This window comes from Eurosta solidaginis, chromosome 2, assembly GCF_040869045.1.
Source record: "Eurosta solidaginis isolate ZX-2024a chromosome 2, ASM4086904v1, whole genome shotgun sequence".
Taxonomy (NCBI): Eukaryota; Metazoa; Arthropoda; class Insecta; order Diptera; family Tephritidae; genus Eurosta; species Eurosta solidaginis.
The window spans coordinates 251527528-251671706 of NC_090320.1; the positions used below are offsets into that span (position 1 = coordinate 251527528).

At 35.4% G+C, this 144179-nt stretch overlaps 2 protein-coding genes and 2 non-coding genes across 10 annotated transcripts; 3 read left to right on the plus strand and 1 right to left on the minus strand.

The window, feature by feature from the left end:
• Positions 1-25222: 25222 nt before the first annotated feature.
• Trf (TBP-related factor) lies at positions 25223-26642 on the minus strand. The gene is made up of 3 exons (XM_067769974.1): positions 26545-26642; positions 26382-26470; positions 25223-26236 (listed from the first exon to the last, which is right to left on the minus strand). Exons 1-3 carry the CDS (start codon positions 26599-26601, stop codon positions 25717-25719), a joined length of 666 nt encoding a protein of 221 aa, XP_067626075.1. The 5' UTR covers positions 26602-26642; the 3' UTR covers positions 25223-25716.
• Positions 26643-32927: 6285 nt separating this feature from the next.
• Hydr2 (abhydrolase domain-containing protein 2) lies at positions 32928-82697 on the plus strand. 7 transcript variants are annotated; one of them, XM_067767621.1, is made up of 7 exons: positions 32928-33071; positions 36515-36954; positions 71013-71182; positions 71244-71411; positions 74404-74590; positions 74710-75059; positions 79738-82697. In XM_067767621.1, the coding sequence occupies exons 2-7, from the start codon at positions 36662-36664 to the stop codon at positions 79917-79919; spliced, it is 1350 nt and encodes a 449-aa protein (XP_067623722.1). In that variant the 5' UTR covers positions 32928-33071; positions 36515-36661; the 3' UTR covers positions 79920-82697. The 7 variants fall into 7 exon arrangements, with proteins under 7 accessions (XP_067623722.1, XP_067623727.1, XP_067623728.1 ...); XM_067767626.1 differs by having other exon boundaries at positions 36737-36954; XM_067767627.1 differs by having other exon boundaries at positions 36795-36954.
• TRNAS-AGA (transfer RNA serine (anticodon AGA)) lies at positions 78021-78102 on the plus strand. Its single transcript has one exon. It is a non-coding gene; the product is annotated as a tRNA-Ser (tRNA).
• Positions 82698-87796: 5099 nt separating the features above from the next.
• TRNAS-AGA (transfer RNA serine (anticodon AGA)) lies at positions 87797-87878 on the plus strand. Its single transcript has one exon. It is a non-coding gene; the product is annotated as a tRNA-Ser (tRNA).
• The last annotated feature ends 56301 nt before the right edge of the window (positions 87879-144179 follow it).

Genomic DNA, 144179 nt, shown 5'->3' on the forward strand with positions numbered 1-144179 from the left:
TTAAAATACAACAAAAATATAAATAATAATTAATAAAATAATGTTTAGTATTGCACTTAGGTTGGTATTGATTGAGCGCGAGGCGAATATATATGTGAAAGCGATTCGGAGGCAATTAAGGGACAGTTCTAACCCTTTGGAGCTAAATGATTCACTGTAAGCTAAAAATTACTATTTTCAGCACTTTTGAATAGGGGGACTCATGTAACCGTATAAATGCCTTATAAAGTGTTTAAACGTATAAATTTATCTAGTGCGTAAACGAGCAGTCAAATTTTGTATGAAAAATCATTTACACAGTTTGTATAAATTTACGCGCACATTTCATTCTGTAAACGCGGTAAACTCAAAGGAATGCAACCTTGCAGACATTACAGCAGGCATTTTCATCAGAAATCATAGTGTACAAGTACAAGTGTGTTGACTTATCTGTCAAGCATTCTGACAGGCACTCGCTGGATTCGGAATGACAGCGAATTCAAAATGGATACCATTACCGAATGCTCCGAATGATTGAAAAATTGAAAAAGTCCATACGATTGGTAGTCAAAAATGTTGTCGTTGAGACCAAAAATGCGACTCTAGACCTGAGATTTCCATCAGGTGAGCGAGGCTGTTTGTAGTTTTGACGTTTATCGCTTAGTGAACACACTTGGTATAGGTACACTATGTCAGAAATCTCCAACATCAGCAAGTAAATGCGTTTTAGTTTTTATTTTTCACTTAATCTTGGCAATTTTTAATCTGTATAACATCAAAAAAATTTTGTTCGGCAATAATACAGCTGATAAACAATCAAGTTTATCAAGAGTATTACTAGGTGCCTTCATATAACAGCGTGTGTAAATGGATATAATTTTACACCTTATAAGTTTATATGCTTTCATGATTCCCCCTAATAACAAGTTAATTTTTTATACTCAGTTGAGCAGAGCTCACAGAGTATATTAACTTTGATTGGATAACGGTTGGTTGTACAGGTATAAAGGAATCGAGATAGATATAGACTTCCATATATCAAAATCATCAGGATCGAAAAAAAAATTTGATTGAGCCATGTCCGTCCGTCCGGCCGTCCGTTAACACGATAACTTCAGTAAATTGTGAGATATCTTGATGAAATTTGGTATGTAGCCTCCTGAGCACTCATCTCAGATCGCCATTTAAAATGAACGATATCGGACTATAACCACGCCTACTTTGTCGATATCGAAAATTTCGAAAAAGTGCGATAGTTCATTACCAAAGACGGCTAAAGCGATGAAACTTGGTAGATGAGTTGAACTTATGATGCAGAATAGAAAATTAGTAAAATTTTGGACAATGGGCGTGGCACCGCCCACTTTTAAAAGAGGGTAATTTAAAATTTTACAAGCTGTAATTTGGCAGCCGTTGAAGATATCATGATGAAATTTGGTAGGCACGTTGCTCCTATTACTATATGTGTGCTAAATAAAAATTAGCGAAATCGGATAACGACGACGCCCACTTTTAAAAAAAAATTTTTTTCAAAGTCAAATTTTAACAAAAAATTTAATATCTTTACAGTATATAAGTAAATTATGCCAACATTCAACTCCAGTAATGATATGGTGCAACAAAATATAAAAATTAAAGAACATTTTAAAATGGGCGTGGCTCCGCCCTTTTTCATTTAATTTGTCTAGGATAATTTTAATGCCATAAGTCGAACAAAAATTTACCAATCCTTGTGAAATTTGGTAGCGGCTTAGATTCTAGGACGATAACTTATTTCTGTGAAAAAGTGCGAAATCGGTTGAAGCCACGCCCAGTTTTTATACACAGTCGACCGTCTGTCCTTCCGCTCGGCCGTTAATACGATAACTTGAGCAAAAATCGATATATCTTTACTAAACTCAGCTCACGTACTTATCTGGACTCACTTTGTATTGGTATAAAAAATGGCCGAAATCCGACTATGACCACGCCCACTTTTTCGATATCGAAAATTGCGAAAAATGAAAAAATGCCATAATTCTATACCAAATACGAAAAAAGGGATGAAACATGGTAATTGGATTGGTTTATTGACGCAAAATATAACTTTAGAAAAAAACTTTTTAAAATGGGTCTGACACCTACCATATTAAGTAGAAGAAAATGAAAAAGATCTGCAGGGCGAAATAAAAAACCCTTGAAATTTTGGCAGGAATACTGTTCGTGGTATTACATATATAAATAAATTAGCGGTATCCAACAGATGATGTTGTGGGTGACCCTGGTCCACATTTTGGTCGATATCTAGAAAACGCCTTCACATATACAACTACCACCACTCCCTTTTAAAACCCTCATTAATACCTTTAATTTGATACCCATATCATACAAACACATTCTAAAGTCACCCCTGGTCCACCTTTATGGCGATATCTCGAAAAGGCGACCACCTATAGAACTAAGTTCCACTTCCTTTTAAGAAGACTCATTAACACCTTTCATTGGATATCCATATCGTACACACAAAGTCTAGAGTCACCCCTGGTCCACCTTTATGGCGATATCTTGAAAAGGCGTCCACCTATAGAACTAAGGCCCACTCCCTTTAAAAATACTCATTAACACCTTTCGTTTGATACCAATATTGTACAAACGTATTCTAGAGTCACCCCTGGTCCACCTTTATGGCGATATCTCGAATAGGCGACCACCTATACAACTACCACCACTCCCTTTTAAAACCCTCATTAATACACTTAATTTGATAACCATATCGTACAAACACATTCTAGAGTCACACGTGGTCCACCTTTATGGCGATATCTCGAAAGGGCGTCCACCTATGGAAGTAAGGGTCAGTCCCTTTTAAAATACTCATTACCACCTTTCATTTGATACCCATATCGTACAATCCAATTCTAGAGTCAAACCTGATCAACCTTTATGGCGATATCTCGAAAAGACGTCCACCTATAGAACTAAGCCCACGCCTTTTAAAATTCTCATTAACATCTTTCATTTGATACCCATATCGTACAAACAAATTCTAGAGTCAGCCCTGGTCCACCTTTATGGCGATATCTCGAAAAGGCGACCACCTATAGAACTATGGCCCACTCCCTCATAAAATACTCTTTAATACCTTTCGTTTGATACACATGTCATACAAACATATTCCAGGGTTACACTCGGTTCATTTTCCTACATGGTTATTTTCCCTTATTTTGTCACCATAGCTCTCAACTGAGTATGTAATATTCGGTTACACCCGAACTTAACCTTCCTTACTTGTTTCAATTAGCTTTCGCCAATATTACAGGCTAAACAAGCTGGCATTCTAATATTTGCTAGATATTCTTACCAGCTCCTTGCCACCATTGAAGCAAAAATTTGGAGTTCCACCAATTGTAAAGTTGAGTAAATGTCTTCGTTTTTTTCGCATAGGCAAAAAGCGTTGGACCATGAAGTGGGTCTTAGGTAATCTTGTTTCAGTGAGGTGATCAACATTTTGGAACCGTTGCTTTGTCCACAATGGATAACTTAGCCGACTGATACGTTGTGAAAAAATAGAATTTACATACTTAGCAATACAGGAATTTCACTTTTTCCACTCAGCTTCCGATTGTGCATTATTCAGTGATTTATTTCTAACAATAAAAGAGTATCAAATTTCAAAACAAAAAATTATTTAATTCTGTTTTCCTCTCGTTCGCCTGTAAAATATAAGTGAACAAATTTTGGTTTCCCCGCTGTTCATTTCGCTGGAACAAAGAGTTGCCGATAAGGTGAAATATTTTTCGAACATGAAAAGTTGTTTCGCCGCCCTCTGCGATAGGGTGAACAAAAACTGTGAATATTTTCGGGTGAAAATCAAACTCGCGATAAGGGTGATTGTAACGATTTTACTGCAATTCCCCTTATTTGCTATCTTCTGCTAACGTTCGAATCACTAAACTGTTGAATAAATAACTCCAATATTTAAAAATAAATAAATGAAAGGCGCGATAACCTCCGAAGAGATCTAAGGCCGAGCTTCTCTTCCAGTTTGCGTCGTGCTCCTCTTGATTTTCCCTACAAATTGGCCAGACGGGACCTACATGTTTTATGCCGACTCCGAACGGCATCTGCAAGGCAGATGAGTTTTCACTGAGAGCTTTTCATGGCAGAAATACACCCGGATCGATTGCCAAACACTGCCGAGGGGCGACCCCGCTTAGACAAATTTTCTTCTAATTTAAAACCTTATTTCTAAAATTTTGATGTTGCTTTGCCCGGGGTGTGAACCCAGGGCATACGGTGTGGTAGGCGGAGCACGCTACCATCACACCACGGTGGCCGCCAACTCCAATATTTAATAATGCAAAATTGCCTTTATTAAAGTACTTCACAATAACACTGATACTTCACAACCAATAGTTTGCTTAAATGAAACTGATTGTCGCGCCTCCACTGTTGCTGCCTTTCTCGCATTTTCTAGGCGCTTCCATTTCCAGAATCTACTAGTTGGCCATCAGCTATAAAATTACTACGTTTTTAGCTTCTCATGTGCGCGTGTATGTGTGAACACAATTATAATTGCATACTTTTGGTAGCATCTCAGATAAGATATCTGCATGTGTTTGTATGTGTGAGCGACACTTGTACAACCATTGCATACTTTCGGGAGTATCTTAGATTTATGCATGTGGTTGTGCGTTGCTTCTCCGCTGCGTGTATGTACATATGTGTAGACATAATGATTGAATTATTGATGCGCATGCAAGTCACTGCTTAGCATCGGCTTAGAGATGACAGTATCCCTTAGTGCTGCTAATATTCGTTACAATATTATCTGTGTATTAGCAGTCGACCCCTGTTCTACTCCATTTTCATATTAAAATCAGAAAGCTTTAACTTGGAATAAGAAAACTTCATTTGAAAATCAGAATAGTCAATTTAAAATAAGAAAACTTCAGTTTAAAATGAGACACTTTCATTTGAAGATAAGAATAATCACTTCAAAATAAGAATGTTTCATTTCAAAACAGCAAAACTTTATTTGAAAATAAGACAAGCAACTTGAAAACGAGAATATTTCATTTAAAAATAAGAAACTATCATTTCAAAAACAGAAATTTTTATTTGAAAACGAGAATCTACCAATTGAAATGAGAAAAAAAATATTATAACAATTTTATTATAACTAATTGCCCACAGGCATATTTTCTAAAGCTACAGCATTTGTATGGAAAGAGAATGAGTTTCGAAACGCTCGTGCACAATCACCGCCAGTTATGGTTACTTTAGCTTTGTCTACTTCTTGGCGCTTTGTCCACCAAATTTTCCAAGTACTGCAACCGTTGTTCTGCTAATTTGGGAGCGGCCTTTGGTATGACGACAAAATAAATTAAAATTCTTTTCGCCAATGAAAACTATCTGTTCATGGTTATTAGCTGTGTACAGTTTTTCTTGTGTGTAATTTACCGCCAAGGCAATTGCTAAACGTTGAACGAGCCAGGGACACGTTGGACCCAGCGCAAACTCGCGTCTGAATTGCAGTAAGAGTAATACAGTTCTGCTCTAACCACGAAATCATGACATCGACCGAGAAAGAAGTTTGGGTTGTAGCCGCCTCTTGCTTCATGTTTGGTGCGTCCAGACCGTATCCAGCCCCAAGCAGTTTTTTGCGAGACACCTAATTGTGCTACGAGAGATACCCAGTCTTCTCCACGTGCAGAAGTGATCACAACTCTGGTTCGATATTCCTTTGAGTTTTTCTTATAAACTTTTCTCGAACATTCTTCGGTATCTGGAAAATTATATGTATATTAAGGCGGGTCGATTTAAAAATCGCTCATTGCTCTGTGAAAATCATATTCTAGGGATCAAAATAAGAAACTTTGCCGAAGGAACCATACCTCTAAAATGAATTCTGATGTCCTCCCCTTTGGGTCGAACTTTTGGGTAGGGGCAATTTCAATTCTACCTGCTGTGTCTTGTGGTGGCTTAAAACAAACAACACAAGCAATTTTACGATCTGCAATTGTGTCACAGTGATACCTTCATTTTTAAAACGGTTGAATAAAAAACCCACACAACTATGTTTACGACATGCAAATGCATCACAGTGATGCCTTGCTTTAAAAAGGGGGTTGCAAAAACGCAAATTTCTAATAATTTTTTTTTTAATTTCTTTTCTATTACTAAGTTAAATTCATTTTTTCATTTACATATATTCTGACTAAATAAATTTCTAAAGAGAAAAATAAACTCCAAAAAGAAAAAACATAGGCATTTTAAAGTGGGATTTTTTAAAATTTGACCCTACGACCCAAAGGGGGGGACATCAGAATTCGTTTTATAGGTATGGTTCCTTCGGCAAAGTTTCTTATTTTGATCCCTAGAAAATGATTTTCACAGAGCAATGGGCGATTTTTTTGCCTCCCCACAAATCGACCCGGCCTAATCTATATCAATATAGGTATACAAAGATTTTAGCATGTCTGCATTTGACCATATCTACTTCTTGGCGACAAACTGGGCACATTTTTCCACATTTCCCTGTTCAATAGAGAAAGGATGCAGTGTTCGTTAAATAGGTGCTTACATGGTAGAATATGCGAAATCGCTCTTCTATCAATTTTTTCAACGCAAATAGCACAATTGTCCTGGAATTGCATTATTACTGCTGCTCTGTTTTACTCGAATAATAATATAATTATTTTCGTTTCCTGTCATATTTCGCGTAGGTAACTCTGATTTTTCGTTGCCTACTTGATGTATTTTTCATTAAAGAGGTGCTGTTGTGCATAGTTGTTATACTCAGTTGAGCAGAGCTCACAGAGTATATTAACTTTGATTGGATAACGGTTGGTTGTACAGGTATAAAGGAATCGAGATAGGCTTCCATATATCAAAATCATCAGTATCGAAAAAAAAATTTGTTTGAGCCATGTCCGTCCGTCCGTCCGTCCGTCTGTCTGTTAACACGATAACTTGAGTAAATTTTGAGGTATCTTGATGGCATTTGGTATGTAGGTTCCTGGGCACTCATCTCAGATCGCTATTTAAAATGAACGAAATCGGAAAATAACCACGCCCACTTTTTCGATATCGAAAATTTCGAAAAACAGAAAAAGTGCGATAATTCATTACCAAAGACGGATAAAGCGATGAAACTTGGTAGGTGGGTTGAATTTATGACGCAGAATAGAAAATTAGTAAAATTTTGGACAATAGACGTGGCACCGCCCACTTTTAAAAGAAGGCAATTTAAAAGTTTTGCAAGCTGTAATTTGGCAGTCGTTGAAGATATCATGATGAAATTTGGCAGGAACGTTACTCCTATTACTATATGCATGCATATTAAAAATTAGCAAAATCGGAGTACGAACACGCCCACTTTTAAACAAAAATTTTTTTTTAAAGTCAAATTTTAACAAAAAATTGAATATCTTTACAGCATATAAGTAAATTATGTCAACATTCAACTCCAGTATTGATATGGTTCAACAAAATAAAAATATAAAAGAAAATTTCAAAATGGGAGTGGCTCCGCCCTTTTTCATTAGTTTGTCTAGAATACTTTTATTGCCATAAGTCGAACAAAAATTTACTAATCCTTCCGAAATTTGGTAGGAGCATAGATTCTATGACGATAACTGTTTTCTGTGAAAATGGGCGAAATCGGTTTAAGCCACGCCCAGTTTTTATACACAGTCGACCGTCTGTCCTTAGGCTCGGCCATTAACACGATAACTTGAGCAAAAATCTATATATCTTTACTAAACTTAGTTCATGTATTATCTGAGCTCGCTTTATCTTGGAATAAAAAATGGCCGAAATCCGACCATGACCACGTCCAATTTTTCGATATCAAGAATTACGAAAAATGAAAAAAATGGCATAATTCTATACCAAATATGGAAAAAGGAATGAAAAATGGTAATTGGATTGGTCTATTGACGCAAAATATAACTTTAGAAAAAACTTTGTAAAATGGATGTGCACCTACCATATTAACTCTTTCCGGCACAGTTTTTCGTTGATAATGGTAGAATCGTAAATTTCAATATAATCTTGTCTATAGGCCCAAGCTAAGCCATGGATACATTTTTTTTAAATAGATCAGCATGGGGGTGAGTTGTGTGGTGGTTAGCTAAGGTAACCACTGTGAAATAAGTACACACAATTTTGGAGTTTTTTTTTATTTATTCAAAACTAGTATTACAAATGTTCATGGTGATAATTAAAACACTCTTTTCCTTCCCGATAGCAAAGAGGTAATTGGCATAGTTTGCAGCTCCATACAGTACGCACAGGCATATTTTTCGTGCTACACACACTGCAGCGCCTTGAGGTGCCTCTTATAGGCTGATGGTTTCCCATAGCAAGCCTTATTGTTGCAGGTACTTCCGGTTTGTGCTTCTTTATAGAAGCACAGGTAGGCGAAGGCGAGTTGCTGAAAGAACGCGACATTTTTCTCTTATTACTTATATAAGCAGGTGCCAGGATATCTTGGTAAACATGTCGCCTAAAATCCTTGAGACACAACTCCTCTAATCCTGAGATAGGGTCTTTTTGTAACCCTTTATAGATTATAAAAACATTTACCACCGTGCAATTGTTAGAGTCTGCTGCTACGGTCTACGGTTACGGTCCACTTGGGAGCGTGTTCGCGCGAACACACCTAGTGATGGGGCGAAAGTTGCGATAAAAAGTATCGAAAAACAAGGAAACAGACCGGCCATCACTAGCGAAAATTGCCATGAGTTTCCGGCAAAAAGAAAAAGAGGAAAGGTCGAAAATTGCGTCAGCGAAATTTTGGCGACCCTACAATTATACAAACGGGATATATAACATCTAGGGGCATAACTTCAGCAGCAAAGGCGTCAAGTTCCGCTAATATACTGCTTTAGTAACCTTAATGCTCACTTCGCATCCCCAACGATACTCAACTATACTGCTTTGGTAACCTTATTGCTCACTGCGCATCCCAACGATACTCAACTAATCACAAAACATCCTCGCCGGCTGTGCGCGTAAGCAGGTGATCGTCCAGAAACTAGGAAAGAGTCGATAGCGCAAAGCACCGAAACCGTTCTTTCCGACAAATCTCGTTTCTACGCGTCTATTTTGGGTGGTAATAAACCTTGCACCGGTTGTGTTGCGTGGACACAAGATCCAGTTGAAGTAGGTTGGCGTTCGCAGTCACACCTAGTGAGATAAACCCCTTCCTCTACGTTTACGAAGAACCCTACCATCTGCGGAAAATCGTCCGACACCACCTCTGCCTCCAGGGCCAGCAGTACGCTGCCGCGTAATACAATCAACGTCAAAGAGCCGAGTCATCCGGCTCGTAAAGGGTAGCACGAAGCTTTATCGCCACCCGGTTCACTCGGTTACCTCGACCCAAAGCGCCAACCACCACCAACGGCGCCTACTATTATCACGGGCACCACCGACAGCAATACTAGCCGCATCCTTATCAGCTACGACTATACCGGCTATAAGAATGCTAGCGCAACCCTATCAGCTACGACCATAACGGCTACAACAATACTAGCCGCATCCTTATCAGCTACGCCTATACCGGCTATAACAATACTAGCGCAACCCTATCAGCTACGACCATAACGGCTACAACAATACTAGCCGGATCCTTATCAGCTACGACCATACCGGCTACAACAATACTAGCCGCAACCTTATCAGCTACGATTATACGGGCTACAACAACACCAGCTACAATAACAACCACAGGGCAGCGAACATCGGCCTGCGGCCATCCCAATTGCGACAACGAATATCAGCGGTAAAAGTGGTGAGTTCGTTCCAATACTGAACTAAATATACGTATTTGTAGTCTCAACCTTGTTCTTTAATTTTTTTTTGACTCTGCAACAACATATATTGTTAATATACAGACATATTCAAATTCAAGGCTATCACCCTAGTATAGAATCTTAACACGTAATACATATTGTCACGGATATTACCACCCCTAAGTTATCCCATCACTAAGGCGATGCTAAGGCCATGCCAAGCAGTATTTACGTTAATAATCAAATCAAGTATACACATATATAAGGCAGCCCAGAGAGATGTCACACACAGATGCATTTACTTATACGGCTATGTGCGCGCGAGAGACTGTTAACTACAAACATTCACATCAATAATTCAATCTTTAGGTATCTACATAAACGAATAAATAATTGCGTCTACACATATGTACGTATACGAGCAGCGGAGCGGCAATGCACAAACACATGCATATATCTTATCTCAGTGGTCACAAGAGAGGGCAATAATTTGTGCACGTAGTTGTGGCTGGCGATTTTGTAGCCGAAACAACTAGTAACTTCTGGAAATCGAAGAGCCTAGAAGTATGCAGCGTAAACTATAAAAGCAGTGCAGGCGAGTAAGAAGTAATTCAGTTTGATTTGAGTTGATCAGCAATTACGACTAAGAAGATATCTAGCGAGCAATACCAGTATTATTTTGATTAGTGGAGTTTCATTTGAGCTATCAGTTTGGTTATTAAGCTATTCGTTGCACAGTTTGAGTGTTATTGTGAAGCATTTTAATAAAGGCCATTTTTCCATTATTCAATATTGGAGTTATTTATTCAACAGTTTAGCGATACGAACCTAGCAAAAGGGGCAAATAAGAGGATTTGCAGCAAATTCGTTACAATTGGTGTCAGAAGAGGAATTGTTGAATAAATTCCGGAGGACAACAAGGACATGGCAAAGTTAAGTGAATTGAAGATCCCGCAACTGAAGAAGGAGTTGGAGAGCCGTGGATTGAATACAAGCGGCGTTAAACTCGAACTTCAGGCACGGCTACGAGAAGCAATGGAAGCAGAAGGAATTGATGTGGAAGAGCATGTCTTTCATCTTGATGGCGAGGAGACAACAAAAATTGAAGAGAAGAACGAAACACCGCAGACGGTTACCAGTACAGATTTGAACATGATTTTAGCTGCAATATCTGCTCAAACATCGACAGTGTCATCTCAACTGGCAGAACAGCAGACATATATGGAATCGCAGGAGAACCGTATAACATCCAAGATGGAAGAACAGAAGACATATATGGCATCACAACTAGAATCGCAGGAGAACCGTATAACATCCAAGATGGAAGAACAGAAGACATATATGGCATCACAACTAGAATCGCAGGAGACACTTTTAACATCCAAGATGGAAGCACAAGAGGCACGTATAACAGAAATATCATCACAAATATCCACAAATATGTCATCACAGCTGGAAGAACAAAAGACATATATGGCAACCCAACTGAAAGAACAAGAGGCACGCATAACAGTACAACTAGAAGCACAAGAGGCGCGTATATCATCAAAACTCGAAGCGCGCATGGACGAAAAAATAATGCAGTTTGAAGAAAAATTCGAGGCAGAGGTGGATGCGTTGAGAGGTCGTATACAGGAATTGCAACTTAATCGGCCGGCTGCTTCAGCGAGTAATACAAAGGTAAAAACTCCATCTTTTGACGGTTCTGTTCCTTTTCAGGTCTTTAAGCTACAGTTTGAGAAGACCGCAGCAGTGAACCAATGGAATGCTGAAGATAAAGTTGCTGCACTGTTCGTGGCATTGAAGGGGCCAGCAGCCGAAATCCTACAGACGATTCCCGAAGGAGAGCGGAACAACTATGAAGCATTGATGGCCGCTGTCGAGAGACGTTACGGAAGCGAGCATAGGAAACAGATATTCCAAATTGAGTTGCAAAACCGTCACCAAAGAGCGAATGAGACTTTGCAGGAGTTTGCCTCGGATGTTGAAAGGTTGGCTCATCTCGCAAATGCGGACGCACCCGTGGAATACACCGAGAGGGTAAAAATCCAGAGTTTTATAAATGGCATACGGGACGTGGAAACGAAGCGAGCTACATACGCAAACCCAAAGCTCACATTTGCTGAAACGGTATCACATGCATTGACTCAGGAAACTGCCTCCCTATTAAGTAAACCAGCATATAAGGCTCATCGTGTAGAAGTAGAAAGGCCAGAATGGGTAGACACAATTTTGGAAGCACTGAAGGGATCACAACAGAAAAATGCCGGAGTTATTAAGTGTTTCAAGTGCGGCAACCCAGGTCATATTGCACGACATTGCAGCACCGGTCCGAATAGCTCCAACAATGTGGGTGGCCGTAAACGCAGAGCTGAAGGAGATGAGCAAATCTCCAAGTCCACTCAATCGTTAAACTAAAGCGAGTCAGCCGCAAGGGGCGACAGCTGGCTCCCTCAATTGAATGCCCCATAATCTCTATCTCACAAATTGGAAGAAGGTCAAACAATCTTACTGTCGGAGGACATGTGGATGGAAAGGAACGTTTACTGACTGTAGATACGGGTGCATCTCATTCCATCATTCGAGCGGATTTAGTCAACAAGAAGATAACACCATTGCATGGAGCAAGATTGCGTACAGCCACTGGAGAAGACAGCACGGTTCTAGGAGAAGTATCATGTGAAGTCGCAATTGGGAACGTCACGGTAGTACACAATTTTATAGTGGCAGAGATTGTTGATGAAATCATAATTGGAGTGGACTTCTTAATCGACCAGGGCATCAAGATCGACATGCAAAGCAAGACGATGCGATATAAGAACATGGATGTACCACTTAATTTCGGCTACGAGAGAGGCTACAGCAGTAAACGAGTGCTGGTGGAAGAGAGTCAGCGAATACCACCAAAATCCGAAGCAGTCATCTGGGCAAAGGTTGATGGAGATTGTGGGACAAACAAATTGTGGGTTGTCGAAGCAGCAAACAGATCAACACTGAACATACTTGTAGGAAAAACCCTGGCTATGACAAAACAAGATGGACGTGTTCCGGTAAGAGTACTCAATGAGTTCAATTCACCACTCAAACTGACTAAAGGAGCTATTTTGGGAAAATGCCAAGAGGCTGAAGTAATTATTAACTGTGAACAGCTCCAGGAACACGTTTCAGCCAGTAATACTAATCTTTCAAATGACATCACGGCATGGACGCAGGGGCTAGAGGAAGCATATCAGAGTAAGGCAAAACAACTGCTCCTAAAGTACGCGAACATATTTGACCAGGATGGTTCTAAACCAGGCCGCACCAACGTTGTGAAACATCAAATTGACACTGGAGATGCGAGGCCGATCCGTCAAGCTCCACGTAGTGTTCCACTGGCGAAGCGGCAAGTTGTGAGTCAAATTATACAAGAAATGAGCGACAGCGGCGTCATCGAACCATCAGCTAGTCCCTGGAGCTCACCGGTAGTACTTGTAAAGAAGAAGGATGGAAAAATGAGGTTTTGCGTGGACTACCGGAAGTTGAATGACGTTACGAAAAAGGATAGCTACCCATTGCCAAGAATTGACGACACTCTGGACTCGCTCTCTGGTACGAAATGGTTTTCCACACTGGACTTGAAAAGCGGCTACTGGCAAGTGGAGGTAAAGGAAGAAGACAAAGAGAAAACAGCCTTCAGCGTCGGAGATGGTCTTTGGCAATTTACAGTAATGCCCTTTGGACTATGTAATGCACCAGCTACTTTTGAGAGACTCATGGACCAGGTACTGAAAGGACTACATTGGAAAACATGCTTGGTGTACCTGGACGACATCATCGTATTGGGCAAGAACTTTGATGAACATCTTAAGAACTTGGAGGAAGTTTTCCAGAGAATAGCTGGCGCTGGTCTGAAGTTAAGTCCCAAAAAGTGTGCGCTGTTTAAAAAGGAAGTCAATTATTTGGGTCACAAGGTAACGACAGAGGGCATCTGCACTGCGAACGAAAAAATAGAGGCTGTAAAGGATTGGCCAAGACCACAGAACCTACATGAATTGAGAAGTTTTCTTGGGCTGTGCACATATTACCGCCGATTTGTACCAAATTTTTCCAGCGTAGCCCATAGCCTCCATGAGCTTACAAGAAAAAACAAAGCTTTTGAATGGAAGAAGGAGCAAGAAGTGGCTTTCCAAACATTGAAGGAGCGTTTGTGCACTGCCCCAATGTTAGCATATCCGATTCCAGGAGCAACATTTATTCTAGATACAGATGCGAGTGGATATGCTATAGGAGGCGTTTTATCACAACTGGTCGATGGACAGGAGAAGGTAGTTGCATATTACAGCCGTTCGATTGGAAAACCAGAGAGGAACTACTGCGTTACGCGGAGAGAGCTGTTGGCATTGGTAGAGTGCGTCAAACATTTTCACAAATACCTCTACGGCCAGCGATTCCGTGTCAGGACAGATCACGCAGCGTTGAAATGGCTTCTGCAGTTCCGTAATCCGGAAGGACAATTGGCACGGTGGATCGAGCGACTACAAAGCTACGACTTTTCCATTGAGCATCGAAAAGGTAGTACCCATGGAAATGCTGATGCAATGTCACGAAGACCATGTAGTTTGGAATGCAAGCACTGTTCAAAAGCCGAGGCTAAAGAAGACATTATAGATGTCCGGCTAATGAATATAACATGTACAGATGAATGGGACAAGGAACAGCTAAGAAAGTGCCAGCTAGAAGATGCAGATCTGTCACGTGTTATGCAAGGGCTCGAACGAAATGAAAGACCAAACAGAGAAGAGATGTCAGCAGAGAGTCCCATTGCGAAGTCATATTGGGCACAGTGGAACAGTCTAGAATTGATATCCGGTTGCCTTCATCGAGTATGGGAGAGTGAGGATGGTAAATACAAGAATAAACTGATAGTTGTTCCCAGAAAGAGGATTCCTGACGTGCTCAGCGAGCTGCATAATGGTCCAAGCGGAGGTCATCTTGGAATCACGAAGACGCTCGAGAAGATTAAACAGAGATTCTATTGGGTTGGTTGCCGTCAGTCGGTCACTGAGTGGATTGCGAACTGCGAGGTTTGCAGCAGAGCTAAAGGGCCCAGAACACGAAGTCATGGCCAGATGAAGCAATATAACTCAGGTGCGCCATTTGAAAGGATCGCCATGGATGTCGCAGGTCCATTTCCTACTAGTAACCGCGGAAACAAATACGTACTGGTGGTTATGGATTATTTCAGTAAATGGCCAGAGGTATACCCAATCCCAAACCAAGAAGCAGAAACAGTAGCAGAAGTGGTTAAAAACGAATGGGTTGCAAGGTATGGTGTACCAATGGAGTTACATTCTGACCAAGGCAGGAATTTCGAATCAGCTGTGTTCCAGGAAATGTGTAAGTCATTGGGCATTCGAAAAACACGGACAACTGCATTGCATCCTCAATCCGATGGTATGGTAGAACGATTCAATAGAACATTGGAGGAGCACTTAAGGAAAGTAGTAGACAAGTACCATAAAGAATGGGATACCCGCATACCATTATTCTTGATGGCTTATCGATCAGCAGTGCATGAGACAACGGGCCAAACCCCTGCAAAAGTAATTTTTGGCAATGACCTTAGACTGCCAGCTGATTTGAAGTTTGGGATAGATGCCAATGCGGAGAGAAATGTCAGGAAATCCACTAGTGATTTGGAAGAAGAGCTAAGAGAAATACATGATCTGATAAGGCAACGAACAAAGATTATGAGTGACAAGATGAAAGCCAGATACGATAAAGCAATTAATTCCGAAGGTTTTCAGGAAGGAGATTTGGTGCTGTTATACAACCCACAACGTAAAAAAGGTTTGTCCCCGAAATTGCAGTGTAATTGGGAAGGCCCATACAAAGTTGTAAAACGGATCAACGATGTAGTGTACCGCATACAAACCATCGGTAAACCACGAACCAAAATGAAAGTGGTCCATTTAGAAAGGCTGGCAACGTTTAGATCGAGAGATTTGTCTGATCGGGACGATCAGACTTAGGTGGAGGGCAGTGTCACGGATATTACCACCCCTAAGTTATCCCATCACTAAGGCGATGCTAAGGCCATGCCAAGCAGTATTTACGTTAATAATCAAATCAAGTATACACATATATAAGGCAGCCCAGAGAGATGTCACACACAGATGCATTTACTTATACGGCTATGTGCGCGCGAGAGACTGTTAACTACAAACATTCACATCAATAATTCAATCTTTATGTATCTACATAAACGAATAAATAATTGCGTCTACACATATGTACGTATACGAGCAGCGGAGCGGCAATGCACAAACACATGCATATATCTTATCTCAGTGGTCACAAGAGAGGGCAATAATTTGTGCACGTAGTTGTGGCTGGCGATTTTGTAGCCGAAACAACTAGTAACTTCTGGAAATCGAAGAGCCTAGAAGTATGCAGCGTAAACTATAAAAGCAGTGCAGGCGAGTAAGAAGTAATTCAGTTTGATTTGAGTTGATCAGCAATTACGACTAAGAAGATATCTAGCGAGCAATACCAGTATTATTTTGATTAGTGGAGTTTCATTTGAGCTATCAGTTTGGTTATTAAGCTATTCGTTGCACAGTTTGAGTGTTATTGTGAAGCATTTTAATAAAGGCCATTTTTCCATTATTCAATATTGGAGTTATTTATTCAACAGTTTAGCGATACGAACCTAGCAAAAGGGGCAAATAAGAGGATTTGCAGCAAATTCGTTACAATATATACATGCATATACCTAAGTTAAAGAGAGCAAGCTGCATCCACTTGTAGTAAAGTTAACTTATTATACCATGCAAAAAAAGTAGACGTAACGTAAAGTTAAGTAGATAGGTTTAATTAACTTAGAAGCAAGAAAAAAAATAAATAAATAAAACAATACCAGCCCTGACTGATAAATGCAAAACAGTTTACGTTTTACCTGAACATGTAAACGATTTCGTTAATTTTTTTATGAATTTAAAGTACACGTTTTACCTGAACATGTAAAACGATTCCGTTAATTTTCCTATAAATTTAAGTTATGTTTTACTTGAATATGTGAAACAATTTCTTCGAGGAGTATGATTTACCCCAATTTTAATCTTAATTGCGTTTATAACAAATTTTCTTAGTACATATTACATATTAGTGTCATTATACTATGCGTTATACCGAATCGATATTTTGTTAAACTCAAAAATAAGTTCTACTACAACAACATATTAATTTTGTAAGGGGGTCCCAATTATAGGAATTTGTATCCAAACTGTATAGCCCTAGAATAGGTTTGTGAATGAAACGAAAACAAGCATTTAAGCAAATTTTTACTTTGTATGTAATATATCTACTATTCATAAGCATATTTATTTACAATTTTTTTTTCACACCAAGCACCTATAACCTTTGTCAAGAAAAAAGGGGGTGACATAAATATAGGTATAGCTTTAAATATTTCTTTTATAGCATACATACGTTAGAAAAAATGAAATTTGAATAAACTTGTAAATAATATGGGAATGCTGGCGTCGCCATTTATTTAGAAGGCACGTAGGGTTACCAGGTAAGGGGCCACCGAAATTTAGGTGCGTCGGTGGCCATGGTTTTTGAAGGTGGGACAAATGCACCGGGCGTCGCAACAACACCCGCGGCGCCCCTCTATATATTCGGCCCTTTTTGTTTTTCTTATTTAAATTTTCAGCGGTTTTTTTTTTTTTTGAGTTTGATTTTCAGCGTTAGTAACCGGCCGTTTCCGGTTCGGTAATTTTTTTTTTGCGGTTATTTTTTTTTTGAATGTAGATTTTGAATGTTTAACGGTCTGTCCGTGACATCCGGTTCGGCCGGATGTTGTTTTAGTTTGAATTTATAAGCGTTATGAGTCGGTCTCTGCGCTTCTGTCAGGGTTTTTGATTTTGACAGCTTTCAGTTTTGATAGGCATGATAGGAACTTTTTTCTGTTTATGGCGCAGGAACAGTAAGGTTGCCAAGGATCCGCCCCAGCCGACAATGACTAGCCACTTTGCACCACCACATCATGCCGACCGCCTTCCTTACTGCTTCCACAGTAAATGCGACACCATAACACAATCTAGAAAATAAAAGAATATTCGGTGCCACCATTTTTTTGATTTGCGGTCAATCGCATAGCTTCCCTTCAATTGATCAAATTTATCCACGAAATTCATATTTTCATTGTAGTCCTTCAAGGCTAGAGGGCATGCCACTTCAACTCTCTCTCCAGTTTTTTCTGTTCTTCTTACATGAACCAGATCTCTGGGATCATGAAAGTTACTTAAAATGAAAACGCAACGTTTATCTTTCCATTTCATAAAGGAAACCATCTGATTGTCACTGACTCTATAATCGTATTCCCCACGCTTCAATTCCTTATCGGTTTTTAAATTAGGGAGATGTTTACGAGATTTATTTACTGTCCCACATGCATAGACGTTCTTCTGACGTAAATTGACCTGCAGTTCGTAGCTATTAAAATAATTGTCAAAGTACACCTTATGGTTTTTATTTTCCAATCCCTCACAGAATTTTCTGACATTACCCCCTAAATTGGTTTCCGACTTTTCCTGAATATATCTCGAAATCTAAACAGTAGCCAGTCGAAGCGCACGTTGTCCACACCTTGTACCCCCTCTTTGTTGGTTTTTTCGGCATGTACTGCTTCAAACAGCTTCTTCCTTTAAATTTTATCATGGGTTCGTCAATAGCAATTTTTTCTGTGTGGTTGTAATTTTTCTTGTAAGATTCTCGAAGCATTTCAATGAAAGGGCGTATCTTATACAAGTTATCATAATTGGGATCGTTTCGGAAAGGCAACAAGACATTGTCATTTAGATGCAAATTTCCAAGAATCCATGAGAAGCGGCTGAGCGGCATAAAATGTGATATGTAGTTATCTCGCAAATCAGGCGATGATGACCAATAGTCTCTATAGCTTGAACTTTTTTTCACTCCCATTACTAAATTCAGAGCAATAAAAACCGATATCTCATCTGTGGTAACTGGTTTATAAGTACTTCCTTTTTGTTCCTCATATAGATTTGTGTGAAATGTTACGTGTCGCATAATCTTATCCGTCCAAAGCAAATTGAAAATTTTCAGAGGGGCCAATTGTTGGTGTTCAGCTAGACTGGTTGTTTCGTCCGGCAAATGGCTTGAAGTTGTAAAGTTTTCAGGAGCTAAAATTGTATAAGCTTTCTTCCACTTTGGAGGGCCCACACAAAGGGCTAGTAGCGGAATACCTTCTGTAGTGGGCTGATTACGTCCAAGAAGATGGGATAAGGGAGCTTCATCGTCAGAGTCAAACTCCTCATCAGATGGAAAAAACCAAGTGAAAACTGTTGCGAGTCAAGGGGGACGTCTTCAATATCAGGTTCGTCTTCATCAGATCCATCTCCACCCACACAGCTATCAGTATCTGAAGGTATATCTTCATATATCAGTAAGTTTTCAATTTCACGATCAGATAACTTCTTCTTGGTCATTTTCTCAAAAAACCCTAAATTTTTGTTCTATATTGTATTTCACTTAAATTCGCTTAAAGTTTAGCTACTTACCGAGCGGTGGCTACCTCTGCTAACCACTTTGAAAAAGTCAAATTATTGCAAACATTTTGGCAAGCTCGAGTTGGATTTTACACTTATTAGAGTATTGGAATACGTATTTTGCACAAAAATAAACAGCTAAATATAGTATTTGCTCACCATCAAAGAAAAAATATTCACAAACGCTCACGGCCTAGAAATTCGCAATTTCGATTGAAATTTCATAACTGTAAATGACCGTTGCGCTAGGAATTTTGAAATATTTGTTTGACAGATATCTCATGGCTGCCTTATAGAAGCATCACATTACTAAACGTTTCCGTAAGATAGCGCTGTTTTCAGTTACACATCAAAATTAAGGTGGTTAACTGTGGTTGCCACCATGAAGAAAAGAATTAAGTAGAAGAAAATGAAAAATTTCTGCAGGGCGAAATCAAAAGCCCTTGGAATCTTGGCAGGAATACTGTTCACTTGCAATTCGCGGGGAGACGGGAATTAGATGTGTGGGTGTGTGTGCGAAAGTATACCACTCGGCAGCAAAATGTTCCGGCTTGGATAGCTATAAAGCTACTGTAATAGGAACACATCCAATGGTGAATTTTATTTGCGAAGAGTGTATTACATACATACATAATATTGATCTGGTATTGCGAGACATGCAAGAGAGTGTTAATAGGAACAGTGGCTATTTAAAAGAATACAAAAACGAATTTGAAGAAGCTTTAAAAACCAACCAAAAAGAGATGCGGGCGTTAATGAAAACAATGGAGGAAAAATACAATGAACGTTTGGCGACCTTAAAAATGCATCAAGAAATGTATATTAAAAATGCAGCTGAAATTAAGAAAGTGCGGGAGATAGCAGAGAAAATAAAAAATCAAGCTGAAGTAGTGGGGAGGGAGAATGAGAAATTTTGTAGTGAAATAAAAACAATAGTAAAGGAGAAGAACGATGGGATACCACAACAAACATATGCAAATATTCTAAGGACGGGTGAAAATAAAAACACAGCTAGGGCCGTTCCAGAGCTTAAGAAACGGGCTCCTATTATTGTTAAACCGAAGGCAAAACAAACTAGTGAAAGAACAAGGCAAGATCTAAATAATAAAATTAACCCTAACGAGCTAAAGATAACAGACATTAAAGCGGGCCATAATGGTATTATGGTGATCGATAGTATTAATGAAGATGAAAGAAATAAGATTAAACAAATTATGGATAAAAAAATAAGTGATGAATATGAAATAAAGATACCACGTGACTATAAACCAAAATTATTTATAACAGGCATGCAGTTTGAAAAGAATAGAGATGACCTGATCGAGTGTCTAAGAAAGCAAAACAAATGCCTAGAACAGGGTGAAATAAAAATTATTAAGCAATATAATGTTAAAACTAGCAACAAAAACTATTACAACGCAATATTGGAGTGGACGAGGAAATGTTTACTAATGCTTTAAAATTGGATAAGCTCAACGTAGGATGGGAAAGGTGCAAAGTTTACGATGGCGTTGATGTGACAACGTGTTTCAAATGTAGAGGATACAATCACAAGGCGACTGAATGCAAAAACGAGGAAGTTTGTACCAAATGCTTGGGTAAGCATAAGACCATTGAATGTAATGAACAACCAGCAAACAAGTGTATAAACTGCATAAAGGCAAATGAGAAGTTAAATCTAGGACTAGATGTCAATCACTCGTGCAATAGCAGACAGTGCCCAGTCTACCTAAAGCACTTGAATGCAAAAAAACAAAGGCTAGGATACTAGCAGCGAACACCCGACGCACTGATAAGCCCGCCACAATTCAATGAGATACCGCTGAAGAAAATTCGATACAAAGAAAGACTGCAGACTAGACACAATGAACTTAAGTGCATATACTTGAATATTAACAGCATAGTATCAAACAAATGTGAACTGGAAGTGTTGGCTGAAGTACATACACCAAGTATCATATTATGTTCGGAAACGTGTACAACGAAAGATGTTGAAGACAGCGAATTAGAAATAGCATCGTATAATATGGTTAGATGCGACTCGCACAGCAGGCATACAGGAGGAGTACTAGTGTATGTTCATAGGACAGTGGAGATAAATGTAATTTATAATGCTAGTGTCAATATGAACTTATGGTGCATTATAATAAAATTGAAAAAGGTCGATAAAAAGTGGCAAATAGGGGTTCTGTATCATTCACCAAGCACAAGTGATGCAGCGTTTATCGAGTACCTAAATGAAATATTAATCGATAAATTTGAAAGAAGTAAATGTAATATACTAATCGGGGATTTTAATATAAACATGAACTACATATCAACATATAGTACAAAATTGAATGAGATATTTTCTGTGATGGGTATGACCCAAAAAGTAGAATTTAATACTCGAATTACAGATGCAAGTGCATCTAAAATTGATTTATTATATTCAAATTCAGATGAAATACAGTGCAATAATTTGCCTGCATACAAAATTTCAGATCACGAAACAATAATGTTCAATATTAAAACGTCTAAATCATACCAGATGAGAATGACCAAGAAAATCACAGCTTGGGATAAATATAATAGTGAAATCTTAATAAGCATCCTGAGATCATGTAACTTCAACATAAATGAAAACCTACTAATTGATGAGAAAGTCGAATTAGTGAACAACATAATAATGCAAGCTATGGAAAGTTTAACGTATGAAAAAGAAGTTCATATCAAGCTTATGAATAAATGGTACGACAGAGAACTGGCGCAAATGAATAAATGCAAATATAATAATTATAAGCTTGCGATACAAACAGGTGATTGGAACGAATATAAAAATATAAATCGTATCTACAAAAAGCTAGTAAAAATAAAGAAAGTTAAATATATGGAAAATAAAGTCGAAATGAATGAAAATAACGCCAGAGAAATGTGGAAACATCTTAAGCAAGCGGTTTGCTTAACGAGAGATAACGAAGGGATTAAAAAGGCGATAATAGATGGTATGATGGTAGAAAATGAAACTGAGCTGGCAAATGGTCTAAATAGGTTCTTTATAAATAGCGTAATAGAAATTAATAACATCATAGAACCTTGCCGTATAGCACTAAGTGATGTACAAGTCAATTCTAGATTAAAGTTTGCCAAAATAACAACAGATGAAGTTATTAATATTCTAAAAGAGTTCAAATATAAAATAGGCGGCAGAAAACTTATATCTGATGGAGTACTTAAAGATTGTATATCGTATACAGGATATTTCTACGCACAAATAATCAATAACAGCCTAGAAGAGGGTCTTGTACCAGAAAAGTGGAAAACGTCAACGGTGATACCAGTGGAAAAAGTTAAAAAGACAGTAAAACCTGAAGAACTTAGACCCATAAACACCCTGCCTAGTGATTGTAAAATACTTGAAGCTTATGTTAAGAACCAGTTAACGAAATACCTTGAAGATAATAATATACTAGCCCACCAGCAGTCAGGCTTTAGAAAGAAACATTCATGTGAGACAGCTCTTAATTTGGTGATACATGACTGGAAAGAAGAGTTAAATAAAAAAAAAGTGGTTGTTTCAGTCTTCCTAGACCTCAAACGAGCTTTTGAAACAGTGGATAGGGAGATCTTAATCAAAAAAATGGAACGTATTGGTATAACTGGTATAGAACTTGACTGGTTTCGCAGCTATTTGAAGCAGAGGAGACAGAAAACGGTTATAAATACCGTGATGTCTGATGAATTGGAAGTACCCATAGGGTTACCACAAGGCTCAGTTTTGGCACCGATACTGTTCTTAATTTATATTAATGATATAGTTAACGCTATTGAAGGTTGTGAAATCAAACTATTCGCTGATGATGCATTAATAATGATTAGTGAGAATAATATTAATTCTGCACTTTCTAAAATACAACATGAACTGAATAACCTGTATAAATGGTTGTGCGGAAATAGACTGAAACTTAATATAAATAAAACGAAATTTATGATAATAACAAGGAGGAACGTTAATGAGGATATAATTGGTTTAAAAATAAATGATGAAAGCATACAAAAAGTTGACAGTATAAAATATTTGGGAATTATAATTGATAACAAACTCAAGTTTGAAGAACATATAAACTACACAGTCCAGAAAGTTGCGAAAAAAATTGGGGTTATGCAGAGAACATCCAAATATATTCAAAAAAAGTACAAAATAATTATATATAAGTCCATTATAGAACCGCACTTTGTAAACTGCCCATCTATTCTATTCATTGTGTCAGACAAAGAAATAGATAAACTTCAAAAGATGCAAAACAGATGTATGAGATTTATTCTTAAAAAACCTAGAGATACTCGTACGGCTGATATGCTGAGAAGTTTGAACTGGTTAAGTGTAAAGCAAAAGATTTTTTTTCACGCTATGAAGTTTATATTTAATATTAAAAGTGAAAATGTACCTGAATATCTAAGTAAAAACGTAGTATTAGTTAAGCAAACACATAACATTAATACAAGGAATAAACACAATTTCAAACTGCCTTTATTCAGAACTGAAATAGATCAGCAAAATATTTTTTATAAAGGTCTAAAAAGTTTCAATGAACTGCCTATAGATATAAAAAGTTGCAATGAAATCGGGGCTTTTAAAGCAAAACTTTATGAATATTGTAAAACCTTAGCAATAAGATAGTAAATTGTAATATAATTTAATTTATGAATTAGGCTTTTTTGCCGTAATAAATAAATGAAATGAAATGAAATGAAATGAAATGAAATGGTATTACATATATAAACAAATTAGCGGTACCCGACAGATGATGTTCTGGGTCACCCTGGTACACATTTTGGTCGATATCTCCAAAACGCCTTCACATATAAAATTAAGGCCCATCCCTTTTAAAACCCTCATTAATACCTTTATTTGATACCCATATCGTACAAACACATTATAGAGTCACCCCTGGTCCACCTTTATGGCGATATCTCGAAAATGCGTCCACCTATATGACTAAGGCCCACTCCCTTTTAAAATACTCATTATCACCTTTCGTTTGATACCCATATTGTACAAACACATTATAGAGTCAACCCTGGTGCACCTTTAAAACGATATCTCGAAAAGGCGTCCAGCTATAGAACTAATGCCCACTCCCTTTTAAAATACTCATTATCACCTTTCGTTTGATACCCATATTGTACAAACGCATTATAGAGTCAACCCTGGTCCACCTTTATAACGATATCTCGAAAAGGCGTCCACCTATAGAACTAAGGCCCACGCCCTTTTAAAATACTCATTAACACCTTTCATTTAATACCCATATCGTACAAACAAATTCTAGAGTCACCCCTGGTCCACCTTTATGGCGATATCTCGAAAAGGCGTCCACCTATAAAACTAAGGCCCACGACCTTTTAAAATACTCATTAACACCTTTCATTTAATACCCATATCGTACAAACAAATTCTAGAGTCACCCGTGGTCCACCTTTATGGCGATATCTCGAAAAGGCGTCCACCTATAGAACAAAGGCCGCCCTTTTAAAATACTCATTAACACCTTTCATTTAATACCCATATCGTTCAAACAAATTCTAGAGTCAGTCCTGGTCCACCTTTATGGCGATATCCCTAAATGCCGTCCACCTATAGAACTATGGCCCACTCAATCTTAAAATACTATTTAATACCTTCCATTTGATACACATGTCATTCAAACACATTCCAGGGCTACCCTAGGTTCATTTTCGTACATGGTGACTTTCCCTTATTTTGTCTCCATAGCTTTCAGCTGAGTATGTAATGTTCGGTTACACCCGAACTTAGCCTTCCTTACTTGTTTTTATTCAAAACTGAAGCGCATACGATATTATATTCTCATTTTAAAACAAAACTTTATTTTTAAATTAAAGAATCTTAATTTTAAATGTTGTTTTCTCATTTTAAAATGACTATTCCAATGTTCAAATGAATATTTCCTATTTTAAAATGAAGGTTTCTTATTTTGAATTGCCTAATCTGAATTTTAAATAAGCTTTTCTTATTTTGACTCGAAATTTTCTCATTTTCAAGTGAACAATCCAATTTTAAAATGGAAAATTCTCGTTTTTAAATGAAGCTTTCTCGTTTTAAGTTGAAGTCTGATTTTGAATTGAAATTTTCCCCTTTTAAACTGAATAATCTGATTTTTAATTGAAGGTGTCTCATTTTAATCTGAAAATGGTGTAAACTTTTACCATATAAATGCTGAAAGGGTTATTAAGGGAAGCCTTTGATTGAATATTTAAGTACACACTTTAATGGTATATTAAGTTATAAAGATATATCTTCTAGAAGTATAATAAAATGACTAACAGAACTTGAAACGCTAATTGACTAAAAGTACATACATACACGCATATATAATTTTTTATATTACAAAGCCGCCTTAATTTTTCCTGAAACTTAATAGAGTGGGATAAATTTTATCCAAACAATCCATAATATCTTTACGAGCCTTAGCGCCAGTGAACACAATTTTACCATTTACAAATATTAACATCACCATACGAGGGTTCACCATACGATATATTAGGGCAGGAAACAATTCCGGTTCATATGAGCTAAACTGTCCATGCATTTGATTAAGATTCTCTAAACGAATAGGAAATCTTAAATCTACTGTTGCTACAATATTTTGTAACTTAAAATCAATAAATTTAACCGGATAACCTAACTTTTGTAGAATACGTGCAAATTTTCTTGAACCCAAATTTGCATCCGCCTCTGTACGTGCGCCTGTGCATATAATTTTGCCCGTACTAAATATTAGCGCCGTACAACGTGGTTCACGCATGCGCATAACAACACCATGGAAACGAGATGGAGTATATTCTGAGTTACGTGTTCGAAAATTTATATCTTGCAAATTCAATTCGCAAGCTACCGAGACAGTAGCCACAACGTTCCTGGGTGCATAAACAAAGTTTATATAGCATTTAAATTATTTGCCACTGGGAATATTAGTAATAGGTCCAACACATAGGCTATTTGTCGCTCCCCATGCAATTTACTATCTTATGTGTCGGGCCTATAAGATAAAAAGGTACTCACTGCAATTTGATTTCATGTTGTACTTCCTTTGGTTCACCGATTGGTGTGGCTGCCGGCTGCTGTGGTTGTAGCGAACTATGTGGATTAGGCTGTAATTCATATGGGTTTTCAATTGTAATGTTCTGTATCTGTTGTATAGACGTTTCTTATTGTTTCCACTTACTTTGTTATGAGAAGTTTGTAATAAATTCCGTAAAGATGATTCGTTCGCTGAATCCATGATATTTCAGCCGATGTAAACAAATATAAAAAGAAAGAACGAAAGAAAATGTGGAATACCAGGTGATTGACATTTTGCGCACAATGCAAGGTTGCTTTCCTGACCGGCAGTGTTGTAAACGTTAAGCCCCCATTACTAACACTTAGCATAAACTTGACTCGACTTGGCGTAAACTTGGCAACTTAACCACGATTATACTCCACTTGGCGCAAAAAATCTGGCATCATAATCAGCGTTGAAATTTATTTTTAAATAAATGTCAATTTGTATGACAAAATGTCAAAATGAAATGGAAACAAACAAATGGCATCTCAAAATGTAAACGTCACTTAGAACTTACACAGAAAATCAAAATTCAACAGACTTCTAAGTCAAGTTAAGTTTTGAGTAATCAGTAACATGCAATGTTCATTTAACAGAACTGTAAGTGACAGTTCGCAAGCCAAGTCAAGTCTATGCCAACACCCCTATTATGAATTTTCATACGATAGAAGATAAACGCTTCCTAGCGTATCGTAAAAAATCAGCTTTCATATTGCGATTTCCACACGCCCGATAGATGTACTATTGCAGAGTTTTGTTTACAAATTTTTGTGAATCTATACGAAACAGGTAGCAAAACAAAACGTAAATACTAACAATTCATTTGTCTTGTACGTAAAAGTGGCAAAAGTTTTTAAAAGCTGTTATAATAAAATGTTTTATGCAACCTCTGTTACCTTTTATATAAACTCAAATGAACAAATTGACGGAACTTGCATAGATTCCACAGAAAGAAGAAAATTGAGAGATCATTCCAATCTTCTTGAAATGAACTCTGCACTGTAAGTACTTGACATACTAAAAGTAAAAAAAGTTTAATAAACAAAATTGATGTCAGAGTATGTCTTAACAGAAATAAAAGGCAGTTTGCGCGCCCGTAAACATAGGCCATCCATCCCAAATATTTTGAAGGTTTGTGCCACTTTAAGGCTTCTTGCCCAGGGTGTTGCAACAGAGTGTTGGGAATGAGGCTGTAGTTGGATTATTTTGGATTATGTAATAATTGTATATTTACTTTTATTTAAATAGTTACCAACGTATCGTGGAAAAATTTATCAGCGATAGCTAACGTAGAAAATTGAACAGCGTATGCGATAGTTAGCGTATGGCAATACCACGATAAACGATAAACGCTAACGATCGAGTTTCACACGCTAGAATTTATTTCATAATACGGTAGAACAGATTGCAAGCGTTTATCGTGTATCGTACGAGTTCATAATAGGGGTGTAAGTATCAGTAATGGAGCCTTAACGCTTCATGTCGAATATCGATGAGTAAGTTGGCGCGATGTTAGCCGTCATCCAGCGAGTTTTAAGGTTTAGAATCACGCTCAATTCTCACGGGAATGCTCTGGATCATTGAGAGACTTGAAAAGCAGAGATCGTGATATTTTCGCACACGTGAAATGTGTTAGGCAGATGTCACTGCTGTTTTTCATTTGGTAATAGTCTATTTGAGGGGTCGACTGCTAATACGCTACCAAAAATATCGAGTGAGGTCTCAATTTATCTCTGTCCGGAGATATTTGCAGTTGAAATTGGCGATTTCCATGTGGTTGTTGTTGTGTTCGTATCCACAAAAAAAATTGTGCATCACCGTGGAGGTAGCCACGGTCATACCACACACCCGGACTTGGCATGGCACAGCCCAGGGTTATTTTTTATAAGCGCGGCCGAAGGCCGCTAACTCAGCCCAAATACTATGGACCCGACCCCCGGTTTCGGAGGTACCCGTGGGTCTTTTTTCGGTTTTTCGTTAATATCTTTTGAACGAGTTAATATTTTTATTTTCCGCCTTCGGATTATTAATACTGATGACAATACGCGTCGTTTGACACCTCTCTCGATATTTTTGGTAGCGTATTAGCAGGCGACCCCTCAACTAAACTATTACCTTTCATTTAACTCATACGCCGAAAGCCTAAGCAGCGACATCTATTTTTAAAAAAGTAGGTTTATTAAAGGCAGCGTTACCAAACTAAAGACAAGTAATTAACAAATTATCTGGCTCACAAATTGAATCAAACTTCTATCTGGATTTATCTGGCTCAAATCTTTGTTGTTGCATTTACATGCAAAATTATTTATCTGGCTCAGGATCTTTGCCACCGGATGATGGCTGTTGCAAAAGATATCATACCCGTCAAAAAACGCGAGTACTCCATAAATAATGTAAGGAATACTCCTTTGGGAGTATTGGAGTATTCCAAAACTAATCTGTATTCATACAAAAAATGTGCTCCAATTAACATTGCGATGTCCTAGGAGAGGAGTAGGTGATCCCACTCTCGCTTTGTTTGTGAGTATTCCATAGAGTACATACGTCAGAGTACTTTCCAAAGTACTTTCACTGTAGTACTCCATGGAGCACCCACAGAGGATCATATGCCAAAGTACTAAAGAGGAATTGTGTCGGAAAGAATTATCGGAGTGATTTAATTTAAAATGAAGGTAAATGAAGAGGGGAATACAACTTTTATATTTTTTACTACGAATATTCTTATGTTATTTAGCATTTGCGTGAATAAAGAAACTAATATTTCTCTATTCTATAGTATGTATACATAAAACCTGGTTCAACTATACATGGTTGGCTCATCTGTAAAGCAACAAAATATGTCTGTTCAAATTGTCAAAATCTGTGTATTGGTGTTGTTGCGAATGGTATGGAATGGAAACATAAAACTTAGCAATTTTTGTATGTGTAAGTAAAATGTTGCCAATGTGTTGGTTTCATTTTGAGTTTGCCATCTCCTTTTGACAATCCCTTCGACCATGCAATGACATAAATAAAATCAGCTGATGAGATGAGCCAACCTGTATAATTGAACCATGCATAAAGCTGGAGACATTGGTGTTTTATCGGTAACCGTATCGGCAACCTTTTAACAGCTGATTCGACCAACCTTATGAGAATCAATGCAATCGATTATTGGTGCCGCTAAGGTCGTAACCGTATCGTAGCCAACCAATTGGGTTTTGGTTTAAGCCGGAGTCATTGGTGCCGTATGTCGTATCGCTGTATCCGTATCCCTAACGTAATTAGCTGTTTATCATTACGACGGTAAACCAAAACCCAGTTGGTTGGCTACGATACGGTTACGACCTTAAGCTGGAGACATTGGGGCTTTATCGGTAACCGTATCGGTAGCCTTATAACAGCTGATTCCACCAACCTTATGAGAATCAATGCAATCGATTATTGTTGCCGCTAAGGTCGTAACCGTATCGTAGCCAACCAATTGGGGTTTGGTTTAACGTCGTAACGATAAACAGCTGATTACGTTAGGGATACGGATACAGCGATACGACATACGGCACCAATGACTCCGGCTTTAGCGGCACCAATAATCGATTGCATTGATTCTCATAAGGTTGGTCGAATCAGCTGTTAAAAGGTTACCGATACGGTTACCGATAAAGCACCAATGTCTCCAGCTTTACCGTCGTAACGATAAACAGCTGATTACGTTAGGGATACGACTACAGCGATACGACAAACGGCACCAATGACTCCAGCTTAAAACCAGTGCGCGGTTGCATTTTATCAGAGTTGCCATAGTAAAATTTTATTATCAGTTATTTGTATGCAATATTTTACTTTTGGCAACTCTGTTCGATCGTCATCGTATCGTGATCACGGTCGTTAAAAAACGAGCAATGATCGGCTGATGGTGGTCCGCAAACGAATTGCAAAGGAATATTTTTAGAGTACTCCAACATGAAGAAAATGGAACACGTAATCCAACAATTTTTGCAGGGTAGCAAAGAGGATAGATATACTAAGGCCAAAGAGGATAAATATATATATAATATCTATCCTCTTTGGTTAAACTCAGACTTTTAAAAATAAAAGTCCGGAAATAAAAGTTAAATCCGGACTTCTATCTTTTAAGGCCAAAAGAGAAGTCCCCGCCGAGTTTAACTAGTTCTATCGGACTCCAAAAATTAAAAATACATATTTCACTTTTATATGTGGACTTTTATGGAAAAAGTTCGAAAAATAAAAAGGATGCATGATTCGACATGATATTGCTATAGGGATACCTGGGAACCCAAACATTTAATTAATTATTTTTATAATACTGTAGGATCCTTGGGCTAAGTCAATTTTTCTGTTGGGAAATTCACAACAGTGTCTTATTCATGTAAAATTTTAAGAGCAATAGCGGGAAAGGCGTGGGTTCGAGCGCGGGGCTGTAATGTGTTAAAGATTATGTGTAGGTATTACAACCGTAGACTAACAGTTGCTTCTATCATTAAAAAGGGAGGACTGTAAACACATGACGGGTATTCTGACTGCACACTGCCTTCTGGCGTCACATGCCTTTAAATTAGGCTTGGTCAGTGATAGCAGTCAGATCTAGAAGCAGCAAGTGGTTTAATTCCTAAAAAGCTTCTAGTATTTTCCAAGAGGACGGACTTATTTTATAACATAGATCCTGGTTTTTGATAGGGTTTTCAGTTTGGTCGTTAAAGGATATAGTTTTGGTCTCAAAACCAGTGTTGGAGCCACCCAGGGTCCCAAGGCCGCTAATGCCGCCAATGCAGAAAGGCGTTCTGCAAAAAAATACTATGGATACCACCCCCGGTTTCGGAGGGACCAGCGGGTCATTTGTCGGTTTTTCGTTAATATCTTTTGAACGAGTCAAAATTTTCTTTTACGCCTTCGCATTATTAATTCTGATATCAAGACGGGCCGTTTGACACCTTTCGCGATATTTTTAGTAGCGTATTAGCAGGCGACCCCTCAACTAGACTGTTACCAAAACAAACTTCTGGTAACACTACGGACTCTTTCAGTCTTTGTGAGGTCCTCATGGACCGGCCAGTTCCACCTAACCTTCCAATGGCTCCCAATAAAAAATTTGATTGACCTTAGCGGCACCAATAATCGATTGCATTGATTCTCATAAGATTGGTCGAATAAGCTGTTAAAAGGTTACCGATACGGTTACCGATAAAGCACCAATGTCTCCAGCTTAAGTGTGAATTTAACTTCCTTAACTCTAACGCCGTAGTCGTAACCATACCCATATCCATAACCATCTCCAATGTGATCGATTAATGGTGCCTTAACCTAAAAGTCGTGAAAATTTCTTAAAAATGACGAAAACGCAAAAAATTAAAAGCATATTCCACAAAAAATAAGTCTCTTAGTCATAACGTATCCAAAACAATAAATAAAATCTACAAAAAGTTATTAAATTCACCAAGTCAAATATTTTTAGGTTATGGATATGGCGAGAAACCAAAAACCAATTGGTTGACTATGGTATGGTTATGGCGTTAGCGTTATACTATGTTCAAACAGAAAAACAAATTGAGGAAATTTTGATTTGAATTGAGTGCTGTTTATACAACTCGATTTAGCTTACACAATAGTAATTTGATAGCTGGTTGCCTCATCTCTACAGCAAGAACATACCTTTATTCAGACTATCAAAATGTGCGTGTTGATATTAGGCGAATGAAATGGAATGAAAACATAAAACTTTGAAATTTTTGTGTGTTGTAAGAAAATGTGTTCAATGTTTTGGTTTCATTTTGAGTTTGCCATCTTCTTTTGACAATACCTACTCCAGTGAAATGAAAGACATAAAATCAGCTGATGAGATGAGCCAACCATATAGTTCAGCCATGCGTAACTGACGTTTAAATATACTCAATAAACACACTTTACAATGTTGCATTTGCAGTTTGAAACAATTTATTACGCAATTTTTTTTAAATTGGCAATTTATTATTACAATTTATTATATGACAAATTGCGTAATAAATTGCCCAAATAGTATAAATTGCCAATTTGGTGTGTGTTTGAACCTAGTATTATGGTGTGGCACCATTAATCGATTACATTCATTTCCCTAAAGCCGGAGTCATTGGTGCCGTATGTCGTATCGCTGTATCCGTATCCCTAACGTAATCAGCTGTTTATCGTTACGACGGTAAACCAAAACCCAATTGGTTGGCTACGATACGGTTACGACCTTAGCGGCACCAATAATCGATTGCATTGATTCTCATAAGGTTGGTCGAATCAGCTGTTATAAGGTTACCGTTACGGTTACCGATAAAGCACCAATGTCTCCAGCTTAAGGTAGGTTCGATCAGCTGTTTTATCTGGTTATGGCTTTATGGTTATAAGTCATCATTAATTTGCCCTTTAAGTTTCTTTACGTCGGAGTTTTGTGAGCTATGACATACACGTTATTTTATATGTAAAAAGGCAACCCTGTTACTTAACCAAAAAATCTAATTGGATGTTTTTGCAATACAAATTTGAGAATCTTTGAGCGGAGCAGTTGTGATTTTTTCTAAGGAAAAGTATAAAGAAAACAAATAAAATTCCAAAAATACATAGATTTCGGGGTGTGAAAATTTCCCGTGAAATTAATCAAAATTTGTGAGGGCCGAAATTTTACTGTGAGTTTTTGTTTGCTTAATTAAGTTGTAATAATACCAAACATGTGAGCATTCTAGAAAAACGAAAACGGTGAAAAGCATTTAACAAAAAGCACAAAAATAGAAATTACCAAATATTACGAAACTACAATCTTTTTTTAAGTGCGTTTTTCTTTGCAAAATTTGCATGTACTAATAAAAACAGAAGAAACAAATTAAAAATCTATATGAACTACATGGCATAATAAACGCGTAATTAAATTTCGAAAGCGCACCGAATGCAACAAAATTGGGTGTTGTTGGCAAATGCAGAAAAGCATTTTTTCTGGTTTTGTTTTTTATAAAATAAATAGTGCATTCAATAAAGGAAGATAATTGCACTGAAAGTACTGTGAAGCTTAACGCATAAAAATAAAAATTACAAAACCAATAAGGTGCAGGGTCGGTGTTTGTGAAGAGCCGGGGGGATTCGATAAATTATAATTTACTACCGGCTGTTGTGTGATTTACATTGTAAAGTGACTGGTGCAATATAATTAGTACAAACATACATAACCGATATGATAGATTGATACAGGTGGTAGTCAGCCTATAGGACGGCCAAATTGAGTTGAGGGGCTTGGTGGAACGGCGCATTCCTGAGAGGCCGGCGGTAATTTGGTAATTCTAAACGATACACTTTTATGATTCGTTTTCTGATTCGTGACCCGTGGACCAAAACTCGTATTTTGACACCCCTCCCGATATTTTATGACGTGTATTAAGAGCGTCATGCTGTCGTATAGAATTACCCCGACTGTCGAAACATAAAGGATATCCGCCCCGCATAATGTCTCAATTTCTACATATCAAGATATACATATATACATACATGCTTCGTAGGCGGACCTGAAAAAATCAAAAACTAGACTAAGGGGCAGGCAATTGAAAAGTAAAGTCCTCTCTCGGCGAGCGAAAATCATACTCTACAAGTCACTTATCGTACCCGTCCTGCTATATGGGGCAGAAGAATGGACCATGACAACAGCAGATGAAGCAGCTTTGGGAGTGTTCGAGAGAAAAGTTCTTCGAAAGATTTATGGACCTCTACGCGTTGGCGATGGCGACTACCGAAGAAGATTTAATGATGAGCTGTACGAGCTATACGCAGACATCAACATAGTCCAGCGAATTAAAACGCAGCGGCTGCGCTGGCTAGGCCATGTTATGCGAATGAATGATGATGCTCCGGCCAAGAAAGTGTCTATCGGAACCCGCCTATGGAAGCAGAGGTAGAGGGCGGCCCCCACTCTGTTGGAAGGACCAGGTGGAAAACGATTTAAACTCCCTTGGTGTGACCAATTGGCGCCGGTTGGTGGAGCGAAGGAGCGCCTTGTTGGACGGCCATAACCGTTTAGACGGTTAAGCGCCAATTAAGTAAGTAAGACTAAGGGGTACTAACCCTTCTGCTTTTTAGGAAATGAAAACCGAATTCTTGGCGACAAAAGAGCAGCTTGTAAAGTGGAACCTCTCTCATTATGGTCCACCCCTATTGAAAATGCAAGTTTCCTCGGACTCCCGTTAGAGGACATTGATGACAATTTGTGATCGGTCAGACCTATTGGATGGGGCGAAACACTGCTTCAACACCAACAACAACAGTAGCTTGATCTCAAAGAGATTAACCATTTTTTCCTATCCGCAGAACTGCACTATAATCGACACTATCATGAGTCTTCCAAACTGAAGGACCCTCCTCCAGGCATGTCAGAACACTGGCGCGGAATATCTCTGTGAAAAAAAAAAAACCTGAACTTCATTTCCGTATTCAGAAGAATAGCTTAATAGCTAAATGATACTAATTGCCGTAAAATGCCGGGCCGGCTACGGGCGATCATAACCTTCAGAGAGTATCTTTCTCTCTACAAAAAAGCAAGAAGTAGTTCGGAATTCAAACGAACAAGAGCTTGATGCTGCATAGCAAATAAGGGAGGATATCAGTAAGCATTATGACGATATGGGACGGGATTATGACGATAAGCGCAATACAAAGCTTTATAGGTTTAGAGCTTCCGCAACAGCACAAAGTCGGTAAATTCCTTTTACGAGTCTCGCCCGGTCAGATTTCATTAACTAATTCTTTTAGAAGCACACTTGCTACTGAGCTAGGCATACTTTAACTAAAAATATCTTTTTAGTCCCAATGCCTTCTACAACAGTAGAGCTACATATACCATCTTGAAAAGGCCAGATTCCTTGGATTTTCGCTAGAGGGCTTCGATGACTTGTCTAGTGGTCGCTCCAATTTAGAGTTTTTGGAAGCTGTGAAAGCTAACTAACAGCAATTGGCGTACGGAGCTAAGAATACTTCCGCGGTAAGCATGTGTGTGGTAAGAAGGCCTTGGGAAGTGTTATCGATATTGGTGGTCTCCTACCGGATGCAGATCCGGTACGTTCCGGTAACAAGCACCATGAAGGTACTAGCCCGACCATCTCGGCAACGATTTAGTATGAAGACATGAAACCTTCAAGGCCACACCGCCCTCCCACCCCCTAGATACATGAGGAACTTGGGGTCGTCAGAGCCTTGGCTGTTAAAGAAACAGGAATCGTTATAGGTAGGTGAGGTTGGCAATGGGGTTGGAGAAGCTATATGCGCCCAAACAAAGAAAATTCAAATAGTTACTAAGATTTACATTAAAATATAACTCCATCTTTTAGCAAATAACAGTCATTTTCAAGAAACTACCTTAATAGCTGCCTTGAGATCTGGCAACTGCCGCCCCTAGTAGCTGGGGCCTGAACTTCGCGAGCGCAGGACACAAATACCGAACGTCGTTCCATAAGATGTTCCTACATCTACTCTTACTGACGAGGCTCAGTTATTGTGACCATCGTGAGCTTTACCTAGTCTCTCATTAGAGATATAAGCACATTTGTGAGATGCTGCTATCGATGTAGTTTTTACGGTACTCGGTATGGTAATCATTGATTATCTGCACAGCACATTAAGTTTCTTGGAAACGTGCATTTTTGTGTTGCTGTCCAGTGAACAAAAACCCCATAGTAAGTATGAGCTTGACAATCGCCGTAATTACCCAATGAGAGAGTTTGGGCGGCAGACCCAACGTGCGTCCTAGCATCCCCTTGCATGCCACGAAGACTTCCTTCGTTCGCTGTTGTCGCTCTCCCCATCTATCTAGCATAATTGCTCGATATTTTATGCTGTACTTTTTTGTAGGTTTAACCATGCCATTTTAGGCTTAGTCCAATTAGGGTCATTATATTTCTCAGTAAATAATACTAAATTGGTTTTTTGCGCTTTGACTTTCGCCCAGGCATGTGCATCCCAAAGCACCTGACCCTTCAGAGAGCTTATTGTTGGTAGACATTTGCTGCTTATAAGGATGCAACATTGGTCTAAGGCTGGCTACCGCCCATTCAAATTATTAGAAAGCGAAAAAATATAACAATATTCTTCACAGGCTAATTTCGTATAACAATCTGCAAGACTTGACAACAATTATCTGTATTATAATAATATTTATGTATACTTACAATTTGTTTCTTACATATAATTAAAATTAACTCACGAAATTTTCGTACCTACGACATCCACCTCCCATTCGTGCATGCCTCCAAAATTATTGCTACGTTTACAACTATTTCTTGATGATCTCGTAAAATCGAAAAACGAACTTATACAGATACTCACCGATTTTACACTCTTCTCCTTCGATCATCTACATCTGATCAAACTTATAGCTAAAATGTCTACAGCATTCCTAACCGCTATTGCGGTCATCATGTGCATCCTATTTCGTATATTAAACGTAAATAGTCAACCGTTGAAGCCGAGTGTTTGGTGTTGGGACCAACAATTCCTGGATTGTATTTATAAAATTGCTCCAGTACTCAGAGAACCGTAAGTAGAACATATTTTTTTATGCATACATATGTATTTATTAAAAAAGTATAGTTATTATGAAAAACAAAGGTTTTGCGTTTGAAGAATATAAGTGGCAATACTACCTACTACCTGTCACAAACCTGGACATTCCAAAAGGGTTAGGGCAATATCTCCTTAAGCACCATGTTGATAACCGCCACTTATCTACACAGCCGTTTGACCAACATAAGCATAAGGAGGGCCTAATCAACATAGTATCGGTAAGCACCTTCTGCAGAAGAAGAAAGCAGACTATGAGGGGAGACACGAGTCCTTTTGGCCCAACTTCGTTCTGGATACTGTAACAGCTTTAACTCTGACTTGTCCAGAATCAACCACGACATACGTAATGTATGCCCTACATCACACAAACCATATTTTCAATTCTTACGCCTCTAACAGCAGCATCCTTATGGGCCCACGCTTTTGAAACTGCTAGTTTCCTTGCACTTCCGTTAGAGGAATTTGTGAGTGACCGCACCTATTGAATGGGTCGATGCACTGTAAAAACAACGACAACTCTTAATTTGTTTTTTTAGGTTGAGTGATAACTTTTCTCAAAAATAGCTTGAAAAATCTTTATGATTATGATAACATTTTTCTTCGTAATTTCAAACAGGTGGAAACAGTGAATTAACTTTTAAACTTAAACAATGTTTAACTCTTTTTCCTTGATAACTCATTTTGCTATATCAAATTAAACTATCAAGTATTTATTTTATTTATTTATTTATTAGTCTACAAATTTAACAATTAATCAGACTAAATATAGTACGGATTACAGATAAGTTACAGAAGCATACAAATTGAACAAAATTATATTGTAACGAATATTAGCAGCACTAAGGGATACTATCACCTCTAAGCCGATGCTAAGCAGTGACTTGCATGCACAATAATAATTCAATCATTATGTCTACACATATGTACATACACGCAGCGGAGAAGCAACGCACAACCACATGCATAAATCTGAGATACTCCCGAAAGTATGCAATGGTTGTGCAAGTGTCGCTCACACATACAAACACATGCAGATATCTTATCTGAGATGCTCCCAAAAGTATTGTGTTCACACATACACGCGCATATAAGAAGCTAAAAACGTAGTAATTTTATAGCTGATGGCCAACTAGTAGATTCTGGAAATGGAAGCGCCTAGAAGATGCGAACGAGAAGTCACAGAGTATAAAAAGGCAGCAACAGTGGAGGCGCGACAATCAGTTTCATTTAAGCAAGCTATTGGTTGTGAAGTATCAGTGTAATTGTGAAGTTCTTTAATAAAGGCCATTTTGCATTATTAAATATTGGAGTTATTTATTCAACAGTTTAGCGATGTGAACGTTAGTAGAAGGTTGCGAATAAGAGGATTTGCAGTAAATTCGTTACAATATTATAAAATATGTATATATACTATAAAATCAGTTGTCGGGATGGACTGTGATTATGATTTCAAATAGTTGGCAACTTAAAAAAAATAGTCCCCAGTGACAGCATTTTTGTATAGCTATCATTACCAAGTTTTATTCAAAACGATGGAACCGCTTCTGAGATAGTGAGTAGAGACATATACCAGAAAACAGCTGTTTTTTTATGAATATCTCGTAAATTTCCTTTTATCTGATAATCATTTTATCATAGATCGTTTGATCTTCAAAGAATTCAAAACTGGTTGCATCCTTTTAAAGTAAAATTTTTTATCATATACTCGTATATCCATTCCGTTCCTGTCTTTTCGGCTGTGTGGACGTGAGTGTCATTCTCGGTTCAACTGCAATTTTTTCGGACTTTTTTGGTTGAGCTGAAAATTAAAAGAGGCCTAAAGATTGGCTTCTGTGCTCCATTCTGGCGTTTTTGCAGAGTTGGAAGATGCAATGCTTCCCTAACCTGGAGTTAGGGCGGTTTTTGCACACCCAACAGAAATCAGTGAGATTTGAAATCTGGCGTAGTGCCATTTAAAAACCAAACGCGTTTTATATACGTAACTTAACATAACGGGATAGTGGAAAAAACATGGCAACAAGCCACTTATCAGATTTTGAAACACATATTACTGATTTTGTGCCTGGCGTGGTCAAGCAGCTGCATTCATATGAATACAGACAAATCCACAAACAAACAAAAAAAAAAAAATATATATATATGTACTCGTATATAAGCCTAGTCCTAAACGTTTTGTAGAAACTTTTTAATTTTGATTGTAGCAAAACATCAATTTTTATACTCAGTTGAGCAGAGCTCACAGAGTATATTAAGTTTGATTGGATAACGGTTGGTTGTACATATATAAAGGAATCGAGATAGATATAGACTTCCATATATCAAAATAATCAGGATCGAAAAAAAATTTGATTGAGCCATGTCCGTCCGTCCGTCCGTCCGTCCGTCCGTCCGTTAACACGATAACTTGAGTAAATTTTGAGGTATCTTGATGAAATTTGGTATGTAGTTTCCTGAGCACTCATCTCAGATCGCTATTTAAAATGAACGATATCGGACTATAACCACGCCCACTTTTTCGATATCGAAAATTTCGAAAAACCGAAAAAGTGCGATAATTCATTACCAAAGACAGACAAAGCGACGAAACTTGGTAGATGAGTTGAATTTATGACGCAGAATAGAAAATTAGTAAAATTTTGGACAATGGGCGTGGCACCGCCCACTTTTAAAAGAAGGTAATTTAAAACTTTTGCAAGCTGTAATTGGTCATTCGTTGAAGCTATCATGATGAAATTTGGCAGGGACGTTACTCCTATTACTATATGTACGCCTAATAAAAATTAGCAAAATCGGAGAAGGACCACGCCCACTTTTAAAAAAAAAATTTTTTTAAGTAAAATTTAATAAAAAATTTAATATTTTTACAGTATATAAGTAAATTATGTCAACATTCAACTCCAGTAATGATATGGTGCAACAAAATACCAAAATAAAAGAAAATTTCAAAATGGGCGCGGCTCCGCCCTTTTTCATTTAATTTGTCTAGGATACTTTTAACGCCATAAGTCGAACAAAAATTAACCAATCCTTTTGAAATTTGGTAGGGGCATAGATTTTATGATGTTAACTGTTTTCTGTGAAAACGGGCGAAATTGGTTGATGCCACGCCCAGTTTTTATACACAGTCGTTCGCCTGTCCTTCCGCATGGCCGTTAACACGATAACTTGAGCAAAAATCGACATATCTTTAATGAACTTAGTTCACGTACTTACTTGAACTCACTTTATCTTGGTATGAAAAAAAAACGAAATCCGACAATGACCACGCCCATTTTTTCGATATCGAAAATTACGAAAAATGAAAAAAATGCCATAATTCTATACCAAATACGAAAAAAGGGATGAAACATGGTGAGGTAATTGGATTGGTTTATTGACGCGAAATATAACTTTAGAAAAAACTTTATAAAATGGTTGTGACACCTACCATATTAAGTAGAAGAAAATGAAAAAGTTCTGCAGGGCGAAATAAAAAACCCTTAAAATCTTGGCAGGTATTACATATATAAATAAATTAGCTGTATCCAACAGATGATGTTCTGGGTCACCCTGGTCCACATTTTGGTCGATATCTGGAAAACGCCTTCACACATACAACTACCACCACTCCTTTTTAAAACTCTCATTAATACCTTTAATTTGATAACCATATCGTACAAACACTTTCTAGAGTCACCCCTGGTCCACCTTTATGGCGATATCTCGAAAAGGCGTCCACCTATAGAACTAAGCCCCACGCCCTTTTAAAATACTCATTAACACCTTTCATTTGATACCCATATCGTACAAACATATTCTAAAGTCACCCCTGGTCCACCTTTATGGCGATATCTCGAAAAGGCGAACACCTATAGAACGAAGGCCCACTCCCTTTTAAAAATACTCATTAACACCTTTCATTTGATACCCATATCGTACAAACAAAGTCTAGAGTCACCCCTGGTCCGCCTTTATTGCGATACCTCGAAAAGGCGTCCACCTATAGAACTAAGGCCCCCTCCCTTTTAAAATACTCATTAACACCTTTCGTTTGATACCCATATTGCACAAACGAATTATAGAGTCACCCGTGGTCCACCTTTATGGCGGTATCTCGAAACGACGTCCACCTATGGAACTAAGGATTACTCCCTTTTAAAATACTCATTAACACCTTAGAAGCATACAAATTGAACAAAATTATATTGTAACGAATATTAGCAGCACTAAGGGATACTATCACCTCTAAGCCGATGCTAAGCAGTGACTTGCATGCACAATAATAATTCAATCATTATGTCTACACATATGTACATACACGCAGCGGAGCAGCAACGCACAACCACATGCATAAATCTGAGATACTCCCGAAAGTATGCAATGGTTGTGCAAGTGTCGCTCACACATACAAACACATGCAGATATCTTATCTGAGATGCTCCCAAAAGTATTGTGTTCACACATACACGCGCATATAAGAAGCTAAAAACGTAGTAATTTTATAGCTGATGGCCAACTAGTAGATTCTGGAAATGGAAGCGCCTAGAAGATGCGAACGAGAAGTCACAGAGTATAAAAAGGCAGCAACAGTGGAGGCGCGACAATCAGTTTCATTTAAGCAAGCTATTGGTTGTGAAGTATCAGTGTAATTGTGAAGTTCTTTAATAAAGGCCATTTTGCATTATTAAATATTGGAGTTATTTATTCAACAGTTTAGCGATGTGAACGTTAGTAGAAGGTTGCGAATAAGAGGATTTGCAGTAAATTCGTTACAATATTATAAAATATGTATATATACTATAAAATCAGTTGTCGGGATGGACTGTGATTATGATTTCAAATAGTTGGCAACTTAAAAAAAATAGTCCCCAGTGACAGCATTTTTGTATAGCTATCATTACCAAGTTTTATTCAAAACGATGGAACCGCTTCTGAGATAGTGAGTAGAGACATATACCAGAAAACAGCTGTTTTTTTATGAATATCTCGTAAATTTCCTTTTATCTGATAATCATTTTATCATAGATCGTTTGATCTTCAAAGAATTCAAAACTGGTTGCATCCTTTTAAAGTAAAATTTTTTATCATATACTCGTATATCCATTCCGTTCCTGTCTTTTCGGCTGTGTGGACGTGAGTGTCATTCTCGGTTCAACTGCAATTTTTTCGGACTTTTTTGGTTGAGCTGAAAATTAAAAGAGGCCTAAAGATTGGCTTCTGTGCTCCATTCTGGCGTTTTTGCAGAGTTGGAAGATGCAATGCTTCCCTAACCTGGAGTTAGGGCGGTTTTTGCACACCCAACAGAAATCAGTGAGATTTGAAATCTGGCGTAGTGCCATTTAAAAACCAAACGCGTTTTATATACGTAACTTAACATAACGGGATAGTGGAAAAAACATGGCAACAAGCCACTTATCAGATTTTGAAACACATATTACTGATTTTGTGCCTGGCGTGGTCAAGCAGCTGCATTCATATGAATACAGACAAATCCACAAACAAACAAACAAAAAAATATATATATATGTACTCGTATATAAGCCTAGTCCTAAACGTTTTGTAGAAACTTTTTAATTTTGATTGTAGCAAAACATCAATTTTTATACTCAGTTGAGCAGAGCTCACAGAGTATATTAAGTTTGATTGGATAACGGTTGGTTGTACATATATAAAGGAATCGAGATAGATATAGACTTCCATATATCAAAATAATCAGGATCGAAAAAAAATTTGATTGAGCCATGTCCGTCCGTCCGTCCGTCCGTTAACACGATAACTTGAGTAAATTTTGAGGTATCTTGATGAAATTTGGTATGTAGTTTCCTGAGCACTCATCTCAGATCGCTATTTAAAATGAACGATATCGGACTATAACCACGCCCACTTTTTCGATATCGAAAATTTCGAAAAACCGAAAAAGTGCGATAATTCATTACCAAAGACAGACAAAGCGACGAAACTTGGTAGATGAGTTGAATTTATGACGCAGAATAGAAAATTAGTAAAATTTTGGACAATGGGCGTGGCACCGCCCACTTTTAAAAGAAGGTAATTTAAAACTTTTGCAAGCTGTAATTGGTCATTCGTTGAAGCTATCATGATGAAATTTGGCAGGGACGTTACTCCTATTACTATATGTACGCCTAATAAAAATTAGCAAAATCGGAGAAGGACCACGCCCACTTTTAAAAAAAAAAATTTTTTTAAGTAAAATTTAATAAAAAATTTAATATTTTTACAGTATATAAGTAAATTATGTCAACATTCAACTCCAGTAATGATATGGTGCAACAAAATACCAAAATAAAAGAAAATTTCAAAATGGGCGCGGCTCCGCCCTTTTTCATTTAATTTGTCTAGGATACTTTTAACGCCATAAGTCGAACAAAAATTAACCAATCCTTTTGAAATTTGGTAGGGGCATAGATTTTATGATGTTAACTGTTTTCTGTGAAAACGGGCGAAATTGGTTGATGCCACGCCCAGTTTTTATACACAGTCGTTCGTCTGTCCTTCCGCATGGCCGTTAACACGATAACTTGAGCAAAAATCGACATATCTTTAATGAACTTAGTTCACGTACTTACTTGAACTCACTTTATCTTGGTATGAAAAAAAAACGAAATCCGACAATGACCACGCCCATTTTTTCGATATCGAAAATTACGAAAAATGAAAAAAATGCCATAATTCTATACCAAATACGAAAAAAGGGATGAAACATGGTGAGGTAATTGGATTGGTTTATTGACGCGAAATATAACTTTAGAAAAAACTTTATAAAATGGTTGTGACACCTACCATATTAAGTAGAAGAAAATGAAAAAGTTCTGCAGGGCGAAATAAAAAACCCTTAAAATCTTGGCAGGTATTACATATATAAATAAATTAGCTGTATCCAACAGATGATGTTCTGGGTCACCCTGGTCCACATTTTGGTCGATATCTGGAAAACGCCTTCACACATACAACTACCACCACTCCTTTTTAAAACTCTCATTAATACCTTTAATTTGATAACCATATCGTACAAACACTTTCTAGAGTCACCCCTGGTCCACCTTTATGGCGATATCTCGAAAAGGCGTCCACCTATAGAACTAAGCCCCACGCCCTTTTAAAATACTCATTAACACCTTTCATTTGATACCCATATCGTACAAACATATTCTAAAGTCACCCCTGGTCCACCTTTATGGCGATATCTCGAAAAGGTGAACACCTATAGAACGAAGGCCCACTCCCTTTTAAAAATACTCATTAACACCTTTCATTTGATACCCATATCGTACAAACAAAGTCTAGAGTCACCCCTGGTCCACCTTTATTGCGATACCTCGAAAAGGCGTCCACCTATAGAACTAAGGCCCCCTCCCTTTTAAAATACTCATTAACACCTTTCGTTTGATACCCATATTGCACAAACGAATTATAGAGTCACCCGTGGTCCACCTTTATGGCGGTATCTCGAAACGACGTCCACCTATGGAACTAAGGATTACTCCCTTTTAAAATACTCATTAACACCTTTCTTTTGATACCCATATTGTACAAACAAATTCTAGGGTCACCCCTGCTCCACCTTTATGGCGATATCTCGAAACGGCGTCCACCTATGGAACTAAGGATTACTCCCTTTTAAAATACTCATTAACACCTTTCTTTTAATACCCATATTGTACAAACAAATTCTAGGGTCACCCCTGGTCCACCTTTATGGCGATATCTCGAAAATGCGACTACCTATACGACAACCACCACTCCCTTTTAAAACCCTAATTAATACCTTTAATTTGATACCCATATCATACAAACACATTCTAGAGTCACCCCTGGTCCACCTTTATGGCGATATTTCGAAACGGCGTCCACCTATAGAACTAAGGCCCACTCCGTTTTAAAATACTCATTAAAACCTTTCGTTTGATGCCCATATTGTACAAACAAATTCTAGGGTCACCCCTGGTCCACCTTTATGGCGATATCTCGAAACGGCGTCCACCTATGGAACTAAGGATTACTCCCTTTTAAAATACTCATTAACACCTTTCTTTTGATACCCATATTGTGCAAACAAATTCTAGGGTCACCCCTGGTCCACCTTTATGGCGATATCTCGAAACGGCGTCCACCTATGGAACTAAGGATTACTCTCTTTTAAAATACTCATTAACACCTTTCATTTGATACCCATATCGTACAAACGCATTCTAGAGTCACCCCTGGTCCACCTTTATGGCGATATCTCGAAAAGGCGACCACCTATACAACAACCACCACTCCCTTTTAAAACCCTCATTAATACCTTTGGTTTGATACCCATATCGTACAAACACATTCTAGAGTCCCCCCTGGTCCACCTTTATGGCGATATTTCGAAACGGCGTCCACCTATAGAACTAAGGCCCACTCCCTTTTAAAATACTCATTAACACCATTCGTTTGATGCCCATATTGTACAAACAAATTCTAGGGTCACCCCTGGTCCACCTTTGTGGCGATATCTCGAAACGGCGTCCACCTATGGAACTAAGGATTACTCCCTTTTAAAATACTCATTAACACCTTTCTTTTGATATCCATATTGTACAAACAAATTCTAGGGTCACCCCTGGTCCACCTTTATGGCGATATCTCGAAACGGCGTCCACCCATGGAACTAAGGATTACTCCCTTTTAAAATACTCATTAACACATTTCATTTGATACCCATATCGTACAAACGCATTCTAGAGTCACCCCTGGTCCACCCTTATGGCGATATCTCGAAAAGGCGACCACCTATACAACTACCACCACTCCCTTTTAAAACCCTCATTAATACCTTTAATTTGATACCCATATCGTACAAACAAATTCTAGGGTCACACCTGGTCCACCTTTATGGCGATATCTCGAAACGGCTTCCACCTGTGGAACTAAGCATCACTCCCTTTTAAAATACTCATTAACACCTTTCTTTTGATACCCATATTGTACAAACAAATTCTAGGGTCACCCCTGGTCCACCTTTATGGCGATATCTCGAAACGGCGTCCACCTATGGAACTAAGGATTACTCCCTTTTAAAATACTCATTAACACCTTTCATTTGATACCCATATCGTACAAACGCATTCTAGAGTCAACCCTGATCCACCTTTGTGGCGATATCCCTAAATGGCGTCCACCTATAGAACTATGGCCCACTCCCTCTTAAAATACTCTTTAATACCTTTCATTTGATACACATGTCATACAAACACATTCCAGGGTTTCCCTCGGTTCATTTTCCTACATGGATATTTTCCCTTATGTTGTCACCATAGCTCTCAACTGAGTGTGTAATGTTCGGTTACACCCGAACTTAACCTTCCTTACTTGTTATTATTTATTGTGGCAATCAGTTATGGCTTATTTCAGACATAAATATATGTAATCATCGATTTGGTAATATTTATTACACTACACTAATACGGTTCAAACAAAATATTTCATTAGACTCTGCTTATCCACGGATATTTTTCATTATTTCTCATTTTGAGAAATTTCATACAATCAAAATCTTAAACTTAACCCGAACATAAAGGAATCGACACACTTTTTTCAAATGCTCTTTTTAGACTCCTGCTGAATATGTATAAAAATAAAGGATCCAATCGCTATATCAGTCCCTTTCCAAATCATTATCCCTAATCCTTTCCTAATCACTATCCCTATCCTTTGGCGATAAGAGGTGTGATATCTTAAGCAAAGACGTCAAAATAACAAATATACCCGATCACTTGATTTTTAAAAATACAATTTTTTCAGACAACCATCTATGCCCAATACGTAAGCTTGAGGTAAAATGTGATGTTGCTAGCTGTTAAAATGAGGCAGAAATGGGGCAGAAATGGCGAAAACCCTCTTATTGAACAATCGATTGTATGGGAGATATATGCTATAGTGGTCCGATCCGGTCGATTCCGACAAATGTCAAATCCCCCATCAAAATATGCGAGGGACTAGTTTGCGTTCAAACAAACGGACAGACGGACTCGTCCCCTGTTCATTTTGGTATACTTATTGGTGGGTCTAACGGAAACATATACATAAAAAATGATCTGGAGCCTTGAAAATGAAAAAAATCGATTTCGACCAAATTTTTTTTAAACTGTTAATGCCAACGTTTTTATCGCATAATTTTAAGTGGGATAGGAACTATGAGACAAATTCGTTTTCATCGGCAACACTTCTGCACGTTTCTGAAGAAACCCTTAAAAAAAATGGCGAAAAAAAAATTTTTTTCACCAAAACACTTGAAAAACCAAAAAATATTTTTTTTTTTTCAAAAAACTGTTATCGCCAAAGTTTTTAGCGGACAATTTTGAGTCGGACAGGGTATACATGAAAATTTTAAAATCAAATGAAAATTTTTTAAGTAGGTCATGAAAAAAAAACTTAAAAATCAAAGAAAAAAAGTCAAAAAACTCAAATTTTGCAGGCTCGAAAATTTTTTGGGTAAGCTTAGTGGAACTTTTTTTCCTGAGCCCAAAACCAATCGAAAAATCGATGGCGCGATATATGTAGGTTAATAAATCGACCCGCTTAATGTCTACGGTAGAGCTATACGCCGCCGCCGCCGCCGATTTTCGTAGTTTTTCGCACGCCGGCGCCGGTTGTCGAAAATATCGGCGCGGCGGCGCCGGCGGCGGCGGCATTCGGCGCCTCACTATGTTTTCTACTCGTTTAAGAGTTAAGGGTTATCAACGGATGCCCATCACTGCCAGTTATAAGAATCCAATTGCGAAATTTAACTCTTTCCACTCATTCAAAAGTTATTTAAAAAACAGTCGCTTTCAATGCCAGCTTAACATGGATTTTGAATCACCCAATTCACCAAGTTATTTAAACATAGCACTAAAAGAAACTTTATATAAAAAATTTAAATACTTTGCATAATTTTTTGAAAAAACTAGTAAAGAACAATGAGTTCAAATAAAATGACCCAAGTCGAACATGTTTTCAAATTGTCCTCAAGTTCTTAAAAAAACAAGTTGCCCGAAAAAGGTGGCGATTTAAAAAAAAATTCTATACGCAGATTGGATGAAAGAATAAGCGAAATCAAAATGCAAAATCTTTTAGTTGGTTCCAGGGGTTTAAATACTCCTTTGAAATCATTCTCAGTTCATACTTAAGTTGATGATATATGCACGTATTATGAGAAGGGTTTGAAAAATCACTTTATTTGCTTAACTATAAAATAGCGTCTGAAATGTTATTTTTGATTTTCACGCTTCATCATTCAACACCCAAGTCTCCCGGTTTGACATTTCCTAAATATGGCGGCCATATCCCCAAGTAGTCCCTTGGAGTGAATCATATTGATTATAGCCTATCAACCAAGCTTAAATATCACCTACACGTTTCGGCTTCTGTTACAAATGTGTATACATATTAACCAGGTGAGGCTTTGTCCTTCGCAAGAACACTGAAATTGGTGAAGCAAAAGCTTTTCCAAGACAGTCGAACAAATGACCGTGTGTGCTACTACCCTAACGTAGTGGACAGTCGAACTAGGCTGAAACTGAAGCTACGCGGTTATTTACAATGAATTCTTGTATAAAAAGGCATGAAAACATCAGTTTGGACTGAGCCTAACATTGTATGAATGTATGTACATATGTATTTATTTGAAAATTTGTTCCTAGCACAACAATTTTGACAAATTAAATTATGAAATTCGTATGTAAAACCACCCCCTGATTTCGAAAATCGAGTTAATTTTTGATTCTATGGTACCGTTTTTGAGATATTTGCAATTTACCGTTATTCGAAAAAACCAAACAGATGGCTCCCTTTAATTACGTATATCTTACGAACGGGTCAAGCAATTGCAAAAAAGTTTACAGAATCGGAAAGATAATAAAATTTGCTATAAACTCATTATACATTGTTTTTTGCTGACCCAGATAGTTTTCGAGATATTAGCTTATCATTTCAGATCTTTGTTTTTTTTATGAAAAAATATGAAAAAAATTACTTTTTGCGAGGGCAGCATTCCAAAACGACAACTTTTTATCCAGATATTTTTTCTTTACGTAAAGCTCTGTTTAATTAGAAAAAAGATAAGCTATTATCGAAGAAAATCGATGCAAAACTGCGTAAGTTATAAGCGATCAAATAAAAATACCCAGGTTGCGCAATTTCAACGTATACCTCAAAACGTATGTATGGTATAAAGAAGAGTGAAATATCTAGCTATGCTCTGTTTCTATTTAGTTAAAAGTTCAATTTATGAACGAAATTACCCATATTTTTAACTTTTTTTTTAAATTTATTTATGTTTATACTATATTCTAACAATCTTTATTTGATTTTACTATGTAGTCGAAATAATTATGTGTTCTACTTTGACGCTTATTCAGTTTCGGATCGGTTTCTCTTATGAGAAACCAGCAGTAATCACCCATCATTGCGACGTCCCAGAATCCTTGATATCGATTCTCAATTAATTTCATTTGCTGATTAAACCTTTCGCCATGTTCGTCACTTCCGTCGCCAAGATTTGCCGGAAAAAAGCTCAAATGTGAGTGCAGAAAGCGAATTTTTAAGGACATATTTACGCCTGGAAAGAAAATATTAGTTAGGTAAACAAGTTATAGAATTTTGGGAAACTAATTTTAATAAGCCTTTAAGCCATTTTCGCATAATTATTGATTAAGTCGTTCACTATCTGCTCGTAGTTAGGGCTTTTGTGTCTACTGAGAAAAGAAGCAACGAACTTTTCAAAGGTTTCCCACGCTGCTGCCTCAACTGATGAGAGTAGTCTTTTGAATTGATTATTGTTGATCAACTTTTTTATTTGTGGTCCAACAAAAATACCTTCCTTTATCTTGGCTTGAGAAATATCTGGAAAAATTGTTTTCAAATAGTCGAATGCTCCGCCTTCTTTGTCCAAAGCCTTAACAAAATTTTTAATGACACCGAGCTTGATGTGTAAGGGTGGAAGTATGATTTTCTCTTTCTTGACAAGAGGGGTGTATTTGATGTTATCCACACCAACGGTAAACTCGACTCTTTCCGGCCAATCCTTTCTGACGTAGTGGTCCTTACGAGCTCGGCTATCCCACTTGCAAAGGAAGCAGCAGTGCTTGGTGTAGCCACTTTGTAGATCGCATAGCATTGCAACGACTTTGAGATCAGAACATATTTTCCAATCATGCTCTTCATATTTGATGAATTTGAGTAGTTTTTGCATTTCCTCGTAGGTTTCCTTTGTATTTACTGCATGTACGGTCGGGATAGAAGGCTGTTTGTTACCAATATGCAATAATACAGCCTTCAAACTCAGTTTATTGCTGTCTATGAACAATCGCCAGTCTTTTGAATCATATGTTTGACCAAACTCTTTGAATAAACCAGGAATGTCGTTGCAGTAGCATATACTGTCTTTCTTGGTATAGTGTTTGGAAAATGGTTCGTGACGAGTTCTACAATATATCACCTTAACATCGGATGACACAAATTTAAATTGTTGCATACGAGAAGTGTAGATCTCGGCCTTTTCCTTGGATAGTTCCAAATCTCTTATCCAATCATTAAGTTGTGCTTGTGACAGAACGTTTCTCTCGTTTCCCATGCGAAATTCAGTACAACTTGATTCCCCGCACTCAGATATTACTGTTGACAATGGAACTGGATCCGCAACTGCCGTTGAATGTAGTACTGGTAATGTCACTGTAGATACGCTGGCATAGGTTACTCTTCTTGATCTTCCAACGCCAAATACTTTTGTTTGACAAATATAACACTCTATTGAATGGCAAGTAGGTTCTCTCCATATCATTGCTGTATCAAATTTTATTTGTTGTCCTGATTCCGACTGAATCAGTTCTACTCGACACGATGTACACAAAGTGTTTGGTGTCCATGGTTTTTCAGCATTTTTAGGCTCAATGCCAAAATACTTGGAGTATAAAGTTTTCATATGATCTGAGAACACTCATCGTCGTCTTATGATAGTATATTGGCCACACATGAAACAGAACATATCTGGATCGTTATTACACACAAATTCTCGCGTCCTTTTACTCATTTTATTTTTTTTAATAAACCACGGTTTTGAAATTTGACTTATGAACTGAACTATCTCCGGCGAGCCTTGCAGATGTTTTGAGGTTTCAAGGCGCATTAACTCATATTTATACTCGGAACAAAAATAAAATTGAAAAAATCAAATCTTACCTAGACAGAAAGGTTCCTTTTTATACGAAGCTGGGAAAAGTAAAATACTACCTGCTTTAGATGTAGGCTTTAAAAATTTTCTGTCTTATAATTTGAAAATCTACCTGCATACTTACCCATAACTGACGGAAATACATGTTTATAACTACATGCCTACAGCAAGTTTCGAATCCAACCACTCTTCCTTTCGATGCAACCACTCTACCTACTATAAAACAATTCGAGTATTAAAAGTACTATTTGATTTATTTAAAGGAAAAGTATTATCATTGTTATGGTGTTATTCGTTTATCAGGATAATATCCCATTTGCACTTTATACCTTTAATATATGTATGTATACATACATTGAAGTTGCGCAACCTGGGTATTTTTATTTGATCGCTTATAACTTACGTATTTTTGCATCGATTTTCTTCGATGATAGCTTATCTTTTTTCTAATTAAACAGAGCTTTACGTAAAGAAAAAATATCTGTATAAAAAGTTGTGGTTTTGGAATGCTGCCCTCGCAAAAAGTAATTTTTTCATATTTTTTCATAAAAAAAAAACAAAAATCTGAAATGATAAGCTAATATCTCGAAAAATATCTCGTTGAGCAAAAAATAATGTATGATGTGTTTATAGCAAATTTTATCGTCTATCCGATTCTTTAAACTTTTTTGCAATTGCTTTACCCGTTCGTGAGATATACGTAATTAAAGGGAGCCATCTTTTTGGTTTTTTCGAATAACGGTAAATTGCAAATATCTCAAAAACGGTACCATAGAATCAAAAATGAACGAAATTTTCGAAATCAGGGGTCATTTTACATACGAATTTCATAATGGCGTTTCTGGTAAAGAGAAAAAGTTGAAATTCGTGGTCCAGTGTTATTTAACAGTGCTAGTCATGAATAGCATGAACTATAAAAATTGAACATTTATAATAATAATAAATTAGATGAATCAAATTAAATTAAATATAACGGACAATAGTGAAATATTTATGTATGTAAATGTAAATCTTAAAACTAAAGAAAAGTAGTTAATAAATATTAAAAGACAGCAGTAGTGATGGTAACCTTTGGCTGGTTATAGATTGAATAGTATTTAACAAATAAAGAAAGAAGACACAGAGAAAGGAAAAGGACTTAGAAATGAACATTTTAACAACAACAATTTGAGATCCAGTTTAAGAGTCGTTAAAAATTGATGTTAGCTCTTTTCTGAAGTGCAGAGCATTACTTAAGAGTCGAAGACTTGTAGGTAGCGAGTTCCAAAGACGTATTGCAGTAACAAAGAATTGTCGCTCAGAGGTTAGCGAGCGGTATCTGATGTGCTTAAGAAGAAGCACCGATCTTGATGATTGCAGAAAAATAAGCTTACGATATAGATAGTCAGGTTCCTTCGTGTGTATCAATTTATGGAGGTAGGACAGTGTTTTGACTTTTAAAAGATTTTCGAAAGAAATGTTAAGCAACCTTTCAGCATGTTGAGATACGTGGTCAAATCTTTTCAACCCATAAACATATCTAGCAATGTTGTTGTAAGCAACATTTAGTTTGTTCTTGCACAGATAGTCACATGAGTAAATCACACAACCATGGAGTAGCGTAGGTATTAAGTACGCTTTAGCCAGAAGTAGTCTTATGTGCAAAGGCGTGAAATACTGTGTTAACCATAGTGTACTTAAAATCGGTCGACTTTCATTCTTAAATATCGTTTTGATTTAGCAAATTTTGGTCCACATTTAAAAAAAATTCATCCAGGGCCTTTAAAAATGTATTATGTAGGATTATATTATTTTCACCTTTAAGTTACGCAATGATATCCACTTGAACTTCTTATGATTTCGAGGGCGGCATCCTTGGGCGAATAGTTACTCCCTAATGTTTTAAGGTGTTTCTCTGGTAGTGCTCGGCAGCATAAATAAATAAATGTAAGGCGCGATAACCTCCGAAGAGATTTTAGGCCATTTTGCGTTGTGCTCCTTTAAATTTGTCTTACAAATTGTTTTATGCCGACTCCGAACGGCATCTGATTTGCCCGGCTCGTAAACCCACGATCTTCGGTGTGGTAGGAGGAGCACGCTCAGCAGCATAGCGGGCAAACAAAATCAATTAGAAAGTCTTCGGTGTTACACCTAGAGCTTCTAGGAAAGTGACGTCGACGAAGGTATGAGTTCGAAGTCGCAGTCCTATAACTTCTGTGCTGGCATGTGGTGTGAGGGCCAGGCGGCGGGGTAGCGACTAGTGGTGGGGAGGATTGCTACTGTTCGCACATCGGGAATTATAGCTCTTCAAACAACCAGCGTTGGTGCTAATCGTTAAAACTGTGCCACGAGAGTCATGAGTATTAAAAGACCATTAATAGCAACCGTAAGTCGCCTTTGTGCGTGACCAGCAAGGGGTCACAAATAATTTAAAGAAATCGTTTCTACATCGAGTATTAAGTGTTAGACCAGAACATCTCCTTCGGTGAAACTACGCTTTGTACGGAACATACAGACAAAAGTGTGATCATTTTAAGTACTTAAATTTTTTCGGCCTACGCAGCAGTACCAGTCCCTTAGACCAGAGTTAGGTTCGAAGCCTCCCTGGAGTAAATGAATGCAGGACAGTCTCTCCGCAAGGAGCTGAATGATCCGCGAGACTTTGAGGCAAACTCCCGGACCTTTCCGAAATGGCCAAAACGTTGATTTCCTTATACATGCAAACAAAACCTTTCCTAAATATTATTTTTTAAATAGAAAAATCAAGCTTTTTAAAGTAAAAACACCGGCGTAAGCCGTCGCGCCGCCCACACCGCCGCCGCCGGTATATAATAGTGCCTACAGCGCCGCCGCCGGTATACTTATCGGCGTAAACCTCTAGTCTACGGATAGGCTTATCCTCGAGGAGTATCCTCAGCCAGGCAGCCTTGCGTGCCTTGCAATCTTACAGAACTACTTTAGGGACATGAAACAAGCAGACTACATAGCCAAGTAGGTGCTGTAGCATTATTCTATAGTCAAGAGCGTTTATGTGTACTCACAAAGGCACATACTAGGGAAACCATAAGATACTGTGAAATAAAGCAGTTCAGACAAAACTGGATTGAATGCAGAGGCCAAATTGTTTTTACACTTATCAACGAGAGTATCAGCCAACTCCTTAATTTAAACAATGAGGACTTACGAACTCTCCCTGGGTACTATACGGGGCACTGTACGGGACACTGTAGTCTACGATTAAATCTATCCGATACACAAATCTGTCGCTATTGTGAGCTGGAGGATGGAACGCCGGTTCACATCCTATGCGAATGCATCTCTCCGGCAAGGCAGAGACTCTCCTAACTAGGTCGCGCGACTCTTTAATATCTTCGTGACTGGAAGACATATAACTAACTCTCACGCATATTTATATGGAGGTGTGTGGTTTATTTAGCAGAGGAATTATGATCTTGATTTATTGGCTATCAACTTACCGGTTTCCACTGTCAACAAGTCCTATGAAATGCGGTTGATTGATACAACTAACACAAAAAAAAAAAAAAAAAAAATAATATAAATGTAAGGCGCGATAACCTCCGAAGAGATCTAAGGCCGAGCTTCTCTTCCAATTTGCGTCCGTGCTCCTCTTGACCTACATCCGAACTACTCCGAACGGCATCTGCAGATGTGTTTTCACTGAGAGCTTTTTATGGCAGAAATACACCCGGAGCGCTTGCCAAACACTGCCGAGGGGCGACCCCGCTTAGAAAAATTTTCTTCCGGGATGTGAACCCAGGGCATACGGTGTGGTAGGCGGAGCACGCTACCATCACACCATAGGATAGGTTAGGTGGTAGCTGCCCTGATAAGGATAGCTCACTTGGACAACACGAAGGTCCGTTGTGATACCACATACACCAAAAATAACGGTGACTTAGATCTAGCTACTTAGAGAATCGTTGGGTAGCAACGATAAAGCTCCGAATGATACCGATCTCAACTTTGGATATATCCTCGGGAGATCCAAGTGAGTCGCGACCGAAGTACTTTCGCCTAGTTCTGGCAAAAGCTGGACAATCAAGCATAAAGTGATTTGGTGATTCCACATCATCATCCTCCATACAGCTGCAGCATGGTGGCCGCCGAAACACAAACAACAACTTAGTTAATAATTGTGTTTTTTCTTTTTATACTCAGCGTACTTTGCACACAGAGTATATTAACCTTGATTGGATAACGGTTGGTTGTAAAGATATAAAGGAATCGAGATAGACTTCTATATATCAAAATCATCAGTATCGAAAAAAAATTTGATTGAGCCATGTCCGTCCGTCCGTTCGCACCATAACTTGAGTAAATATTGAGATATCCACCAAATTTGGTACACGAGCTTATCTGGACCCAGAAAAGATTGTTATGGAAAATGAGCGAAATTGGATTATAACCACGCCCACTTTTTATATATATAACATTTTGGAAAGCACAAAAAACTTGATTATTTAGAAAATAATACACCTAGATAGTTGAAATTTGACATGTGGACTGATATTGAGGCTCTTGATAAAAATTAGAAAAAAAAAAATGTTCAAAATGGGCGTGCCACTTGTGATAAATTAAATTTTACAAATATTATTAATCATAAATCAAAAATCGTTAAACCTATCGTAACAAAATTCGGCAGAGAGGTTGCCTTTACTATAAGGAATGCTTTGAAGAAAAATTAACGAAATCGGTTAAGGACCACGCCCACTTTTATATAAACGATTTTTTAAAGGGTCGTGGACGAATAAAATAAGCTATATCTTTGCATAAAAGAGCTTTATATCAATGGTATTTCATTTCCCAAGTGGATTTATTACAGTAAATAGGAAAAACTTCAAATTGCAAAAAATGGGCTGGGCACCGCTCCATAACTCGAAAAAAAATTAACGGATCGTAATGAAATTGTGTACACATGTTTTCCTTATAGCATAAAATATTTCTAGTAAAAATGGACGTGATCGGTTAAAGACCACGCCCACTTTTATATAAAACAAGTTTAAAAAGGTCGAAGACTAGAATAATAAGCTATAACTTAGCAAAAAATAGTTTTATATCAATCATATTTCACTTATCCATTTTTATTGTAAGAGGAAATAGGGAGACATTTTTTTTAAATGGGCGGTGCCACGTGTTATGTAGAAAAGTAATTTATCTGAAATGAAATGTACAATTGAAGCTCACGCTGAGTATATAATGTTCAGTTACACCCGAACTTAGACACCCTTACTTGTTTTAAATAAATACAAATTATTTAAATTGACTGCATTATTTTCCGAAGCTTTGCATGTTGTACTTGTATTCATACAATCATACACCCCGTTTTGTCTGCTGCGTTTTTCATTGATTAGCGAAATTACCTGTTTTGATTTGAACGAAGCTTATTCTTTTGTTTTTGTGACGTGATTAATTCTCATTACAAAAAACAAATTGTTGATCGCATCGTTTTTTTTGCTTTTTTTTCAAAAAGGTATCGCTTCTAGTATAAAATGACATAATTTGCAATTGCCGGCAAATACTGAATAAGTATGAGCTGCTTAATAAATAGGCGGTAGGTCAACAAGTATTCATATGTTTAGATGTAATCGTGTAAATATGTATCCTGAAGTGAAACCAACTAAGTGAATTACCTTGTAACTAGTATCAATATCAAGGCAGATTTGCACACCGGTAAAATTTTGAACCTAAGCTGCAACTTTTTTTTACTTCTGTAGAGTACCCGGCAATGGTTTGCCTACTATTGAAAAGTGAACCGCGCTCCCTATCTCAATCCCTTTCTTCTACTTTATCCTTTATTTATTTCAGCTAAGTAGAGCTCACAGAGTATATTAATTTTGTTCGCATAATGGTAATCCGTAACGGCATAAACTAATCGCGATAGATATAGACGTCTATATATCAAAATGATCTAGGCGAAAAAAGAAATTCATTTAGCCATGTCCGTCCGTCCGTCCGTCCGTAAACACGATAACTTGAGTAAATTTGGAGGTATCTTAATGAAATTTGGTATATAAGTTCCTGGGCACTCATCATAGATCGCTATTTAAAATGAACGAAATCGGATTATAACTAACCACGCCCACTTTTTCGATATCGAAAATTTCGAAAATCCGAAAATGCGTGATAATTCATTACCAAAGACGGATAAAGCGATGAAACTTGGTAGATGGGTTGACCTTATGACGCAGAATAGAAAATTAGTAAAATTTTGGACAATGGGCGTGGCACCGCCCACTTTTAAAAGAAGGTAATTTAAAAGTTTTGCAAGCTGTAATTTGCCAGTCGTTGAAGACATCATGATGAAATTTGGCAGGAACGTCACTCCTATTACTATATATGTGCTAAATAAAAATTAGCAAAATCGGATGAAGAACACGACCACTTTAAAAAAAGAAATTTTTTTTAAAGTCAAATTTTAACAAAAAATTTAATATCTTTACAGTATATAAGTAAATAATGTCAACATTGAACTCCAGTAATGATATGGTGCAACAAAATACAAAAATTAAAGAAAGTTTCAAAATGAGCGTGGCTCCGCCATTTTTCATTTAATTTGGTAGGGGCATAGATTCTATGACGATAACTATTTTCTGTGAAAATCGGCGAAATCGGTTGAAGCCACGCCCAGGTTTTATACACAGTCGACCGTTTGTCCTTCCGCTCGGCCGTTAATACGATAACTTGAGCAAAAATCGATACATACTTAGTTCACGTACTTATCTGAACTTACTTTACCTTGGTATAAAAATGGCCGAAATCCGACTATGACCACGCCCACTTTTTCGATATCGAAAATTACGAAAAAAGGGATGAAACATGGTAATTGGATTGGTTTATTGTCGCAAAATATAACTTTAGAAAAAACTTTGTAAAATGGGTGTAACACCTACCATATTAAGTAGAAGAAAATGAAAAAGTTCTACAGGGCGAAATCAAAAGCCCTTGGGATCTTGGCAGGAATACTGTTCGTGGTATTACATACATAAATAAATTAGCGGTACCAGACAGATGATGTTCTGGGTCACCCTGGTCCACATTTTGGTCGATATCTTGAAACGCCTTCACATATACAACTAAGGGCCACTCCCTTTTAAAACCCTCATTAATACTTTTAATTTCATACCCATATCGTACAAACAAATTATAGAGTCACCCCTTGTACACCTTTATGGCGATATCTCGAAAAGGCGTCCACCCATAGAACTAAGGCCCACTCCCTTTTAAATAATCATTAACACCTTTCATTTGATACCCATATCGTACAAACGCATTCTAGAGTCACCCCTGGTCGACCTTAATGGCGATATCTCGAAAAGGCGTCCACCTATAGAACTAAGGCCCACTCCCTTTTAAAATACTCAACACCTTTCATTTGATACCCATATCGTACAAACAAATTCTAGAGACACCACTGGTCCACCTTTATGGCGATATCTCGAAAAGGCGTCCACCTATAGAACTAAGGTCCATTCCCTTTTAAAATGCTCATTAACACCTTTCATTTGATTCCCATATCGTACAAACACTTTCTAGAGTCAACGCTGGACCACCTTTATGGAGATATCTCGAAACGGCGTCCACCTATAGAACTAGGGATCACTCCCTTTTAAAATACTCATTACGACCTTTCATTTGATACCCATATCGAACAAACACATTCTAGAGTCACCTCTGGTCCACCTTTATTGCGATATCCCGAAATAGCGTCCACCTATAGAACTATGACCCACTCCTTTTAAAATACTCTTTAATACCTTCCATTTGATACCCTTGTCATACAAACACATTCCAGGGTTACCCTAGGTTCATTCTCCTACATAGTGATTTTCCCTTATTTTGTCTCAAAAGCTCTAAGCTGAGTATGTAATGTTCGGTTACACCCGAACTTAGCCTTCCTTACTTGTTGTTTTTTTTTTTTGTAACGTGATTCATTATCATTACAAAAAACAAATTGGTGATCGCATCGATTTTTTTTTTGCTATTTTTTTTTTCAAAATAGTATCGGTTCTAGTATAAAATTACATAATTTGCAATTGCCGGCAAATAATGAATAAATATGAGGTACTTAATAAATAGGCGGTATGTCAACAGGTATTCATATGTTTAGATGTAGTCATATAAATATGTACCCTGAAGTGAAACCAACTAAGTGAATTACCTTGTAACTAGTATCAATATCAAGGCAGATTTGCACACGTTTAAAATTTTGAGACTAGCTGCACCTTTTTTATACTTTTCTAGAGTACCCTGCAGACTTTGGTCTGTCCGAAAATTGTTTGCCTACTATTCACTGAAAGAAAAAGACTGGTAAAATCAACCGAAATACGGGTCAATTCAACCAAAATTTCTATCTGGCGACACCGCTTAGGAAAATTTTCTTCTAATTGAAAAACCTTATTTCTAAAATTTTTATGTTGCTTTGCCCGGATGTGAACCCAGGGTCTTCGGTGTGGAGGGCGGAGCACGCTACCATCACACCACGGCGGCCGCCATCTGCATACATATAGTACACAGCATACATAAGTACAAAGTAGAGAGCGCATTGAGCGTAAAATTCTCTTTGAAATTTGCTCATGTGTTGAACTGTTGATCGCTGTTGAAATGACCAGTGAGATCAGTTGGGTTAACAAAAAAATCAGTTAGATTGATTAGGAATCTGTAAATTTTACAGAATTTTCTTAAATTAAGAGCGAAAATTTCTCTTCTGTTGAAATGATTAAACTAATTTGTTCGCTTCACAAAGAACTCGGTCGAATTAACCATAATTCGATCAATTTCACCGAATCTCCGTTAAGTCAAGAACAACAGAACCGATTTGTTGATTTTACCAGCACCATTTCTTTCAGTGTTGAAAAGTGAGCCGCGCTCTCTATCTCAATCCCGTTATTCTACTTTGTCCTTTATTTTTCTTCTTATTCTTGTCCCTACCTTGGTCCATTTATCTTCCTTCGACTCCCGTACCTATTCCCACTCCAAATACCGCTCCGACTTAAACTCCCACGCCTACTTCCACTCCCATTCCCACCCATACTCCTATTAACACTACCGCTTTCTCTTCCCCACTCACTTCAATTTCCTTACATATGGCATCACCAATCAAGTATGGAATACCTACAATTTTTGAAATGGCTTTAATTTTTTATATAAGACTAACAGACCCGGCAGACGTTGCTCTGCCCTACCTTTGCTCTATCTGCATAACTTTTAATCAGTTTTTACCTCTTACTCTTCCTTCCCCCTCTCTCCCCCGTTTCCTTATTTTTTTCTTCACTCTTCCCTCTGCCTTTCTCTTTTTCTGCGTCTCTTTTCCCTCCGTCTTCTCTCTCACTTCTTTTCCGCTGCTTCTATCCATATCTCTCTATCTTCGTCTAACTCTATGTCTTTCTCGTTCCTATTTTTTCCATTTTCTCTAATTCTTATTGTTATTTTCCATCCCAGCCCCACCCCAGTTGTAGTCCCAAATTGTTCGAATATATCGGTCGCTGCTCCACTTCCCGAAAAGATACTTAACAGGACCGCTATCCTATCTTTGAAGTTGGATTAAATTGCACACGGTGCGGGAATTTGATTGAAATCGGTTAAGTAGCTTAGGAGTCCATCGCAGAGAAACAACTTCACACGAAATTTATATATATATTAAGTTATAATAGATAATTGAGACGTTCTACTGTCATACTGTAGCTTTTGTAAAGAAAAGGGGCGCCTAAATCAATTTTTGTGATCCCTGTTTTTTCTCAGTATCTTCCCCTTTCTCTTTCTATTTTTTTCTCTTCCACTCTTACTTTATTTCTCTGCCGACCTTGTTATCAGGTCTACAGGTGGGATGTGTTATCTTCATGCAAATTAAAATGCAGCCTTTGCATCTTGCGGCCGTGGTGTATGGTAGCGTGCCCCGCCTACCACACCGTATGCCCTGGGTTCACACCCGGGCAAAGCAACATCAAAATTTTAGAAATAAGGTTTTTTAATTACAAGAAAATTTTTCTAAGCGGGGTCGCCCTTCGGCATTGTTTGGCAAGCGCTCCGGGTGTATTTCTGCCATGAAAAGCTCTCAGTGAAAACACATCTGCCTTGCAGATGCCGTTCGGAGTCGGCATAAAACATGTAGGTCCCGTCCGGCCAATTTGTAGGGAAAATCAAGAGGAGCACGACGGAAATTGGAAGAGAAGCTCGGCCTTAGATCTCTTCGGAGGTTGTCGCGCCATTAAAAAATGTAAGGCCGAAGAGATTTTAGGCAGAGATTTTCTTGCAATTTTCGTCTTGCTCCTTTTAATTTTTCCTACAAATTGACGGGACCTACATGTTTAATGCCTATTTCGAATGGCATCTACAAGGTAGATGAGTTTTCACCGAGAAGCTTTGAATAGCAGAAATGCACTCGGAGTGCTTGCCAAATCACTGCCGAGGGGCGACCCCGCTTAGAGAAATTTTCTTCTAATTGAAAAACCTTATTTCTAAAATTTTGATGTTGCTTTGCCCGGGGTGTGAGCCAAGAATCTTCGGTGTGGTAGGCGGAACACGCTATCACCACACCATGGCGGCCGCACAAGGCTGGGCGTACTTCGAATTAAAATTAAGACCATCTATGATAGCCCTTTTATAGACACTTTTAAAGCCACGGTAATGTCCTATATCTGAAAAGAAATTAAATACCAAGGTACCTTTCTAACACCGATCATCTGAATGGAACATTTACCATTAGATATAACGTTGGTAATTTGCACCTCAGTATAAAAGGGTTGAACTAGGAACCGGTTCATCAACTGGTTCAAGTTTTGCCGAAGTGGCTCAAACCATTGAACAGAACTTAGACTTGCTTACTTGATATATGATATAAGGTTAACATTATACCAAAATGATATAGTATTGATATTGATATTGTAAGAAATGGGGATGGTCGTAAACCGATTGTGTTCTCTTTTGACCCTAAGAATTTTCGCATTTTTTTGTTTGCTGGCGCACGCTAATGCGTCTTATTATTTTTTCCCAAGACTGTTTTGCTCTTGCATCCTTGAAATATTTATACATATTAAGTTGTATTTCGCTATCATTTATTTAAATTGTTTTTTGGTTTGTGCTATTGCATTTAAAAAGAACATATTTTTCGTGTGATTCATACCTCTAACTATTTGGCGGCAATAAGCAATAAATGCATACCTAGTAGAATATGCTAATAAGAACGAACTTTTAAATTATCCACTTTACAGTCATAAAATACTTAGATTTTGCTTTGTTTACTGCCGTTTCTTTCCTGTTTCAATGAATTACTGTGATAATTATAACTCAGAATAAAATTTTATTAATAGGATAAAATTGAATTCCTCGGAAATTTCTTAAGTTATAAAATGGAAGAATTGTTAAAATTGTAATTGATATAATTAGTGCTATAACTCCTCCTAATTTATTAGGGATTGATCGTAAAATTGCATAAGCAAATAAAAAATATCATTCTGGTTGAATATGAATAGGAGTTATTAATGGATTTGCTGGAATAAAATTATCTGGGTCTCCTAGTAAATATGGGTGGATTAATGTTAATAATATTAATATTGAAATTATAATAATGAATCCAATAATATCTTTGTAAGAAAAATAAGGATGAAATGGAAGGTACATATTTGGTCTTTAGCAGTTTCTTTGAAATTTTTTATTTTACTTGGTTAGGTTTATTACATTTTAACAAATTTTGGAAAATTCCTGATTATTCTGCAGCTTCTGTTAACATTCGAATCTCTGAACTGTCGAATAAATAACTCAAATATTTAGTATAACAAAACGTTCTTTATTTAGATTACTTTGGGAGTAGTACTTCACAATTGTAATTATCGCGTGCTTCATTAAAGCGTCTTAAATCAAACTGACTGATTATCGTTTGCACAGCGCTGTTTTTATGCCCTCAGTTAGCCTCGTTCACCTATTTCTCCTTTGGTCTAGACTTACGAACTACATTGCTAGCGTGAACATATGCGTTTGTGCGCATTGATTTTTTCAATAAGAAGGCATTTTTCCACGTCGGCGCACAATCGAGCGGCCGTCATTTTCCCGTCGTGGCTGGTTTGTTACTGAGCTGTTTTGTGTTATATCGATCTCCTACAAGAACATAGCATCCGGAAAAGATTGTGCATATCTGTACTATTTAAATTAGCCTCCGCACAGTGGTTCTTTAAATCCCCGTCACATAAGCAGTTTTTCATATATATTCGTTTAACTCAATTTTATGCATTATGAGTAGATGTACGTATTTTTATGGAGAACGGTAGATTGAGCGACATTGGCGCCAACTGACATGAAAAAGTAGCAAACTTCCAACTTTTGTTGCAAGCAAAGCATAAGAAGAAGAATTTGACATTTACTTTGGCTAAGAGTGCTGGCACATTTTGCAAGTGAAATTATTTTTCTCACTCGTTGGTAACTATTCTAACATTTTTCGCAATTTGAAACTGCAACACAAAATATGTTAGCAAGTATTTTTGTTGTATAGGGAGAATGTTTATAACAGTGATTTGCGCAATTTTGTGTGTGAATAGGCAAGTCTGAAGTTCCTTGTAATGCAATAGCTTGTGTTGAACGCATCTATATTAAACATTTCATTGAGCCGCGGTCTTTAGTTACACACATAGTATTGTGAGTGTGCTGAATAATCCTATATTTGCACAAATATAGCACATACCTTCCCAAAATGCTCAATTAAGCACATGTTGACTTGTTCTAATTTCACAGATATTTTTTGCATTTAATTTATATAAGGATGAGACTAAACAAGCAGAACAACAAATAATTGCATTTCTGTGACATAGTCATATTCGCAAATCACTCACACTGCTATGCAAAAACCAACAAATTTTCGTAAATTAAAACAATTTATGGAGGCCATGTGTTTAGTCAGTAAATCCAACGTGATTCGATAAGGCAAAGCGACAACCCAAAAGACATTAACAATAAAAGTTAAATAAAACATAGTTTTACAAAGTCGTATGATACTATTTTTATCGCGGCTTCGTTGAAACTTGATAAAGCTTAAGTGTCAAGGTATTTTCCGTTTGACTGTCGTTATTGCTTATAAACAATTTATTTTTATACTCAGCGTGCTTTGCGCGCAGTGTATATTAACTTTGATTGGATAACGGTTGGTTGTTGAGGTATCAACATTATCAGTAGCGAAAAAAAATTTGATTGAGCCATGTCCGTCCGTCCGGAAACATTTTTAAAATGGGCGTGGCACCGCCCACTTGTGATAAAATCAATTTTACAAATATTATTAATCATAAATCAAAAAACGGCAAACCTATCGTAACAGAATTCGGCAGAGAGGTTGCCTTTATTATAAGGAATGCTTTGAAGAAAAATTAACGAAATCGGTTAAGGACCACGCCCACTTATATAAAAGAATTTTAAAAGGGTCGTGGACGAAAATAATAAGCTATATCTTAGCGAAAAAGAGCTTGGTATCAATAGAATTTTACTTTCCAAATTGAATTATAACATTAAATTGGAAAACACTAAAATTTTTGAAAATGGGTGTGGCACCGCCCCTTTTACGACTAAGCAATTTTCTATGTTTCGGGAGCCATTACTCGAAGAAAAATTAACATGTAATGAAATTGTGTACACATATTTTCCTTATAGCAGAAAATATTTCTAGTTAAAATGGGCGGGATCGGTTAAAGACCACGTCAACTTGGATATAAAACAAGTTTAAAAGGTTTAAAAGGGCCGAATACTAGAATAATAAGCTATAACTTAGCAAAAAATAGTTTTGCATCAATGATATTTCACTTCTCAAGTTTTATTGTAAGAGGAAATGTGGAGACATTTTTTTTAAACGGGGGGTGCTACGTGTTATGTAGAAAAGTAATTTATCTGAAATGAAATGTATATTTGAGGCTTACGCTGAGTATATAATGTTCGCTTACACCCGAACTTAGACACCTTTACTTGATATATATAAAATTTCGACTACTAACATTATTACTTTTGTCGCTGATATTATTTATCAATTGTGTTAAGTCCCAAAAATTTACGAATGGTTACACACGTCATGCGATGGATATGTCTTATCAAAGTACGCAAATTTAACACGTAAGGGAGTCGAAGTTCAGTTGTAACCGAACAATAAATAAATACTTAGTCACCTGCGGGAGCCAATCGTAGTTTTAGAGATATTTCTTTTACAATGTAACTGAGGTGTGGGCGTGGTTATTAACTAATTTTGCCCACATTCACCAGAAGTATAACCGTAAGGCGCCACACCCATTTTCAAAATTTTTTATATCTTCAGTTTTTGGTACACTTAACGAAAAAACTGGTAAAATCAACCAAATTACTTGTCAATTCAACCGATATTTTTGTTAATTTTTTCATCACAAATAGCTATTGAATCAACTTCGCACAAGATGTATATTCTGTATGTATTGAGCGTTTCAACAGTCAAACAAAAAAAAAAAACAGGACGCCGCAGCTCTTTTAAAAAAAATTTATTCAAAAGCTCGTTCTCTAATTGAAAAAAACGTTCATCCATATATTTTGACAATGCTTTTTTCAGGGCTTGCACCCAGGAATTTCGGTGTGGCCTAGCACGTTGCGATCAACGACGGTGGCCGCTTAGCACTTCTCTGTTAAATAACAATTATTAATGTCATCCTAAGAATACCAATTAAAACTGTTAAAATAACAGATTTCCATCAACATCGGAAAAATAATGGATGTTGATATGACAGAGATTTCTTTTGTACGATGCTCTTAGAAAAATCAGTTACCTAAAATGAGGAAAAACCTTTCCTAAAAAACATTTTTTTTTTTAATTGAGAATGTAATGAGTAGGAACTTCTTATTTGTGTATACAACTTTTCACCAATTTGAGGAAAATGTTCTTTTAATTTTTTTCCCATAAAGTATACATTTCTCTAAGAAAACCATAACCAAGAAAAAAACATCTTTGTTTTGAGAAAATTACTTGTCTAGATTAAGGGAGGCGTTTCAATGGGACAAAATCGTCCATTTTTCTTCGTTTAAAGAAATGTTTAGCAATTTTTTTAGGGTATAGTCATAAGAACAAAATAGTGAGCGCCGTGAGCGTTAGTATCTCTTTAAAATTAGATTTATAGTTGCTCACTGTTGAATTGACCAATGAAATCAGTACTATTAACAGATATAAACATTTAGATTGATTGAGAATCGGTCATTTTTACAGCATATTGTTAACTTGAGAACAAAGGTTTTTTCTATGACCAAACAAATTTATTCTCTTGACGAAAAAACTCAGTTGAATTAACCATAATGCGATCAATTTTACTGGATATCTGTTAATTCAAACCTGATATGTTGGTTTTATTAGCTTCACTTTTTTCGGTGAATAACGGAGGTAAAACAGCGTTGACATAAATTCATTCATCGCAAGGGTGTTCTTTCGTCCCTTAAGAGCCCTCTATATAAAAGTGGGCGTCCTTGTAGAAGATTTTATTTAAAATTTTCTTATTTAACAAAATCTCTTAACTCTAATTTTTTTATTACTGGAACTATTTATTTTTAAGGGCCCGATTGTAAACGATTATTTGAATAATCGACTAGAAATTTTCGAATATCTAGTAGCTGGTACTCGATTTCAACATATCTTGCAATCGACGAACTCTCTGCCGTATGCGCCGCCATATTGAACAACCTGTCAGTAAGTACTTGTATGACAGATAAGATATCAAACTTGTTTTATACATTTGAGTTCCCAGCTATCCCTATAGCAATATCATGCCGAATCATGCATCCTTTTTATTTTTCGAACTTTTTCCATAAAAGTCCACATATAAAAGTAAGATCTGTATTTTTACTTTTTGAGTTCGATTGAAACTAGTTAAACTCGGACTTAACAAAAAAATATTTAATTCGGATAAGCCGTTTCTTTGTTATCAAGTCGGACTTTTATTAAAAATTTAACTAGTTCTATCGGACTCAGGTAAACAAATCCGAAAATAATTTTTATCTTGATCAAAATATATTAAAAGTCCAAATTAATAGTTTTGCAAGGAATCATATTATAAAAGTAATAACAGTTTCCGCCCCTGAAAATAAGGATACATAAGTTGGCGTTTAATGTTTCCAAGGTTGCCTTCACGTGATTTTCCCCAATCCACCAAAGCGCCATGCATTCGTATCGATCGGTTGATTGTGTCGTACATAATTCTGATATACATTCCCCAGTTCCGGCCGAAAGCCACTTACCAGGCATAACACCGCCGTATTTTTAATCGATGGTCGTAATTTACCTGTCATCAATATAATTAAGTCGTCGTCGTATGCGATTATCCTCGTTCCCCTCGTTCCAAAGCAGTGGTCTCCCATATTGAAACTGTTGCTGTGTTGGTAAGAGTGAGGTCATGATAGTGGTAGTGCTTTAGTCGTTGATTGACGAGACACGGGGCAAGGTATACGCACGCATGTTTTTTAATATATAGTAGTCCCTTTCGTTATTACTCGGCTTGTTCAGCGACTAATAAACGAAAGAGATTAATATGTGTGAAGTGAGCGCGAATAATTATTTCACTAGCTCTGACCGCTGTTCTAAAGAATTCCAAGATTTTGTTAACTGCCGGTATCCATGGGCGAAAATAGTGGTATTCCTACATACGTACCCAGCTCGCGCCTTAAGTCACACCAAAGTCCTACAGAGAATCCCAGCAGCTATAGAGACTGGGGTATCATTTCCAGCGGATTAGGGGGCTTAGAATCACCCGAGGCAGGTATGCCTGTCGTAAGAGGCGACTAAAATACCCAACTGATTCAAGGGGTTGTGTAGCGCAACCCTTTCAGGGGATTGCCAACACAATTTATAGCTTATCCAGCCCTGTCAACCTCACCTACCCATAGCTAATCCTGTTTCTCTAGCAGCCCAGGCTATCACAAGTTCCGGAACGTACCGGTTCTATATCCGACAAAGGACCATTATCATCGATAACACTCTCCAAAACCTTCGGGGAGTGTCGTTAACGCTACAACCACAACAAGGCACCCTCTCTGTCAGGAAAGTCTGTAAAGTGTGTACCGCCGGTAGTTACTGTTGCCCCTTTTCTGCAGGTCAATAAGTCTACCCAATGTTTTCAGGAAATGAGATTAAGGCTCATAAGGCAATCCGAACACGACTTGCCTCGTCAACATGTTTTTTTCTTATAAAAACTCGATCAACGTTACGATAGCCGTATAAAATCAAGCATATTGCGTCGAGTATGAAAAGCGACTCCTTATTTATTAAATACAATGCATGCTATTATGACAAGACGTGTGCAGAGTGCCTTAGAATTGTAGCGTTCTCTCTAAGTGACAGTTTTCATGCTATGTTATGCTAAGCTAAGCCAAGTATGTATAATTTATGCTTTCATCAAACGAAGTAAAAACCAAAGGGTATGAAGGGTGATTGCTTATTCTGCCACTTAGAATCTCATTTGATCGTCTATGCAACAGTGCTCCTAGTTAATGTATACTTTTAAACTCTAAGGTCTTCAACCAACATTGAGACATTAATTATTAAATGGAAAAAATTCCAAATTCTTTCTACTCACCCCTCGGCTGGGCCCACGTTCTATTTGCTTACTGAAAATTTGAATTCTGAAACGTGTGGCGTTTCTGATTTCTTTATTTTTTTAAATACAGCAGCGAACAAAAAAATAGCAGTGGAAATTTTTATCAAATTTCAACAATATATTTATTTTTTCTTATTTTCGATATTTTAAGAAAAAACTTCTAAAAATTTCATAACTGAAACTATGCAAACTTATCGCAACAACGTTTTCCAAAAAATGCGAAAATTGCAGAAAATTTCGAACTTTTTATTTGGAAATCCTTTAATTTTTTGAATATGCAGGATTTATTCCAATCAATTTTAGTTTGACAAAGTTATAGGTCTCTCAAAATTTGCATTTATTTTTGACAATTTTTTTCCGAAGGATGTTTTAGATTTTCCTCCATACAAGGATTTTGGTCGATATTTCCAAAACGTATGTGATATGGAATTAAAACCACTTATAAACCATCTACGAAACCCTACGAAACCAGTATATTAACACAGAGTATATTAACCTTGATTGGATAACGGTTGGTTGTACAGGTATAAAGGAATCGAAATAGATATAGACTTCCATATATCAAAATCATCAGTAACGAAAAGAAATTTGATTGAGCCATGTCCGTCCGTCCGTCTGTCCGTTAACACGATAACTTGAGTAAATATTGAGATATCTTCACCACGAGCTTATCTGGGCCCAGAATAGATTGGTATTGAAAATGAGCGAAATCGGATGATAACCACGCCCACTTTCTATATATAAAACATTTTGGAAAACACAAAAAACCTGATTATTTAGTAAATAATACACCTAGAACGCTGAAATTTGACATGTGGACTGATATTGAGACTCTTGATAAAAATTTGAAAAAATTTTTTTAAATGGGCGTGGCACCGCCCACTTTTGATAAAATCAATTTTACAAATATTATTAATCATAAATCAAAAACCGTTAAACCTATCGTAACAAAATTCGGCAGAGAGCCTTTACTATAAGGAATGCTTTGAAGAAAAATTAATGAAACGCTCACTTTTATATAAAAGATTTTTAAAAGGGTTGTGGACGAATAAAATAAGCTATATCTTTGCAAAAAAGAGCTTCATAACAATGGTATTTCATTTCCCAAGTGGATTTATAACAATAAATAGGAAAATCTTTAAATTTAAAAAAATGGGCGTGGCACCGCCCCTTTTATGACTAAGCAATTTTCTATGTTTCGGGAGCCATAACTTGAAGAAAAATTAACGGATCCTAATAAAATTGGGTACACAAATTTTCCCTATAGCAAGAAATATTTCTAGAAAAAAGGGACGAGATCGGTTAAAGACCACGCCCACTTTTATATAAAATATTTTTAAAAGGGTCGTAGACGAAAATAATAAGCTATATCTTAGCGAAAAAGAGCTTGGTATCAATAGAATTTTACTTTCTGAATTGAATTATAACATGTAATTGGAAAACACTTAAATTTGAACAAAACGGTGACCCCCTTTTTTGTCTAAGAAATTTTCAATGTTTCGGGAGCCATAACTCGAAGAAAAATTTACATATCGTAACAAAATTGGGTACACATAATTTCCTTATAGCAGAAAATATTTATAGTAAAAATCGATGGGATCGGTTAAAGACCACGGCAACTTAGATATAAAACAAGTTTAAAAGGTTTAAAAGGGCTGTGTACTAGAATAATAACCTATAACTTAGCAAAAAATAGTTTTCGATCAATGATATTTCACTTCTCAAGTTTTATCGTAAGAGGAAATGGGGAGACTTTTTTTTAAACGGGCGGTGCCACGTGTTATGTAGAAAAGTAATTTATCTGAGATGAAATGTACAATTGAAGCTCACGCTGAGTATATAATGTTCGGTTACACCCTAACTTTGACACCTTTACTTGTTATATTTTACGGATGACAACATAAAACAATCTTCGGACAAAACAGAAAAAAAAAAAAACAAATCACATCGAATCAAATTTTGAGTGAATTTTACTTTGTAAGACTGCGTACTCAAAGAATTAAATATCTAATAAAAACCTCGACACTTTCTTAAATTTTTTCGAAAACGTTTTTGAGATTTTTTTGCATTGTTTCAGTTACAAACTGCATAGTTTTTTTTTATTTCTTACAATATCGAATATAAAGAAATGAAGATTTATTTGACAAAAAAAAAAAAATTGCCATTGCTATTTTTCTGTTCGCCGCTGTATATACATATAATTAAGTGCCTTTGTTTTATTAACTTAACACCTGTCAATTTACACACGTTTAATTTTTGAATTCTTCTTTGCAATTATTTTACAGTTATGTTCCCACACGTCTATGGGGCTTTAGTGGTCACGTACAAACGGTGCTGCATAGTATAGTAGGCCGTGTGAAGTGTCCTTGGCCATTGGGTGAACGGGTATATCTTTTGTTACAAGATGGCTCCACACTTACCTACGATCTCTACCAGCCTATAAACGACGTTGAAGGTAAATCAGTTTTAATAAAAAATGCTTCTATTGCTGTTTTTTTAATCAAATCACATTTTAGATGATGTCACAGTCGCCATTTGTCCAGGCATTGGCAATACATCAGAGAGTGTTTATATACGAACATTTGTACACTATTCACAAGTGCATGGCTACAGATGTGCTGTACTTAATCACATTGGTGCACTGAACAGTGTTCAAGTGACGTCAACGCGCATCTTTAGTTATGGTAAGTTTTTAATTGAAGATAGAGAAGAGATAACCCAAAATGAAATCTGCTTTACAAACTAGCTTTCAATAATAATAATGATAACTTGGCGCAATAAACCTCTGAATAGATATGTCAATGTGATTTTGGCTGTGATTTTTCAGTCACAGCGATTTTTATCCGTGGCCTTGGCTGAAGAGTGAGAAAAGGGAATTATGATCTACATTGCAGTTCACAATGCCGTGTACGAATAATTGGAATCAGAGATGTAAACGCAGCTCTTGTCACAGCACAGGAATTGGTTGCGGATATGTGATAGTCGCCGTTTACTGCGGCGTCTATTGTCATATCACAGGTTTATATTAGAGCAGTTGACGCTAGAGCTTTGGGTGTATGACTGCGGTTATTGGTATGGAAGCTATCAATACGCAAATGTCGTCATCGTCAATCAGTCACAACCGTTTCTCCAAGCTGTCGCTGCGATCTACTGTGATCTTTTAGACGCTCGAAAAAATCGCAGCTTAATAAATATTTGCAAATATTCCTGGGAGTTTAAGATCGGGGATCTCCTCCAAATTGTAGCGCACCACTTTTAATAATACCTGCCCTAAACGATAATTGCGTTGTGCGAATGAAGATCAGAATGATAAAATCTGGCAAAGGATAGAACTTTCGTGGGTTCCACCGATGTGAGCACATTTCAACATTTTGTAGAGACCCCCAATATGACAATATATGTGAAGAGTCGGCGCAAGAAGCCAGCGGCCTCTTTAAACGTCTTCTTAAACAATCGCATCTAACGCAAAAAATATTCTGTACCCATCCTGTTGAAATAGCAGATCTCGTTGATGTGGGACACTGCTACATTTTACTCTACAATACCGAGTCAATTCACGAGATTGGTGCTAGGTACGTTGACTATAGGCCTTTAGTGTCTTCGATGAAATATAGATTTATATGATTCTCCTTGGTTTGTCAGTTTCGATGAATCCCATCTGGGTGCCGCCCTCGTATGGCTTAAAATTCATGGAATGAAAATGAGTGAATAAAAACAGGCTTATCTAAATTTAATGGTCCCGGGATGTTTCATATAGTCAGTTTCAGCAAAATCAATATATTTTTTGATCGCCCATTATCCGACGCTACGGAGTCGTTCCCAACAAAGATTTAGGTTAGAAAACGATTAGAAGACAAATCGAATTTTAATGTATTTCTCTAAGGTAGAAGGTTAGAGAACGATTTGCGAAACTGTCGCAATTTATAGCATTCTCGACAAAAAGGGGACTTCGTTCTCGATATCGAGAAATGGGTTAGAATTCTAATCGAATTCTAATGAGTTTCTAATGAGAATTTTGAAGTGATGCGCAATTAAGTTCAATTATTTAAAATCAGCGAAATTTGTTTCATTATATCAAATACGTTTATTTGGTTATAATCTTATATATTAAGAGGGAACATATTTCAAAGGCTTTTTCTATTATTATAAAAAATCAAACCGTACTTAAAGATTGAGCTCAGCGTTGGTTTGAGGTACGGATGAGGAAGCGTTTTCTTCATGCCATTTAAATAGCACTTCAATAATCTGCTCGCTTTCCTTTTTTAACTTTTTTTGATTCATTTTCACTTACTTGTATTTATTATTATAAATACAAAAACTTATTTCGCAACTTGTAATATTTCCACTATTTTTATTTTGTTTATATAACACTAAGAATGAGTGATCGTGTCGTGCAAATAATCGATAACTGTGACAATAATCATAACATCGCATTTCTAGTGTTTTTTGAATCGTTTCACAGTCGAATTCTAACCTAGTTCTCTAACATAGTGTCACGGATATTAGCATCACTAAGCTATACCATCACTAAGGCGATGCTAACGCCATGCTAAACAGTATTTACGTCAATAATCAGATCATGTATACACATATATAAGGCAGCCGAGAAATGTCACACACAGATGCATTTACTTATACGCCTATGGGAGCGCGAGAGACTGTAAACTACAAACATTCACATCAATAATTCAATCATTATGTATCTACATAAACGAATAAATAATTGCGTCTACACATATGTACGTATACGAGCAGCAATGCACAAACACATGCATATATCTTATGTGGCTGGCGATTTTGTAGCCGAAACTAACTAGTAAGTTCTGGAAATCGAAGAGCCTAGAAGTATGCAGCGTAAACTATAAAAGCGGCACAAGCGAGTAAGAAGTAATTCAGTTTGATTTGAGCTGTCAAGCAGTTACGACTAAGACGATATCTAGCGAGCAATAGCAGTATTATTTTGAAAGTCAGTTTGGTTATTAAGCTATTGGTTGCACAGTTTGAGTGTTATTGTGAAGTATTTTAATAAAGGCCATTTTTCCATTATTACATATTGGAGTTATTTATTCAACAGTTTAGCGATACGAACCTAGCAAAAGGGCAAATAAGAGGAATTTGCAGCAAATTCGTTACAATAGTTTTCGATTCAAAATGCATTAGAGAACTACATTAGAATTCTAATGTAAAATTACAATATTTCTCTAACGTTAGAAACTGTGTTTGCTGGGCTAAGGCCATGATGTATCCCGATATGGTATCACATAGCAGGGAAGACGGCCTAGGCGTTACCTAGGTGTGATGGCAGAGGTAGTATCAGTATGACAGCGGTATGGTCTGTACTGACAATGGATACATTTGATGAGCTGTTACAAATTTCCAGTACCATGATGAGGTCATTATTTTGTAGGCTTCAGGACGACTTACGGAATTATATCTGACGAGCAGGAGCTAATAGAAATTTTGTTTATAAAAAAATTTGAGATCGCTATCGCTCGACTGGGCTGTTATTCCTTGACCTCACTAATTTGTTTCAGCCGAGTTTGACATGTAATATCAAAGTTTATTTGTTCAGTAAAGATATCCTCGGAAAGCGCTGTTACAGGCCTTGTCGGATCTAAATTCGAATCCTTTCGGTACCCAACAGTAATACAGTAAATACTTCTGAACTACTTCCAGGTCACACTGATGACTTTGCAGAGATGGTCAATAATTTACATAAAAAATATCCCCATAGTCGCATCGTTGCTGTTGGTTTCAGTTTAGGTGGCAACATTGTCACTAAATATATGGGCGAAAAGGCAAAATCCAAACCTCAGACAATAATCGGTGGCATATCGATATGCCAGGGCTACAACGCAGAGGAGTAAGTACAACAACTGTACAGCAACAATTTCATTTTTTCACGACATGCTGCTCTGTCTGCATTTCATCATTTTATGGAAATCGACAGTTAATAAAATTTAATTGAAATTTTTTTTGCAGGGGCACCAAATGGCTATTGAATTGGCAAAATTTCAGACGTTTCTATTTGTATGTTATGACAGAGAATGTAAAGAGTATCATACTAAAGCATCGCCACGTTTTACTATCGGACGAAGTGAAGGCACGTCACAATTTGAATGAACGTGAAATTATAGCTGCCGCTACACTGCCAGAATTAGATGAAGCTTATACACGTCGTGTATATAATTTTTCAACAACACAAGAACTATACAAATGGAGTTCATCATTATATTTTTTGGACAATATTGAGAAGCCAATGATTTTCATCAACGCTAAAGATGATCCACTCGTACCAGAGGAGCTATTGCCACCCATTAAAGAGTTTGCATGTAAGTTTGTGGAATGTTTTTGGATGATGGTGGGCGAAAAAAGCAATGCTGATTCATGTAGGTACTTAGGCTGGTAAAGACCCTGGATCTTGAACAAATGAGATGATCAAAAACGTACTTGGGCATGCTTAGCACCAGCTATTAATTTCTAAGAAAATTTAATCAGTTATTTGAAAGCAGCTAAACAAAATGCTACCCCTGACTTTGACTTGAGGATGTGTCCCCAAATTTAAATTCTGTCTCACAGTTGAAAGCTAGGAATGATTGAGATGAATACCGTTACTATTTTACCTTTACTGAGTCTGCAGTGTTCGGATTTCTATAATTTTAAATCTATCTCCCCACCTTGAAATATTCGAGTGAGGATTGCTGCCAATTCGCTTTGGAATTTCTTTTTGCTTAAATATCACTGTGGAACAAATTCTGGTTAGCAAAAGTTAGGTCTATTCTGAGAGTGAGAGGTGAAAATAGAGGCTAAATTAGAAGACCCGTATCGCGGCGTTTGCAGTCAAATGCCGATTTTCAGCATATTGGGTTTCGAAGGTCGATTAAAAAAATTCGAGCTAACATAAACAAACGTCTTCTGTTCCACAGTGTATCACTAGAAAACACCGCTCGTAAAATTCTGCGATATTGAGAAAAACCAATATATAAGTTCAATTCGAGATAATTTCTCGAAAACCGAAACCTACACATAAATAAAGTTTGATCTATTATTGCTTCGCTGTAATTGTATTTGTTTATTACCAGCCGTGCGAAGCGATACCTTTCTGTCTCCTAAAGAAACAGGATTCGCCACGGGTAGGTGAGGTTGACAATCGGGTTGGAATAACAGATCTCCTTCGCAAAAGCCCCGTTCAGTGTGAAGTTTGTTAACCTGTTAGAGTGATTTGATAAGAGCCAACAAAATAGTAGAAGTAGTAAAATTTATCTTTAAAGACTTCCTCGTTCCGAAAACAAGTTGGCCTCGTCGTCACGGAAACCATAACGATATATCTTCTCGCTGCTAACAGAAAGAGAAGCATGTCAATATCATATCTCAGATTTTGTTCAAAAAACGCCCTAATCAAGAATTTTACTCAAAAGCGTCCTATCTTTGAATTCCATTTAATAATCCCCAATCCCATAATTTGTTTGAATAATCATCTATTTTAACTCTATTCCAATGTATTGTAAGCTGAGTGGGCATTTTTAAAAAGAAACTGTGAGATAGGAAGCTCTTCAAAATAATTTTGAGACACCCATCGATATGAAAAAAAAAATACTAATAAATATGTTGTAAAACCTATCATGAATATATATTAATTTAAAGCGTCCGGATAGTAATTTGTAGTGTCCGGATACTAATGAAATTAAAGTTTTTACTTCCTTTATATTAGGTCGGTTGAATGTTTGTCCGCTTTTCATATAAATTTTGCAATCGATCTTTAAGTAACTTCTCATTGAGCTACAAACGTGCAACTTTAAACATAGGTTAGAACACTGTGACAATGCAACAAAAGGAAAAAAATCCGTTATGTGGCGCACGGATCGAAATAATTAGATAAGAATTTGAAAATTTTCAAACCAGCTTTTAAGTAACTTCTCGATAAGCTAGAGACTTGAAATTTCAAACTTAATTCAGAGGTCGATGACAGCCAATGACACAATACAAAAAGTTTCGCTAAGGGGCGCACGGACTGAGATATTTAGAAAAATCAAACGGAACGAAGGGAATTTTGGGATTTATTTTTATGTAAGTTTTCATTGAGCTACAAGCGTAAAACTTAGCAGATAGGTTAAGACACCGAGAAAATGTAAGAGAAGGATAAAATTAAAAATAAAATAAAAAAATTTTAAGCACTTCCTTTATATAAATGGACAAAAATCAGCGAAAAATGTCTCCTTATATAAAGACATATTCTTGCTAAACTTTGATTTTTAAATTTTGACATTGAATTTGCAAAAATATTTATGAGAAGTAAAAATATAAAAGTGGAGCGCAATTGATTGACCAATAATATCTCCTTCCCTACCAACTTTGCAATCCAAGTAATGTGCGCTCCACTTTATATATATTTTTGCAATTCTATGCCAAAATTTAAAAATCAAAGTTTAGTAAGAATATGTATTTATATAAGGAGACATTTTTCGCTGATTTTTGTCCATTTATATAAAGGAAATACTTAAAATTTTTTAATTTCTTAAATTAAACAATTCTATGTTTATAAATAGTTCTACCATCACAAGAAATATTACTATTCGCAGAAGCGTTTATAGCAAGAAAATGAGATGAAGTCAAAGTTAAGGAACATGCTAAGTGTCCGAATACTAGTGCATTTACCCCATAATTAGAAAAAAAATTCTTAGATTTTATTAATAGATGAAATATTCAAAAAGAGAAGAATTCGGAATCTCCTATTTTTTCCTTAGTCGTTTATTGCAACTCTACCACTCTTTTCAGTCCACGTGGCTTTTGGGGTTTTGTTTATCACTAAATACATTTCTTTCTTTCACTAAATAACATATTTGTATAGAAAAAGAAATGGCGCTCCTAAATTTTCCTGAAAATTTGCTTCTAAATTAAAATACTGCATAATTTCAATTTTAATATTTAAATCTTCATACGAATTTATGACCATAACATTCTTATAAAATTGCTATTTTACAGATTTAATACCCTAAGAAATAATTTTATACATGAAAAATGTTATTAAATTCATATAGAATATTAAAATATTTATGAAATTAATATAAAATATTAAATAAATGCATACAACAGCGAAGCATAAACGGCGCAACTAACAGTTTCCTCCATCAATGCATGGCTGTAATTATGTTTACTTTAAAATTCCTGTTCGAGGGTTAATATTTATGCGCATTTAATTGCTGTGTTATATGACACACTCTGTGCATCGTACGGAAGCTATTTACAAACAACACATATGTGAAAACAGTCGTTTGGCCAGTGAGAGTTAACTAGCAGTCGTGGCCGAGCGGTTAAGGCGTCTGACTAGAAATCAGATTCCCTCTGGGAGCGTAGGTTCGAATCCTACCGACTGCGCAGAAAAATAAATATATATTTTTTTAAATTATTTTTATATTTGATTAGTTTTTTTTGTTATAATTTATAATTATTAATTTTATTTGGTCATTTCCTTATTCTACTTGTAGATTATGTAACATCATACAAGAAATGATTACCACTTGTTTCAAATTATTTGTTGTTTTGTTTGTATTATTTGCTTTTGATTTATTGTTTTGAATTTCGAAATTGCTTTTGGGACTGTTTTCGGAATCAATTCGGTACTATTTTGACATAATTTCGGCCTTTTTTTTTGTTTTTGGGGAAACCTTTGGCATTATCTAGGGATAATTTCGGGAGTGTTTTCTGAATCATAACGGCATAATTTAGGGACCATTTTGGGACTATATCTGGATCATTTCGGCATCTTTCCAATATTGTTTTTAGGTAATCTCGAAAACATCTTGCGACTATTTCCGGATGCTTTCTGGACAGTTATGTAGAATTAAGGGGCTGTTTTTTTTTTTTTTTTTTGATAATTTTCGTATAATTTAGGGACTCTGGCTGCATTATTCGAAATTTATTTCGTGATCAAGTCATCACTATATGGGGACCATTTATGCATTACTTTCCGAGGCAATTCCAGATCAATTTTTGAATTGTTCTCAGGATAATTTCAAACTTTTTCGGGATTTCCTCCAATCAATTCACTACCATTTTTCAGGGATTCAAGGGGTTGTGTAGCGCAATATATAGCTTCTCCAACCCAATTGTCAACCTCACCTTCGAGCGGCGAATCCCGTTTCACTAACAGACGAGGCTCTGGCGACCCCAAGCTCCTCATGGAACTTGGGGGTGGGGAGGGAGGGATGGCCTGAAGGTTTAATGTGGCCATATAAATCGTTCCCGAGATGGTCGGGCCAGCACCTTAATGGTGCTGTGTTACCGGAGCGTATCGGATCTGTATTCGACAAAGGACCATCACATCGATAACACTCCCCAAAACCTTCGGGGAGTAACTAATCGCTACAACAACAACAACAACAACAACAGGAGAATTTTGGTACTTTATCACTTGTTATCAAGATTATTTTGAGACTATTTTCGACATTGCTATCGGGATAACTTTGGCACTATCGTCGGATAATTTCAGCAATGTTTTCTGAATAATTTTTCATTCGGGTCTATATGTAGGTTATACCTCTATATTTTTTAGTAACTTCTCAGGATTGCTTAAGGATGATTTCCGGAAGCGTGTGGGAACTGTTTTCGGATACTTTCTCGACTAGTTATGTTAAATTTGGGTTTGGTTTTTGGATCATATCTGAATTATTTTCGGACTATTTAGCGACTATTGCTACATATTTTCGAAATTTATATCGGGATCAAGTTATGACTATTCGGAGACCCTTTAGGCATTGTTTTCCGAACCATTTCTAGATCAATTTAGGGATCATATCGAACCATTTCGGTATTTTTGATGATCCATTCGGGACTATTTTCGAGATAATTTTAGTTCTATTTGGCGAACATATAAGCATTTGTTTTCAAGATCAATTCGGGACTAGGTTGTATTATGGGGCATTTTACGACCCTTTGTGAACATTTCGGGATTATTATTTTATAAAGTCGATTTTCTTTGTAGTTAATAAATTTCTATCTTAATTTTTCCAGCATCTCGCCCAAATACCGCATATATCGAGTTAGCACACGGTGGACATTTGGGATTTTATGAAGGTGGTTTAATCTACCCTAATCCAGTTACATGGTTGGATCGCACCGTAGTCGCTATGGTTGGCTCTATTGTAATGTTACATATGGATTCTGTATCGGGCGTACAAAAAGTTGCAGTCTGAGCAAACATTTCACAAAAACAAGACAAACAAAGTATTTTTTTATAATTTTCGCAAATACAAAACAAGGCCACACACATACAAGATTGCAGCATTTGCGCATCACCGACAATGAAAAATAAAGAATATATTTAAGTGAAGACAAAATTATTGCTGAAAACAAATTCCGAACACTCATACTAAAACTAAAACAAAAACAAATGACTGCACAATATAATGGCATTTCCTTTTTGCTATTATTTTATATAAACGTAGACATACATAAATTATTGAATATTGGCGTTTTGTTTTAATTACAAAATGCATCTGTATTTGTGTCACACACGAAAAAACAAATTTGCAAAGAAAAAAAAATATGCAAAATTTAATTTATTAAATTAATTATAATGTTATACGCTAGAAGCATTTGTTGTTTCTAATTTGTGTAAAATCATGCACAATAATAAAATTCTAGCCTTTCAGAAATCTTTTTAATTTTACGGAATTGTTTTGTACTGAAGTTATTTAATGATATAATAAAAAGCATATTCCAAGTTATGTGTTCAGCTAGATTCTTGAGTTGTACATATTTGAGTATATAGTATGTATATTTCAATATTATTTAATTAAAATTTAACGTAGCATTAACGCTATTATATATATATTTTTTTTTCTTTTGTGTAAAGGCAAACTCGAGCACATACAAGAGTTTGCTTATGATATTTATAAACTATTTTTATAAATAAATCCACAATTTTGTAAATGAACCATTTACTTTTAAATTTTTGTATGCCTTGAAAAACAAATTTTTAAAAATATTGTATTTAAGGAATTTAAGCATCTCATTGAAATTTAAAAACCAAAACATGTTATCATTTATGTATTAAAATATGTACGTATGTATGTTTACAATTTCAAAATGTTTGTTCCAATGTTGCCTAAGCCCCGTGGCTAGGTTTTTTCGAACAAAGAAAAGTTCTCTTCGAAAGTCGCATACACTTATAGCTCTAATAATTCCAACTTGAACCACATATTCCAACTTTACAGAAAGGTTCCAAAAACGCTACATTCTTACAAAAAACAACATTCTTGACTAAGTTTTACGAACAATACGTTTTTTGAAGCTACTCCAGCAGTTATTTTGACTAATAACCGAACGATTTCTGCTGATTCAAGGGACAGGAAGCGTTAACAGGAGAAAGTGTATACGACCTTTAGTTATTTAATTTAATTTCTGTTAGATGGTAACATTGGTGTGTTTTGTAATTGTTATAATAATGCATGTTTTTTTTAATTTGCTGCTGTCGCAACATTTTGTCATTGTCAAAGAATTGAAACAAACCAAAAGCGTTTTAGTTCACCAAATAATATGAATAGTGCTTAAGGTTCAATATCGAACTTCTAAAGCCCATAATGATTTTGAGGCTAACTTTGCAAGACGGAGAAATTACTAAGAGCCTTCAAAAGCTCAATCTCTTCAAAAAAATTTGTTTGGATCAATATCCAGAAAAAATATGGATTTTGTCCATTTATTTCAAAAACTTTTACTATAAGTTTATTATTTTTTAATTTATATAGATTTTGTACTTACGTCCTTATATACTTTTACATACAATTTAAGCTATTTCCTTACTAAATAATGTAACAAAAAAACCTTAGGTTAGCATTACACAGGAGCATTATGTGGTATGCATTTTTTAACTTCTTTCCTTTAAAACAATACTGCAATTATACTTCAAAAGGTATTATATATTTAAATAAGTACACAGTGTAATACAAGTTTAAAAGATTTGCGACCCAAATATTAAACTATTCTCCTTTGGAAGGTGCGCTAAATATGAACCTGTAAAGGTGTTTTTCGAAAATGGTTCTAGTTCCAGAGTTATGTTCACTTCGCTGATTCGACACGAAAACTTTTTTCATTAAATGCATATATATATTTTTTTTTACTACTTCAAGCTAATTATCCATATCTAATGTAAATGTGGATTCAACAATTTATTGTTCTTTCTTTGAATAAAATATTTGACTATTCAGAAATACAACCGCTGTTATCCTTGTTGTTAAAACGGCTGAGAGCTGGATACGTTGAAAAAAAAAACAGTTACATTTCTTGAAGTAAGGGCAGGCATATCTCAAAAACCAGAACCGGTTCAGGGGTAAAAGAATCTCTTTCGAATTAAAAAAAAATATGTAATTTGACAGCTTTGGAATAGCAGTTCATTTCGAATCGAGTTACAGAACAAGGCCCCAGATATCCTGATTTCAGATTCAGATTGAATGTGCCGAAATACTATATTAATGTATAGAATCATCTCTGGCTTTAAAATTTAGCGATCTGTGTTATCCTTATTCATATTTATGTAAGAGGGTTTAATTAAAGAGTTTAATTATTTAAAATTAACTCGAATTACAATTAAAATAATTTTTATAATGCACAACTGTTAACGAGAAAATAGCAGCGAAATTTCTTTTTTTTTTTTTGTACATTATATTTATATAATAGAAACAGTTTAATGAATTGTGAAACTAAAATTACGCAAGTAAATTTCAAAAACTTTACGAAAGTTTTCAAAAATTCAAAAAATTTTACTTGGAATTTTCAGCATTTTTTCAAGCATGAAGTTTTTATGGTCCAATACGTTTTAGCCCTTTCTGTGCTTGCATTGATTTTTTACAATTTTTTCGAAGAATTTTAAATAAAATTACAAAAAAAAATATTATAAAATAAAATACAATAATATAAAATAAAATAAATTAAACCAAATAAGATAAAACAAAAGAAAATAAAATAAATCTAAAGTAAGTAAAATGAAACAAAATAATAAAACATAATATAGAATAAAATCAAATAAAATAAAATATAAAATAAAACAAAATAAAATTTAAGTAAATTAAATAAATAAAAATAAAAAAATTAATTAAAAGTAAAATAAAATGGAAAAAAAGTAAAAGTAAAATAAAATAAAACAAATAAAGCGAAAAAACAATAAAAAATAAAACAAAATGAAATGAAATTAAATAAAAATAATAATTGGTAAATATAAAACAAAATAAAATAAAACTAAAGAAAATCAAATATAAACAAAAATAAAATATTAAACAAAATAAAATATAAAATAAAATAGAACAAAGTTAAATAAAATAAAGAATAAAATAAAACAAAATTGAATTAAATTATATAAAACAAAAAATAAAATGAAACAAAGTAAACATAACATAAAATAAAACTAAATTAATTTAAAAGAAATAAATTAAAATGAAATTAAATTACGCAAACCAAACAAAATAAAGCTAAATAAAATAAAATTAAATTAAACAAAGAATAAAATAAAATAAAACAAAAAATAAAAATAAAAAATTACACAAAATTACATGTAAACTAAAAAAATAAAAAATAAAAGTTAAAAAAATTAAATTAAGCTAAATGAAATACAAAATTTAATTAAACAAAATTAAACTAAATATTTTACCGGTGAATTTGTATATACTTTTATCTCTTTTTCGAAATTTATGAGTTCCTTGCTCTACTCATTTAGCATAAAAGAAAATTTAAGAATTCAAAGAACCACTATTTGATAATAAACATTTATAAAACAATAATAATATAAAAAAAAATAATAATAATATTAACAGCCCATACATTTGTTGTATAGTATAAGCCACAAACTGCACCGCAATAAACGTAATAAGGTTAATATTAATATATTGGGAATGCCTTATTTTAATATATGTAGCATAAACTTTTCTTTTTGAGGTGAATATTTTTGACACATTGTGATTTTGATTGCTTACAAAAGAAAAAAAGCATTTAAATACATAAACATATAAAATAAAATTAAGCAATGCCCGCTAAATATTATTTTTAGTTAACTAATTGATATAAAATACACATTTAAGTGGCGAATTTGTTTCCGAATTCAGCAAACGGTTAAAAAACGTTTCATCCTCAATATCAGAAGCAAAAATTTTGTAATTCAACAACATTTTCCACATTTATAAGACCTTTAATGGTATGAAATAACATAAATAATCAATTGAAGACATTTATATGCTTACAAATAGTAAAAAGAAGCGATATATTATTATAAATATAAATAACGCTCAACATTTTTTATTGTATGCATTCATATTGGTGAAAAAAATTAAAAACGAAAAACTAGCCGTAAGTTAACACGCATACAAAACGTAAATGTCCACAAACTATTTGGAAGTGCATACTTAGATGTACAAAATATTTATTAAAATGTACTGTTTGTGTAAATAAAAAGAAAAAAATAATAAAAAATCAAATAAAAAATACAAACGCTTTTGTTCAATAAAAATAGAGGTAAGAGGTTTTATACAACATTTTTTTACTACTCGTCAATACTGTTGGTTTAAACACGCTGAGAATTACATGAGTAATATGTATTGGAATGGAATTCAGCACGGCAACTGGTCAGTTTTATTTCTGCGTATGGCTTGCATGTCTGCTTAAAAGCAAAATAAAATCAAGATAGCATTTTGTGTTGAAAACCTGTTTTGAGATCAGAAATGTTGGAAGAGTCGATACACTTTACACAAACGTTTCTTTCTCAAATCTCAGACTTTCCAGTAGTGGAGTTTGTTACCTATTAGCGACCATTTTCACCCCATCGATATCTCAACATTTTGCGATTGGGCTCCTCTGTAAGATTCATCGTCGGAATATTAAAACTTTTCGTTGGTAGTGAGAAAGTTTGCTGCATCTAGCGGTTATTGGCTGCTCAAATAGTTAGAGAATATCTTGATATAACCTTACGTTCACCTCTGCGGCCGGAGTCTCTGGAATGACTCCTTCCCGAGCCGTTGGACATCGAATGAGGTTTCAGGCAAGACGACCACCTAACTCCGTCTAGCAGACTAGATACAGTCATATATTAATATATCTCTCTGACAAAAGTTTCGTGATTGTTGACTGAATGTCTTCGTCCATTTTGAAACCACTAACGTCTATATGCTTATAGGTCTACAATGAACAAAAGATTGCCCTCTAAAACTCTTAGCGTTTCCGTCCTAATATAGAATCCGAAATTACATCTTGTGGACAAAACAAGCTATACGGCCGGCAATCTTCGGCAAGGATTACAACTCACCTCTATCAGTTGAAATTTTTCTATTCGGTATTACAGATTACAACTCACCCTGTCAAAAAAATTTCGGTTGAAGTTGCCTAGTCCTTTTTGTGGCGTTTACAACTCTGTGTTGGTGTAGTTGTCAAATACATCAAAATCTGACAACTGATTACTAGCTCTTGTCTCAGAAAAGTTTTAAAGTTGTTTGTGGCGGTGCCACACCCATTTTAAACAATTTTTCCAAATTTTTATCAAGAGTCTCAATATCAGCCCACACGTCAAATTTCAACATTCTAGGTGTAATATTTACTAAAGAATCAGGTTTTTTGTGTTTTCCAAAATGTTATATATATAAAAAGTGGGCGTGGTTATTATCCGATTTCGCTCATTTTCAATATCAATCTATTCTGGGTCCAGATAAGCTCGTGTACCACGTGGTGAAGATATCTCAATATTTACTCAAGTTATCGTATTAACGGACAGACGGACGGTGAGTATAAAAATGGAAAGCGGGTAATTAAACCTTTTAAAATAATTTAAAAAAATTTTAAAATCAGCAATTTTGTACACATCTTTAGCAAACACAAGGTTTCAACGAAGGATTACATTTAAAAACTTATTAGCCTTATGGAGCGACTTCCCAAAGCTGGACCAGGCAAGCCGCAGTTCGGATGCAGCCAAAACAGGTGAAATTATGCAAACGTGAGTACCATCGATACAACCGACTACTCCTGGGAATCCTGAGTAAAATGCGAGTTTTGAAGTGCTTGCTCCTCTGCATTCATTTCGGTTTTAATCCACCTCGCACAAATATGCTCCTCAATAATATCTAAAACCCCTTTAAAAACTATAGATGTTGTAGGTTGTGCCAGTCCAACACTAAAATCATTTCCACAGCATTTTTGATAGCTGCCGTCCGCAAGGAATCTAAGTGTAGCGCATAATTTTAAAATAGGAGACATAGCCGTCCATCGATCGCGTTTGCGGAAATGATCCTTCATTTTGCTTTGTACGGAGCAAAATGCTTCGTAACTTAACCAAAAATAACTTACAAATCAGCAAAATAGCTTCATTAGAAGCTCACCAATTGTTACTTAAACATTTTCTTAGTTAGTGCTTCTAAGGGTTTGGAGTGATTACCAACATATCGTCGCTATAAAATAAATCTAAGCTAATATGCATTTTGCTATTAATAAAAAAAAATAGATTTTGCAAATGATTGAATTTCCGCCATAAATTGTTCAGCTGTTTGTTTATCTGTCAATTCAACTGAAATAAGTTGTAATTCGGAATACCAAACAGGAGTTGGGTTGTTTTAATTACAATCCAACTTAGTTGAGTTGTAAACCGTAATATGGGCATTAAATTGGGTTGAGAGTCTGTTAAGTTTTGGTTCTTTTCTCAAGTTCTAAGAAGCGTTTACATTTTGGACTGTCGTTTGTGCTTTTCTACTTCCTACTACGCTAAGCATGGCTATGTTGCCATGCCATGTTAGGTCTGAAGCAGAGCCGTAACTCGAAAGGCAATAACCAACGACGAACAAGAATTAAAGGGCTAATTAAACTTCATTAACCCTAACGCCATAGTCGTAACCATACCCATATCCATAATCATCTCCAATGTGATCGATTAATGGTGCCTTAACCTAAAAATCGTGAAAATTTCATAAAAATGAAGAAAACGCAAAAAATTACAAACATATTCCACAAAAAGTAAGTTTCTTAGTCATAACGTATCCAAAACAATGAATAAAATCTACAAAAAGTTATTAAATTCACCAACTCAAATATTTTTAGGTTATGGATATGGCGAGAAACCAAAAATCAATTGCTTGGCTATGGTATGGTTATGGCGTTAGCGTTATGGTATGGCACCATTAATCGATTACATTGATTTCCATTAGGAAGGTTCTGCTGCTTTATCTGGTTATGGTTTTATGGTTATAAGTCACCATTAATTGGCCCTTAAAGGTGGCAAAGTAGTGATAAGTCGTTTTCGTTAAGGGGTTGGAAAAGTTGTCATAACGCTATAGTCATAACCATATTTTTACTATGCCTTAACCTTAAAAATGTGGTTATTTCATAAAAAAAAAGAAAATGCAAAAAAAAAAAAAAATACTAATAAATTCAACAAATAATAAGTCATGTAGCCAATTACAAAACAAAAACTAGAATATCCAAAAAGTAAATAAATTAATCAGCTGAAATAATTATAGGTTATGGATATGGCTTAAAACCAAAAACTAATTGGTTGGCTATCCTATAGTTAAGACTAGGGCGGTATGGTATGACACCATTGACCAATTAATTTGATTTCCAAGTATTTCTTGAGCATTTCTTGGGCCCTTGGAGAACTACTCGAAATATGCCCAAGAAATCATGTACATATGCAGAACGCATCTCGAAAGCAGTTTTATAAAGAAAATTAATAATAAAAATGGAAAATAGATATTTTGAAATAAAAGAACTTCAAGTTTGGTTTACAAAAAAGATATAAAAAAATTCTTGGGCGATTCTTATGATCTGGATATCACGCTTTAAGCGAACTAAACAACAACTACAACGATTAGTTTATTCTTCCCTGTAAGTTTCTTGAATAACATTTGTTATCAAAGAGATATATCTCCTTCTAAGTCGACAAACTAAAGCAACATTCCTGGAAATAACAATGTGCTAAACAAAGAAATATGGTCACCGTAGTTTTCTTGATTATGAATACATCAGTTGCAAAGTATACTCTTTGTTATGTATACATGTTTATCATTTAGTCTGCTTAAATGATGGAATTGGCTCACCCGTTAGTCATGCAGTCGTGGCCGAGCGGTTAAGGCGTCTGACTAGAAATCAGATTCCCTCTGGGAGCGTAGGTTCGAATCCTACCGACTGCGAAGCAATGACCTAAATAATTTTTTTTTTTAATATTATTTAAAACAACCCTTCAAAAAACGCGAGTACTCCATAAATAATGTAAGGAATACTCCTTTAGAAGATAGCACTGCTTCAAATCTAGTCTGTATTCATACAAAAAATGTGCTCCAATTAACATTGCGATGTCCTAGGAGAGGAGTAGGTGATCCCACTCTTGCTTTGTTTGTGAGTATTCCATAGAGTACATACGTGAGAGTACTTTCCAAAGTACTCTCACTGTAGTACACCATGGAGTACCCACAGAGGATCATATGCCAAAGTACTAAAGAGGAATTGTGTTGGAAAGAATTATCGAGTGAATTTAATTTAAAATGAAAGTAAATGAAGAGGGGCAATACAACTTTTATATTTTTCACTACGAATATTCTTATGTTATTTAGCATTTGCGTGAATAAAGAAACTAATAGCCGTGTTTTTTAACACGCGCGTATACGTTTCGTTTGCGCGTGTTAAAAAACGCCTATCTTCGCTTAGATAATGCTTAGGAGACCCATCTAGCGGCTGTGGTAAAACAACTAGCTACAGCAACAGGGTGTACCGAAAAGCGGAGACGCAACGCTCTGATGGCCATAGGGTATAACATATAGCTGAATCAGTTGCGATGAATTGTGGACACACATATAATACATAGAATTAGTGTACAGGGTGAAACAAAGACACATATTTCAGTTACATCTGAGTATAATGCGTATTGAAATTTAGTAGGACAAAATTTATGCGCAGCAATTTCAGAGGTGTATTTATAGTTTGTCGACTAGCAGTCAATATAAAGTTTAAGCGTAAACGGATATACGCGTGTTAAAAAACACGGCTAATATTTATCTATACTATAGTATGTATACATAAAACCAGTGCGCGGTTGCATTTTATCAGAGTTGCCAAAGTAAATTTTATTATTAGTTATTTGCATGCAATATTTTACTTTTGGCAACTCTGTTCGATCGTCATCGTGTCGTGATCACGGTCGTTAAAAAACGAGCAATGATCGGCTGATGGTGGTCCGCAAACGCATTGCAAAGGAGTATTCTTAGAGTACTCCAACATGAAGAAAATGGAACACGTAATCCAACAATTTTTGCAGGGAATATTTGATTGCTACTCATTTTCATATGAAAAGTCGATTAAAAACATTGTTTACTATATAGTTTGGCAGCTTAAATAGAGGTTATGTTGCGAATAGAGTGGACTAGGCAGCAGTGAGCTGCAATTATTAATCTTTTAAAGCTATTAGTGGACTAACCATAAAATAGTATTAGTGCGTATGCAAACAAAGAATATCAAGCACTTATATCCACTAACACACATTTACATAGTCCTGCTTCGTAAAATGAATAACCGCTCATAAGCCACGAAGCAGTTCAGTACTCAATTGACTTATTGAACAAGAAAGTCAACTGTGTTATACGAAAACACTAATTGGAATAAGTAAGACTACAGTGGAATAAAATGAATAAAGTCCTATCAGTCTTCTGACGCTAGCAACACAACGATGTACACGAGACTAAACCGAACCCAGCGCCAAAGTAAAACCGATGATAAACGAAGTTTACAGTGTATTACACACGAAATCAAAGTGCTACTGAGTTACATGCCAACCTAATAAAACCGCACTGCTTTTTTTTAGCGCACGCAAACAACCCGCGTTTTTGCCCGAACCCAAATAAGCATGCGTTGCGACAATGTAAATTATGTGCGCAAACGTCAAATCTAAATGTCACGCAGAACAAAACTTGGAAATCGAGTTAGGTTTTCACGCAGCAAATTCAATTTGGGTTGCTCTCATACAAGTTGTATGTGCATGAGACATTTTTGACAGAAAATTACTTGCGTGCGTTTATATTAGGTTGGCATGTTAAAGCGACTATAACATCAGTTTATACTCAACAAGAGCCGTGTTTTTTTTTACACGCGTATACGTTTCGTTTGCGCGTGAAAAAAAACGCCTATCCTCGCTTAGATAATGCTTAGGAGACCCATTTAGCGGCAGTAGTTAAATAACTACAGCTACAGCACAGGGTGTACCGAAAAGCGGATACAAAACCCTCTGATGGCCATAGGGTATAACATATAGTTGAAGCAGTTGTGATGAATTGTGGACACACATATGCCGTCTTTCAGTGACTTTTACAGCTCCGGCTCACGCTCAATTCTCACGGGAATGCTCTGGATCATTGAGAGACTTGAGAAGCAGATGTCGTGGAATTTTTGCACACGTGAAATGTGATAGGCAGATGTCGCCGCTGTTTCATATAACTCATACGGCGAAAGGCTAAGCAGCGACATCTATTTTTGAAAAAGTAGGTATATTAAAGGCCGCATTGCCAACCTAAAAAGAAGTAATTAACAAATTATCTGGCTCACAAAATGAACCATCTGGATTTATCTGGCTCAAATCGTTGTTGTTGCATTTACATGCAAAATTATTTATCTGGCTCAGGATTTTGCCACCGGATGATAGCTATAGAATACATAGAATTTGTGTAGAGGGTGAAACAGAGACACATATTTCAGTTACATCTGAGTATAATGCGTATTGAAATTTAGTACCCTTCAAAAAAGCGATTACTCCATAAATAGTGTAAGGAATACTCCTTTGGGAGTATAGGAGGGTCCCAAAACTAATCAGTATTCATACAAAAAATGTGCTCCAATTAACATTGCGATGTCCTAGGAGAGGAGTAGGTGATCCCACTCTCGCTTTGTTTGTGAGTATTCCATAGAGTACATACGTGAGAGTACTTTCCAAAGTACTTTCACTGTAGTACTCCATGGAGCACCCACAGAGGATCATATGCCAAAGTACTAAAGAGGAATTGTGTCGGAAAGAATTATCGGAGTGAATTAATTTAAAACAAGTAAGGACGGAACTGTCTTCACACCTTTCATGAATGGGGCTGAACAATAATCTTATCCAGTTCGTAATCTCCGAATAATCGGATGTATAAGATAAGAAATATCTAGTGAACAGATCTACATACCTAAACGATTTTTAAGATAAATATAAAATAAAAAATAGGTAGGTACTTTGTGTGAAGATGCAAAGTTTCAGGTTTTTTGTGGTCTGCGTGTAAAAACTATGACTACGAATCACGTATTTCAACAATATATGACGTAAACGTAACTATTTGATGAAATGTTTTAAATTTTGAAGCTTCTAGCCGTAAAAAGGGGCAAAAAAAATACAGTTTATATGGGGTATATAATATATGTACCACCGATCTCTATGATTTTTTCAGACAACAATATATGCTATACACGTAAACATTTGGTGAAATTTGAACATATCTAAACGATTTTGAAGATAAATATAAAATAAAAAAATACGTAGGTACTTTGTGTGAGGATGCAAAGCTTCACGTTTTTTGTGCTCTGCATGTAAAAACTACGACTACGAATCAAGCTTATAACTGTTAAAATGGGGTAGAAATTGCGAAAAGTTTCTTATCTGAACAATCGGTTGTATGAGATATATACTATATATACAACCGATCTCTATGATTTTTTCAGACAACAATATATGCTATATACGTAAGCATTCGTTGAAATTTGAAGCCTCTAGCTCTTAAAATAGGGCAGTAATTACGAAAAGTTTCTTATCTGAACAATCGGTTGTGGGGGATATATACTATATATACGACCGATCTCATCAATTTTTTCAGGCAACAATGTGTGCAATATACGAAATTATATGGTGAAGTTTGAAGCTTCAATCTGTTAAATTGAGTAAGATATTACAAAAATCCTCTTTTTCTGAAAAATCGGTTGTATGGAGGATATATGCTATAGTGGTCCGATCCGGCCTGTTCCAAATGTCTAATCGGACACCCAAATACACCTGCTCACCAAATTTTATCAAGATATCTCAAAAATTGAGGGACTAGTTTACATACAAACAGACAGACGGACAGACGGACAGACAGACAGACGGACATTTCGGTATACTTAATGGTGGGTCTATCTATTTTCCTTTAAGGACTTACAATTTTGGGTTTCGTGACGAAATTAATATACCATTTCATTTTCATGAAAGGTATAATGAAGGTAAATGAAGAGGGGCAATACAACTTTTATATTTTTTACTACGAATATTCTTATGTTATTTAGCATTTGCGTAAATAAAGAAACTAATATTTCTCTATACTATAGTATGTATACATAAAACCAGTGCGCATTTTATCAGAGTTGCCATAGTAAAATTTTATTATCAGTTATTTGTATGCAATATTTTACTTTTGTGTCGTGATCACGGTCGTTAAAAAACGAGCAATGATCGGCTAATGGTGGTCCGCAAATGCATTGCAAAGGAGTATTGTTAGAGTACTCCAACATGAAGAAAATGGAACACGTAATCCAACAATTTTTGCAGGGTAGTCTTACAACTTTTTGTGGCATTACCGCTTACAACATTGTGTTGGTGTAGTTGTCAAAGACATCACAACCTGACAACTGACAAGCCAGCCTAATATAAACGCACGCAAGTCATTTTTTGTCAAAAATGTCTCATGCACATACAACTTGTATGAGAGCAACCCAAATTGAATTTGCTGCGTGAAAACCTAGCTCGATTTCCAATTTTTGTCCTGCGTGACATTTAGATTTGAAGTTTGCACACATGCCATACATTGTCGCAACGCATGTTTATTTGGGTTCGCTCAAAAAACGCCGGTTGTTTGCGTGCTCTAAGAAAACGCAGTGCGGGTTTATTAGGTTGGATTGTAAGGCGGATTTACACAGACGCTTTGGTTGTGTTGCATTTATTAATTCATCTGTCGGGCGAAGCATCGAAAAATTTACATAAATGCTTGAAACACAATGCCGAGCGATGACGATATACGCCGCGTCGGGCGATGACATTTTTCAAATTACGCCGAGACATTTCGTCTAATTAAAACACAATGACGGGCGAAATTGACGCTGTTTTTTCAGAGTGGCCATTATTTAGAAATAAAGATGAAAACAATTAAAACTTTTTTGATTCTCTGCTTTAGCACTTGACTGCTGAAACACGCCCAAAATGTTAATAAATTAACAAAATAAAACAAAAATGTTAAGAAATTAAATTAAAAATTATATGCAAAGAAAAAAAAAAAAAATTGTTTTTGGATATTATGTTTTCTTTTTTTATACTTAAAAACTTGAACAGCAGCAACCCTTGGGATGTTTGTTGTCATCGCCCGGCGGCGACGATAGAAATAAATCTATCGTCGAAAAATGACGTCGCGTAAATTTCGCTCTTGGCGTTCATTGTGTTCAACTTCATGTAATTATGGGGATTCTATTTTTGACACGGCGATGTTCGTCGCGTTTATTTCGCGGCGTCAGGGCATTGTGTTTCAAGCTAAATGCTTTGGTTGCGTGCCCACGCTTTGACAACGCCATACGAAAAACAATGAAACGCCGTACTATATCTTTGCTTTGAAGCGACCCTTATGCATTTGTGTAAACAGCCTTAGAAGTGAAATTATTCCATGTATTTTGACTCTAATTTAAATAAATTTAGCTTTCCGTATGTTTCCGCATTGTTGCAGGCTACAAATCTCCCAGTATTCTTATTTCCGCGGAAATATATGCAACTATTTCATCTGTAAATACCACAAAGCTTAATTAAACTATGAAATGCAACTCAGCTTGAAGTACTCTACGTACCAAAAATGCAACTCTAGACATGAGATTTGCATCAGGTGAGGGAGGCTGTTTGTAGTTTTGACGTTTATCGCTTAGTTGACACACTTGTATAGGTCCACTATGCGTTAGATCAGCTGTTTTGAAGACGTATCCGTAGACCCTTTTTATTTAGCCGCGTTTTGATATACGTTTATTTGGTGTTATTTGTAAAAGTTTTATGTCCCTATTACCATTTACAACTCAACTCTGTTTCAGTTGAAATTTTGCAATTTGGTATTACAGATTACAACTCAACCTGCCAAAAAAAAAATGGCGGTTGAAGTTGTCTAGTCCTACAACATTTTGTGGCATCACCGCTTCAACATTTTGTTGGTGTAGTTGTCAAAGACATCAAAACCTGACAACTGAAATTTTGCAGTTGTTTGGAAAAGAGGTAACGCTTTACAAGACGGTTTCCCACCTAATTTTTAACAAAAATTTTCAAAGTTGGTATCAAGAGACCCGTTTTGACCTCCGTTTTTAGAATCTGAAAGCAAAAATTAAAAATTTCATTTCTGTCATATCATTTCGTTTCAAATTTTCATGTGGTTGTTGTATTTTGTCAGATTTTTTGTACACACCAAGGCAGAAAGGTGTTGGACCCAACCAGGGTTATTTTTACAAATCGCGGCCGGAGACCGCCAACGCAGAAAGGTGTTCTGTGCAAAAAAACTATGGATGGGGCCTCATATTTCGGACTCTCTCGGGGCCATTTTATGGGTTTTTGTAAATATATTTCGATAGAAATAAAATGTATAACTTCCGCTTTGGGATTCTTAAAACGGATGTCGAAACGCATCTTTTGATATCACCTTTGATACTTTTTGAAAACAATTAGATGAGTCACCCTTCTTATAAAACGTAGCCAGAAAAAACTTAAAAACATGTTTTCTAAGTGACGTAAGTGATTACATGCATTGCGCATGTAAACATTATTTTATGAGCAATTTTTACGCAATTTTTCTTCAGCTCTTGTTTTTTTCTCTCTTTCATTCGCTGTGCCAGTCAAGTGTGACGTATATGCGCAGAACGAAGCAATTTTGAATTCGTGAATGCACAATCTTCTGTGCGTGATCTATTATATGAGAAATCTTAGTGCGAAATTAATATATCAGTCAGATGGCTAAGAAACTGCATACCTTATGGTTGAAATCCCTAGTGGCTCCTCCAAAACCCTTATCTCGTGTGTGTATAACCCACACACATATATGTCTGAAGCCTTTTTTTGACGTACTGTCTTTGTGTGTGTGGAGTATACCAATTTTGTAGTGTGTGGGGATTTCAATGTGAATCTGCTTTCTCGTGAATCGTTAAATTTCCTGGATTACGTTGCTTGTCTGGCCTCTCTGTTGTTAACAAGTATGTACCGACTAGATATGATAATAACTCTGTTCCCAGCTTACTTGACTACTTTTTAGTGTCTGATCTGTCTTTAGTATTCAAGTTTGACCAGTTTTCTTTTATTTCTGACCATGACCTAATTTTTTGCGCTCTTGATATTTTTGTTAACTCTACCCGCTTGAGTACAAGTACGTTTAGAGATTATAGAGCCCTTAACGTTGACTCGCTATTTGTACATCTTTCATGTATAAATTGGTCCGATTGTTATTGTTTCTCGTCCGTTGATGACAAGCTAAACTTTCTCAGCTCCAATTTACTAAATGTGTTTAATTTTCATGTTCCTATTCGTGTATGTAAACCCAACTCTCCGTCCTGCCCGTGGTTCAACAGAAGATTTCTGGTATCACTTAAAACAAGGAATAAGTTGCGATCTCAATCGAAGGATCCAACGCCACAAACCTGGGAACTATTTCGATGCGCTAAAAATAATGCTACAGTAGTTATCAAAAGCGAGAAGCGCTCGTTCTATTCGGCCGGGCTGGATCCCTCTCTCCTCTCAAATATTCTTTGGCAAAAACTGAAGAGCTTGCGGGTATATTGCCGTGATGTCTCCGACTGTAAGCTGAGCGCAGATTTGCTAAACAATGCCTTTATTAAAGATTATTCTCCTTCTGCCAACCAAGCCCCGCCCATTTCATGTTATTCGTCTGTTTATGTTGGTTTACCGTTCGAATTTGTATCTGTATCCGAGTGTGATGTGATTAGATCAGTTCTCAAAATTAAATGTAATGCTACTGGTGAGGATGGTATACCAATCAAATTTATTAACATTTTACTACCATTTATTGTTGGTACCTTAATCCACATTATCAATCACGCCATCACAACCTCTTGCTTTCCATCCTTGTGGAAAATTGCGTCTGTGCGACCAGAAGCGAAAACAAAATCTGCGTACAGCCCCAGTGATTTCCGTCCAATTAGCAGCTTGTCTGCCTTGTCAAAAGTCTTTGAGCGTCTTCTGTATGATCAAATTAACATACATACCCATAGTAATGGTTTGATTTCCCCATACCTATCTGGTTTCAAGTCTGGGCGAAGTTGCTCCACTGCCATGTTAAAAATCTCGGATGATATTCGCGGTTCATTTGATAAAAATCAGCTGACCCTGCTTTGTCTACTTGACTTTACAAAAGCCTTTGATTCTGATAAACATTTATTACTATGCTAAGCTAGGTAGGTACTTTGGGTTTAGTGGAAATTCAGTCAAGCTTATGCGAAGTTAACTTATGGTAGGTGTCAAAGAGTAATGACCAGTACTGATATCTCTGGACTAGAAGTACTTACTTCTGGTGTTCCACAAGGCTCAATAACTGGCCCTCTTCTCTTTAGCGTGTTTATTAACGAGATATTTTCGTCTGGCAACTATGTAAGTCTTCATGCCTATGCTGATGATATTCAGCTGTACAATAATTGATAATATTGATACCCTTACCCAAAAGTTTAACACTGATATGGTGTCGATTACGAACTGGGCTGGAAGCAATAGTTTGCTCCTGAATCCCAATAAATCTTTTGCCCTGCCTATTGCGAAAAAGAGGTTGCAAAGTGATGCCTTTGCAGATTGTTAGTAAAATTACTAACCCTGGCTTCGTGATTAATTCTAACAATTCAACAGCACAAATTAACTGTGCAAATATATAAAGAAATCTCATGGAAATTTACTGCTGAAAGAGCCAAATGTTTCAAAATATTTTCGTTGTAACCATTTCCTGAAAACGAGAAGTTTCTACTCATTGTACAAATATCAGCCTTTCTCAATTCAATAGCACAAATTAACTGTGCAAATATATGAGGAAATCCATGGAAATTTACTGTTGAAAAAGCCAAGTGTATTAAAATATTTTCTTTGTGCCCATTTCCTGAAATCTAGAAGTTTCTACTTATTGTACAAATATAAACCTTTCTCAATTCAATAACACAAATTAACTGGGCAATTATATTAAGAAATCCATGGAAGTTTACTCTTAAAAAAGCCAAGTGTATCAAAATATTTTCGTTGTGCCCATTTCCTGAAATCTAGAAGTTTCTACTTATTGTACAAATATCAGCCTTCCTCAATTCAATAGCACAAATTAACTGGGCAATTATATAAACAAATCACATGGAAATTTACTGTTAAAAAAGCCAAGTGTATCAAAATATTTTCGTTGTGCCAATTTCCTGAAATCGAGAAGTATCTACTTGTTGTACAAATATAAACCTTCCTCAATTCAATAGCACAAATTAACTGGGCAATTATATAAACAAATCACATGGAAATTTGCTGCTGAAGAAGCCAAGTGTATCAAAATATTTTCGTTGTGCCAATTTCCTGAAATCGAGAAGTTTCTACTTGTTGTACAAATATCAACTTTTCTCAATTCAATAGCACAAATTAACTGGGCAATTAGGTTAAGAAATCCATGGAAGTTTACTCTTAAAAAAGCCAAGTGTATCAAAATATTTTCGCTGTGCCCATTTCCTGAAATCTAGAAGTTTCTGCTTATTGTACAAATACCAGCCTTCCTCAATTCAATAGCACAAATTAACTGGGCAATTATATAAACAAATCACATGGAAATTTGCAGCTGAAAAAGCCAAGTGTATCAAAATATTTTCGTTGTGCCCATTTCCTGAAATCGAGAAGTTTCTACTTATTGTGCAAATATCAAGCTTTCTCAATTCAATAGCACAAATTAACTGTGCAAATATATAAAGAAATCCATGGAAATTTACTGTTAAAAAAGCCAGGCGTATCAAAATATTTTCGTTGTGGCAATTTCCTGAAATCAAGAAGTTTCTACTTGTTGTACAAATATCAACCTTTCTCAATTCAATAGCACAAATTAACTGTGCAAATATATAAAGAAGTCCATGAAAATTTACTGTTAAAAAAGCCAGGCGTATCAAAATATTTTCGTTGTGGCAATTTCCTGAAATCAAGAAGTTTAGACTTGTTGTACAAATATCAACTTTTCTCAATTCAATAGCACAAATTAACTGTGCAAATATATAAAGAAATCCATGGAAACATACTGTTAAAAAAGCCAGGCCTATCAAAATATTTTCGTTGTGGCAATTTCCTGAAATCAAGAAGTTTCTACTTGTTTTACAAATAACAACCTTTCTCAATTCAATAGCACAAATTAACTGTGCAAATATATAAAGAAGTCCATGGAAATTTACTGTTGAAAAAGCCAAGTGTATCAAAATATTTTCGTTGTGCTAATTTCCTGAAATCGAGAAGTATCTACTTGTTGTACAAATATAAACCTTTTTCAATTCAATAGCACAAATTAACTATGCAAATATATAAAGAAATCTATGGAAATTTACTCTTAAAAAAGCCAAGTGTATCAAAATATTTTCGTTGTGGCAATTTCCTGAAATCAAGAAGTTTCTACTAGTTGTACAAATATCAACCTTTCTCAATTCAATAGCACAAATTAACTGTGCAAATATATAAAGAAATCCATGGAAATTTACTGTTAAAAAAGCCAAGTGTATCAAAATATTTTCATTGTGGCAATTTCCTGAAATCGAGAAGTATCTACTTGTTGTACAAATATAAACCTTTCTCAATTCAATAGCACAAATTAACGGTGCAAATATATAAAGAAATCCATGGAAATTTACTCTTAAAAAAACCAAGTGTATCAAAATATTTTCGTTGTGTCCATTTCCTGAAATCTAGAAGTTTCTACTTATTGTACAAATATCAGCCTTCCTCAATTCAATAGCACAAATTAACTGGGCAATTATATAAACAAATCACATGGAAATTTACTGTTAAAAAAGCCAAGTGTGTCAAAATATTTTCGTTGTGCCAATTTCCTGAAATCAAGAAGTTTCTACTTGTTGTACAAATATCAACCTTTCTCAATTCAATAGCACAAATTAACTGTGCAAATATATAAAGAAATCCATGGAAATTTACTCTTAAAAAAAGCCAAGTGTATCATAATATTTTCGTAGTGGCAATTTCCTGAAATCGAGAAGATTCTACTTGTTGTACAAATATCAACCTTTCTCAATTCAATAGCACAAATTAACTGTGCAAATATATAAGGAAATCCATGGAAATTTACTGTTGAAAAAGCCAAGTGTATCAAAATATTTTCATTGTGCCAATTTCCTGAAATCGAGAAGTATCTACTTGTTGTACAAATATAAAACTTTCTCAATTCCATAGCACAAATTAACTGTGCAAATATATAAAGAAATCCATGGAAATTTACTGTTGAAAAAGCCAAGTGTATCAAAATATTTTCGTTGTGGCAATTTCCTGAAATCAAGAAGTTTCTACTAGTTGTACAAATATCAACCTTTCTCAATTCAATAGCACAAATTAACTGTGCAAATATATAAAGAAATCCATGGAAATTTACTGTTAAAAAAGCCAAGTGTATCAAAATATTTTCATTGTGGCAATTTCCTGAAATCGAGAAGTATCTACTTGTTGTACAAATATAAACCTTTCTCAATTCAATAGCACAAATTAACGGTGCAAATATATAAAGAAATCCATGGAAATTTACTCTTAAAAAAACCAAGTGTATCAAAATATTTTCGTTGTGTCCATTTCCTGAAATCTAGAAGTTTCTACTTATTGTACAAATATCAGCCTTCCTCAATTCAATAGCACAAATTAACTGGGCAATTATATAAACAAATCACTTGGAAATTTACTGTTAAAAAAGCCAAGTGTGTCAAAATATTTTCGTTGTGCCAATTTCCTGAAATCAAGAAGTTTCTACTTGTTGTACAAATATCAACCTTTCTCAATTCAATAGCACAAATTAACTGTGCAAATATATAAAGAAATCCATGGAAATTTACTCTTAAAAAAAGCCAAGTGTATCATAATATTTTCCTAGTGGCAATTTCCTGAAATCGAGAAGTTTCTACTTGTTGTACAAATATCAACCTTTCTCAATTCAATAGCACAAATTAACTGTGCAAATATATAAAGAAATCCATGGAAATTTACTCTTAAAAAAAGCCAAGTGTATCATAATATTTTCGTAGTGGCAATTTCCTGAAATCGAGAAGATTCTACTTGTTGTACAAATATCAACCTTTCTCAATTCAATAGCACAAATTAACTGTGCAAATATATAAAGAAGTCCATGGAAATTTACTTTTAAAAAAGCCAGGCGTATCAAAATATTTTCGTTGTGGCAATTTCCTGAAATCAAGAAGTTTCTACTAGTTGTACAAATATCAACCTTTCTCAATTCAATAGCACAAATTAACTGTGCAAATATATAAAGAAATCCATGGAAATTTACTGTTAAAAAAGCCAAGTGTATCAAAATATTTTCATTGTGGCAATTTCCTGAAATCGAGAAGTATCTACTTGTTGTACAAATATAAACCTTTCTCAATTCAATAGCACAAATTAACGGTGCAAATATATAAAGAAATCCATGGAAATTTACTCTTAAAAAAACCAAGTGTATCAAAATATTTTCGTTGTGTCCATTTCCTGAAATCTTGAAGTTTCTACTTATTGTACAAATATCAGCCTTCCTCAATTCAATAGCACAAATTAACTGGGCAATTATATAAACAAATCACATGGAAATTTACTGTTAAAAAAGCCAAGTGTGTCAAAATATTTTCGTTGTGCCAATTTCCTGAAATCAAGAAGTTTCTACTTGTTGTACAAATATCAACCTTTCTCAATTCAATAGCACAAATTAACTGTGCAAATATATAAAGAAATCCATGGAAATTTACTCTTAAAAAAAGCCAAGTGTATCATAATATTTTCGTAGTGGCAATTTCCTGAAATCGAGAAGATTCTACTTGTTGTACTAATATCAACCTTTCTCAATTCAAAAGCACAAATTAACTGTGCAAATATATAAGGAAATCCATGGAAATTTACTGTTGAAAAAGCCAAGTGTATCAAAATATTTTCATTGTGCCAATTTCCTGAAATCGAGAAGTATCTACTTGTTGTACAAATATAAAACTTTCTCAATTCCATAGCACAAATTAACTGTGCAAATATATAAAGAAGTCCATGGAAATTTACTGTTAAAAAAGCCAAGTGTATCAAAATATTTTCGTTGTACCAATTTTTCTGAAATCGAGAAGTATCTACTTGTTGAACAAATAACAACCTTTCTCAATTCAATAGCACAAATTAACTGTGCAAATATATAAAGAAGTCCATGGAAATTTACTGTTGAAAAAGCCAAGTGTATCAAAATATTTTCGTTGTGCTAATTTCCTGAAATCGAGAAGTATCTACTTGTTGTACAAATATAAACCTTTTTCAATTCAATAGCACAAATTAACTATGCAAATATATAAAGAAATCCATGGAAATTTACTCTTAAAAAAGCCAAGTGTATCAAAATATTTTCGTTGTGGCAATTTCCTGAAATCAAAACGTTTCTACTTGTTGTACAAATATCAACCTTTCTCAATTCAATAGCACAAATTAACTGTGCAAATATATAAAGAAGTCCATGGAAATTTACTGTTAAAAAAGCCAGGCGTATCAAAATATTTTCGTTTTGGCAATTTCCTGAAATCAAGAAGTTTCTACTTGTTGTACAAATATCAACCTTTCTCAATTCAATAGCACAAATTAACTGTGCAAATATATAAAGAAATCCATGGAAATTTACTGTTAAAAAAGCCAAGTGTATCAAAATATTTTCGTTGTACCAATTTTTCTGAAATCGAGAAGTATCTACTTGTTGAACAAATAACAACCTTTCTCAATTCAATAGCACAAATTAACTGTGCAAATATATAAAGAAGTCCATGGAAATTTACTGTTGAAAAAGCCAAGTGTATCAAAATATTTTCGTTGTGCTAATTTCCTGAAATCGAGAAGTATCTACTTGTTGTACAAATATAAACCTTTTTCAATTCAATAGCACAAATTAACTATGCAAATATATAAAGAAATCCATGGAAATTTACTCTTAAAAAAGCCAAGTGTGTCAAAATATTTTCGTTGTGCCAATTTCCTGAAATCAAGAAGTTTCTACTTGTTGTACAAATATGAACCTTTCTCAATTCAATAGCACAAATTAACTGTGCAAATATATAAAGAAATCCATGGAAATTTACTCTTAAAAAAAGCCAAGTGTATCATAATATTTTCGTAGTGGCAATTTCCTGAAATCGAGAAGATTCCACTTGTTGTACAAATATCAACCTTTCTCAATTCAATAGCACAAACTAACTGTGCAAATATATAAGGAAATCCATGGAAATTTACTGTTGAAAAAGCCAAGTGTATCAAAATATTTTCATTGTGCCAATTTCCTGAAATCGAGAAGTATCTACTTGTTGTACAAATATAAAACTTTCTCAATTCCATAGCACAAATTAACTGTGCAAATATATAAAGAAGTCCATGGAAATTTACTGTTAAAAAAGCCAAGTGTATCAAAATATTTTCGTTGTACCAATTTTTCTGAAATCGAGAAGTATCTACTTGTTGTACAAATAACAACCTTTCTCAATTCAATAGCACAAATTAACTGTGCAAATATATAAAGAAGTCCATGGAAATTTACTTTTGAAAAAGCCAAGTGTATCAAAATATTTTCGTTGTGCTAATTTCCTGAAATCGAGAAGTATGTACTTGTTGTACAAATATAAACCTTTTTCAATTCAATAGCACAAATTAACTATGCAAATATATAAAGAAATCCATGGAAATTTACTCTTAAAAAAGCCAAGTGTATCAAAATATTTTCGTTGTGGCAATTTCCTGAAATCAAGAAGTTTCTACTTGTTGTCAAATATCAACCTTTCTCAATTCAATAGCACAAATTAACTGTGCAAATATATAAAGAAGTCCATGGAAATTTACTGTTAAAAAAGCCAGGCGTATCAAAATATTTTCGTAGTGGCAATTTCCTGAAATCGAGAAGATTCCACTTGTTGTACAAATATCAACCTTTCTCAATTCAATAGCACAAACTAACTGTGCAAATATATAAGGAAATCCATGGAAATTTACTGTTGAAAAAGCCAAGTGTATCAAAATATTTTCATTGTGCCAATTTCCTGAAATCGAGAAGTATCTACTTGTTGTACAAATATAAAACTTTCTCAATTCCATAGCACAAATTAACTGTGCAAATATATAAAGAAATCCATGGAAATTTACTGTTGAAAAAGCCAAGTGTATCAAAATATTTTCGTTGTGGCAATTTCCTGAAATCAAGAAGTTTCTACTAGTTGTACAAATATCAACCTTTCTCAATTCAATAGCACAAATTAACTGTGCAAATATATAAAGAAATCCATGGAAATTTACTGTTAAAAAAGCCAAGTGTATCAAAATATTTTCATTGTGGCAATTTCCTGAAATCGAGAAGTATCTACTTGTTGTACAAATATAAACCTTTCTCAATTCAATAGCACAAATTAACGGTGCAAATATATAAAGAAATCCATGGAAATTTACTCTTAAAAAAACCAAGTGTATCAAAATATTTTCGTTGTGTCCATTTCCTGAAATCTAGAAGTTTCTACTTATTGTACAAATATCAGCCTTCCTCAATTCAATAGCACAAATTAACTGGGCAATTATATAAACAAATCACTTGGAAATTTACTGTTAAAAAAGCCAAGTGTGTCAAAATATTTTCGTTGTGCCAATTTCCTGAAATCAAGAAGTTTCTACTTGTTGTACAAATATCAACCTTTCTCAATTCAATAGCACAAATTAACTGTGCAAATATATAAAGAAATCCATGGAAATTTACTCTTAAAAAAAGCCAAGTGTATCATAATATTTTCCTAGTGGCAATTTCCTGAAATCGAGAAGTTTCTACTTGTTGTACAAATATCAACCTTTCTCAATTCAATAGCACAAATTAACTGTGCAAATATATAAAGAAATCCATGGAAATTTACTCTTAAAAAAAGCCAAGTGTATCATAATATTTTCGTAGTGGCAATTTCCTGAAATCGAGAAGATTCTACTTGTTGTACAAATATCAACCTTTCTCAATTCAATAGCACAAATTAACTGTGCAAATATATAAAGAAGTCCATGGAAATTTACTTTTAAAAAAGCCAGGCGTATCAAAATATTTTCGTTGTGGCAATTTCCTGAAATCAAGAAGTTTCTACTAGTTGTACAAATATCAACCTTTCTCAATTCAATAGCACAAATTAACTGTGCAAATATATAAAGAAATCCATGGAAATTTACTGTTAAAAAAGCCAAGTGTATCAAAATATTTTCATTGTGGCAATTTCCTGAAATCGAGAAGTATCTACTTGTTGTACAAATATAAACCTTTCTCAATTCAATAGCACAAATTAACGGTGCAAATATATAAAGAAATCCATGGAAATTTACTCTTAAAAAAACCAAGTGTATCAAAATATTTTCGTTGTGTCCATTTCCTGAAATCTTGAAGTTTCTACTTATTGTACAAATATCAGCCTTCCTCAATTCAATAGCACAAATTAACTGGGCAATTATATAAACAAATCACATGGAAATTTACTGTTAAAAAAGCCAAGTGTGTCAAAATATTTTCGTTGTGCCAATTTCCTGAAATCAAGAAGTTTCTACTTGTTGTACAAATATCAACCTTTCTCAATTCAATAGCACAAATTAACTGTGCAAATATATAAAGAAATCCATGGAAATTTACTCTTAAAAAAAGCCAAGTGTATCATAATATTTTCGTAGTGGCAATTTCCTGAAATCGAGAAGATTCTACTTGTTGTACTAATATCAACCTTTCTCAATTCAAAAGCACAAATTAACTGTGCAAATATATAAGGAAATCCATGGAAATTTACTGTTGAAAAAGCCAAGTGTATCAAAATATTTTCATTGTGCCAATTTCCTGAAATCGAGAAGTATCTACTTGTTGTACAAATATAAAACTTTCTCAATTCCATAGCACAAATTAACTGTGCAAATATATAAAGAAGTCCATGGAAATTTACTGTTAAAAAAGCCAAGTGTATCAAAATATTTTCGTTGTACCAATTTTTCTGAAATCGAGAAGTATCTACTTGTTGAACAAATAACAACCTTTCTCAATTCAATAGCACAAATTAACTGTGCAAATATATAAAGAAGTCCATGGAAATTTACTGTTGAAAAAGCCAAGTGTATCAAAATATTTTCGTTGTGCTAATTTCCTGAAATCGAGAAGTATCTACTTGTTGTACAAATATAAACCTTTTTCAATTCAATAGCACAAATTAACTATGCAAATATATAAAGAAATCCATGGAAATTTACTCTTAAAAAAGCCAAGTGTATCAAAATATTTTCGTTGTGGCAATTTCCTGAAATCAAAACGTTTCTACTTGTTGTACAAATATCAACCTTTCTCAATTCAATAGCACAAATTAACTGTGCAAATATATAAAGAAGTCCATGGAAATTTACTGTTAAAAAAGCCAGGCGTATCAAAATATTTTCGTTTTGGCAATTTCCTGAAATCAAGAAGTTTCTACTTGTTGTACAAATATCAACCTTTCTCAATTCAATAGCACAAATTAACTGTGCAAATATATAAAGAAATCCATGGAAATTTACTGTTAAAAAAGCCAAGTGTATCAAAATATTTTCATTGTGGCAATTTCCTGAAATCGAGAAGTATCTACTTGTTGTACAAATATAAACCTTTCTCAATTCAATAGCACAAATTAACTGTACAAATATATAAAGAAATCCATGGAAATTTACTCTTAAAAAAACCAAGTGTATCAAAATATTTTCGTTGTGTCCATTTCCTGAAATCTAGAAGTTTCTACTTATTGTACAAATATCAGCCTTCCTCAATTCAATAGCACAAATTAACTGGGCAATTATATAAACAAATCACATGGAAATTTACTGTTAAAAAAGCCAAGTGTGTCAAAATATTTTCGTTGTGCCAATTTTCTGAAATCAAGAAGTTTCTACTTGTTGTACAAATATCAACCTTTCTCAATTCAATAGCACAAATTAACTGTGCAAATATATAAAGAAATCCATGGAAATTTACTCTTAAAAAAAGCCAAGTGTATCATAATATTTTCGTAGTGGCAATTTCCTGAAATCGAGAAGATTCCACTTGTTGTACAAATATCAACCTTTCTCAATTCAATAGCACAAACTAACTGTGCAAATATATAAGGAAATCCATGGAAATTTACTGTTGAAAAAGCCAAGTGTATCAAAATATTTTCATTGTGCCAATTTCCTGAAATCGAGAAGTATCTACTTGTTGTACAAATATAAAACTTTCTCAATTCCATAGCACAAATTAACTGTGCAAATATATAAAGAAGTCCATGGAAATTTACTGTTAAAAAAGCCAAGTGTATCAAAATATTTTCGTTGTACCAATTTTTCTGAAATCGAGAAGTATCTACTTGTTGTACAAATAACAACCTTTCTCAATTCAATAGCACAAATTAACTGTGCAAATATATAAAGAAGTCCATGGAAATTTACTTTTGAAAAAGCCAAGTGTATCAAAATATTTTCGTTGTGCTAATTTCCTGAAATCGAGAAGTATGTACTTGTTGTACAAATATAAACCTTTTTCAATTCAATAGCACAAATTAACTATGCAAATATATAAAGAAATCCATGGAAATTTACTCTTAAAAAAGCCAAGTGTATCAAAATATTTTCGTTGTGGCAATTTCCTGAAATCAAGAAGTTTCTACTTGTTGTCAAATATCAACCTTTCTCAATTCAATAGCACAAATTAACTGTGCAAATATATAAAGAAGTCCATGGAAATTTACTGTTAAAAAAGCCAGGCGTATCAAAATATTTTCGTTGTGGCAATTTCCTGAAATCAAGAAGTTTCTACTTTTTGTACAAATATCAACCTTTCTCAATTCAATAGCACAAATTAACTGTGCAAATATATAAAGAAATCCATGGAAATTTACTGCTAAAAAAGCCAAGTGTATCAAAATATTTTCATTGTGGCAATTTCCTGAAATCTAGAAGTATCTACTTGTTGTACAAATATAAACCTTTCTCAATTCAATAGCACAAATTAACTGTGCAAATATATAAAGAAATCCATGAAAATTTACTCTTAAAAAAAACCAAGTGTATCAAAATATTTTCGTTGTGTCCATTTCCTGAAATCTAGAAGTTTCTACTTATTGTACAAATATCAGCCTTCCTCAATTCAATAGCACAAATTAACTGGGCAATTATATAAACAAATCACATGGAAATTTACTGTTAAAAAAGCTAAGTGTATCAAAATATTTTCATTGTGGCAATTTACTGAAATCGAGAAGTATCTACTTGTTGTACAAATATAAACCTTTCTCAATTCAATAGCACAAATTAACTGTGCAAATATATAAAGAAATCCATGAAAATTTACTCTTAAAAAAAACCAAGTGTATCAAAATATTTTCGTTGTGTCCATTTCCTGAAATCTAGAAGTTTCTACTTATTGTACAAATATCAGCCTTCCTCAATTCAATAGCACAAATGAACTGGGCAATTATATAAACAAATCACATGGAAATTTACTGTTAAAAAAGCCAAGTGTGTCAAAATATTTTCGTTGTGCCAATTTCCTGAAATCAAGAAGTTTCTACTTGTTGTACAAATATAAACCTTTCTCAATTCAATAGCACAAATTAACTGTGCAAATATATAGAGAAATCCATGGAAATTTACTCTTAAAAAAACCAAGTATATCAAAATATTTTCGTTGTGTCCATTTCCTGAAATCTAGAAGTTTCTACTTATTGTACAAATATCAGCCTTCCTCAATTCAATAGCACAAATTAACTGGGCAATTATATAAACAAATCACATGGAAATTTACTGTTAAAAAAGCCAGGCGTATCAAAATATTTTCGTTGTGGCAATTTCCTGAAATCAAGAAGTTTCTACTTGTTGTAAAAAATATAAACCTTTCTCAATTCAATGGCACAAATTAACTGTGCAAATATATAAAGAAATCCATGGAAATTTACTCTTAAAAAAACCAAGTATATCAAAATATTTTCGTTGTGTCCATTTCCTGAAATCTAGAAGTTTCTACTTATTGTACAAATATCAGCCTTCCTCAATTCAATAGCACAAATTAACTGGGCAATTATATAAACAAATCACATGGAAATTTACTGTTAAAAAAGCTAAGTGTATCAAAATATTTTCATTGTGGCAATTTACTGAAATCGAGAAGTATCTACTTGTTGTACAAATATAAACCTTTCTCAATTCAATAGCACAAATTAACTGTGCAAATATATAAAGAAATCCATGAAAATTTACTCTTAAAAAAAACCAAGTGTATCAAAATATTTTCGTTGTGTACATTTCCTGAAATCTAGAAGTTTCTACTTATTGTACAAATATCAGCCTTCCTCAATTCAATAGCACAAATTAACTGGGCAATTATATAAACAAATCACATGGAAATTTACTGTTAAAAAAGCCAAGTGTGTCAAAATATTTTCGTTGTGCCAATTTCCTGTAATCAAGAAGTTTCTACTTGTTGTACAAATATCAACCTTTCTCAATTCAATAGCACAAATTAACTGTGCAAATATATAAAGAATTCCATGGAAATTTACTGTTGAAAAGGCCAAGTGTGTCAAAATATTTTCTTGTGCCAATTTCCTGAAATCGAGAAGTTTCTACTTGTTGTATAAATATCAACCTTTCTCAATTCAATAGCACAAATTAACTGTGCAAATATATAAAGAATTCCATGGAAATTTACTGTTGAAACGGCCAAGGGTGTTAAAATATTTTCTTGAGCCAATTTCCTGAAATCGAGAAGTTTCTACTTGTTGTATAAATATCAATCTTTCTCAATTCAATAGCAAAAATTAACTGTGCAAATGTATAAAAAATTCCATGGAAATTTACTGTTGAAAAGGCCAAGTGTGTCAAAATATTTTCTTGTGCCAATTTTCTGAAATCGAGAAGTTTCAACTTGTTGTACAAATATCAACCTTTCTCAATTCAATAGCACAAATTAACTGTGCAAATATATATAAAATCCATGGAAATTTACTGTTAAAAAAGCCAAGTGTATCAAAATATTTTCGTTGTGGCAATTTCCTGAAATCGAGAAGTTTCTATTTGTTGTACAAATAACAACCTTTCTCAATTCAATAGCACAAATTAACTGTGAAAATATATAAAGAAATCCATGGAAATTTACTGTTGAAAAAGCCAAATGTATCAAAATATTTTCGTTGTGCCAATTTCCCGAAATCGAGAAGTATCTACTTCTTGTACAAATATAAACCTTTCTCAATTCAATAGCACAAATTAACTGTGCAAATATATAAAGATATCCATGTAAATTTACTGTTGAAAAGCCAAGTGTATTAAAATATTTTCGTTGCGCCCATTTCCTGAAATCGAGAAGTTTCTACTTATTGTACAAATATAAACCTTTCTCAATTCAATAGCACAAATTAACTGTGCAAATATATAAAGATATCCATGGAAATTTACTGTTAAAAAAGCCAAGTGTATCAAAATATTTTCGTTGTGTCCATTTCCTGAAATCTAGAAGTTTCTACTTATTGTACAAATATCAGCCTTCCTCAATTCAATATCACAAATTAACTGGGCAATTATATAAACAAATCACATGGAAATTTACTGTTGAAAAAGACAAGTGTATCAAAATATTTTCGTTGTGCCAATTTCCCGAAATCGAGAAGTATCTACTTCTTGTACAAATGTAAACCTTTCTCAATTCAATAGCACAAATTAACTGTGCAAATATATAAAGATATCCATGTAAATTTACTGTTAAAAAGCCAAGTGTATCAAAATATTTTCGTTGTGGCAATTTTCTGAAATCGAGAAGTTTCTACTTGTTGTACAAATATCAACCTTTCTCAATTCAATAGCACAAATTAACTGTGCAAATATATATAAAATCCATGGAAATTTACTGTTAAAAAAGCCAAGTGTATCAAAATATTTTCGTTGTGGCAATTTCCTGAAATCGAGAAGTTTCTATTTGTTGTACAAATAACAACCTTTCTCAATTCAATAGCACAAATTAACTGTGAAAATATATAAAGAAATTCCATGGAAATTTACTGTTGAAAAAGCCAAGTGTATCAAAATATTTTCGTTGTGCCAATTTCCCGAAATCGAGAAGTATCTACTTCTTGTACAAATATAAACCTTTCTCAATTCAATAGCACAAATTAACTGTGCAAATATATAAAGATATCCATGTAAATTTACTGTTAAAAAGCCAAGTGTATTAAAATATTTTCGTTGTGCCCATTTCCTGAAATCGAGAAGTTTCTACTTATTGTACAAATATCAGCCTTCCTCAATTCAATATCACAAATTAACTGGGCAATTATATAAACAAATCACATGGAAATTTACTGTTGAAAAAGCCAAGTGTATCAAAATATTTTCGTTGTGCCAATTTCCCGAAATCGAGAAGTATCTACTTCTTGTACAAATATAAACCTTTCTCAATTCAATAGCACAAATTAACTGTGCAAATATATAAAGATATCCATGTAAATTTACTGTTGAAAAGCCAAGTGCATCAAAATATTTTCGTTGTGCCCATTTCCTGAAATCGAGAAGTTTCTACTAGTTGTAAAAATATCAACCCTTCTCAATTCAATAGCACAAATCAACTGCGCAAATATATAAAGAATTCCATGGATATTTACTGTTGGAAAAGCCACGTGCATCAAAATATTTTCGTTGTGCCAATTTCCTGAAATCTAGAAGTTTCTACTTATTGTACAAATATCAGCCTTCCTCAATTCAATAGCGCAAATTAACTGTGCAAATATATAAGGAAATCCATGGAAATTTACTGTTAAAAAAGCCAAGTGTATCAAAATATTTTCGTTGTGCCAATTTTCTGAAATCGAGAAGTATCTACTTATTGTACAAATATCAATCTTTCTCAATTCAATAGCACAAATCAACTGAACAAATATATAATGAAATCCATGGAAATTTACTGTTAAAAAGCCAAGTGTATCAAAATATTTTCGTTGTGCCAATTTCCTGAAATCGAGAAGTATCTACATGTTGTACAAATAACAACCTTTCTCAATTCAATAGCACAAATTAACTGTGAAAATATATAAGTAAATCCATGAAAATTTACTGTTAAAAAAGCCAAGTGTATCAAAATATTTTCGTTGTGCCAATTTCCTGAAATCGAGAAGTATCTACATGTTGTACAAATAACAACCTTTCTCAATTCAATAGCACAAATTAACTGTGAAAATATATAAGTAAATCCATGAAAATTTACTGTTAAAAAAGCCAAGTGTATCAAAATATTTTCGTTGTGCCAATTTCCTGAAATCGAGAAGTATCTACATGTTGTACAAATAACAACCTTTCTCAATTCAATAGCACAAATTAACTGTGAAAATATATAAGTAAATCCATGGAAATTTACTGTTAAAAAAGCCAAGTGTATCAAATTATTTTCATTGTGCCAATTTCCTGAAATCGAGAAGTATCTACATGTTGTACAAATAACAACATTTCTCAATTCAATAGCACAAATTAATTGTGAAAATATATAAGTAAATCCATGAAAATTTACTGTTAAAAAAGCCAAGTGTATCAAAATATTTTCGTTGTGCCAATTTCCTGAAATCGAGAAGTATCTACATGTTGTACAAATAACAACCTTTCTCAATTCAATAGCACAAATTAACTGTGAAAATATATAAGTAAATCCATGGAAATTTACTGTTAAAAAAGCCAAGTGTATCAAAATATTTTCATTGTGCCAATTTCCTGAAATCGAGAAGTATCTACTTGTTGTACAAATATTAACCTTTCTCAATTCAATAGCACAAATCAACTGAACAAATATATAATGAAATCCATGGAAATTTACTGTTAAAAAGCCAAGTGTATCAAAATATTTTCGTTGTGCCAATTTCCTGAAATCGAGAAGTATCTACATGTTGTACAAATAACAACCTTTCTCAATTCAATAGCACAAATTAACTGTGAAAATATATAAGTAAATCCATGGAAATTTACTGTTAAAAAAGCCAAGTGTATCAAAATATTTTCATTGTGCCAATTTCCTGAAATCGAGAAGTATCTACTTGTTGTACAAATATTAACCTTTCTCAATTCAATAGCACAAATTAACTGTGCAAATATATAAGGAAATCCATGGAAATTTACTGTTAAAAAAGCCAAGTGTATCAAAATATTTTCGTTGTGCCAATTTCCTGAAATCGAGAAATATCTACATGTTGTACAAATAACAACTTTTCTCAATTCAATAGCACAAATTAACTGTGAAAATATATAAGTAAATCCATGGAAATTTACTGTTAAAAAAGCCAAGTGTATCAAAATATTTTCATTGTGCCAATTTCCTGAAATCGAGAAGTATCTACTTGTTGTACAAATATTAACCTTTCTCAATTCAATAGCACAAATCAACTGAACAAATATATAATGAAATCCATGGAAATTTACTGTTAAAAAGCCAAGTGTATCAAAATATTTTCGTTGTGCCAATTTCCTGAAATCGAGAAGTATCTACATGTTGTACAAATTACAACCTTTCTCAATTCAATAGCACAAATTAACTGTGAAAATATATAAGTAAATCCATGGAAATTTACTGTTAAAAAAGCCAAGTGTTTCAAAATATTTTCATTGTGCCAATTTCCTGAAATCGAGAAGTATCTACATGTTGTACAAATAACAACCTTTCTCAATTCAATAGCACAAATTAACTTTGAAAATATATAAGTAAATCCATGAAAATTTACTGTTAAAAAAGCCAAGTGTATCAAAATATTTTCATTGTGCCAATTTCCTGAAATCGAGAAGTATCTACTTGTTGTACAAATATCAACCTTTCTCAATTCAATAGCACAAATTAACTGTGCAAATATATAAAGAAATCCATGGAAATTTACTGTTAAAAAAGCCAAGTGTATTAAAATATTTTCGTTGTGCCCATTTCCTGAAATCTAGAAGTTTCTACTTATTGTACAAATATCAGCCTTCCTCAATTCAATAGCACAAATTAACTGTGCAAATATATAAGGAAATCCATGGAAATTTACTGTTGAAAAAGCCAAGTGTATCAAAATATTTTCGTTGTGCCCATTTCCTGAAATCTAGAAGTTTCTACTTATTGTGCAAATATCAGCCTTCCTCAATTCAATAGCACAAATTAACTGTGCAAATATATAAGGAAATCCATGGAAATTTACTGTTAAAAAAGCCAAGTGTATCAAAATATTTTCGTTGTGCCAATTTTCTGAAATCGAGAAGTATCTACTTGTTGTACAAATATTAACCTTTCTCAATTCAATAGCACAAATTCACTGTGCAAATATATAAGGAAATCCATGGAAATTTACTGTTGAAAAAGCCAAGTGTATCAAAATATTTTCGTTGTGCCCATTTCCTGAAATCTAGAAGTTTCTACTTATTGTACAAATATCAGCCTTCCTAAATTCAATAGCACAAATTAAATGGGCAATTATATAAACAAATCACATGGAAATTTACTGCTGAAAAAGCCAAGTGTATCAAAATATTTTCGTTGTGCCAATTTTCTGAAATTGAGAAGTATCTACTTGTTGTACAAATATCAACTTTTCTCAATTCAATAGCACAAATTAACTGTGCAAAAATATAAGGAAATCCATGGAAATTTACTGTTAAAAAAGCCAAGTGTATCAAAATATTTTCGTTGTGCCAATTTCCTGAAATCGAGGAGTATCTGCTTGTTGTACGAATATCAACCTTTCTCAATTCAATAGCACAAATTGACTGTGCAAATATATAAAGGAATCCATGGAAATTTACTGTTTAAAAAGCCAAGTGTATTAAAATATTTTCGTTGTGCCCATTTCCTGAAATCTAGAAGTTTCTACTTATTGTACAAATATCAGCCTTCCTCAATTCAATAGCATAAATTAACTGTGCAAATATATAAGGAAATCCATGGAAATTTACTGTTAAAAAAGCCAAGTGTATCAAAATATTTTCGTTGTGTTAATTTTCTGAAATCGAGAAGTATCTACTTGTTGTACGAATATCAACCTTTCTCAATTCAATAGCACAAATTAACTCTGCAAATATATAAAGAATTCCATGGAAATTTACTGTTGAAAAAGCCAAGTATATCAAAATATTTTCGTTGTGCCCATTTCCTGAAATCTAGAAGTTTCTACTTGTTATACAAATATCAAACTTACTCAATTCAATAGCACAAATCAACTGTGCAAATATGTAAAAATTCCATGGAAATTTACTGTTGAAAAAGCCAAGTGTATCAAAATATTTTCGTGGTGCCCATTTCCTGAAATCTAGAAGTTTCTACTTGTTGTACATATATCAACCTTTCTCAATTCAATAGCACAAATTAACTGTGCAAATATATAAAGAATTCCATGGAAATTTACTGTTGAAAAAGCCAAGTGTATCAAAATATTCTCATTGTGCCCATTTACTGAAATCTAGAAGTTTCTACTTGTTGTACATATATCAATCTTTCTCAATCCAATAGCACAAATTAACTGTGCAAATATATAAAGAATTCCATGGAAATTTACTGTTGAAAAAGCCAAGTGTTTCAAAATATTTTCGTTGTGCCCATTTCCTGAAATCTAGAAGTTTCTACTGTTGTGAATATATCAACCTTTCTCAATTCAATAGCACAAATTAACTGTGCAAATATATAAAGAATTCCATGGAAATTTACTGTTGAAAAAGCCAAGTGTATCAAAATATTTTCATTGTGCCCATTTACTGAAATCTAGAAGTTTCTACTTGTTATACATATATCAACCTTTCTCAATTCAATAGCACAAATTAACTGTGCAAATATATAAAGAGTTCCATGGAAATTTACTGTTGAAAAAGCCAAGTGTATCAAAATATTTTCATTGTGCCCATTTCCTGAAATCTAGAAGTTTCTACTTGTTGTACATATGTCAACCTTTCTCAATTCAATAGCACAAATTAACTGTGCAAATATATAAAGAATTCCATGGAAATTTACTGTTGAAAAAGCCAAATGTATCAAAATATTTTCATTGTGCCCATTTACTGAAATCTAGAAGTTTCTACTTGTTGTACATATATCAACCTTTCTCAATTCAATAGCACAAATTAACTGTGCAAATATATAATAATTCCATGGAAATTTACTGTTGAAAAGGCCAAGTGTATCAAAATATTTTCATTGTGCCAATTTCCTGAAATCTAGATGTTTATACTTGTTGTACATATATCAAACTTTCTCAATTCTATAGCACAAATTAACTCTGCAAATATATAAAGAATTCCATGGAAATTTACTGTTGAAAAAGCCAAGTGTTTAGGCAGGATGCCTAACTTTTTCCGCATCTGTCTGCGAACCCCCCAATGCAACCCTGCGAATCGATACTCGAATTAATTTGTAACCACCCACACCATCACCGCCACATGCATATGCATGCATGTACATGTACGTGTATGTGTGTTTTTTGTCAGCACTCATGCATATGCATGTCGGGGTTGATGTGTGGGTGCCTTTCCCCTCCAAAACGGAGGATTTTGCGGGTCAACGGTTGTAGCTTGCTATACAACCGGCCTCTCTTGGATTCTAACAGCCAACCTGTTCACATCTGCCGCCAGCGATCTCTGCCGTAATTGTTTGCGTTTATTCAGGTAATATTGTAACCTTTGCTATTTTCACATTTACCCAATAAATCATATCTATTATAAAGAGAAATCTCGTATTCTCTTATTTTATTCCAACCCGCTTATTCCCACTGAGATCGACCCCGGTGCGCCCACCTACCTTCAGGAGCAACCGCACCCCGGCCGAACATTTGGTTCTTCTCCCCGAAAAAGGAACCACAGCGATATAAATTACAGTCCACAACATAAGACCATAGCCGACCGCACAAATTTCAAATTCCTCACAAAAAATTCATCCGAAAAAGAAGTTTGCCCACCAACGAAAAGTCTATGATATCATACCAGAGTGAAAAAACACTGAGAGATTAAGCCATCTTGCCACTCAGCACCAGTACACGATTCGCCACAAAAAGCCAGAGTAAGTGAAATATTTCTTGCCACATTTTTTTTTGGTTAAAATAATAAATAAAATGCGAAAAATCAATTTAAGTTGCCATACGTGATTGTGAATAACCGCGAAAAGTGTGAAAAATTTATTAGTGTCGAAAACCAAAATTAAGTGCAAACGCGGCACATTAACGTTGTCTTAAATTCCTTGTGACTATCTGGTCTGTCCCCCCACCAGCGGTAAGGCTCTCCGGACACAGCACAAGGAAGAGGTGCACATAACCTCACATATTAAAATCTAACGCCACACGGCTGTGGCAGTTTTCATTTTCTTTTCAAGCACTTTAATTTTCACTTGTTCAATCGACACAGTTTTTACAACAGTTTTCACTGAGTTTTTACACTTTTCGTCGAGTTTTTATATCAACGCGCGCACTTATTTTTATAATAAAACTGACGATTGAAGTGGCGAGTGGCCCCCTTTACTTAGCACACCTGCTCCTTGTTTTAAGGCACAAATAATTTGCAAAGTCAGAGAAAAATAAACAAATTAAGAGTAATAAATCAATTTTGCGTAATTTTAATAGTTGTTGGTTGGGTGATTCGCTCAGGTTTTCAAGTTTTATATCCCTTGGTTAATTCGCTCTCCACTTTTCAACCATGAACATGGACTCCTACATTAGATTGGCCGATCGAATAATAGAATTCGAGGCCGATTTTAATGATATCAATGCGGCTCTGCACACTGTATACACTCTTGCAATACAGCAAAAAGAGTTGCAAGCTAAGTGGGAAAAAGCAGAGAACGCCCTAGAGGAGTTGCTTGGCTCTGACACGCTCGACGCAAAGAAAATTGCAGCGGTCAAGATCAAGCATAAAGCGGCATATGCCGTATTCTTGCGATGCATGTCGAACATGGCTGAACTTCAAGCCAAATTGAAGGAAGAAAAAGATAGGGCAGTCAAACCTGAGGGAGAACGCGCGCGCGAACACAGTATCCGCCTGCCAGCTTGTGATACTGAGGTGTTCAAGGGCGACTACCTATCTTGGCCAACGTTTCGTGACCTGTTCACGGCCATATACAAAAACAACAGTCGCCTAAGCCCGGTAGAAAAGTTGTTCCACCTCAATCAGAAAACTCAAGGTGAGGCAAAGGACATCGTCAAGAAATGTCTCTTGACAAATGAAGGCTTCGAAACAGCCTGGAAAAACCTATGTGAGAGATACGAGAATAAGCGGATTCTCGTAAACTCACAACTTCAAATTTTGTTTAATCTAAAAAAGATAGATAGCGAGTGCGGCAGCTCTATCAAAACCTTACAGCGCTACATAAATAATTGCTTGGCATCTTTAAAAACACATCAGATCGATGTTTCAAATTGGGATGCGATTATTACCTATTTATGTTCGACAAAATTACCTGAAAATACGTTGGCTCTATGGGAGCAGAGCATTGACCACAAGACGGACATATCCAAGTGGGAGGATATGGACAAATTCTTGTCAAATCGTTTCCAGACACTTGAAACCGTGTCTGGTTTTACAGGGAATGCCACTTCTAAAGTGCAAAAGTTAAACACGTCGCGCCAGTCGACGGAAAACCCTACAAAAAGACTTGGTGCTTTTCAAACCAAAGTAACCAAGCAAACAACAAAATCAATATGTAAAATGTGCAAATCTACGGAGCACAGACTACGCAACTGTTCACGTTTTTGCGATTTAAACCCGGTAGAAAGGATTAAATTCGTCAAATCCACAAATGGCTGCCTGAATTGTTTATCCCCCGGACACACAGTGACGAGGTGCACCAGTTCGTACAACTGTTCCAAATGCCACTCTCGTCACCACACGCTCCTGCATGCGGACACACTTCAGCAACCGGCGGTGCGAAATCCCTTCAAAGATGCGGATAATGCCCTATCAACTTCGGCACAGGCAAGGAAAAGACAGGAATCGGGACAACCACCTTCCTCTGCGAATCAGAATGTCAAATCCTGCCATGCCAATTCCAGCACAGGCGTGCTATTAGGAACTGCTCGCGTACACATTCACCATAATGGTACCGACTTCTCCGCGCGGGCATTAATTGATTCTGGGTCTGAATGTTCCTTTATAACTGAAAGACTGAAACGCAGAATCAATTTGCCAGCGAGGAAAATGCATGCCCATGTTTCAGGCATCACAAATGCGGTGTCAGCTCAGGTGAAAGAAGCATCCAACATCGAATTACGTTCACCAGTGGATCCCTGCTTCAGCCTGACTACACCCGTACTAGTTCTAGCGAAACTCACTGGGAATCTTCCATCCTGCCATATCAACGCAATGACAATGCAGGCATTCCCAGACTTGATTTTGGCAGACAAGAGGTTCTACGTCAACGAAGACGTAGACCTCATACTTGGCGGAGACATATATCCCCACATTATAATGAGCGGTATAAAAAAGAATGTGCTAAGCCCAAGAGACAGTGTTCGGTTGGATACTAACCGGTCGTATCGAATCACCGAATCCAACGAAGAGCATTATGTCTTTCTACAACGAGGTTGCGTTAGACAACCAACTCAAAGCTTTCTGGGAGGTAGAAAATGTACCCAAAAATAAAATATTAAATGAAGAGGAAAGGTACTGCGAACAATTATTTAAAGAAACAACGAAACGTGAGGAAGATGGAAGATACACCGTATCACTACCATTCAGGCAGGATTACCCTAATAACATTAATTTAGGACCGTCCCTGAAACGAGCATGCTCTCAATTCTTCCGGAATGAGGGGCGGCTAATAAAAAACCCAGATTTAGGTAAAGAATATGTTCGAGTGTTGTCAGAATATGAAACACTCGGATATATGAGAAAATTGAAAAAGAATATCCAATCCGACGATTCGGATCATTACTTCCTATCCCACCACGCCGTTGTAAAAGCAGAAAGTACAACCACCAAGGTACGCGTAGTATTTAACGCCTCGAGCCCTACGGCCAACGGTAATAGCTTAAACGATATTCTCCTCCCAGGCCCAGTTCTACAAGCCGATCTACCCATCCTTATCTTCCGTTGGAGACTATACCGTTTCGTCTTCAATAGCGACATCGAAAAGATGTATCGACAAATTTGGGTGAACGAAAATCACACCAAATTTCAACGTATTGTGCATCGCACGTCCCCGAATGACCCTATTAGTCTTTACGAATTAAAGACGGTTACCTTCGGAGTGAATGGCGCTTCATATCTCGCGATAAGAACGCTCCTACAACTGGCAGACGACGTGTCAAATTCACACCCTACAGCGGCTAACATACTACGAGAATACATGTATGTAGATGACGTGTTAGCGGGTGGACATACGATCACATCGACTATTAAAGCCAGAGATGAATTTCGTCAAGTCCTACACTCAGCGGGCTTTCTACTTCGCAAATGGATATCCAATTCAGAGGACATTCTAAGGGACATCCCCAAAGCAGACCTGATCAATGAAAACTTCCTGGCATTCGAAGATACCAGTTCAGTTAAAGCGTTAGGCATTCGATGGAATGCCCTCTCCGATTTATTTTATTTTAACGCAGGGACCCTGGAAAATGGCGAAAACATCACCAAACCAGCAGTCCTATCCGCTATAGCCAAACTTTTCGACCCTTTAGGCTGGCTTGCGCCAATGGTCATTGTGGCAAAAATACTCATGCAGAGTATTTGGTTAGAAGGCACCGCTTGGGACGACCCAGTATCGAGCAGTACGCTAGAACGATGGAAAACCTTCACCGACCAATACCATGAAATCGATAACATCAGGATACCTAGATGGGTCAACTTTTCTCCAGGAACCGACATCGACACCGAGTTGTGGTGGCAGGGACCTTCTTGGCTGCAAGAAGACACGTCCCAATGGCCAGCACAAGAACGTGACTACATCACCTCCGTAGAGGAAAAGAGGGCGAAGACCTGCGCAACAACAACAGTAAATACTACCGATGTTCTCCAACGCTTTTCAGACCTACCTAGGGCTTTACGGGTGCTCTCATACGTTATGAGGTTCTACCGAAGAACTCACCCCAAAACAAAAAAATCATTTCAGGTCAAGTCACCTTTTATCTCTCTTGATGAGATCAAATCAGTTACCCAACTCTTAATTAAAATCTATCAGACACAACATTATAGTTCTGAATATAATGATCTAAAGGCCGGAAAACCAATTGCAGGGAAAAGTGCAATACTCTCACTTAATCCCTACCTAGACCAACATGGCATCTTTCGGGTAGGAGGGCGACTCGGGGCGTCAAAGGACTTAGCTTTTACTGAACGCCACCCAATCCTCCTCCCATACAACTGTCGGTTATCCCGGCTGACAGTCCTAATGTTTCATCAACAAAGTTTGCATGGGGAGAACCAACTCATGTTACGTCTGATACGCACCCAATACTGGATACCTAACATCAAAGCCATGATTAGGGCAACAGTTAACAATTGCAAAGTTTGCACTATACACCGAAAGCGTGCTCTGCTCAGACCCAACTTATGAGTATTCTCCCTCGCGAACGCACGACATTCAGCCGTGCATTTACGAATACCGGAGTCGACTTCCCGGACCCTTCGACATTAAAAGTTACCGCGGCAGAGGGTGTCGACTATCCAAAGGCTATGTCTGCCTTTTCGTGTGTTTTTCCACACGAGCGATTCATCTGGAGGCCACTACTGACCTCAGCACCCCATCATTTCTTGCGGCTTTTGCCCGTTTTATATCTAGACGCGGATGTCCCAAAAACGTCTACTCCGACAACGGTACAAACTTTGTCGGAGCGTCACGATCCCTACGATCGGAATTTAAAACTTTCATTTCACAAGCCCGAGACAATGCTGTCTCGAAGTACAGCCACCAGTCACTCACTTGGCATTTCATCCCTGCGGGCGCTCCCCATATGGGAGGGCTGTGGGAGGCTGGAGTGAAAAGCTTCAAAAGCCATTTCAAAAAGATAGCCTCACCACACAAATTCACATTCGAGGAATTCCATACACTCTTGTGCCGCATCGAGGCAAGCTAAGAATCCCTCCGTTCCTCCATATCCCTACTTTAAAAAAAAAATCAGAGGCCCACGGTTGGTGATAGCATAGAAGGCAAATTAAGGAACCCGCGTCTTCGTGTCTCTCTATCCCTAAGCCTGTGGTTCTCCCGAGCCATATATTATAATCAACCCCCCCGGTCTCGTGAGGGTGCGAGTCTACCGGAGGGGAAACCTAAGGCGTACTACGCGATGGCAATGGGAAAAGGGAGCGCGGGACATAAAGACGCGTTCAACCACGCGCCGTGATGCCCCGCTATCCCTAAGCTTCTTTCTCTCCCGACGCCCGAATTATAATCAACCCCCCGGTCTCGTGATGGTGCGAGTCTACCGGAGGGTGATCCTACATCTGCTCTTTTTTTTTGTTCTCTACCCCCGGTCTCGTGTCGAGTCTACCGGAGGGAATCCTAAACTTGACTACTGGTGGGAAATGGGGAAAGGGAGCGAGACGCACGAGGACACGGGAGAGCTTACAAAAAGCTCGAAAACAAAAAGCATTTTTTTCTATGGTTTTTAACAACACTAACCGTGGCCCCCCCTGAACAAATAACCCAAATTCACTCACTCCCCAGAGCGAGGACACCAGAAATCTTCCCACTCACTCGTTCTCCCATAACGAGGATACCAGAACAACCCTAATGCAGATCGCCCATCTGCCACCAAGCACTTATTTTTAATTTTGCAAAATAAACCCCACAATTCACTCGCTCACCCAGAGCGAGGACACCAGAAAATCCCCAAATTCACTCGCTCACCCAGAGCGAGGACACCGGAAAACACCCAAATTCACTCACTCCCCCGAGCGAGGACATCAGAAACCCTCCCAATTCACTCGCTCACCCAGAGCGAGGACGCCAGAAAATAACGAGGCCAACAGAACCCTAACTCAGATTCACTATCTGCCACAGAATACCTCTTTTAACAATTGCGTTAGTGTGCCGTTGCCGCCACGCAATTGTTCAGAAGACAATTAAAGGTCAGAAGTGATCCCAGAATTTCAATCACATCGTCATCGGAATATCCCCGTACCTCCCACATCTCACCGTGCGTATTCATCACACAGCTGAGGTCACGGTGTTTCAACCTTTTCCACATTAGCAAATAAATTATAAATTAAAAAACTTCTTTAAATAATTGTTTTCATTCATTTAAAGCAATAAGGGCTATCTCCCATGCACTATAGCCAAGATTTCTTTAATTAACTGACGAAAGATTTTATGTAAAGATACTTGCGACTTTCGTTCTAAAGAGCAAAATGGGACCATATTTCACTTGTGTACAATGTTGTTTCATTTTCTACACTTAAAGCAATTGCATTATCAAAGAGTATCACCAGCGGACATAATCCCAAGGAAAATGATAAGATGAGCCTCTTGGTCATGAACGTTACCAACAATTGTCTCAACTGTATCAGGTGAAGTAGATGAAGACTTCACTGACAAATCATTTCGCAAAGTTGTAACCGGGAGGGACTCTATACCCGCTGGATGTATACCTGTACTTTAACATCTGCTTCGTAAGCGCCATTGACACTTAAGGAATAGAAATCCTGCAGTCTTAACTCAAAAGGGCTAACAACGCCATCAAAAAGGGTCATCGGCTGATTTCGAAGTAGATGTTTAAGAGAATTACAGGAGCGAACTGGTTATCCACTTGGTATCCCTCAGAATAGCAGCGTATTTCATCGGTGCGATTCAATAGCGATTAGCACCCCAAAACAATAAAACCTTTCCACCAAAGTAAAATCCCAGATACAACGAACTCCTTTTCTGGTGACTCGTTCCCAACTAATTTCCGCCCTTTTTTGTCACCCCTAAGTAATGTGCTAACTCAGCTCGGCCAGCAGCCGCTAAATGCGAGCCAGCAGATTAACTGCTGAATATCGAATAGGCCAATTACTAGATACATAAGTTTGAGGAAGCCTTATTATATTCCATAATTTACCTTCTGATAGAATGCTCGATACATCGACGGACTTCTTTACTTCCATACTATCATCCTTGTTCCCATGGATATTGGTTGGTTTCATGCTTTTGTTGGGAAATGTCTGGTCCCCTTGTAGTACGACATGGAAATTTGATGCCACACAGGGGCTCATTGACAAAGTACTTTTAAAAAAAATTCAATTGTAAAACATCACAAATATATTAATTTTCTTCAAACGCCTTACCTGATTGTCAACGGGTGACTGCTGGCAGCTTTGTTCACACATTGATCCCATCAATTCAATTTCGTGACGCTTCTTAGGTTTGACACACTTATGGAAAGCGTGATTTAGCTTTGAATGGCTTACAATAGGACTGTGTGAAGAACTCAAAGTCAAGTCACTACCTTTCTGAACTCCTGGGATACACAATTGCCGTAAGTGCTATGCAAAGCTAACGGCGTTAAGGGCCAAACACCAGCCCGTCATCGCGCAGGCTGCCCATTGTAATTTACTAAGGCCCTAGCTGCTTAGGCGGTAAATATTCCAATATAACCGCCAACCTTTTGGGAGCTTTTCCAATGTTTGAAATTTTTTAACCCTAAATAATCGTTGCTTTATGCATAAAACAACGATCATACAATTTCTTTATGCCATTTTTTGTAAAGTCAACCCATTTACTCTGATTTTACAGCCACTTAAGTTAATATAACTGTAGCACCAGGTGTAACTTCCAACGATTTGGTATCCACCTTTGATTTCACTACAATATCTGAGTTGTTGTAGCTGTCACTTGAAGCATACACCGACATTTTATCGGGTAAAGATGGATGAGTGAAATGATCTTTCACAATCACGCTGAATGGGTTGTAAGCAACGAAGTAATCGGAATTTCCAGACATGATTCTGGAATAAGCAAATAATTGGTCCGAATCATATAAATGATATCCTCCATGCATATAAGGTGACAAACGCAGCTGCTTTATTCCATCAAATACATCCACACGCATATCCTTGAAGAGTGAAGAATTTCCATCAGAAACTATCGGAACACAAGGCAATAATGATATAAATAACGCAACAACTGTTGGGTCGCAGCACCAAAGTTCCAATGTAGCCATGTTTCAGTTCCAACAGCATTCATTGTATATGTTAATTAATTTTGTAATTTTTGCCCGCTTAAATTTGTACGCAAAGCGTGTACAAATTGCCCATAAGTTGGCATATCGATGCCCCATTCACCATTTTTTTTGTGCGATAAACATCTGGATGTAGAATATCATCAGCCACCGATAGGAACGCATCAGCTGTGATATTCTGTACAAATATTTTAACTTCACTCCCTCTTGGAACGTGCTATGTATGTTTTTTCAAAATCCCTATTCAAGTGAACGCCAATTGTTTGGTGTTTTTTGCATCTCCTTTCTAAATCAAATCGGAATGTTTAATTTATCTACCAAGGCTTCATTTAAGAGTGTTGAATAGCGTGGTACATAGTTTGGTGTTATATCTAATATAACATTAACTCCCCTCGAATCGTAGCTATCAACAACATCTTTGATCTTTTGTTCTATATCTGGTTCTTGGACTAAATATGTATGTGCAGGTGGCAATTCATATGACACCGGATGCTTTAATACGTTTGGCTATATCAATATCACTGGCGCTTGACTGCAGCGTCAAGTTTTTCAACATTTGGCTTAGCACGCATATATACTTCAGTTATACGATAACAAATATCCACAATATGATCTTCGTCAACACGAAATACTCCAAACCGTTGTGGATTAATGGTAATGGTAATGGTATACCTAGATCTAATAAATACCGTCCGAATCATTGTTGAACAATGCTGTAAATACAGAACATCAGCTTATTTACTTTTTATCGACTTTAAAAAGGTTTTTGATAGTCTCGACATGAAATATATTTGGGAAATACTACGAAAACGAGGGATGCCCAATAAAATAATCAACATTATAAAGGCAATGTATGCCGAATTTAAGTGCCGGGTCAGTCACGATGGGCGCCTCTCAGAACCCTTCGAAATTAAAAGCGGGGTGCGACAGGGATGCATACTCTCGCCGCTATTGTTTATCTTGGCATTAGACGAGATTATGAGGAACGCAGAAAATGGTGGACACGGTGTACAGTGGACGCCTTTCACTCAGCTAGGAGATTTAGAATATGCAGACGATGTCTGTCTGCTAAGCCACAGAAGTACTGACCTTCAACACAATTTAGAAGCTGTCAACATACATGCAATAGAGGCCGGACTAAGCATCAATACAGCGAAAACCAAATTCATAAGATGCGGCTATAGTATTTCATCAAGGCCATTGACGCTTACGGTTGACGAAAATGAAATCGAAGGTGTGGAGTCCGTTGTTTATCTTGGTAGTATTGTCTCAAATAAGAGCGGTGCAGATGAGGACGTTCAGTCTCGCATAAACAAAGCAAGAATGGTTTTTGGGCAACTGGCAAACGTGTGGAGGTCCAGCCAAATATCTTTAAAAACGAAGCTTCGACTGTTTAATTCGAATGTTAAATCAGTACTGTTTTATGCTTGCGAGACGTGGAAAAGCTCAACTTCAATTCAGAAACGTCTACAAGTTTTTATTAATAAATGTCTGCGCCGAATCCTGAAAATTCGATGGCCGGAAAGAATTTCAAATGACGACTTATTGTCTAGAACAAATCAACCTAAGGCTACCACAGAAATAACCAAGCGTAAATGGTCGTGGATTGGTCACACTCTCAGAAGACCTCCAGTAAATATAGCCAGACAAGCATTGCGATGGAATCCACAAGGAAGCCGACGACCTGGTGCACCTGCGAAAACTTGGCGCAGAACTGTGGATAAAGAACTCGAAGACGCAGGATATACGTGGAATGACATCACAAGAACTGCACCTAACAGAATAAGATTTAAGTCGGTGGTCGAGGCCCTATGCTCCAATAGGAGTTGAGGAGGATGATGATGATGGTATACCTAGTTTACGCGAACTTAAATAGATGCAAGCACAAGCAATTGTTTCAGGTTGATAACGCATAAAGACCTCCGTACGCAGTGAATCATTCATGAAATTCCATGACATTTGCATGAGTTTTTCATGTCTTTCATAATTTCGGACTTGAAAATACCTTACAATTAACTTATGTGAATGTTTGACATGCACACAAAAACCCAATTCTTTTAATACACGACGCTCTGCTTTAATAACCTGGGTTTTCAAATTCGTATAGGCTTGATTTAGGATCATTGGTGAAATATCCTTCTGTCCGCGAACTTGTTTGATGTGATCAACAACATTGCCACAATGTTCCGTATAAACCTGCAAAGAGAAAATCCATTAGTGCATACATCAATGAGCATCGCAAAAGTGTGACAACTGACGGCGCGGCCGACGCCGCAGTTGGAGCACCCCTTTTGCGATGCCGGTAACCTAGAAAAGGAAAGAAAAACAGGGAAAGAAAACCCCAAATAAACCCGGTGTCCAAGCCAATGTGTAGGATCGTCACCACCATCCACGCCAGTAACCTGAAAATAAAAAGAATATTAATTAATAACTTAAAAGAATACATCAAATGAACAAATCGTAAAATATACTTACCAGTTTCCTCAATTCCATGCGTCGTACTTCAATCGCCGTAGTAAAAAGAATTGAAAGAGCGAGAAAAAAATCATTAGATTTATTTACCGCTTCTTTCAATTCAATGGAATTCCACATTCTATACACGGGTGTGTATGAATGTTCATTTGTTTTGTCTTTTGCCGTTGGCATATTTGTAACCAACGTATGTACATATGTATATATGTATGCCTACCTGGTTCGGCATATCCTATTAGTGCTGCATCAAATAACGCACACTGATACCGAAAACCCGCAAAAGGAACAAAATCGGGATCGCCTTTTTCACCCGGGCAGTCCCAAAACATACTTACGCACAAAAAATAAAGGCAAACACCTCCTTAAAAAATTAAGTGCTCTCATTTACAAACAAACAAAAAACAACCAAAAAAAAATATTTTTTTGATTTTTTGATTTTTTTTGCCGTCGGTACTGCCTGTTTTTTGGCAGGGGGCAGGACTTGTTGTTTCTCAACAACAAACATCACAAACAGTCATTATAAGGGCTCGGTACAAAAACAATCCGGGTCCCGAAATAAAAGAATCCCGACACGACAAAATCCCGAAATGGGAAAAAGTCAACTGTTTCTACCGGCCTAGTGTGCTACTGCCCCAGTGACCTAGTTTTTTTCAGTGGCAAGCAAATACATATATGTATATATATACTCGCACACCACAAATTCACCGTACCAGCTGTCAGCTAACCAAGAAATACACGACAGAGTTGCATGGTACGTTTAGCATAATGGTACGCGCAGATAGAACGATTCGCGGAGAACGCATCGCCAATCTGCAAATTTATGTCAGGTGAACGTAAATAACGCATCTCTGCTTGGTAAGAATTGTATTTAATAATATGCTTCGCATATGCACTTAATTCATCTATTTTAACGTACGTTTGTTAATAATGCAACACACGTATCACCAAAAAAAGTAATTTTGTGCGGGTGGTTTGGAATCACGTCCGTTCCAACCTCCCACACACCGCAATCTTGCTGGTTTTGTTGAAATGCATAAGCTGCTCGAAATCACAGCACTAACTACCTTGCAAAAACGCTCTCGTCATTCGACGTCATTTGACTAGTCATTTTACGGTGATAGGTTATATTCGTAGTCACATTTGCATGGGCGTGGGTAAGTTTTGTGACCAAGTGTTTTGTAGGGTAATAATATAATACAAAACTGACGAAATACATGCGCTGCAGCGAAAACGCGCATCACCCAACCAACCTCACGGCCACTCGCCCTGGCACATCCATAAAATGCCACAGTCGACCTGAGAGCGACACGACACGTTATACGCTGGAACGGAGACCTCGGCCTCTCCGTCCAGCCCAGAAAAACCTCAAAACCCTCGAGTCTGGAACGGAGACCTCTGCCTCTTCGTCCAACCAACAAAAAAAAAAAAAACCGCAAATCTGGAATGGAGACCTCGGCCTCTCCATCCGGAACGACAAAAAAGCAAAGAATAACAAAAAATGGTGCCACTCTGGAACGGAGACCTCGGCCTCTTCGTCCAGCCTTACTGGCCATCGACTATACACATATTACATTCTGAATTTTTATATTTATGTATAATTCAATGGCAAGAAATATTCACTTATAACTGTTCATAACCGCTAATTTTTTCATCTTAGCTCAGGTGGCATGCGAAGCAAGTCGGAAAGGATTCCCGGCCATTTTGCGTCGTCAGACGAACTCCTCATTTAGATTAAGTTTAGTGTGTAAGTCTTATATTCAGTTTTCTCGTTTCAGCGGAGGTCATTGGCGAAAATCGATGATGCGTATCGCAAGGAGGGCCGGCATGTTTAGGTAGGATGCCTAACTTTTTCCGCATCTGTCTGCGAACCCCCCAATGCAACCCTGCGAATCGATACTCGATACTCGAATTAATTTGTAACCACCCACACCATCACCGCCACATGCATGTGCATGCATGTACATGTACGTGTATGTGTGTTTTTTGTCAGCACTCATGCATATGCATGTCGGGGTTGATGTGTGGGTGCCTTTCCCCTCCAAAACGGAGGATTTTGCGGGTCAACGGTTGTAGCTTGCTATACAACCGGCCTCTCTTGGATTCTAACAGCCAACCTGTTCACATCTGCCGCCAGCGATCTCTGCCGTAATTGTTTGAGTTTATTCAGGTAATATTGTAACCTTTGCTATTTTCACATTTACCCAATAAATCATATCTATTATAACGATAAATCTCGTATTCTCTTATTTTATTCCAACCCGCTTATTCCCACTGAGATCGACCCCGGTGCGCCCACCTACCTCCAGGAGCAACCGCACCCCGGCCGAACACCAAGTGTATCAAAATATTTTCGTTCGGACCATTTCCTGAAATCTAGAAGTTTCTACTTGTTGTACATATATCAACCTTTTTCAATTCAATAGCACAAATTAACTGTGCAAATATATAAAGAATTCCATGGAAATTTACTGTTGAAAAAGCCAAGTGTATCAGCATATTTACGTTGGGCCGATTTTCTGAAATCTAGACGTTTCTACTTGTTGTACAAATATCAATCTTTCTCAATTCAATAGCACAAATTTACTGCGCAAATATATAAAGAATTCCATGGAAATTTACTGTTGAAAAAGCCAAGTGTATCAAAATATTTTCATTGTGACCATTTCCTGAAATCTAGAAGTTTCTACATGTTGTACATATATCAACCTTTCTCAATTCAAAAGCACAAATTAACTGTGCAAATATATAAAGAATTCCATGGAAATTTACTGTTGAAAAAGCCAAGTGTATCAAAATATTTTCGTTGTGCCCATTTCCTGAAATCTAGAAGTTTCTACTTGTTATACAAATATCAACCTTACTCAATTCAATAGCACAAATGAACTGTGCAAATATGTAAAGAATTCCATGGAAATTTACTGTTGAAAAAGCCAAGTGTATCAAAATATTTTCGTTGTGCCCATTTCCTGAAACCTAGAAGTTTCTACTTGTTATACAAATATCAACCTTACTCAATTCAACAGCACAAATCAACTGTGCAAATATGTAAAGAATTCCAAGGAAATTTACTGTTGAAAAAGCCAAGTGTATCAAAATATTTTCGTTGTGCCCATTTCCTGAAATCTAGAAGTTTCTACTTGTTATAGAAATATCAACCTTACTCAATTCAATAGCACAAATCAACTGTGCAAATGTGTAAAGAATTCCGTAGAAATTTACTGTTGAAAAAGCCAAGTGTATCAAAATATTTTCGTTGTGCCCATTTCCTGAAATCTAGAAGTTTATTCTTGTTGTACAAATACCAACCTTACTCAATTCAATAGCACAAATCAACTGTGCAAATATGTAAACAATTCCATGGAAATTTACAGTTGAAAAAGCCAAGTGTATCAAAATATTTTCATTGCGCCAATTTCCTGAAATCTAGAAGTTTCTTCTTGTTGTACATATATCAACCTTTCTCAAATCTATAGCAAAATTAACTCTGCAAATATAAAAAGAATTCCATGGAAATTTATTGTTGAAAAAGCCAAGTGTATCAAAATATTTTCGTGGTGCCCATTTCCTGAAATCTAGAAGTTTCTACATGTTGTACATATATCAATCTTTCTCAATTCAATAGCACAAATTAACTGTGCAAATATATAAAGAATTCCATGGAAATTTACTGTTGAAAAAGCCAAGTGTATCAAAATATTTTCGTTGTGCCCATTTCCTGAAATCTGGAAGTTTCTACTTGTTATACAAATATCAACCTTACTCAATTCAATAGCACAAATCAACTGTGCAAATATGTAAAGAATTCAGTAGAAATTTACTTTTGAAAAAGCCAAGTGTATCAAAATATTTTCGTTGTGCCCATTTCCTGAAATCTAGAAGTTTCTACTTGTTATACAAATATCAAGCTTACTCAATTCAATAGCAAAAATTAACTGTGCAAATATATAAAGAATTCCATGGAAATTTACTGTTGAAAAAGCAAAGTGTATCAGCATATTTTCGTTGTGCCGATTTCCTGAAATCCAGAAGTTTCTACTTGTTGTACATTTATCGATCTTTCTCAATTCAATAGCACAAATTAACTGTGCAAATATATAAAGAATTCCATGGAAATTTACTGTTGGAAAAGCCAAGTGTATCAGCATATTTTCGTTGTGCCGATTTCCTGAAATCTAGACGTTTCTACTTGTTGTACAAATATCAATCTTTCTCAATTCAATAGCACAAATTAACTGTGCAAATATATAAAGAATTCCATGGAAAAATACTGTTGAAAAAGCCAAGTGTATCAAAATATTTTCGTTGTGCCCATTTCCTGAAATCTAGAAGTTTCTACATGTTGTACATATATCGACCTTTCTCAATTCAATAGCACAAATTAACTGTGCAAATATATAAAGAATTCCATGGAAATTTACTGTTGAAAAAGCCAAGTGTATCAAAATATTTTCGTTGCGCCAATTTCCTGAAATCTAGAAGTTTCTTCTTGTTGTACATATATCAACCTTTCTCAAATCTATAGCAAAATTAACTCTGCAAATATATAAAGAATTCTATGGAAATTTACTGTTGAAAAAGCCAAGTGTATCAAAATATTTTCGTTTTGCCCATTTCCTGAAATCTAGAAGTTTCTACATGTTGTACATATATCAACCTTTCTCAATTCAATAGCATAAATTAACTGTGCAAATATATAAAGAATTCCATGGAAATTTACTGTTGAAAAAGCCAAGTGTATCAAAATATTTTCGTTGTGCCCATTTCCTGAAATCTAGAAGTTTCTACTTGTTATACAAATATCAAGTTTACTCAATTCAATAGCACAAATTAACTGTGCAAATATATGAAGAATTGCATGGAAATTTACTGTCAAAAAAGCCAAGTGTATCAAAATATTTTCGTTGTGCCCATTTCCTGAAATCTAGAAGTTTCTGCTTGTTATAAAAATATCAACCTTACTCAATTCAATAGCACAAATCAACTGTGTTAATATGTAAAGAATTCCATGGAAATTTACTGTCGAAAAAGCCAAGTGTATCAAAATATTTTCGTTGTGCCCATTTCCTGAAATCTAGAAGTTTCTGCTTGTTATACAAATATCAACCTTACTCAATTCAATAGCACAAATCAACTGTGCTAATATGTAAAGAATTCCATGGAAATTTACTGTTGAAAAAGCCAAGAGTATCAAAATATTTTCGTTGTGCCAATTTCCTGAAATCCAGAAGTTTCTACTTGTTGTACATATATCGACCTTCCTCAATTCAATAGCACAAATTAACTGTGCAAATATATAAAGAATTCCATGGAAATTTACTGTTGAAAAAGCCAAGTGTATCAAAATATTTTCCTTGTGCCCATTTCCTGAAATCTAGAAGTTTCTACTTGTTATACAAATATCAAACATACTCAATTCAATAGCACAAATCAACTGTGCAAATATGTAAAAAATTCCATGGAAATTTACTGTTGAAAAAGCCAAGTGTATCAAAATATTTTCGTTGTGCCAATTTCCTGAAATCTAGAAGTTTCTACTTGTTGTACATATATCAACCTTTCTAAATTCTATAGCACAAATTAACTCTGCAAATATATAAAGAATTCCATGGAAATTTACTGTTGAAGAAGCCAAGTGTATCAAAATATTTTCGTTGTGCCCATTTCCTGAAATCTAGAAGTTTCTACTTGTTATACAAATATCAACCTTACTCAATTCAATAGCACAAATCAACTGTGCAAATATGTAAAGAATTCCGTGGAAATTTACTGTTGAAAAAGCCAAGTGTATCAAAAAATTTTCGTTGTGCCAATTTCCTGAAATTTAGAAGTTTCTACTTGTTGTACATATATCAACCTTTCTCAATTCTATAGCACAAATTAACTCTGCAAATATATAAAGAATTCCATGGAAATTTACTGTTGAAAAAACCAAGTGTATCAAAATATTTTTATTGTGCCCATTTCCTGAAATCTAGAAGTTTCTACTTGTTATACAAATATCAAGCTTACTCAATTCAATAGCACAAACTAACTGTGCAAATATATTAAGAATTGCATGGAAATTTACTGTCGAAAAAGCCAAGTGTATCAAAATATTTTCGGTGTGCCCATTTCCTGAAATCTAGAAGTTTCTGCTTGTTATACATATATCAGCCTTACTCAATTCAATAGCACAAATCAACTGTTCTAATATATAAAGAATTCCATGGAAATTTACTGTTGAAAAAGCCAAGAGTATCAAAATATTTTCGTTGTGCCAATTTCCTGAAATCCAGAAGTTTCTACTCGTTGTACATATATCGACCTTTCTCAATTCAATAGCACAAATTAACTGTGCAAATATATAAAGAATTCCATGGAAATTTACTGTTGAGAAAGCCAAGTGTATCAAAATATTTTCGTTTTGCCCATTTCCTGAAATCTAGAAGTTTCTACATGTTGTACACATGTCAACCTTTCTCAAGTCAATAGCACAAATTAACCTGTGCAGATATATAAAGAATTCCATGGAAATTTACTGTTGAAAAAGCCAAGTGTATCAAAATATTTTCGTTGTGCCCATTTCCCGAAATCTAGAAGTTTCTACTTGTTATAGAAATATCAACCTTACTCAATTCAATAGCACAAATCAACTCTGCAAATATGTAAAGAATTCCGTAGAAATTTACTGTTGAAAAAGCCAAGTGTATCAAAATATTTTCGTTGTGCCAATTTCCTGAAATCTAGAAGTTTCTACTTGTTGTACATATATCAACCTTTCTCATATATCTTTGTGCCCATTTCCTGAAATCTAGAAGTTTCTACTTGTTATACAAATATCAAACATACTCAATTCAATAGCACAAATCAACTGTGCAAATATGTAAAAAATTCCATGGAAATTTACTGTTGAAAAAGCCAAGTGTATCAAAATATTTTCGTTGTGCCAATTTCTTGAAATCTAGAAGTTTCTACCTGTTGTACATATATCAACCTGTCTCAATTCTATAGCACAAATTTACTGTTGAAAAAGTCAAGTGTATCAAAATATTTTCGTTGTGACAATTTCCTGAAATCCAGAAGTTTCTACTTGTTGTAGATATATCGACCTTTCTCAATTCAATAGCACAAATTAACTGTGCAAATATACAAAGAATTCCATGGAAATTTACTGTTGAAAAAGCCAAGTGTATCAAAATATTTTCGTTGTGCCCATTTCCTGAAATCTAGAAGTTTCTACTTGTTATACAAATATCAAACATACTCAATTCAATAGCACAAATCAACTGTGCAAATATGTAAAAAATTCCATGGAAATTTACTGTTGAAAATGCCAAGTGTATCAAAATATTTTCGTTGTGCCAATTTCCTGAAATCTAGAAGTTTCTACTTGTTGTACATATATCAATCTTTCTCAATTCTATAGCAAAAATTAACTCTGCAATTATTTAAAGAATTCCATGGAAATTTACTGTTGAAAAAGCCAAGTGTATCAAAATATTTTCGTTGTGCCCATTTCCTGAAATCTAGAAGTTTCTACTTGTTATGCAAATAGCAACCTTACTCAATTCAATAGTACAAATCAACTGTGCAAATATGTAAAGAATTCCATGGAAATTTACTGTTGAAAAAGCCAAGTGTATCAAAATATTTTCGTTGTGCCCATTTCCTGAAATCTAGAAGTTTCTACTTGTTATGCAAATAGCAACCTTACTCAATTCAATAGTACAAATCAACTGTGCAAATATGTAAAGAATTCCATGGAAATTTACTGTTGAAAAAGCCAAGTGTATCAAAATATTTTCGCTGTGCCCATTTCCTGAAATCTAGAAGTTTATACTTGTTATACAAATATCAACCTTACTCAATTCAATAGCACAAATAAATTGTGCAAATATGTAAAGAATTCCATGGAAATATATCAACCTTTCTCAATTCTATAGCACAAATTAACTCTGCAAATATATAAAGAATTCCATGGAAATTTACTGTTGAAAAAGCCAAGTATATCAAAATATTTTCGTTGTGCTCATTTCCTGGAATCTAGAAGTTTCTACTTGTTATACAATTATCAACCTTACTCAATTCAATAGCACAAATCAACTGTGCAAATATGTAAAGAATTCCATGGAAATTTACTGTTGAAAAAGCCAAGTGTATCAAAATATTTTCGCTGTGCCCATTTCCTGAAATATAGAAGTTTCTACTTGTTATGCAAATACCAACCTTACTCAATTCAATAGTACAAATCAACTGTGCAAATATGTAAAGAATTCCATGGAAATTTACTGTTGAAAAAGCCAAGTGTATCAAAATATTTTCGTTGTGCCAATTTCCTGAAATCCAGAAGTGTCTACTTGTTGTACATATATCGACTTTTCTCAATTCAATAGCACAAATTAACTGTGCAAATATATAAAGAATTCCATGGAAATTTACTGTTGAAAAAGCCAAGTGTATCAAAATATTTTCGTTGTGCCCATTTCCTGAAATCTAGAAGTTTCTACTTGTTATACAAATATCAAACATACTCAATTAAATAGCACAAATCAACTGTGCAAATATGTAAAAAATTCCATGGAAATTTACTGTTGAAAAAGCCAAGTGTATCAAAATATTTTCGTTGTGCCAATTTCCTGAAATCTAGAAGTTTCTACTTGTTGTACATATATCAACCTTTCTCAATTCTATAGCACAAATTAACTCTGCAAATATATAAAGAATTCCATGGAAATTTAAAGTTGAACAGGCCAAGTGGTTCAAAATATTTTCTTGTGCCAAATTCCTGAAATCGAGAAGTTTATATTAGTTGTACATATATCAACCTTTCTCAATTCAATAGCACAAATTAGCTGTGCAAATATATAAAGAAATCACATGGAAATTTACTGTTGAAAAAGCCAAATGTGTCAAAATATTTTCTTGTGCCAATTTCCTAAAATCGAGAAGTTTCTTCTTGTTGTACATATATCAACTTTTCTCAATTCAATAGCACACATTAACTGTGCAAATATATAAAGAATTACATGGAAATTTAAAGTTGAAAAGGCCAAGTGTGTCAAAATATTTTCTTGTGCCAATTTCCTGAAATCGAGGAGTTTCTACTTGTTGTACAAATATCAGTCTTTCTCAATTCAATAGCACAAATTAACTGTGCAAATATATAAAGAATTCCATGGAAATTTAAAGTTGAAAAGGCCAAGTGTGTCAAAATATTTTCTTGTGCCAATTTCCTGAAATCGAGAAGTTTCTACTAGTTGTACATATATCAACCTTTCTCAATTCAATAGCACAAATTAGCTTTCGAAATATATAAAGAAATCACATGGAAATTTACTGTTGAAAAAGCCAAATGTGTCAAAATATTTTCTTGTGCCAAATTCCTGAAATCGAGAAGTTTCTATTAGTTGTACAAATATCAGTCTTTCTCAATTCAATAGCACAAATAAGCTGTGCAAATATATAAAGAAATCACATGGAAATTTACTGTTGAGAAAGCCAAATGTGTCAAAATATTTTCGTTGTGCCAATTTCCTGAAATCTAGAAGTTTCTACTTGTTGTACAAATATCACCCTTTCTCAATTCAATAGCACAAATTAACTGTGCAAATATATAAAGAATTCCATGGAAATTTACTGTTGAAAAGGCCAAGTGTGTCAAAATATTTTCGTTGTGCCCATTTCCTGAAATCTAGAAGTTTCTACTTGTTGTACAAATATCAACCTTTCTCAATTCAATAGCACAAATTAACTGTGCAAATATAAAAAGAATTCCATGGAAATTTAAAGTTGAAAAGGCCAAGTGTGCCAAAATATTTTCTTGTGCCAATTTCCTGAAATCGAGAAGTTTCTACTAGTTGTACATATATCAACCTTTCTCAATTCAATAGCACAAATTAGCTGTGCAAATATATAAATAAATCATATGGAAATTTAATGTTGAAAAAGCCAAATGTGTCAAAATATTTTCGTTGTGCCAATTTCCTGAAATCTAGAAGTTTCTACTTGTTGTACAAATATCAACCTTTCTCAATTCAATAGCACAAATTAGCTGTGCAAATATATAAAGAATTCCATGGAAATTTACTGTTGGAAAAGCCAAGTGCATCAAAATATTTTCGCTGTGCAAATTTCCTGAAATCGAGAAGTTTCTACTTGTTGTACAATATCAACCTTTCTCAATTCAATAGCACAAATTAGCTGTGCAAATATATAAAGAATTCCATGGAAATTTACTGTTGGAAAAGCAAAGTGTATCAAAATATTTTCGTTGTGCCAATTTCCTGAAATCTAGAAGTTTCTACTTGTTGTACAAATATCAACCTTTCTCAATTCAATAGCACAAATTACCTGTGCAAATATATAAAGAATTCCATGGAAATTTACTGTTGAAAAGGCCAAGTGTGTCAAAATATTTTCGTTGTGCCCATTTCCTGAAATCTAGAAGTTTCTACTTGTTGTGCAAATATCAATCTTTCTCAATTCAATAGCACAAATTAACTGTGCAAATATAAAAAGAATTCCATGGAAATTTAAAGTTGAAAAGGCCAATTGTGTCAAAATATTTTCTTGTGCCAATTTCCTGAAATCGAGAAGTTTCTATTAGTTGTACATATATCAACCTTTCTCACTTCAATAGCACAAATTAGCTGTGCAAATATATAAAGAAATCACAGGGAAATTTACTGTTGAAAAAGCCAAATGTGTCAAAATATTTTCGTTGTGCCAATTTCCTGAAATCTAGAAGTTTCTACTTGTTGTACAAATATCAACCTTTCTCAATTCAATAGCACAAATTAACTGTGCAAATATAAAAAGAATTCCATGGAAATTTAAAGTTGAAAAGGCCAAGTGTGTCAAAATATTTTCTTGTGCCAATTTCCTGGAATCGAGAAGTTTCTATTAGTTGTACATATATCAACCTTTCTCAATTCAATAGCACAAATTAGCTGTGCAAATATATAAAGAAATCACATGGAAATTTACTGTTGAAAAAGCCAAATGTGTCAAAATATTTTCGTTGTGCCAATTTTCTGAAATCTAGAAGTTTCTACCTGTTGTACAAATATTAACCTTTCTCAATTCAATAGCACAAATTAACTGTGCAAATATGTATATAAAGAAATCACATGGAAATTTACTGCTGAAAAAGCCAAATGTGTCAAAATATTTTCGTTGTGCCAATTTCCTGAAATCTAGAAGTTTCTACTTGTTGTACAAATATCAACCTTTCTCAATTCAATAGCACAAATTAACTGTGCAAATATAAAAAGAATTCCATTGAAATTTACTGTTGAAGAAGCCAAATGTGTCAAAATATTTTCGTTGTGCCAATTTCCTGAAATCGAGAAGTTTCTACTTGTTGTACAAATATCAACCTTTCTCAATTCTATAGCACAAATTAACTGTGCAAATATAAAAAGAATTCCATGGAAATTTAAAGTTGAAAAGGCCAAGTGTGTCAAAATATTTTCTTGTGCCAATTTCCTGAAATCTAGAAGTTTCTACTTGTTGTACAAATATCAGTCTTTCTCAATTCAATAGTACAAATTAACTGTGCAAATATATAAAGGATTCCATGGAAATTTAAAGTTGAAAAGGCCAAGTGTGTCAAAATATTTTCTTGTGCCAATTTCCTGAAATCGAGAAGTTTCTACTAGTTGTACATATATCAACCTTTTCCAATTCAATAGCACAAATTAGCTGCGCAAATATATAAAGAAATCACATGGAAATTTACTGTTGAAAAAGCCAAATGTGTCAAAATATTTTCGTTGTGCCAATTTCCTGAAATATAGAAGTTTCTACTTGTTGTACAAATATCAACCTTTCTCAATTCAATAGCACCAATTAACTGTGCAAATATAAAAAGAATTCCATGGAAATTTAAAGTTGAAAAGGCCAAGTGTGTCAAAATATTTTCTTGTGACAATTTCCTGAAATCGAGAAGTTTCTACTAGTTGTACATATATCAATCTTTCTCAATTCAAAAGCACAAATTAGCTGTGCAAATATATAAAGAAATCACATGGAAATTTACTGTTGAAAAAGCCAAATGTGTCAAAATATTTTCGTTGTGCCAATTTCCTGAAATCTAGAAGTTTCTACTTGTTGTACAAATATCGACCTTTCTCAATTCAATAGCACAAATTAGCTGTGCAAATATATATAGAAATACCATGGAAATTTACTGTTGAGAAAGCCAAATGTGTCAAAATATTTTCGTTGTGCCAATTTCCTGAAATCTAGAAGTTTCTACTTGTTGTAAAAATATCAACCTTTCTCAATTCAATAGCACAAATTAACTGTGCAAATATATAAAGAATTCCATGGAAATTTACTGTTGAACAGGCCAAGTGTGTCAAAATATTTTCGTTGTGCCCATTTCCTGAAAGCTAGAAGTTTCTACTTGTTGTACAAATATCAACCTTTCTCAATTCAATAGCACAAATTAACTGTGCAAATATAAAAAGAATTCCATGGAAATTTAAAGTTGAAAAGGTCAAGTGTGTCAAAATATTTTCTTGTGCCAATTTCCTGAAATCGAGAAGTTTCTACTAGTTGTACATATATCAACCTTTCTCAATTCAATAGCACAAATTAGCTGTGCAAATATATAAATAAATCACATGGAAATTTAATGTTGAAAAAGCCAAATGTGTCAAAATATTTTCGTTGTGCCAATTTCCTGAAATCTAGAAGTTTCTACTTGTTGTACAAATATCAACCTTTCTCAATTCAATAGCACAAATTAACTGTGCAAATATAAAAAGAATTCCATGGAAATTTAAAGTTGAAAAGGCCAAGTGTGCCAAAATATTTTCTTGTGCCAATTTCCTGAAATCGAGAAGTTTCTACTAGTTGTACATATATCAACCTTTCTCAATTCAATAGCACAAATTAGCTGTGCAAATATATAAATAAATCATATGGAAATTTAATGTTGAAAAAGCCAAATGTGTCAAAATATTTTCGTTGTGCCAATTTCCTGAAATCTAGAAGTTTCTATTTGTTGTACAAATATCAACCTTTCTCAATTCAATAGCACAAATTAGCTGTGCAAATATATAAAGAATTCCATGGAAATTTACTGTTGGAAAAGCCAAGTGCATCAAAATATTTTCGCTGTGCAAATTTCCTGAAATCGAGAAGTTTCTACTTGTTGTACAATATCAACCTTTCTCAATTCAATAGCACAAATTAGCTGTGCAAATATATAAAGAATTCCATGGAAATTTACTGTTGGAAAAGCAAAGTGTATCAAAATATTTTCGTTGTGCCAATTTCCTGAAATCTAGAAGTTTCTACTTGTTGTACAAATATCAACCTTTCTCAATTCAATAGCACAAATTACCTGTGCAAATATATAAAGAATTCCATGGAAATTTACTGTTGAAAAGGCCAAGTGTGTCAAAATATTTTCGTTGTGCCCATTTCCTGAAATCTAGAAGTTTCTACTTGTTGTACAAATATCAATCTTTCTCAATTCAATAGCACAAATTAACTGTGCAAATATAAAAAGAATTCCATGGAAATTTAAAGTTGAAAAGGGCAATTGTGTCAAAATATTTTCTTGTGCCAATTTCCTGAAATCGAGAAGTTTCTATTAGTTGTACATATATCAACCTTTCTCACTTCAATAGCACAAATTAGCTGTGCAAATATATAAAGAAATCACAGGGAAATTTACTGTTGAAAAAGCCAAATGTGTCAAAATATTTTCGTTGTGCCAATTTCCTGAAATCTAGAAGTTTCTACTTGTTGTACAAATATCAACCTTTCTCAATTCAATAGCACAAATTAACTGTGCAAATATAAAAAGAATTCCATGGAAATTTAAAGTTGAAAAGGCCAAGTGTGTCAAAATATTTTCTTGTGCCAATTTCCTGGAATCGAGAAGTTTCTATTAGTTGTACATATATCAACCTTTCTCAATTCAATAGCACAAATTAGCTGTGCAAATATATAAAGAAATCACATGGAAATTTACTGTTGAAAAAGCCAAATGTGTTAAAATATTTTCGTTGTGCCAATTTTCTGAAATCTAGAAGTTTCTACCTGTTGTACAAATATTAACCTTTCTCAATTCAATAGCACAAATTAACTGTGCAAATATGTATATAAAGAAATCACATGGAAATTTACTGCTGAAAAAGCCAAATGTGTCAAAATATTTTCGTTGTGCCAATTTCATGAAATCTAGAAGTTTCTACTTGTTGTACAAATATCAACCTTTCTCAATTCAATAGCACAAATTAACTGTGCAAATATAAAAAGAATTCCATTGAAATTTACTGTTGAAAAAGCCAAATGTGTCAAAATATTTTCGTTGTGCCAATTTCCTGAAATCGAGAAGTTTCTACTTGTTGTACAAATATCAACCTTTCTCAATTCTATAGCACAAATTAACTGTGCAAATATAAAACGAATTCCATGGAAATTTAAAGTTGAAAAGGCCAAGTGTGTCAAAATATTTTCTTGTGCCAATTTCCTGAAATCTAGAAGTTTCTACTTGTTGTACAAATATCAGTCTTTCTCAATTCAATAGTACAAATTAACTGTGCAAATATATAAAGGATTCCATGGAAATTTAAAGTTGAAAAGGCCAAGTGTGTCAAAATATTTTCTTGTGCCAATTTCCTGAAATCGAGAAGTTTCTACTAGTTGTACATATATCAACCTTTTTCAATTCAATAGCACAAATTAGCTGTGCAAATATATAAAGAAATCACATGGAAATTTACTGTTGAAAAAGCCAAATGTGTCAAAATATTTTCGTTGTGCCAATTTCCTGAAATATAGAAGTTTCTACTTGTTGTACAAATATCAACCTTTCTCAATTCAATAGCACAAATTAACTGTGCAAATATAAAAAGAATTCCATGGAAATTTAAAGTTGAAAAGGCCAAGTGTGTCAAAATATTTTCTTGTGACAATTTCCTGAAATCGAGAAGTTTCTACTAGTTGTACATATATCAACCTTTCTCAATTCAAATGCACAAATTAGCTGTGCAAATATATAAAGAAATCACATGGAAATTTACTGTTGAAAAAGCCAAATGTGTCAAAATATTTTCGTTGTGCCAATTTCCTGAAATCTAGAAGTTTCTACTTGTTGTACAAATATCGACATTTCTCAATTCAATAGCACAAATTAGCTGTGCAAATATATATAGAAATTACATGGAAATTTACTGTTGAGAAAGCCAAATGTGTCAAAATATTTTCGTTGTGCCAATTTCCTGAAATCTAGAAGTTTCTACTTGTTGTAAAAATATCAACCTTTCTCAATTCAATAGCACAAATTAACTGTGCAAATATATAAAGAATTCCATGGAAATTTACTGTTGAAAAGGCCAAGTGTGTCAAAATATTTTCGTTGTGCCCATTTCCTGAAAGCTAGAAGTTTCTACTTGTTGTACAAATATCAACCTTTCTCAATTCAATAGCACAAATTAACTGTGCAAATATAAAAAGAATTCCATGGAAATTTAAAGTTGAAAAGGTCAAGTGTGTCAAAATATTTTCTTGTGCCAATTTCCTGAAATCGAGAAGTTTCTACTAGTTGTACATATATCAACCTTTCTCAATTCAATAGCACAAATTAGCTGTGCAAATATATAAATAAATCACATGGAAATTTACTGTTGAAAAAGCCAAATGTGTCAAAATATTTTCGTTGTGCCAATTTCCTGAAATCTAGAAGTTTCTACTTGTTGTACAAATATCAACCTTTCTCAATTCAATAGCACAAATTAACTGTGCAAATATAAAAATAATTCCATGGAAATTTAAAGTTGAAAAGGCCAAGTGTGTCAAAATATTTTCTTGTGCCAATTTCCTGAAATCGAGAAGTTTCTATTAGTTGTACATATATCAACCTTTCTCAATTCAATAGCACAAATTAGCTGTGCAAATATATAAAGAAATCACATGGAAATTTACTGCTGAAAAAGCCAAATGTGTCAAAATATTTTCGTTGTGCCAATTTCCTGAAATCTAGAAGTTTCTGCTTGTTGCACAAATATCAATCTTTCTCAATTCAATAGCACAAATTAACTGTGCAAATATATAAAGAATTCCATGGAAATTTAAAGTTGAAAAGGCCAAGTGTGTCAAAATATTTTCTTGTGCCAATTTCCTGAAATGGAGAAGTTTCTACTAGTTGTACATGTATCAACCTTTCTCAATTCAATAGCACAAATTAGCTGTGCAAATATATAAAGAAATCACATGGAAATTTACTGTTGAAAAAGCCAAATGTGTCAAAATATTTTCGTTGTGCCAATTTCCTGAAATCTAGAAGTTTCTACTTGTTGTACAAATATCAACTTTTCTCAATTCAATAGCACAAATTAACTGTGCAAATATAAAAAGAATTCCATGGAAATTTAAAGTTGAAAAGGCCAAGTGCGTCAGAATATTTTCTTGTGCCAATTTCCTGAAATCGAGAAGATTCTACTAGTTGTACATATATCAACCTTTCTCAATTCAATAGCACAAATTAGCTGTGCAAATATATAAAGAAATCACATGGAAATTTAGTGTTGAAAAAGCCAAATGTGTCAAAATATTTTCAGTGTGCCAATTTCCTGAAATCTAGAAGTTTCTACTTGTTGTACCAATATCAATCTTTCTCAATTCAATAGCACAAATTAACTGTGCAAATATATAAAGAATTCCATGGAAATTTAAAGTTGAAAAGGCCAAGTGGTTCAAAATATTTTCTTGTGCCAAATTCCTGAAATCGAGAAGTTTCTATTAGTTGTACATATATCAACCTTTCTCAATTCAATAGCACAAATTTGTTGTGCAAATATATAAAGAAATCACATGGAAATTTACTGTTGAAAAAGCCAAATGTGTCAAAATATTTTCTTGTGCCAATTTCCTGAAATCGAGAAGTTTCTTCTTGTTGTACATATATCAACCTTTCTCAATTCAATAGCACACATTAACTGTGCAAATATATAAAGAATTCCATGGAAATTTAAATTTGAAAAGGCCAAGTGTGTCAAAATATTTTCTTGTGCCAATTTCCTGAAATCGAGGAGTTTCTACTTGTTGTACAAATATCAGTCTTTCTCAATTCAATAGCACAAATTAACTGTGCAAATATATAAAGAATTCAATGGAAATTTAAAGTTGAAAAGGCCAAGTGTGTCAAAATATTTTCTTGTGCCAATTTCCTGAAATCGAGAAGTTTCTACTAGTTGTACATATATCAACCTTTCTCAATTCAATAGCACAAATTAGCTGTCCAAATATATAAAGAAATCACATGGAAATTTACTGTTGAAAAAGCCAAATGTTTCAAAATATTTTCTTGTGCCAAATTCCTGAAATCGAGAAGTTTCTATTAGTTGTACATATATCAACCTTTCTCAATTCAATAGCACAAATTAGCTGTGCAAATATATAAAGAAATCACATGGAAATTTACTGTTGAAAAAGCCAAATGTGTCATAATATTTTCGTTGTGCCAATTTCCTGAAATATAGAAGTTTCTACTTGTTGTACAAATATCAACCTTTCTCAATTCAATAGCACAAATTAACTGTGCAAATATAAAAAGAATTCCATGGAAATTTAAAGTTGAAAAGGCCAAGTGTGTCAAAATATTTTCTTGTGCCAATTTC

Excerpts from the sequence above, each read along its gene's own strand:
- Trf (XM_067769974.1), bottom strand. The coding sequence starts at position 26,601 with ATGGATTCAGCGAACGAATCATCTTTACGGAATTTATTACAAACTTCT. Across the intron at positions 26,471-26,544 it reads TACAAACTTCTCATAACAAA|CCTAATCCACATAGTTCGCT; the intron begins GTAAGTGGAAAC and ends TATGAATTACAG. Across the intron at positions 26,237-26,381 it reads CAACATGAAATCAAATTGCA|GAACGTTGTGGCTACTGTCT; the intron begins GTGAGTACCTTT and ends TTATGCACCCAG.
- Hydr2 (XM_067767621.1), top strand. The coding sequence starts at position 36,662 with ATGCCTCCAAAATTATTGCTACGTTTACAACTATTTCTTGATGATCTC. Across the intron at positions 71,183-71,243 it reads GCCTATAAACGACGTTGAAG|ATGATGTCACAGTCGCCATT; the intron begins GTAAATCAGTTT and ends ATCACATTTTAG. Across the intron at positions 71,412-74,403 it reads AACGCGCATCTTTAGTTATG|GTCACACTGATGACTTTGCA; the intron begins GTAAGTTTTTAA and ends AACTACTTCCAG.